At 43.1% G+C, this 121,896-nt stretch overlaps 2 protein-coding genes across 2 annotated transcripts; both read right to left on the bottom strand.

Moving 5' to 3' along the window:
• Positions 1–7,615: 7,615 nt before the first annotated feature.
• Positions 7,616–12,898, bottom strand: KCNJ11 (potassium inwardly rectifying channel subfamily J member 11). Its single transcript, XM_032948956.2, has 2 exons — positions 12,150–12,898; positions 7,616–9,394 (listed from the first exon to the last, which is right to left on the bottom strand). Exon 2 carries the CDS (start codon positions 9,353–9,355, stop codon positions 8,180–8,182), a length of 1,176 nt encoding a protein of 391 aa, XP_032804847.1. The 5' UTR covers positions 9,356–9,394; positions 12,150–12,898; the 3' UTR covers positions 7,616–8,179.
• Positions 12,899–29,189: 16,291 nt separating this feature from the next.
• LOC116940098 (ATP-binding cassette sub-family C member 8-like) lies at positions 29,190–120,000 on the bottom strand. The gene is made up of 39 exons (XM_076065329.1): positions 119,709–120,000; positions 118,323–118,552; positions 115,319–115,460; positions 113,200–113,321; positions 110,577–110,743; positions 105,334–105,576; positions 104,343–104,531; positions 100,910–101,074; positions 98,103–98,258; positions 96,718–96,852; positions 94,835–94,997; positions 92,706–92,746; positions 90,295–90,443; positions 88,274–88,379; positions 86,992–87,108; positions 86,550–86,625; positions 85,988–86,093; positions 85,156–85,254; positions 83,611–83,695; positions 82,614–82,694; positions 80,722–80,859; positions 76,995–77,120; positions 76,366–76,471; positions 74,052–74,302; positions 69,970–70,136; positions 69,456–69,525; positions 68,073–68,230; positions 67,257–67,349; positions 64,397–64,499; positions 59,672–59,785; positions 57,733–57,853; positions 50,631–50,761; positions 48,244–48,322; positions 44,151–44,259; positions 41,130–41,233; positions 38,726–38,859; positions 35,685–35,747; positions 34,258–34,441; positions 29,190–30,600 (listed from the first exon to the last, which is right to left on the bottom strand). Exons 2-38 carry the CDS (start codon positions 118,465–118,467, stop codon positions 34,304–34,306), a joined length of 4,692 nt encoding a protein of 1,563 aa, XP_075921444.1. The 5' UTR covers positions 118,468–118,552; positions 119,709–120,000; the 3' UTR covers positions 29,190–30,600; positions 34,258–34,303.
• Between the last annotated feature and the right edge of the window lie 1,896 nt (positions 120,001–121,896).

Consider the following 121,896-nt stretch of genomic DNA (forward strand, 5'->3'; position numbering starts at 1 on the left):
TACTCGTTTTTGCACTCACAGTTTATGAAACCCCCATATAGTTTTGCAGGCCAATTCACACCCCGATGCTGTCACATCGCTGTCTGGCTGCGCAAAGCTATAATAAATATTTCATGCAGGCAACATATTATATTGCTGCCGTTATTTACACCTGTCAAGTGAAACGGAAGAGCTCTGAAGACGAATTATTTTCGGACACCAGTATGGCACAAAAAGGTGTCCAATGTCGTGTGGGTGCCGTGTAAAGCGGCGTGCCATCGTCCTGGTTTACTGTGGTGCTCTGTGGTTGTGAGCCAGCCAATTGGATGGGTTTCGACTTTACACCAGTATGACAGCCATGGGAGTTATAGGTAGGATCACATGGCAAAATAGTGATCAATAAATGCAGCAATACAGCAATTTAGTAAGTTATAGTCAACTTTGTACATATACTGCGTACGATACTTGGTACAATGTTAGGTTATTCTCTCAGTTTCCTGGACCACAATGCTTATTGTCCACAAAAAAATGTAGTTTACAAATGTATCTTTCATATAAATATCCAGTTATTACATGCTGCACATGTCTGATGATTGATAAACACATCCCAAGTGGCATATAGACTGATTTAACTCAGCACCTTCTATGTCAGGTGGGACATGTTTATCAATCGTCACGCATGTGCAGTGTGTAATGAATACATTTGTGATTTGAACGGAGGTTATTTGGTAAACTCGGAATGACGTACCATGAAGTTTGGAAAACCCTGCAACTTGTAGACCGCTACGTCCTGGCCATGTCAGCCACGTGACCACTTCACCCGTTGGCCACTGTTTAAATTATATATTTTGTCGATTTTTTGTTTTAAACTCCCGGATGAAGAGTGGGTCAACTGTTAAGAGAAGAACACAAATGTTTAATCGCATCAGAGCGTTTCTGACAGTCTACCACTCGTCAAAATGTGTTGCCAGTGCAGCATTTTGAAAAATATATGATTCAGTGTTTTAAAGTCTGGTCTAATAAATGAGTACATTTACGAATTAAATAAAAAGTTCTGAGGCAGACAAATGAGATGTGAAGTTTACCTCTTTGGATGGATTACCTCATGTGCAATGAGTATCATGGATTCATCCTGATCATCCAAAACTACAGATATGCAAAAACTTAAGGTCAAAATAACTTTTGAATGGGATTGATTATGCTTACAGAATGATATAAATCAAACTAACAAAAACATGCAATCTAGTTGGCCGGGTGGCTCAGCTGATCAGAACAATGAGCCGACACCACTGAGAAACCTGGGTTCGAATCCAGGCAGCCACTCGTAATGAAACTGGGTCGTTGAGTGGAGAGAGTCGATGGTCTCACTCCACTCTAAGAAGTAAGACCCAAGTGACGAACAACTCTGTAACTGGGCACACGTGAGAGTGCAGCACACTATACCATAATAACAAACTATTTCGTGATAATGTATTGGCACTGGTGCACAAGCACAAATAACATAACACTCGACGCATTAATCATTAACACTGCCTTAAAAGGAAAGATAAAATATAACAAAATGCAATTTACATGCTATGAAGATGGATTATTGCTCGAAATGCCCCCTATTGTGATATCTCCTTCTGTAGTCCTATCTCAAAAGCATGTTGATGCATTTGCTCCGCAAGAGTTCCGCATCGACATTTCTTCATCTTGTGACATGATGTTGAGAACACAGCTGGAGACAATTTTCTCATAAAATATTTAAAAAGTAAAGAAAAAACTTACAGCTAACACGTTAAGACATTTTTTTTACCAATTACTGACATACATAAAAACTATAAAATGAATAATTTTAGTGGTTTAATTTTAAAGGTCACAAAATAAAGGACAGTCCTTAGGCATGTTTGTAAAAGCGAGTTCCAATATTCCTCACCAATTAGTAGGTGACTAACACCAGCATTCATCCCCAATCAGCAGGAAAACATTAAAGGCTCGTCGTTAATTAGTCTGCTTTGTCATATCCCAATTATCACCTATCCAGGATGTGTGATAATGAATAATTCTTACATAGCTCGCTAGTGCACCCGCACGGCTTGCCTCAGTATATCCGCAGTGATGATTGCAATTCTATGTGGGATTATGCTACATCAGACTGAAACATACAATTTTCAATCAGGTAAAACATCAAAGTCTGCTGCGAGAACACTGCAATTGTTTCCTGATTACTGCACCCAATGCACTGCCATCATTGTATGCGTCTCCGATTATGTCGAAAATAAATAATTGGAACGACAAACAAAAATGTAGTGATGAAGGCAAGGAAGTGTGAAAAGGCAGTCATAATGTTTTTGTTATTATAACACTTGTTTACCAAGGAAAGCCTCGCCGAGTCTCGTAACTCTTTTTCATAACTCATAACTCTTTATCAGGAGGGTCCTACCAGGGTTTTGAACAGTCGGCAGTGACGTTTGCTACGTGTATCCCAACTGAGTGATCTGCGGTGTAATTTAAAAAATATATATTTTGGACCGTGACGCCGGCAAAAACAATGGCCTCGTCTTGCGAACGACGTCACGGGATCTTTATTGTCCACTGTACAGCAGACGGCGAGTATTCTCACGGTTAACACACAAAACCACAGTAATAACCAGTGGCGGCCGCTGGAGTCGAACCGGGAACCTCTGTAAACAAGCAGCGAGTGCGCTGCCGCTAGGCCGTGTCAGAAAAAAAAACATCAATATGTCGTGGTGAGTACGGTAGAGTATAAAAAATATATTTTTTAAGCATTGCACATGCTAGCCTGATTATTAGTTGCTATTTTATAATTGATGCCAAATATATCATTTGCGTGAGAATGAACGCATGCAACAGAAGTCAATTGTATCTATATATGTGCAATTTTCACATTAATTTAAAAAAAAATACTTTCTGCGAACAAATACCAGTCACATGAGATGAACAGAGTGCATTTCCCGAGCTTTTATTCGCCTGTGTATAAACAGAGCAATGGACGTGTATAAAGCACACCAGGTGACGCACTCGCACAAAGCATGACTACGCTCCTCTATTAATAAGAGATGTCATTGAAATGTTTCAATACTAATGGGTTGTTCCACATCACCAAGAGTAAGTTTCATATGAAGCGCGCCTAGAAAGATAGCTACAAAAAGAAACAGATGCTCAACAATTCCGATAATTATAAAATCATCATTATCTTCCGTGATCAATCCACTGCTGGATAGAAGTCTCTCCAAGCCGTCACCATCTCTCACAATCCGTGATGTATTAATCCACCATAAGACCTGCGCACGAGTTAATTTCATCACTTTGTCTCCTTGCTGGACGTATTCAACTCCTTGGCTGCCACTCCATTATTAATCTTGATCGCTGGCCATCATGCTTTCGAGTTGACATGTCTCATGCAAGCACACTCAGTTTTATTAACAGTTTGAACTATGTCTTTAATCTGCTTATGTTCCATAATCCACGTCTTCCCCTTTCCAGCTCTCAATGTAAATTCCAAGCATCTCATCATGCCGTGCACACTTTTTTTTACCTTTGTTTCATTTACTTTGTTAATGTCCATTATTCATTCGCATGTCTCGGGGAGGTAGTTTGCACCGGTTAAAACTATCTTGTTTAGGGACATTGGTAAGTTACGTTTCATTATCAAGTTAATTTCTCCCAGTGACACTCGAATATATTTTCTGAAAATGTAATTAGCGAAATCAAGGCAGAAAGACAAACGGTGAAAGTATTAATTGTTGTATTTCAGATTAATTAACAACAGTCAATATAATGAGCAATGCTAATCAACTACAGGAAATTATAAAATATCTTTACAAAGGTGGCTACAAAGTTGGCCTGAAGATAAATAAGATAATATACATGTGGTATAATATACATGTGTTATAATCATATCCTTTCATGTATTAGAGTTTGGCTCCATGTGGAAGGAAACTGGAGTACCCAGAGAAAACCAACGCATTTGAGTGGATAACACTCACAGGTCCGCACAGATGGATTCAATCCACTTGCTGTACTGCCACCTGTTGGCCACTTTAAACGTTGAGCTAACGTTTTAGGCAATGGTCCTTCTCCAAGAAGAAATATGGAATCAATCTATACTTATTAATAAAAGTACATTTTAACTGATAGACCCTTGCAAATCAACTGCTGCGTCAATGCCATGTCGATCATGGGAGTCGTCTGACCATACTTCACCACGCTGGTCAGCAGGGGTCTGTGAAAGATGGGGTTCATCACGCAAGATATATCACTCGCCACTGAAGTTAGCCGTGGCCAGGAATCGAACTCCAGGGTTTAAAGCAGAGTGCACTATTCATTACGTTACAGCTCCACCCACACTTGTATCACCATCACTAACATCGGAAAATCATTCGTGCCGAATCAAACGAAAGCCTTAATAAGGGTGGTGTGTTGCTCACCAGTACTCTTTGCCGAGGCTGCTTTTGGGAGTGCAGCAGCTTCGCGTGCAATTCACTCCACAACCGTGTGCCTCCTCCGTAGGGTTGCAACCTCTATGGTACAAAACACATATCACGGGAAGAAAAATATCTCACAATACTAGGAGAGGGGAGAATGACGTGCAAATGCATTGTCTTGAGTGTGTATTATCACAGCAATTGACATTGGATGTCCCGTGAAGACTTACACAATTTGCATTGGCTATTGCAAAACGAGGATGATCCTGGTAAAACCAGGACAGGAGGCAACCCGACTTCTTCAGCTCTGCAAATAAACACATGGGGGTTGTCATTTCCGAACAGATTAGACCCAAAGCATCGGAGGCTGTCAGGATCAACAGAGGTTGTTTGAATTTTCTAATTCAAAGTCTGCAGTCGAACCTGATTATCAGCAGCTTCGGGTGCAGTGCCTGGGTTATCATGTCACCCCTCAACACTTACTCCTCACCATGGCAACCGAATTAATCCCTGAGTCATATTTTAAAAAAATAAGCCAATGCTGCTGTGCTCAGTCTTGCAGAAGCGTTCCTCACGTGACATAGGGATTATCTCAATAGAGCAATTCTCAAACTCCAACCCATGGAGTTCCCAAGTCAATCTGGAAAAAAACACCAAAATTCGGAATTGGAGGCACAGTGGCAAGATGTCAAATGAGACATCGACACCGCCAAGAGTAAATGCAACTAAATATATTTTTTAAAATTATTATTTAGTCACCATTTAATTGCCACCCTTAGTTACCACCTGCCATGAGGAATTTGACCAGCTCTGCGGTAGGACACCGGCTCATGGACTGGAGGGACCCAGAGGCAGAACCTGCGCTCACACCGTGGAGTTGCACGAACCACCGCCGCTCGACACGGGAGGAACCCCACGGTGTATTTAACTTGTCCACCGTAAAAGTATAACTGGTGGCTTGCGTGTACAGTGCAAGGCCATTAAGACGCTCCGTCATAAAGTGCCCTGTCGCCCGTGACAGGTGGCGCGCGTGCGTGCGCGCGTGCGTGCACACGTGGATGCGTGCGCGTGCACACGTGGATGCGTGTGCACGCTCCCCCCCCCAACCCCCACTGCGCTTTTCATGGCTGGCTGCGTGTCTGTGCTTCATTTCATGCGGCCAATGCCTGTCTTGCGTGAAGCCGCTGAAGCGGCTATAGCAACTGCCCCTTCCTTCCCTCCCGTAGCAAAGATTAGCGCGGTTGGCTACGTGCGGCGTGCGAAAGAAGTTCAGCATGTTCTTTGGTTCTTTCGGTAAAGTCACGTAGAATGAGAATAAAATAATAAGTTAATACAAAATAAAATTCTCACGACGTTTATTTATTTATTATTTTATTCTCATTCTACGTGGTGACTTTACCGAAAGAACCAAAGAAGATGAATCCTTGCAGTCACGAAAGCTTTAAATCTAAATTTAAGTTCATCATGCATTGCACACGTACGGCCTTTCGCCAGACTTGCCTTCGACAGAAGGTGAGCTAACGGACGGGGCAGAGGGCCCTGTCCGTAGGGTTTGCTACACAAAGCTCCCACCCACCAAGGTTGTGCAAGAGTCTAGTGACTGGATAGTGTATTTAGCAATCACTGATTTGGCCTTGCCCATTGCTGCATCGGTCATTTCGTTAATTCGAGGTTTGAAATAAAACCCCCCCAAAAAACACGTGCTTGCTAGCATGGCTGCAGTACTGTTGGACGAAGTTGTATTATGTACAAGTACAGCGTGTTTTGTCAGTCCACTGCAACATGAGGGTCTCCCCACATCGTGTGTCGTGTGCGTGATCAACATTGATGTGTTCCACTTTCACCAAACAGTATATATGCTGCTTGAAATATTAACTATACAGATGTAGCCTTTGAAATCGTTTCTCTGTATTGAGCTGTATCTTGTAATGATGTGTTGCCGGTATTGTTTGTGAATGTTCAGTAGACAGGTTTCCCTCGCTGTGTGCGGTTGCAGATAGATACGTTCCAAGAAAATGGTGCACAGAGCACGAGACAGCTGTCTGCCGAGTAGCGCACAAAGTCCACACTACACAACGTCGTCCCACGTCTGACCCCATGACCACCACATAGGAGTGAGGTCAAACCGTATATCGCGAATTTTGAGTAGGAATCGGTTAGCCATATATACGTGAAATCGCACAAACACTCTTTCAGGTTATGGCAAAGCTGTGTTCCTGGCAAGGACGCAAGAGAAAAGACAAAGCACATGATTTTTCCATGACATAGCAAATGCAGATTTTTTTCAAATTTGTCATGACCGAGTTTTAACTAAAGGACACTGAATTGAGTGAACAGTAGCACTCAATGAGATTATTGCATATGCCGTAAAAAAATTATTTAACAATATTCATCACCAATAATATTTAAAATGTGAGATGTGTCATCTCCTCAACCCAACTGCTGCTGAGACCATCATCCATGCCTAATTCACATCCCGACTGGAATATTGCAATTCTCTCCTTTATGACCTTCCAAAATATCTCATCTCCAATCTGTAGTTGATCCAAAATGCTGCTGTTACATTTGTCACCCACACCCGTAACCGTAAGTAAACGAGACCACTCAGTACTCCAATCCCTCCATTCGCTCCCAATCCAATCCACAATCAATTTCAAGATTGCACTCAAGATCCTCAGTGGGCTTGCCCCTATCTCTCTGCTCTCATCCCACTGCACTCCCCACTGTGCACTTTCTGTTCCAGAAACTAAGGAGTTATATCGATGCCCCCAGTCAACCTTCAATAAGTTATAGGCCTCTCATTTTGCCCCTGCAATCTGGAATTTCCTGCATCCAGCCGTACGTGCTGTGTATTCCCTGCCTCTGTTCAAGTCCAAGGTTCAGACCTTCCTTTTTCCCCTCTGCCTATGATCGACCGACTGCCTCTCTACAAAATAAATATTTCCACTGTTTTTGTTCAGCGCCTTGAGATATGGCTGCATTTAGACGCTATATAAATCCAAATTGCATTGTACGCCCTCAACCCTTGGAATCTACTGACTCCATGACAAGTGGAGTAAGGCTTAGAGCAATCCATTTAAGACTTTCCCTGCTCCATTAGGTGCGAGCCTACGTATTGTATTACACACTCAATCACTTGCCCAGGCATTAAAATACAACGGCTCTACGTTTGTTAAAGTTTTGGCTTTCAAAAAGAGAGCACAGTATTAATGATATATTACGCTTTTATTGAGACAATTGTAAAAATCCAAGTTCCATGCACAATATATATTGCTTTTTTGTGCTTAAAAGTGTACAGTTTATACAGCAATATACAGCTTCCAAAAACATTGTCGTCTTCCTCAAATTAGCCCTTACCTGGCCAGTACAATAATTTGCTCAAATTGGCTGTTGAGTGCTGATTTCCAAAAACATTTAAATCATCCACACAAAATGAGCAGAAACGAACCTCGCCGAGCTCTACTCAACACTGAAAGCAAGACGCGCAAACTCAGCAAACAAATCATAGCGCCGGTGTCATTTCAATTCAAGCAACACTCTTTGCAGTTTCCATCTTGGCCTTCGGATTGTTTTAGCAGCATTTCAAAGTGAACAAGCAAATGGCATTTTATGCCGAAGCCAACTGTCGGAAAAAAAGTTCAAGGCAACAAAAATATACCGATGTAAATGAGTTTTTTTTTCTTCCATATATATTAAAAATGCCATTTAACGATCATTTTCCTTTAGAAAACAACAGTGGCTTTTTAAATTGTGCTGAGGCATGGTTGGCATCATGAAAAGCGAGGTTGCTGCGTCTCCAAAATCCCCGACGCGCGCCGCTCCTCCGCGTGCCTCCTGCGTGTGGCATTCTGGGCCCTCTGTGAGCTCGACGCCGGCAGCGCTCCATGCTGCTCGTCCAAGTCCCGCGCGCTGCACCGCGGCGTGGCCACGCGCGTCGTGTTCCCGAACTTGGAGTAGTCCACTGAGAACTTGCCCTCCTCCTCCGTGACGATAGACACGAAGCGGTGACCCCACAGGATCTCGTCGGGCAGGTAGGACGTCCTGGCCTGCGTCGTGATGCCCGTGGTCTCCACAACGCCCTCCAGGATGATGACCACCTCGATGTTTTCGTGCTGGAGGGAGTTGGGTGTAAGCAGGTACAGGGGGCTCTTGCTGTCTATCGTGTGGCAGATGATGAGCGGGGACACGAGGAAGATGCCGTTGGTGCCGATGGGGTTCTCCATCTGAATGTCGACCTGGTCGATGGGTATCACCTCACCCTCGGGCGTGGTGGTCTTTTTCACCACCTGCATGTGGATGCTGGCGCCGATGATCATGCTCTTGCGCAGGTCGCCCACGCGGAACATGAAGCAGAGCCTGCCGTTGCGCGGGGCGATGACGGCGTGCTTGCTGAAGATGAGCGTCTCGGCGCGCCGGTGCGCCTGCGCCGTCTTCATGAAGATGCAGCCCAGCATGATGGCGTTGATGATGAGGCCCACGATGTTCTGCACGATGAGCATCGTGATGGCCAGCGGGCACTCCTCCGTGATCATGCGGCCCCCGAATCCGATGGTCACCTGCACCTCGATGGAGAAGAGGAAGGCCGAGGTGAAGGAGTGCACGGCCGTGACGCACGGGTTCGGCGCGTTCTCCACGCGGTCCAGGTCGCCGTGCGAGAAGGCGATGAGCCACCAGATTATGGCGAAGAGCAGCCAGCTGCACAGGAAGCTCATGGTGAAGATGACGAGCGTGTGCGGCCATTTGAGGTCCACGAGTGTGGTGAAGACGTCCTGGAGGAAGCGGCCCTGCTCGCGGATGTTCCTGTGGGCAACGTTGCAGGCGCCGTTCTTGCGGACGAAGCGCGCCTTGCGAGGACGCGGTCGCTGCTTGGGCTGGTGGCCCACCTCGTCCTCGGCTAGGCGGGTGAGCACGTACTCCTCGGCGAGGAGGCCCTTCCTAGCCAACATTGCTGCCGGCTCTCGCCCGCACCATCACGTCCGCTGGACCTGACGGCGACAGGCGGGAGGACAGCAGGCGCAAATCACTTTCACTGCTCGCCAGCTGAGACGCTATCTACACTATGAAATGTTACAATCAGATATCTACCCCCCCCCCCCCCCCCTCCATGCCACCGACTCGCTTTGGCTTTGAAGAAGGGCCCTTTCCCGAAACGTCGCCCGTGATGGTTTCTTAAAAAAAAAGCATAGGCTAATGTTATAGACATGGGTGCTGAGCTGTTGTTCTTATGCACAGCTGCCGACGACGTATCATAAACGTGTTCCTTCTTGTGTGGCGAGCGTATAGAGGGGGCACTGGGACCGCGTGAGAAAGTACGAGGGTTGAGTCCTGCAGCCGGGTAAACAAAAGGCTGACTGAGACGCTCCGCTATTCCACGTGCGATCTCAAGGCATCAGGTCCCGCGCCACGCGCAAGCAGAGACAGGCTTACTCGAGAAAAACACAATCAACTGATTCACACCCGAGGCAATTAGGCTTAATGATGTAATCCCATTGTTTGTCGACAACACGGATACACCCACACACACAGACCCACGCGAGGCGTGTATGCGTAAAACGTGACACGCACGTGGTCACGATTCGTAATTCGTCCGTGAGATGCCACTGTAACGGTGTCCGTGTGTGAATCCTCCCGATTATGCTATCGAGCAAATTACGACAATGCACGCGTGGAGACATTAAACCCGCGCACCAATTGCGAGATTCCGCGGATACACACACACACCCCATCTTAACACACAGGGACAGGTATGGGCTCATAAACACACCTCATCTTAACACACAGGGACAGGTATGGGCTCATACACACACACACCTATTAACACACAGGGACAGGTATGGGCTCATACACACACACCTCCTCTTAACACACAGGGATGGGTATGGGTTCACACACACACACCTTCTCTTAACACACAGTGACAGGTATGGGCTCATACACACACACCTCTTAACACACAGGGACAGGTATGGGCTCATACACACACACCTCCTCTTAACACACAGGGACGGGTATGGGCTCACACACACACCTCATCTTAACACACAGTGACAGGTATGGGCTCATACACACCTCATCTTAACACGCAGGGACAGGTATGGGCTCACAGACACACACCTCCTCTTAACACACAGGGACAGGTATGGGCTCATACATATACACACACACCTCTTAACACACAGTGACAGGTATGGGCTCACAGACACACACACACCTCCTCTTAACACACAGGGACAGGTATGGGCTCATACACACACACACCTCCTCTTAACACACAGGGACAGGTATGGGCTCACACACACACACACACCTCCTCTTAACACACAGGGACAGATATGGGCTAACAGACACACACCTCCTCTTAACACACAGGGACAGGTATGGGCTCACAGACACACACACACCTCCTCTTAACACACAGGGACAGGTATGGGCTCACATACATACACACACCTCTTAACGCACAGGGACAGGTATGGGCTCACACACACACACCTCCTCTTAACACACAGGGACAGGTATGGGCTCATACACACACACCTCATCTTAACACACAGGGACAGGTATGGGCTCACAGACACACACCTCCTCTTAACACACAGGGACAGGTATGGGCTCACACACACACACACCTCCTCTTAACACACAGGGACAGGTATGGGCTCATACACACACACACCTCCTCTTAACACACAGTGACAGGTATGGGCTCACACACACACCTCCTCTTAACACACAGGGACAGGTATGGGCTCACACACACACACACCTCCTCTTAACACACAGGGACAGGTATGGGCTCACAGACACACACACCTCTTAACACACAGGGACAGGTATGGGCTCACACACACACACCTCCTCTTAACACACAGTGACAGGTATGGGCTCGCAGACACACCTCCTCTTAACACACAGGGACAGGTATGGGCTCACAGACACACACCTCCTCTTAACACACAGTGACAGGTATGGGCTCACAGACACACACCTCATCTTAACACACAGTGACAGGTATGGGGTCACAGACACACACACACCTCTTAACACACAGGGACAGGTATGGGCTCACAGACACACCCCTCCTCTTAACACACAGGGACAGGTATGGGCTCACACACACACACGCCTCCTCTTAACACACAGGGTCAGGTATGGGCTCACACACACACAGACACCTTCTCTTAACACACAGGGACAGGTATGGGCTCACACACACACAGACACACACCTCCTTAAGATACTTTTGGGGCGAGTGTTGCTAACGAGGAGGTGTGTGTGTGTCTGTGACCCTACGGAGGTCGGCATGGTAGACGAGGGGGTCCGGTGCCCAGCACCACGACGGACCGCCTTTGTCTCCCCGATGTTTACACACCGCATCAGATACCAATTTAAGGCCGAGTCGACCCAGGGGAGTCCCAGGACCGGTGTGGATATCACTCGCCACTGAACGAGAGACAGTGTCCTGGAATCGAACGAAGGTCAAATGGATTCATAATGCAATTCGTCAAATCGCTATCACCACAGCTTTCTACAAGGTAGCCCCGTAAATAGCCTTAACGAGACTGTTGGGGCAAGTGCTGCTAGCGATCATCGGCACACACGAGGTGGGGTGGGTGGCCAGCACCACGCCCGGCCGCCTTTGTCTCTCCCCCAGTGTGCGACGTTTACCACACACCGCACCGGGTACTCAGTTGAGGCTGAGCCGACCTACAACGTCAACGCGCTCGCTCGCTCGCTCACCAATTCTGCCGGCGGCTGCAGCTGCCGGCGAGCAGCAGAGGGGATGGTGGTGGTGGAGGAGGAGGTGGAGGCGAGACGAGACGTCCACGTGCCTCCTTTGTCCTCGGTTGGGGAATCGTGAACGGGCACAGCAGCGGCGGCAGCCCTCTGCGAGGACGCGCGCCTCCTCCTCGCACGTCGGGGTGGTGGTGGTGGTGGCGGCGTCTCCCTGTCGGACCCTGCTATGCTCGGCACCCCCCCGAGGCTCAACGGCGAAGCGAAGTCGAGCGAGCGTCATGTGCCCGACAGCGGCGGAGTCGCGTTTCTCCAGGAATAGATCTCCTCCTCTTGACAAGTGACCGCCTGCGATGATGATGATGATGACGGTGGTGGTGGCGGCACGATTTCGTTCCCCGTCACCCCCACCCACCCACCCACCAGCGCCGACTTCAGTTGATGCGGGCGGCGTGAGAAGCCGCATGTGGAATGACCGCTTGTGGGATGATCGAAGCAATGAGGGAGCGAGAGAGAGAGAGAGGAGGCTCAGAGGAGGGGGAGGTCGGGGAGTGGAGCGAGATAGTGAGGGTAGAGGTGGGTGGTGGTGGTGGGGGGGGTGATGCATGTGCGCACGGATGCGCTTTGCGCAAGACGCGCTGGGGATGGGGGCACCAACAACACCAACACCACGCGGGTCCAGGCAGATGAACGCGTAGTGCTCAGCACACACTCTCAGAGATCCATCCGCCTGTTATTCCGTGAAGCTCTTCTTCACAGACTGTTGGAGCACGTGCTGTGAGCCATCGCTCACAGCACGTGCTCCCGCCACACGAGGTGGAGCTATAAACTCGGGCTGAACGATTTGGGGAAAACGTCTAATCGCGATGATTTTTCTGACAGATAATTGCGATTTGATTTGCGATTAAAATTTGTTTAAGTCAAGCTTCTTGTTCAATATTGACAGTGTAGTAGATTTAAAACACGTGATGGAGCATTGCCACGTGATACCAACAAAATATGAACTGCTCTCTATATATTCTAATGCAAGGATGAGAACTTAAAAGATATGATTTGCTTCCAACATGCATTTATTAAAATGTTTTAATTGAAATAGAACAATCAAACATAGAACAATTGTTAAGGTAAATAAAGAAAGTTATAATAACACGAAATAAAACAATTCCACTAAGAAAGTAATAGGACTTTTGAAATCACAAAAAATCGCAGCCTTTGCGATTTGCTAATCGCATTGTTTCAAATTGCGATTTCTATTCGAAATCGATTAATCGTTCAGCCCGAGTATAAACGTAGACCTCACGCGGTTGTGTTGCGCGTATCAGTGCCTAAGGTGTCCGGCGGCCAAACACGTGGGCATCGCCCTGTGCGGGCGATTAGATCAGCGCCCTTCTTTCACCACCACCACCACCACCTTCACCTACCCACCAACATTCACGTGGAATTATATCAATCACGGTTTACGAATTACAGGTTAGAAGCAAGCGTACACGGTACGTGATCCCACACCCTTGGGTGGTTAGTAAATTAACTGCTGCGCCACCATGTTGTATATGTTGGGTATGAACATTTAATGAAAATAATCAAAATTAAATGAAATTTGGAAAAATGCGTAATTACCCAAGATTATGGTAATTTGTGTAATTATATTAATGTATGCGATTATGCCAATGTAGGCTTAGCTTCGTTGCCCAGGGTGGTATCATCAATCGGGATAATCAATTAATTGTATGCAGTTATGCAGGTGTGATGTAAGTATGCCAGATTAAGCTCGGCTTCGTTGTCTAGGTTCGTATTATCGATCGGTATAATACAATTATTCTCGTTTTAACATTTACTGATTATGTATTAGTGTGTTATGTCAGGTCTCCAAATTCAAATCTCACCGCAGGATACAGTTCTTATAATTAAGATTATTATGCATGAACTTAGGAAAGAAACACTCAAACACTTCTGTGCTAAGCAATTTTAATTTCTAAACCTTAACACTCTAATATGCGAATTCTTATGCTGGAAATTGTCAACACAGTACTCCAGGAGATGTTCCCCTCATTGATCCATACATTTAACCCTCAATGATCACGTTTGTTAACTGGGTAACAATACAATTGATTACTTCCTCAGAGTACGCGAGCATACACGGCGAGAGGAAAAGTCCTTAAACATTCATGCAACGATATTCATACGAAAGGCAATAAAAGCAAATTATACCCCAAAGGCAAAAGTGTACGTCAATAGATTCATCGGCAAGATTTTATAATTAACTAAATGTCTTGGAATAAGGGTGTGCAACGGGGTGCATGCCCTTATACGGGAGATTCTTATCTTTGGCTAAGTTTTAATTAATTCGTGGACAAGATTATATGATAAAGAAACAGGTTTAACACGATATTCTCTCTGTGAGCGTGTAGATTCGTGACGAAGGTTTCAAAAGTTTAGTTTATAATGATGAATCTATTGGTAATTTATGCGATTGGAAGAAAAATCACATAAAACAAAATAAGAAAAAAAATAATGTACTTATAAACGACGTATTTTTATCACTCGATGAGCCGCGATGCCTTCACGACCAGCTGATGGTTCATGCACTTTTCTAATTAGTCTTCTTATTGTGTGGGTGCTTGGATTGTCTCTTTGGTAAATTCTTGTGTGAGCAGACACCGGGAGCGTCGTGGGTTTGTGAGTGTGGGGGAGGGTATACGAACGACGGCTGGTTCCTTCTCTCTTGTCTTGGTTCCCAGCTGGTGCTGGACGGTGTGCGTGTGGGTCGAACCCACGGCGCGCCCGCTGGCGCCGACACTCTTGCTCACGGGCGGCCGGTCAGGCTCTTTCCCCTGCTGGATGAGCCGAGTCGGCACAACGCTTGTCCGCTGGCAGCTGGCACCCTCGCTTGGTGGCGCTGCTGCGTGCTCTCTCTCTTGCTCCGTCTCTCTCTGGCGGTGCCGATTGCGCGTGCAGCTGGTTCTCTGCAATGCTGGCTTGGTCGATGCTTGGCCCTCTCCGCCCTTTCTCGAGGTTGACTGCTTGACGCTGAGAATAATTTTCAGCGATACTCTGTCGGTCCATGCCGAACTCAGCACAGAGCATCACCTCGCCCCTCTTCTCTGCGATGCACCACACGCATTGTTGATCTCGAGGCCATGTGCCCGGAGCTGGCTTGCTGTCCTCTACCGAGCTGCTGTGTGTCTTCTTGTCGAGCTGTCCCTTGCCGAGCTGATGGTCGCCGTCTTCTGCCGCTGGTAGCTGTGATGAAATGTATGGCCCGTGTCTCTCTTTATATATGCCAAAAAAACGTATTTCTCTGCTCGCCTTCTCACAAAGGACCGGAACTTCCTTTGATCTCGCTCTGTGTTGTGGGGGGGGGGGGGTGTACGTGTGTCCGTGTGTGTGTGTTCTGATTTATTAAGCCATCTGTGTCTCTCCCTGGCTTGATTACTGTCGCCCTCAAGCCATCTTTTCATCCGTGGAACACAGATGCCCCACCTGCAATAAAAGCTATCTGTGGGAGTCACTTCCCTCACTCTGGGCGTTACATTCTTTGCTATCCCGCGCTGCGGGAAGACAAAGACGGTTGGGAGGCTCTTTTCCTATGGGATACAGTTTATCTTGGTTGTGTAAGTTTGACCTATTTCGCCTAATCTCTTCTGGATAACCCTCGGTTTAATACTGCATAATTATTATTTATGTTTCCCAATATTTGTGATTAAACATTATCATCACCACGTATTTCTTAGGGTTTATTAATTTTTGCTCCCTGACTGCATCCGGGGATCCGTGCTGTTATACTAGAGTAATTTTTATTATCTAATTTCCCGAGGTAAGAGAATTTGTTTTTGGCTTAGGAATAACCCTGAGTGCCAGAATTCTTCTTGATGCTTCGGTCAGGTCGTGTAGAAAATTATTAAAGGTGAAAATAACATCAGTATTGAATTAATGAATGAGGAGTAATGATCCACTGATGTAGATTGTGGCCTGGTTTTTAATTGGAGTGAGTGTGAGGATCGATAATGTTAGCTTCATCTTTGGTCGCTAAGTTTTGGAATTTTTACCATTTGTTAGAAGAAGCATGAAAAAGTTAACCAAAACGAAACGCCTGTTTGTTATCCTTCGTCCGGGGGCGTGTGTGTGTGCTTTTTTAATTTGACTTTATGACTGACCCTTTCCGTTGGTGGGAGGAGAGGGTGTCATTATCTTTGCGAGAGTGACAAGACAGCTGCTCGAAAAGGGGGGGGGGGGGGGTTGTGCTCCCAGCGACCCCGCGAGTGATTATATATAAAAATGTATATTGGCAAAATTATTAATATCAACAACAAAAATGGAAAAAGGCCTATATATACAACAGCCACCACTGTTTCCGTAATTCGCGAAGCTGGCGCTGCTACTAATACACTACCAAGGCCGAATCTTACAAAGAATGTGGCTCATCCGCCCACTGTGTGTGCAGACTAGGAGGGCTTTAAGTGCCACGCGTGTTGTGCGATTGAAGTCGCCGATCTCGAACAACGGACCGCATGGTAATGCCACTCGCTGCGCGCCTCGATCACCGTAGGGAGAATTTTAGATATTCATCAGCTCTGCCTGAAGCCATCCACCGGCTCTCTCACCGACCTCGGCATGAACGTAGACTGGCAGGAGGCTGCCACGGTCGCTGAAATCGTGACAATTTCTCACGGCGCCGCATGAAGGAACACAGAATCAGAACGTTTATTTAGACCCGAAGAATCCGACGACCTATGAAGCTCTGTTTCACAGATGTCGAGTAGGGTACGGGTCAGAAATTACAATTCAAAAACGTATAGGAGTGCAACGTATATGCAAGCTAAACAAGCCACTAAATAAATAAAGCACAAATTGCATAAGTACGTGCGTTGCTGCCGATTATTAAAAAAAAACAAATTCAGTCTTGGGTAAGGCAGCAAAAAGAACAAAAAATTGTCCCAGACCACACCAAGACCACACGCAGTCCCTCAATAAAATCGCACATTCAAATTGAACTATGGAGGCAAGCAAGGAGCAACGTCAGATAGCAGTCTCGCCGCTTTCGAAGACGTATTGCTCTCTTCAAGGCTTCCCACGCACGCACGAGCGGGGAGTTTAACCCGAGAATGAATCGCATCGCCTTCCAGGGTTATAAACGAACGCGGTGGCTCTCGTGGCGACACGACGATGTCGTCGGGACGAAACGGAAAAGAGTGCGACCCCGCTAGGCTCAAGTTCAGCCGGGTGCCGTGCAATTACAAATCCGGGAGTGCAGCTTCGAGTTTTCATATCCTCCGCACGCAGCCCAAATATCGCTAGACTTCAAACTGAGATTGTAACGCCCGATAAAAAAATGTCTTAGCCAAGCCCGAGCTGGGATATAAATAGTGAAAACAAAAACAAATTGCGTTGTAAAATGCGCGGGGCATGCCACGTGCAGTTCACCACAGCAGTCCTTATTTGCAATCTCGCATGATCTGGGGTTGTTCCGGGTCATTTAAGTTAATTTGTAAGTGAAATCAATAAATAAATGTTACTTTCAATCCACCAACGGGATGACGGCCTCCGCACCCTCACGTCGGTCATTGAGTTATGTGACCATACTTCACCCCGCTGGTCCGTGCGCTTTGGTGAAGGGTGGGGTGCGTTGCGCGGGGCCAGGTCTTATATCACTCGCCACTGACGTTAACCGTGGCTAGACAGCTAGTAAAATCAAATCAGTTTTTGTCGGGTGGTTCTTATCGCAGAGCGCGCTAACCACTGCACCACCGCTCCACGCCGTTATTTATTTAGCTATCGTCTGGCCTGGCGTGGCATTTTCAATTAGATTCCTACAGGACACTTCCCCGTGTCTCTCGCGTCCACAGTGGCAAGCCAACGCTTCCATGCTAGCAAGGAATGGACCTTTTCCAAGACGACAACAACAGCGTTATGCAAGACAAAAAAAAACACTTTAACGGATGCGCGTTCAGCAAGCGCTTACGTTGACAACAAGCACGAGTTGGGACTGCGTCCCGCGCTCCACAATTGCAATGCAATAACCGCCGGCAACAGCAGCTGCAGAGATTAATTCAGCGGTGAACCCGTCGAGAATTGGAGCAATAGGCGGCGCAGAATGAGAAGCTGTTGCTATTCACTCTTGTTGTTTCACCAGGTAAGGGTCCGCTGAGCTACACAGATCTTCATTCGGAAAGTGACCTGCCTACAAATGATGGCTCAACAAAGTGGGCTTATCACGTGGGAATTCCGAGCAGCCACATACTCTAAACCAAGGGTCCCCAACTCCCGGCCCGTGGCCTGTTAGGAACCTGGCCGCACGTGGCCCGCCACATTATTTTATCATTCACCACTTCCGTCCGCGCCTCTTTCCCGCACTGCGCACTTGTCTCAGTCACAGTTTTGGTAAGCCCACAAGCTAACCCCTAGTAGCCAACATGAGTAAAATGCAATAACCGCCGGCAACAGCAGCTGCGGACATTAATTCAGCGGTGAACCCGTCGAGAATGTTATTGTGTTATTTTATTATTTTGTTCTCATTCTACGTGACTTTACCGAAAGAACCAAAGAAGATGAATCATTGCAGTCACGAAAGCTTTAAATCGAAATAAAACAAACGTCGTTGGAGAGCTTCTTTGAAAAGGGGAAAAGACCCAATGATGCCACCCCTCTCCCCTGGTCCGTGAAAAAAAAATTGTCTTCCACGAAACCGGTCCCTGGTGCCATAAAGGTTGGGGACCGCTGCTCTAAATGCATGTTTCTAAAATGTGGAGGGAAAAACCGAGAGGACCCCGAGAAAAAATCCGCACGACCATTGGGAGAAGTTGCAAACTCCGAATACAGAGGCGTCAAGGTCTGGATCGAACCCACTATCCCCTGTGTACCAGGCGAGGTAGTTAACGTATCGCCACCGTGGCGCCCCAGCGATTTAAGCCGCCCAGGATCCGAAGCCATCAACAATTCACGCTCAAGAGCGCTGCAAGCAGCAGCAGCAGCAGCGCCGTGTCTTCACAAAACGATTTAGACAGAGGCAATCTATAGCCACCGCTACGCCGAGACCATTGTTAATACAGGGGAGTTGGCCGATACACCTACACTTCTACCGAATTCTCTACGTTATAAGGTGCCAACAGATACCGTATCTACAAAACCTGGTCCGCACTGACTCAGAGACGCACCCCCCAACTTTTGGCTCTAAAATACCGCGCAAAATTTGCGCCTTGCAATCCGCATAACGCGATACAAGCCCGCGCGTGTGCTCTACTGTATATTCACGACGGCGTGAGATCACGAGTGGTGTGTCACCGTCCGAAGTGCATCGGATGAAAAATCACGCGGGCACTCTACGGGCACGGGTAAATGCTATTTTTAAACAGCGAGCACGATAGCTGATTAGGAGATGCTAAGTCCACCAAGTCCCCAAAAGGTTCCCAATCATGCCCAGGTTAGTGTAGGAATATATAAAATGCTCTATTTGCCAGAGGAACGCTACATTTATATACGCAATATTAACAATGGATAGAGCTCCTGCATAGCCATTTTTCGCTTTACTGTCGAAGGGCTTCCCAAATGCTGTGCCATTCATGGAGGTTGTTAAGTCCATGTTTCGCACCACAAATGTTACTGTGGGTTGGTGAAATGAGGCTCAGAATGTGTAGTACGTATGTTGTACTTCGTTCGCATTGCACGTAGCCAACCGTGCTATATCGGAGGTGCGTTCAGATATAACACACCGCGGATGTTAGCCGTCGCCGGGAATCAAACTCGGGTCGCTAGGGTTGTAGGGCAGTGCGCTAACCCCTGCGCGCGGGGTGGGGATACAGCTTTGTTTCAGCGAGAGTCGGCAACAGGAGTCGGCTGCTTAGGGTTAGATACCGCGCCGTTCACGTTGCCTTGGAGAGATTAGTGTGGACGGGAGGTCGTGGGATCACTGGGAAGGATGCTGGGAAGGAGGGGGCGACGGGAAGTGATCCTGGTGGATTTGCGCAAAATTCTCGGGATTCAGTGGAAGCGTCATGGAGAATCAAACTAAGGAACCGGCCTTACAAGACACACGGCATCATGACCCATACACGGGAAGAGGTGAAGCTGCAGGCCTGAAGTTGCTTGCTGAGGCCAGTGCCGACAGAAGAGTTCCCACCACGCGAGTTATCTCTAAAGGTAAAGGCGCGCTATGCCCTGAAGTTTTCTCGTTTACGCCACTGCTGGCACTAGAGGGAGCGATTAAGCTAAAGGCGCAGCCACGAATTGCCAATGCCACTGCTTTGATGGAAGGAGCTCACTCGAGGGAGCTCAAGAGTCCCCCTCGAGGAGTGTATTTTGGTCTACTCCTGCATGCTGGCCAGACTTCTTGGACAAGAATGCACTGTACACGACGCGACACACAGGGTGGACCGTTTATAGAAACCTCCACTAAAATAATTGGGAAAAATTATAGCGAAAGATAGCATCTTATCTGATAGCCTCTGCGTGTCTCCCACCAACATCATCTGCGTACTCTCTTGTGTTAAAATATTGAGCCATGACTTTTACACGAGATGGAGAATGCGAGAGACTGCAAGTCAATAAAAAAGTGCCCATGTGGCAGTACAGCAAGCAGGCTCGATGCACTTGCCGTTTTGCTTGTTATTCTCTAGTAAGTGTAGGCTTTGTCCAAGCACTAGAGGTGAGTTTCGGTTCAAAACATACATACGTTTTCAAAACTTTCAAGAGATATTTAGATTTTTTTCAGATTTCCGGATCATTTCCATTTGGTACTCATGCAATGCTGTCACATGAGTGACATCACGTCCGGTATTTGGATCAATCTTAAACCAATTTCTATTTTTGAAAATCCTCAGAAATATCACACCACGACCAAAATTTTGCACTTTTTGGATTGATCCAAAAGTCTGGAGCACATCCATCTACCAGACACTGTCGGACTTCTACGTATAAAATTAAAATACTAAACATCCCAAAGCAAGAACAGAATGTTAAAATTATAGAGTTATACCAAATAATGCTGGAATAATCTCTGGATATGTAATTGTTCATCAAAATCAATTACTATGCTTCTCAGTGCACGGATCAAATCATGCGAGGTTAGATTAAATAAATTTATGCCTCTGAAAATGTGAATTTTATGCTAATAGGCTAAATGAGAGAGAGAGAGAGAACAATTTGGATGTAAAGAGGCAGACAGTACACATGAGACAGGCCAGACGTAGCAAGTATAGAAGACAGTACCAGTAAGATGAGATGGTGCAGATTAGACAGACAGTACAAATGAGATTGTACGGATGAGAGCAAAACAAAACAATAGATTTTTGAATGAAATTGTCAATCGTAAAATGTCATCAAATTGTTGGGGGAGGGCAGGAGGTGGGGGGGGGGCATTGTTGCATGACTAATAACCACTCTCCCTGGATGCCTTGGTCTTATTTCTTTGCTTTTGAATTTCAATAACTCTTTCATTCAGATGTTGCATTTGTCTTAAAGATTGTTCGTGATTTTTCCAATTTGCAATTTCACATGGTCGTTGAAAAATGCATGCAAGATCTGTCTGGAGCTGCATAAATTACGTGAGCTTTGGTCTCATGAACACCAATGCATGTGGCGAATGTTTTCTCAATATGCCTGAAGGCATTTGCTGATGGGAAGGACACTTAGTAGAACTGCATTTTCAAAAGCTACAATTCACTCACACCACCAGAATACCGAAAAGCTGATCAGAGATATGATGATAGCTCCGTGGGGTGTAGCGGTTTTACAGTGTGTTGCAAACTGCACTGCCAACCCGGTATACGGAATTTGAATCCCAGCCATGGCTAATATCAGTGGTGAGTGATATCAGAAGTGGTCCCAGGCCCATCTACTCGTGCTCATCACCATGGTGACGTATAGTCAAACAATCTCTATGACTGACATGTGGGGAGATCTTCATCCAGTACTCGATTGACAAAGGACTGCATATTATTGTGATGAAATATTAATTAACATTCACCTTAAAATACCCGGCATTTATTCTGCTTCTTAGATTTTTGTATTCGGATATTCAGCAGGTCAACTCTGTTTCTCTGAGACTTGGCACACACCCTCTGAATTCTACTCATTATTATGCTCCTCTGGCATTGGTGATGGACTAGCTGTTATCTGTGAACCTGGCTTTTACATTTTACCCCATGAATTCCAAACATGTCACCTATTTTTTTTGCGTTCTCTGCCTTCACCTCCCATTTAGAGGCTCAATAAACCCATGTCAACAAGGTGAGACTACAAGTATCTTTAGCAAGGGAAAGCTGAGTGACAGGGTAAGAGTTAAGGCAAAGTAATTTTCTGCTTCAATGAGCACCGAGGCAGTGCTCATCTCCTGTTTACAGTGCTGAGCCATTGGTGGAAATTCCACATTCCTATGATGGGGGAAAGGCTTTCCATAGGTCAACAACTGTTGACTTTCTCACAAGGCGTTAAGGTTTATTTTATTGGTAGGGTGATGGGCTACAGGGTAATTCAAGAGTTAAAAGGCATTTTACCACATTTTTATTTACGTGTAAAGTGTCAAACAAAACCCGTAGGATGTGTGAACAAAACAAAACCTCGAACATAGGCTAACAGTTTAACACGAAGCAAACACAGTATACTGCCTGAGATTGAATCAAATATCAAAAGCATTGGCATTTACATTTCCCCAGCTATAAATCCAGCTTATCAAATAGAAGGCCAATTGAGAGGAAACACATGTTGATTATAGAAGAGATTGTTCCAGATCCATGAAGTGTCACGGAAAAAAATCATTGTGAATATTCCTAGCTCTATGCAAATACACATTTTAATTTGTGATGTCTACCGTGGCTGTAAAGGTTATGTAATGGGAGCAAGTGGTATTGACTGTAATCGAGATTCACTACGCGAGGAAGCCCTGTAATTTTCACAATGAATAGCAATACTACCGCCGCTACTCAAAATAGCCTCCACCGCAGAGTGATTGTGTCCGTGTTGCCAAGGAATGAGCTCTCAACCCCCCCCCCCCCCCCAATTAGGGGTCAACATCGGTTGCTGCTAATAGTTATACGCACTCAGAGTGAAGTTAAAAAAAGTGTGAATCAGTATGTTGCGCCGAGACAGCTGCATACACCGTAAGCTAAACACCGAGGAAAGTGGATGAGGGAAGGTACATAAAAAGTAATGTTCCATGCGAAATATGGGCACCAACAACTAAGTGACGGTGACATCACCACGGCGCTTGTGCCAGGCGATGTGCACGTTGAGGCCACGTCAAGTGTCGAACGCCCGCTGGCAGGAGGTCACGGAGCAGACCCAGCAGGTGCCACGGGTCGACTGACTGAGATGAGTGGCCGATGCACCACCTGTGCCCCCGATTGTGCCAATAGGGGAGGAAATATTGGCGCGCACGCGCACACACACAACAGTACCGGAGCATGTTTCGGACAGCATCATGTGCTGACAAGAACACCGACAGCACAATGGGTGCCTTTTATTTTAGGTTGTGGTCGCTTTCATCGGTGGACAGGGATAAAAACACGCATTCGAGGCACCGCTGGCTTCGTGTCCTTGGGCAGGACACATCGCTCTCTCGAGAGAATGTGTCCGCTAGGACGATCATCACACGACGGAGATCGCGTCGTATTCGCGATGGATCGTGGCATCGCAGAACAGTGACGGGTGGAGATGGCACAGGGAGGCCTTCATACAAAATTGTAGAGGCGATGGCTCATGATTGCGATGATTAATGTTGAACGTTACTTTGTTCGTCATTGGCTTTTGCACACTATTTTGCATTGGTTTTTATAATTTAATTTTGTTTTGTTAATTATAATTTAATAAAACGCTGATGGAGATATACAGTACGTTTATAAAACTGATGGATGCAACGGTCGCAATATTCCAGATGGGAAAAAGCATAATACATTACGTAATTATACAGAGATAAGACATCACCTGTATTTATTTGCGGGTAAGAACCCATTGAGACCTGGAGTTTTTTTTTGTTTTCCTCCACGGGAAACCTGAGTGAGAAAACAACTCATACAGCGATCCATTGCGTTAACATATTACGTAAAAGAAAAATCACCGTTATTGTTGGTTTACGTAAATGGACGTCAGATTGGTACACGCAGATAACGGCACCTTTTGCAGAGGGCACAGAGGCCATCTCTGCGCGCCCATCAATCAGCAAGTTGGGTGCAATGCTTGTCATCCGACTGGCAAGTGAATGGAGCTGATTGTGTGACGTGAGAAACGATGGACTGTGTCAAAGCCCTGCGAGGCACGACGTTTTTCCTGCCTCCGATCGAGGACAACCACACTCGAGCCACGGCGTAAATGCAGCACATTCAAACAAACAAGGACAGATCCTGCCCCGTCCTCGCTTGATTTCGCCCCATTTGAGTATAATCCCCTCGGATTGCGGTCTGCCCGCAACTGAGTCACTCGTGCCCTGACCTCTCTGCATGGACACATTATCGCTTCCCAGCTGAGCTGAGATTATCTGGAAAGAGTTGAGGCCTCCCATCGGTCGTGTGTGCCTGGAGACTACGATGATAACGGCTGTGTAATGAACCGCATGCAGACGTTAAGAGATTAAAAACACGCAAATTGGGGGTAGAATTCAGATATGATAATTGGACATCTTAGGCATGCCGTTCCAACAAATTACAATTTTATGATAAACGGCTGATAGTTTTTGGATATCTGTTGTATTGTCACACAATATAAGATAGTGAACGGATAACACATTTGAAGCTGGTGTGTCCTTTACGGCCAATGGCCATTTCACATCATATTGTGAGGGCATCCTATAATGAAAAGTACATCAAATTAATAGACGATATCACGACACGGAGTATGAAGCAATAAACGAACACGCGTTACTATTCTGCAATATTTGGAACAAATATAAGAGTACAACAGACTTTTGCCGTAGAAGTTCAGTAAAACTAGTAAAAAACTGCAGTCAAAATTTCACTGCAGTCAAATAAACAAGAGTACTTTATGAGAATAGGTTTTTCCCCTTTTGTCTGGCAACAAAACCAGAAAGAATAGGTGTTATGTTGTCAAAACACCAAACTGAAACCTTTTACAAGGAATCATGTCTGCATTAACCACAATACTTGTGGTCAGAATGCAAACAAAAAACATACTCTGATCATATAATGCATTGTCTTGGAAACTGATTGGTCCGCACCAGAGACAGCTTTCTTTTGAGCCTCGTCTCTAACGGTGTTAGACCAGAGGACGCCAAAAGGCGAACAGCACAAAGACAATGCCACTATCAGAGTAATGAGAGCTCGGGGTGAGCATCTACATCATGGGACCTCCTTTTGCCAGTACTTTACTCAAATTATATTAAGACCATGCAACTGCTAGCATCTGCGAGCCTACTGTTCTTACGGTGCGTTTAAAGATTGTCAACAGCATAATCACCACGTATGTCGCCTTGTTAGAGGGAGTAAACGTTTTTTGGTTTGGACATGTTTGTTTTGTTGTAGTACGGAGTTAGACTGATGACCTTAATCTAAGTTTTCTTGTGGTTGTTGTTGTTGTTTGACTTGCATCCCACTGGGATTTTTTTGCACACAGGGTTGGTGTACGGTGCTTTTTCAGGAATATTTTGCTGTTTTTTTCATGGATTTTCTGTTTGCACAGTCACACATAGTCACTTTAAGATGTTTTCTTGTTCGTGTTTTTGTTTGTTGTGGTTGCACCCGATTCAAGAGCCGAATGGCTCACAGGGCTATACCAAATAAATAAACTGAAAACTAAATAAACTGAAACTGAGTCAAATGCAGACTGAAATATACCATGATTTGTGTCCATTATTTTGCGGCCGTCTCTTAGCCATACGTAAACATGGCAGGGGTGTCTGGACACCGAACATCCACAGTGGCTATCTTCCGATATTATTAAGCCACTGGAGCTATGCACTTTTAAATCTAGATTGAAAACTAATTTATTTAGAACTACTTTTTTCTGTTTAGTTTGTTGTCGTTCCCCCGTACCTCCGATTCGCACAGTTGGCTACGTACGGTGCGGAAGTTCAACATACATACATGCATGCATGAGGACAGATGGCAAATCCTCAGTTCTTGAAGCATTTGCCTTCTTCAGCCTCGATCAATTCTACATGTTGTCACCAGGTTCAAATTGTCAAATTCGCCAGTAGCACTGTGGAGCAAGACCAATCTCAGAATCTTTATTTATGCTGGAGGAATCCGATGAGTTCGAAAGCTCTTTTTTCACAGATGCCCAGTAGACATCTCTCCAGGGGTTGACTGCAAGGCTGCAGCGGGCTCTGTCCCGTGATAGTGATGGGTCTGTGAGCACACGGCAGGTCGTGGTGAGCCCCGTCTACAGCACCTGCCGGTCACAAGAACAATGTTTCAGTCTTGCGCGTTAGGTGTGGAAAAAAAAGCAAATTACGCACGGACCACTGCCGTTGAATATTAACTAAAAGTGATATCACGTTACATGGGATGGAGGCTGCCTGCGATGTATCAAAGAGTTACATTTTTGCTGAATGCTTGAGCAGTGTGCATGAAGTATATTTAGAATGTGTTTCAGCTCGCCAATGCAATTCGCGAGGATAACGATGCGTTTATAGCGTGATCATTTCTGTTATTTGCTTATCGTGATTGAGACTGTAAAAAACCGTGCCTTGCACAAATAATGTACGGCAATTTTAGTACTAGTTATTTCAATTGGAAATATATCAGTACATTTTGAAACAAACTGGATGGTTTATTTAAAATGTACGATTATAGGCTTGCGAACAAAACAGGAAAGACTGTGGTGCGAACACAAATATATAACCGGTACTTACAACCAATTGACGAATGAGACTGCAATAAAAATATATCTATGCGACCCTCACATTATACCTACTTTTAAAACACAACCTTGAAGCAGTAACAATGCATAATAGGTGAACATTTATTAAAATACATATTTTTAAAATGTTGTTGTGAATTAAATTAAAATATCAACGATACAGAATGCACATTCTTTAATACTGTTATATTTTTTGTAGATAGTAACGTTCATCTTTCTGTCAATTCACTGCGGGATGAAGGCCTCCCCACACCGTGTGAGTAATGGGGATTGTTTTGACCATACTTCACCATGCTGACACAATGCGGGTTAGTGAAGAGAAAGGCCCAATATTGATTCACATACCACTCACCACTGATACTAGCCATGACTCGGAATCAAACTCATTTCTAAGTTCATAACACAGTGTGTTAAATGCTGTCGCACCGCTCACCTCCACTGCACATTTTAATTTCCCATATGTGTCAATAGCTCAAACTTTTATTTCAATGAATGTTTATAATGGATTACAAGTATTTTTTCACATTATTTTGTCCAACAGGCTTGTGTTGACTTCTCAACATAAGGCCAAGCTAAAGCGGTTGGTAAGTCACGTAATATAATTTTAAGCACCAATTCACTTTATCTCATCTATCTGCAGATGCTGGCTGTGAATATGTTCAAGTATGATTTGTACAGTCAGACCAGAGCTTTATAGCCAATAACTGTTAATGATATTCCTCTGGACATGCGTCCGCATGTTGTTCCTGTGATCGAATATCGTGAGGTGTTAACCGTTGTTTACACTGGATTACACTGTTGTGCTTATATTTTTTGTTTCATGAAATGTTTATCTGGCAATTCCCTATATCTTTACATTTGGAAGACTGAAGATAGTGCTTGCACACTGTGGTTTCATGTTTCCATTCCACTGTTGGTGTCAGGTAATAAACAGCTTGCTTGATAATGGCTATTTCCCGTAGAAGGGACCCAGCCAGTATTGTGTTACTGCAATCATGGGAAAAGCTGGGATTCTCAAGGCTGGGATACAGCGCATTATTGATTGATGTTGCTAAAACACCCTAACTTTGATAGCTCTTGGTGTGATACTAAAATGGTCTCATTTAATGTCCAATTTTGGAGCTATGTCAACTGATGGTTCATCGGCCCAATTTTTTACATACCACTTTATGATCCACAATGCATTATTGGTTTAAAAAAAGAAGACCAAATTACTCCAGATGTCCCCATGCCCGACCTCATCAAATCTCGGAAGCTTTGCCGGTTTGAATTGGCATAGTACTTGGATGGGCAGCAGCAGCTATGTTGTGGGCAGCAGGCAGCAGTGTGATTAGCGAGGTTGGCTACGTAAGGTGCGAAAGAAGTTCAACATACAGACATACAAAAGCTGTTGTTGTACCGTATGTCAACACTCCCACATCTATATCCCCCACTGTCACTAACTGGCATTGAACACAACCAGTACAACATGGGGAGGTCCTCACCCAGCAGTGCATTTACAAAGGGTTTTAAACACCCCCAGCTTCCCGCCTTCATTCGTGCATGTGAAATAATATTTTTTATACACTCCACAGCAATTAAACTAAAAAACGTAATGTAGATTGTGTCGTGCTTTGGCAAATATATTCAGCATAATTATTTCAACGTCAAATATTTGCGGTATAAACTTAATTAAGGCTTCATATTCTTGGTTCTTTCGGTAAAGTCACGAAGGGAAACAATAAAATAATAAAAATATAAAACAATATATATTTTTATTATTTTATGGTTTCCCTTCTACGTGACTTTACCGAAAGAACCAAGAATATGAATCCCTGCAGTCACGAAAGCTTTAAATCAAAATTTAATTAAGGCTGTTGCTGTGAAATGATGATAAAAAAACACATTTCATATCTCGTTTGAGACATGAATGTGACTACCCTCAAACGAAGCATTACACAGCTGAGTCAATAAGAAGGCGTTTAAATTTGGAGTTGAAAGTTGTACCATTCTCTTTCATGTAAAGTATTTGCTTTTGTCGTTCAAAAGGTGGCCAACTGCGACATTGCTGGAGCATTTTTCGACGAAAGCTGCGGCAGTAAAAACTATTGAACTTGTCAAAAAAATGTGTATGAAGTGCACACAAACATACACTATTTACGAAGTGTTATTAGATTTGAAGCTATAAATAGAGTGAAAAAGATTACGTATTTCTGCCGAAATTTAAGATGCACGACAACAACAAAAACAACACACAGAAGCCTATTTGGTAAAACCATTTATTTTGTCTTAATTCTTTACAAAACCAAAAGGACAATTAAATTTTGGCTTATGCATATTCAGCAATGATATGCGTGGTGTATGAAAGCTAACACGTTCGACATTTTGAATTATTGTGACATGGTAAAAACTGCATTGTCCTTTAATAATTTTAAATATCGGTATGCCCCATTCCATAAATAAAATTACAAAATTGGAGGATAGATATTACTGTAAATAATTGAAAAGTAAAGATACACGTTCATGAATCATAAACAAATGTAAGAATAATTTACAAAAGAACTCTGCAAAATAAAGCTAACACAATGAGAACCAGACAGAAACCCACTACATGCACACATAATATATCCCTTTCAAGGCAATGTTTTGTAAATATGCAACAAAATTATAGAAAACGTATACTTTCATATTAAAAAAAGACTACACATTGATGTTTTCCAGGCAGTAAGTGCTTTCTCGTAACAACATGCATGATCTTTCATGAAAATATTTACGTACATTTTGTGCACATCTAACATTTACACTTTCGGATGTCACGGAAACAGAATTCGATTAAACTCAGACATGGGAAATGAATGCACCCACGCATTAATTAAAGCTGCATTGATGGCAGCATTCATTTGGGAAAGTGCATTGATGATTATCATACAATCATGGGGGTTGCAGTGAACGTAGCAGCAAAGACAGGGAAGGTGTCAAATTTGTGCATGCAGTCAACTCGTGTTGCACGTGGCTTAAGGACAATTCTGCTCATTATCATCCTACAAATACGGCATTTGCACAATTGCATTCGCACTGCCAGACTAAAAATAAGCATGAATGCACAGCTGCGTGGCTCTCAAATGGGACTGTTCCATGTGGCGTCGAATTAACACCAAGGCCTCAAAAAGGAATCCGTGTACTTGATATTTTTTTTCAAATTATCCTAACTAGACTAACAAACAACACAGGGCTGTCTCAATGGACTTTACAATCCATAAATTTAAACCCAAACAATGAGCAATGCAAGGCCTACTTGTGTCCATAAAGTTGTTTTGTGCTAGATCGCGTATATAAATGTGTTGTTAAACCCGCCACCACAAAGGCATTTAGTAAGATTTGTTATATAAACAAAACGCGCCAATTAATTACTACTTGAGCACACCATGACAAGTTTAACTAATTAGCACGTTTTGTTTACGTGACAAACCTTACTAATTGGCTGTGTCGGGTGGCGGTGGGTTAAACGACACATTTATATTTACGTGATCGAACCCAAAACATATTTTTTATGGATAATATTGGTCATGAAAGCCTTTGTTTTAAACGGTCAACTTGCGTGTTTTTTTCTGAGAATCGTGCCTGAAATCGAGTTGAAAACCGGAGATGATGACTGCATCCTGGCTGGGTGAGGATTCTGGGAAAACAAAAGAAATACATTTAAATGTGTGTGTTTTTTCTACGCATATAATTTCTTACTACACTGAGCAAAACCAGGTATGGACTTCTAGAAAGATAAATTGCAAAAAAATCTCTAAGCTAAGATTTATTGTAAACATAGCCATAAAATACAGATTGTTTTGTTTTCATCACATTATAAAGCTAACATAACAGATTGACAATGGGCTCTGCTTATAACTGCCATATTCTCCGGATTATAAGATGCTCTGGAAATGAGGATGCATTCCAAAATGTGTGCTTGGTGTAAATAAAGTTACACAATTCTGGTTAGACACATTATAAGAAGCACCTCCTACTTATGCTTTAGAATAAGATAACATTTGCGTCTTAAAATCTGGAGAAAACTCTAGTTAGTGGTTATACAGACACGTGTTACCTTATAAATGTATTTAAAATGCAGCAATAACATATACAGTACGGACAAATGACTTGCCATAGAAATATAATCCCTTCAAGGTTATTTTGACTATTCCATTACACATTGGAATTGTTTCAACACGGATTCAAATTACCGTTCACGATGTTCTGTGAAAAATAATAAAGGGCCATTGTTGTGAAGCACAGACCACATTTTTTGTTGCTGTTTTTTTGACGTTCCACAGATATTCTGAAACGTGGAGATCTCTATCTGGCAGATTTACGAGCTCAATGGCTGTTGTGTTTGTTCATAATGTGTATTGTAAGAGATTGCTTTAATAAAATACAACAAACCATGACAAGTTCCTTTTGTTATACAAATTACAAAACAGGAAAACAAGAATTATTTCAGATTCTGAAGTGTCACTTTGCATATGAAGAATTTTAATGAGAAAAAGGGGTTAAAACAACATCAATTCATTACAAAATAAATCATGCTGGTTATAGTATCAATCAGGGTATTCTTGCGTTAAGCGGCGAGGGTTTCACATGGGTATAACCCCATGATGGTATCAATTGTCATGAAGACATGGAATGCTTTTAAAGACGAAAAAGGCTTCCTCCCGCATATAATGTTGGGGACTGGAGCCCATGACTGCATAATTTGGCTCATCTTTTGAGCCCACGCAAACACGTGCACATTGCAATTTTCTGTTATAATATATCCAGAATTATATTCATGCAGCTGGGTTGTGTAGCGGTAATGTGCAAGGCTCACAATCGGAACGACGCGAGTTCAAATGCAGGCCAGAGGTCGTCGATGCAGCCCTTCATACAACCAGAGTTGTGGGGAGGTCTATGGGAACTGTCTTTTGGCAAACATCGTCCCTCCCTGCCATAAGAATGAGGATTTTCCACCACTGTCTCTGGACCACTTGTTTTGCCATACCTTCAACTTGCTGATTAGTGTGGGTTGGTGAAGGGGGGGGGGGGTGGCAGTGACCCAGGACTAGTTCAGATTTGGTGCTGATGTTAGCCATAGCTACGATGGTACTCAGGTTGTCGGGTTTCCTCGTGCTGAGCACTAACCACTGCACCATAACTCCATTTTGGAAAATGGCCATACATAGCAAAATTGTACACAATTGTTCATAACGACAATAAAAAAAAGAACGTATGTCAGTTGACAAGTTATTTATGTGATCAATTACTCTACCGATCATCGGTTGGATTACTCAACTCGTCGGATAGCACGAAAATAGTTGGGAAAAAAAATCTCGGCTACTTTCTCACATGTGACACTCGACGGGAGGTAATGGACAGGACATCAAGGTCCTTGCACTGTGATATGAACCCAGCCATCTGAGTTCGATTTCTCGCCATGGCTAACATCAGTGATGAGTGATATCTGCATCAGTCTTAGGTACCTCCTTCACCAACCTGCACTGACCAGCAAGGTGAAGTATGGTCAAACAACTCTCGTTACCAACATACCATTGAGAGGAGGGCTTCATCCAGCAGTGGATTGATGGAGGGCTGCACTACGTGCAAACGAATAGTGAGCATCTAAAAATAAATTATCTTCACGTTACGAGATAAGATCTCATTAAGAAAATGTGTGCCTTTTAGAGGGGAGGCCCACAGCTTTCCGAAAGGAAATTAACCCTGGGTTCAACTAAGGATATGCACTCCTTGTCAGAAATAGCCTATCCATCTGTCAACGCTTCAACACAGAGGTCATTTTACAGAATAATAAAGCCTATCCAAGTGGTCACATATTTGTATATTTTTCCAATTCGGGAAATCGGTTTACAGAAAATGCTATTCAATCTTCCTACCCAGAAGTACATACTCTTAGTCCTTGGAATTTTAAGCATTTTAACAACCCATATGTCACCGACACTTTAAATATTAGTTAGAAATGGGCATTTCCATGATACAAAACAGAGCTGTTTTATTTACCCAAGCAATATCCATCGATGTGTGTGACAATGGAAAGAACAACACTAGAGGTATATAAGCTCTTGCTGCATGGAATGTAGATGTATGCAATTAAGTAATTGTCCTTTGAGAAGGATTGCTGAAATGGAGTCAGGCTTAGAGTCACAACAGAAGCTTATGGTTTAAGACTACTGTCAGGGCTTGCATGCGTGATAAATTCAGGATTGATGCTCGGGTCACGGTCAGGGCAAAGGAAACATTTAAGGATAGGTTTATGGGTAACTAAATAATTCACTGCACACTATGGAGTAGTTAGGATTACAGGAGGGCATAGGGTTACGTTTATTGCTAAGATTACGATCCTGGTTCGGATTACAGTGGTTCTCATATGGCTCTACGAACCCGGCCATCGCCGAGTTAGAATCCTGGCCATGGCTGACGTCAGCGGCGAGTGACATCTGGACCAGTCCTGGGCACCCATTCTACCAACTCACAATGATCAGCATTGCGAAGATAGGTTTGTGGTGAGGATAGGTTTAAGGTGACGATACATTGATGGTGAAGACAGGTTAAGGGTTAAGTTCAGCAGTGTATTGTATTGGGATTGATGTTTTGGTTTTAACGTCAGTCAGATATGGATTTTACAGAATGGTTAGAATGCTGTTCAGAATTAGAGTGAAAATTATGGCTGTGATAGATTGAGGGCTACGGTTACAGTCAAGGTCAAGGATAACTTTAGGACAACTGCTATCATTACCCTTGACTTGACACATAGCTTAGGGTATCGATAGTCAAGGGACAAAGTGAGACCAAGTGGTGGCTGACAGCATCCAGATGGCCGACCGTGCCAGTTCGAGGTGGACATGGGCCTCTCTGCTCCAGTGTCATGGATTCAAACGAATGACTGGCTGGGGTGGAGGATGCCACGACTGTTTGCCGGTAAAGTGCAATAGTAGTCGCAGTGGTAGTAGCTACCATTGTTATCAGAAGTATAATTAAAAACAAGTGATTTGAAAAAGTCACTCCAGACACTCATGAACCCTACGTGTGTTTTATATGTGACAATCGGACACCTGGGGGGAGCAGTGGTGTCGTGGTTGCTGCGCTGCGCTATGAACCCGGCGACCTGAGTTTTATTCCCGGCCACGGTTGACATCAGTGGTGATATCTGAACTGCTCCTGGGTGGCCCACTTCACCAAACGTGTCGGCCAGTGCGGTAAAGTATTGTCAAAATAACCCCCCACGGATGACATAGCACGAGGAGGTCTTCATCCAGCAGTGGATTAAGGGTTGTCAAAATGCACAGTTACCCACCAATTTCATTTTGTCCACGGCTCCCCACGACCTCTCGTCTGCCGTGTCACTTATTGGACTTGACGAGGGATGAGAAGATGGTGTCGGGGTTGGCGAGCAGATTGGCAGGCGAGTCGTTCTCCTCCAGCAGGCCCTGATTCAGCACCAGCACCACGTCTGCATCGAGGATGTTGGCCACCCGGTGCTGGCCATTGTGAAGAGAGCAAGAGGAACAGTGAAATTGAGAGGTATAGAAGATTTAGGGGGTGGGAGATCAGCCAGAATAACTGCTTCAGATTTGATGTAATAAAACTGGGACAGTGCAGGAGGAAGAGGAGAAGGATGATTATAGTACCACTGCTTAGATTTAGAGTAACGGACAGTCCGGCTGGACAATATTTGTGATTTGACAAATGACAAAGGCTTATACAATGTCATAGAGCTAACAGGAGGCTAATAATGTTCTGCCCCCAGACCATGTAGAGACATAGTGCAACACTTGCTTCAACTCCTTGTATTCAGATATTCTGTAGCTTGCACTGCATCATATGAAAATGTTGCATTGGGTAAGAATGCTTCACCTATGGCCCAATCACCCAGAAAGCACCATCAGACCTCCGAAACTAACCAGGTTTGAGCCCGGATAGTGTCTGGGCGGGTGACCACCACGTGTAAAAAACAGGTGTTGTAGGTGTTGTCGGCAGTAGAGGGCAGGGCACAATAAACCCATTGTGTTTATATATTTCACCTACCTTCACTAACCCACACTGACCCACGTGGTGAAGTATGGTCAAACAACCCTCATGACCCGCACGGTATGGGGAGGCCCACATCCACAGCAGTGGTTTGACAAATGGGCTGTACATGCACAAAATCACTTCACTTCCTTTTGTAAACTTGACTAAAAATAAATGTATGCAGTGACTTTGTCAATGTTTTTGATCAGACCGTGTTCGTTTTTAGATTGTGTGGCTGCCATGAGCCAATTTGTTTTCGTTTGACCATATTTAGTTTTTTCACCATTGCTTATATTTTCCTAATCTAGTCACTGTCATTCCAGAAGATGTGTTACATATTTTATAAATTTAGAATTTTAACGCGCAATTCACCTTTATTTAGCCGTATTCAATGAAAAAAATATATTATTAAATTTGGTCCGGATTTGTTACGTGTATTTTTTCTTAAACCAGGCAGTGTTGTTTTATGTGTCTCAACGGGTTTATTTTATTTCCCAATTAAATAACGGTTTGCAAGCGGCACCACCAGCTCGCCTGATATGTTTCACACGTTCAATAGCAGTCAAATAAATGCATGCTTGACAGGATGAAAACACATTTTGACAGCCAGCACATAACCACAATGTTCATAATAAAAATTGCATGGTGTTTTTTAACCGTTAAGTTTGTGGCAAGCATGCATGTGGAGGCATTTTTTTAAAGTGTACTTACCGCTATCATCACCACTGTTCTGTCAGCAAAAGCCGTCATAACAACTTTTTGCAAGATTTTCTCCTGAATGTAAAAAAGAGAGAGAATTCCTTATTATAATATACGCAATGCTTTAATGAGTACACATTCTCTTTGGTATACTCCAAAGCATTCCACGAATAACATGCCAGAGTGTCCCAATGCTCAATCGAGCAATCACATGGTGCTCATCGCCAAGGGCGGCCCTGCTTGAGCAAAATAAACTCCTTTGGTAGCACCCAGTCTATACACGGGACAAAGATTGTTCACTTCCTACGAGTTCGTTTCTCAGTCCGCTTGTCCTGGTGAGGGACACAGCGGCAGCGTGTTGAGTAGGGCGGCCCAGACCTTCCTTTTCTACAAAGTGTTACTTATTTTATTGACACCGGAGGGATGATGGGCTGAGTGGAGTCCCTTATTGCTAGGTCACCCAGTCAGTTTAACATGAGCCGAGAAAAATAAACCTGAAAAGTTACTGAATTCGCTGACAGTGCCTAACTGTCATGCCCTCACAGGCATATGAGTGTTTGTTTACCAAATTACAACCAATAAATCGAGCTTTACCACTCCATGTACTCGGAGTAAAATAAACAAAACGTGATGCTGTCATTTAATGAATAAAAAAACAGATGCGCCCAGTAAATATTCACTCATATATTCAAAATCACCTAGGAATCTTCTTATGCGACACCTCTGATATTGAAGCCTCATATCACATCAGCTTATGACATTCCCCGGGCATTGCACTCTAAATAAATTGGTATACAGGCGTCAGACCTTCACCTCTTCTTGTTTTGTCAGGACCAATGAAGGCTGCGCGTTTTAAGATTTTGATGGTGTAGCATTATGCTGGTCCAACTGAACAATACCTATTGACCCTGACAAGCGCCTTTGTTTTTAGATAACGATTACAAATGCATGATTCTGTCAGCTCTGCTAATCTATACGGAAGCCCTATAGCATCTGGTAATTTAACAGCATTTAATTAACAAGCCTGACCCTGCTGATGTGGCCATGAAGGTCAAAACAAGCCCAGAGTTTTGTTGCTTAAATAAATGCCACGAGATAATATTGGTTGAAGAATGCCAATATGCAAACGGATTAAAACAGTTTTATTTATATGTGCAAACACAGAACAGTAGTATGAGCCCATATGGTGTTTGCGCCATTCTTATTGCACAAAGGCTGTCACGAAGGCACTATGTTTATGCCTTGTAAGCTTTACAGAACATTACTGTTCGCAATGTGTGAGAGTCTAATTATAGCATACAGCTGCTGCTGTAAGCAGTCATCACTGTTCCTGTTAACTGTCTGATCTCCAATCCATGCTGAATACAAAGCTGTGTAATTTCGGTCAGTGAGGCCATATACTCCCCTTAAGGGACAGAGACCTTTCACCCAACGACCCCCATATCTGAGACTGTTAACCTGATTAGCTTATCGTGCAATCCCAATGCAATGGAGTGACATGCTTTTTTCCACTTTTGACAGCAAAGTCACCGATCACAATATAGCTTTATGATATATTGACAACAAAAATCAGAAGACCAACATATATATAATGGGCAGTTTAAACAAGTGGACATATGGATATTAGAAATATGGAGACCCACACATATTCCTTTCGTTTAATATGTAATAAGTACTCCCGTACAATGTGTGCACTTATTTATCACAGAGTGTGATGAGTACTCAGAGACGGGGCTGTTAATGTTGGCGTCACTCACTGTGGTGTACCATTCTCAAAACGGATTTGGCGGGGCTGTAATGCATCATGAAGTCTCCTTCTAAAGTGCAAATGAGGTACACATCCATCAAATTTGAATGTTTCACTTGAAGTATAAAGTGACTAAAAGAGGTGGTTGAAATCATTCACCTCTTTATCTCTCTCCACCCACTTCACCGCAACCCACGGCAATTCAATGAATTGTCACGATTTAGGGCCACAATTTAAAGTATACAAACCTGTTTTTTTATATTCCCGTGGATGGTAGTGCCTCTGTTGGGTGCTGGAGTGATGTGAATGCATTGCTTACATAATATAAAATGGAAAATCATCAATGCTTACAGTTTTCGCGACCAATATCCATAATATAGGCTTTTAAAAAAAAAATTATGGCGTAAATATGTCATTAAACCCGCCACCACCCGCACACAGTCAATTAGTAAGGGTTGTCACGTAAACAGAACATGCCAATTCGTTACTAGTACAGCACACCGGTGTGTTGGAGAGCAAATCCACAACATTCACAATCTGAGTACGACGTTTTGCCAGTAATTACAACTAGCTTCATCAGGCGGACAGCCAGATTTGTTCAATGCTTACCAATGCTTAAAAATGCAATTCAGTGCTTTGTTTCATAAGCTCATTAATGGATATTATTCCTTATTAGTCAACGCATCGATTCAGTGTTCCATCTGTACTCGTGATCCTGCTTATCTAATGCTCCAGCACGCACTTATTCAAGCATGATGGCACAGCTCATTATACGCTTGCTGAATGCTGTGGTTAATTCTTCACCCTTTGATTTGCCTCTCCTGCTTGTGTTTTTGGAAGGAGTGGTTTTTTTTTACTATACTTGTCTCTTTGAGTTTTTGGGCAATTCTAGAAGGATGGCTCTTTTCTTTTTTGTCAATAGGAGCAGCAGTATGTAATAGTTATGAGATTATGATTAAGCTCTGTGTCTGTGATATTGTTATTCAGCTGGATTTCGAATGCGTGCTACTCTGGTAAGACGACTGCATGTATATGACATATTCTGTCATGACACACGCCTTTAGTAATTTTATGGCAGCTTCAAATTCATCTGTAGTTTTTAACTGTATGTGTTTTTTTTAGCTGTACTATTTTCTTGCTGTTGATTCAAGCAAATATCCAGAGAACCCTAAAGTAAAAAAAAAAGCATTAAAAAGTCCCCTGGTAGCAAGATTAATTCTTGTCTGTAACTGTATGAGGCACAGCAGCAGCGCACGATGCAGAAAGAAAGGCCCGGTTGGATCGATGACAAATCAGCGTTGCTCACCGTGGCCATGTCGAGCGCTGCTGTGGCCTCGTCCATGATGAGGATGGCAGTCTGCCTGACGAAGGCCCGGGCCAGGCAGAAAAGCTGCCGCTGCCCCAGGCTGAAGTTCTCTCCGCCTTCCCTCACCGTGGCGTCTGAGCAGACGGAAGCCTCATTAGGTGCCGCGTTACTGCCTCGTCACCATCCCCGTTTCTCACCTCTGCCACTGCTGCTGCCGCCACTACTCGCACGATACGCGTACAAGTGATAATTTAGTTTTTATCCCAAATGTCTTATGTGTCAAGCGGGGGAAGTTTAACGAGCGAGCTACTTGTTCGAATGTGACAAGGCTGGCCCAGGTGATTTATGATGGGTAAATGGAGTCCAGATAATGGTGTGTCTGGGTAATTGGCCTTTGAGAGTAAGGTTTCATATCATTACAATTCCGATAACTTTGCTTCAACAAAGAGGGCTTTTAATAATGAGCCTTACGTTACAAAGTGTCATATGATTAGATTTTATTTAATTCTATCTATAAAGGCATGTGATCTCACACAATGCAGTGCATGGAAGACTATCATGGATTAAAAAAAAACACAAGAGGATTCACTGGCAGGGGCAGAGCCAGGATTTTGACTTTGTGGAGGCTGACTTCAATATTCTGAGATATCCAGTGTATGTTTTCCAATGGGCGCCACAAATATATAAAACAAATTTTATTGGATTTGAACGTGGAGTTTATTAATAGGTCGGAGCCGCTGATGTGGCTAATAAGTTCGATAAGTTCGAACTTATTAGCCACAAGCAGCCTGCAGGGCAGCACGAGGTGGCAGCCAGCATTTTGCAGCAGCCGGATATCCGGTTATCCCGATTACCGACTTTCCCAAAATTTCAGGGGGGGCTTAGCCCCCCCCCCAGCCCCCCCTGTAGCTCCGCCCCTGTTCACTGGGGAATACACAAAGTCCTTATTATTAAAATATTTTTATCTATTCATTTATACACGAACAATAAGATTATTTTTTTCTCAATTTCCAATTCTATTTCATGCATCCTGTTGCCAGGATTATAGAAACATGGGCTGAGATTACTCTACTCAAACAATCTTCACATCCAGTGGTGGTTAAGCGAAAATAATGGTAAAGTATATATAAATATATTAATTCCCATTTGCTACTCTTTCTCATTCACAAAATGAAAGGTGTTTCTTTTACTGATAACACAACCTACACACATACAAGCAGTACCAGCACCACATTTGTCAACCTTCTGTCGAGTGCCCCTCTCTATGGCCCCATGGGGCTGTAGGCAGTTGCTTGCTCTGCCTGTTGGAAACCAGGCCTGGGATGGGAAGGACTCGCGACTAATATGGGCAGGGTCCACTCGGAGGCCCATGATGTGAATGGGTCGTGATTTCACCCAAGCTTCAAATTTGTCTCTTCACTTCAGGATCTCATCTGGTTCGTATTATTTGGACAGTCTAGTTTGCTTCCTTTATCTAAATTTCATTGCAATGTATATTCTATGTATATTATTTTACTTTAATATGCTGAAACTGACGAATGTGTTTTTATAAAATGTTAATTGTATACATTCTCTGATGAGTTTTCTGGTTGTACCACGTGTTATTCGACAGCTTACTACGTTTCGCATCACGTGCTGGGAGCACAGGGAGCTGTACTGTACACAACTAAAAGCTATGCAGTGGTAGTAATTGCATAGAACTTTTGTATCATTGGAATAAATTGTAAATAAATCGAACATACACATTTCCATGCATTGAGTTTAACTGATAATCCATGAATTGTCGCAATCCTCTTCGGGGCAAACTTGGTACTGACCTGGCCTCCATCATTACTCTGAACAGCAGAGAACACTGCTCTATGCTGCCGTGGGCCATTGGAGGTATGGCCCCTATGTCATGGAAAACCTCGTGTCATGGATACTTCCAAGGGGCTAGTAAGGATGTCAATGAGAATGCATGAGCTTCTCCTGGCCTTTAGATGGCTCTCTAGGTCTGGGAAGTGATGACAACTGGAGCTGGAACAATTAGTCAATTTAATCATTTAATTCACTGAAAGTTTCATTGGCAATTTTTTGGTGGTGAATGTATTTGGGCCCTTGAAAAATGGCGACTGTCCCCACAACCTGCCACCTGAAGGTGGGAAACCTCCTACAAGCCACGCTCGATGTGATGAGGCTGATGATGCCGATGATATCAGCAATCCCTGTCCATCACCTCCCCTTTAGATTAGCGGCACACGTGGAAACAAGATTGAGGGTTATTTTTTCTCCCAATTATGTACGTATGTTCGTGATATCCGATTATTTGAGTAACTGGGCCGAGTAATAGCTTACTTAAACGATTGGGTAGCTCAGCTCTAATGTGAACCCTGGCCAGAGGTTCCGTGCGGTTGTGAAGCCTTACCCAGCCCTCCCGGCAGTGCCTTCACCACACACTTGAGCTGAGCAATCTCAAGAGCATCCCAAAGCATGGAGTCCGTGCTGCGAGCCTCGGGGTCCAGATTAAACCTGGGGTGCCAAGAGATTCATCATCCTGCAATTAGGAAGGGATTTTAGGAAAACGACCTAAAGAATTACACTGTGACACGGCCATTCGCAGGAAGCCAGTCATCTTGCGGGGCGTGAAGGTGCTGCCGGCAAAAAAAACAGCAGCCCGATTTCGTTTAAAAGAGGGCATACATCACACAAAGTGGGAACATGGAATGTTAAACAAATGTGAAACTAATATTAAAACACTGAACAGACTGAGGAACAATACGATCTGTTTTCTTGTCTTTTGTACATTCTGGTATAACTCTCACCTCCTGTGTTACGAGTAAAGGCTGCGGATGCCCATTGCTAAGCTGGACATTTTGGTAGAATATTGAATTTTGAAGGACGCCTGAGCCTTTAGTGGAGGGGTACTCAGCCTCCTCCCCCCATCCAGCACATCCTGCGCCGTGGTGGACGTAAATGTGTGGTGCTATGTTGTTTCATTTTACAATGCCTTCATTGAAGGGAGAAACCATGGGATGGATTTTCAGCAATCGCAAAGAACAAACAAATGGACACATGTCCAGTTCTAGCAACATCACAATTTCAATTTGGACTTAGTTAATTACCAACCAAACCAACAAAGGAAACCGTCAATTACGGGGATTCGTGTCACCTCTGTGGAGCTTTTGAAAATGAATAATTGATTAACTTGTTCCTATGGTAAATATCGGCAGCCAGGGTTACAAGGGCAATACACTGCATCTTAGCATTGGCATGTTCCTCCAGCCTGCCCAGCCCAGAAAATATCCTCATTAATGCATGCGATTACCAGTTAACACCAACATATTCATGTTTACAAACACACCCATAGATACACATACACACACACACAAAAGATAAAGATCCCCTGCGTAGTCTACTTAGGCTGTTTGGACAAGCGCTGTAATTGAGCGCCATTATAATAGATTGGCACGACACACAAGGGGTGGTGTGGCTAACATGGACCATGACTGACCACTTATGTTTCTCTAGTGCTGATGACCATGTACTCATTTAAGGCCAAGTCGACCTAGTGGGGGCCCAAGACTGGTTCAGATATTTTTCACACGTTGGCTATGAGCGGAATTCGAACTCAGGTTTCTGGGTTTGTTGGCAGTGCACAAACCGCAACACAACTCCTCCCCACACCTACACACAAAGACACAAACTTGCACACAGCAATACACACAAACCAATGACGGAAGAGGAATATAAGTGATGCATGCATGTGCATTTAATGAGAATATCTATACCAAGATTGTACATTCTGAAATATGTTTCATTAATATTGCCTGCTCTGCCACTGCTCCATTAGGTGAGGCATGTGCATTTAATCAATGGCAATGCTGCAAATTGCAATATAGCAATTTAAAGGTGATTCCTGTGTTGAGATGTGGCTAGGCTGACGAATGTGATGCACACGCGAACACGCGAGAGTGTACATGCACACAATGTATGTACGTGTGTTAAACTTCTTTCAAGCCATACGTAGCCAACCGTGCTAATCGGGGGAAGGACAACACAAATGCAGCACGCACAAACACAAAAAGATTACTTACGAAGAAAAAAACCATAATATCATTTCAAAAACCAAAAATTAATCTCTCCAACGATATTCAGGACATTGGCACACCCAGCCAAATGTTTCGGAGGGGGCAAATCACTTTGGGAAACAAAATTGATCGCATATGATATACAATAGCTGTCTAAAGATTTCAGGTGAGGGGTGGGGGAAGAAGGCATGGGGAGCTACGCCCCCTCCTCCTGAAACACCAATGCATAAAGTAGTAGTCATAATAATAATAATGATTATTTACAGCCCCTTGTCAATCCACAATCAACTGCTGGATTAAGGCCTCCCCATGGCGTGTTCAGTCATTGCATAAACATACCTCACCGTGATGGTCAATGTGGGTTGGTGAATTGGAAGGGCTCGGGACTGGTTCAGATATCACTCGCCACTGACGTTAGCCATGGCCAGGAACTGAGCATAGTTCCTCTGGATCAATGGCACATTGTTCGAGCCGCTCCTTCAGCTCTGATCGCGTGGTTAATAATCTCCCACATGAAGATTAATAAAGATTGGGCCTCACTTTTCAAGCAGCACCCCTCCATGTTATCATTATATACGGATTATATAGTCTACATCTAATTATTTACAAATTAAAACCGGACATATACTGCATAATATTCAGCATTCTTAATGTATATTATTCATTTCCCTTCAATTTTATTTTTGTGGTGTTAAGCAAAGGGCTACTATAATTACTACGGCATATATCTACGAAAAAAAACACATCCTGTGGTTTACGTACAGAATGAGAATCAGAAAACATGGGCACTGAAAATGAAAACCAAACTCAAGTGGAAAAGTGCGTTAGAAAGCAGTTCGTGGTGCATGCTTGCAATTGCACTGAAACAGAAGCGGAACAACATGGATTATATAGCAGACGCAAGTAAAAATAATCCTATTTACATGAAGGACCTGTGCAGGACATGGCACGAGATAGGACGGTGGCCAGTGGTCCTCGACTCAGGATGGAGTGATAGCCATAGGAAGGAACACAGCCATCATGTGCATGCGTTAGATTGATTGTTACATCACAGGACCTTGAGAGATGACAACAACTTGGAGAAGCTTTCATGGAGCTTGTGGAAATGCCATCGCTGATGTTTGCGATAACGATGAAAACAAAAATACGAGACAAACGTTGCGTAACATCATGCGCTGCGAAGGAAACGCGTTCGGGTGCCTGGTATTTTATTTTCGTGAGGTTACACGAAGGGCTGTACGAATTGGATCGCTGGTGATATAATGAGAATTCCGCCACGCTCAGGAAGCTGTCCCCCAGGGAGGGAGTGGGAGAGGGGGGGGGGTTGGGGGCGAGCGTGCGCACGCACGCACACGCACCGTATCGAGCCGCTGAACAGCACGGGGTCCTGCAGGATGATGGACAGCCTCGAGCGCAGCAGGGAAAGCGGAATCTTGGAAATGTCTACGTCGTCGATAGTGATGCTTCCTGCGGAAGAGGCGGAAGAATTTGTTCACGTGAAGGTGCAGCCCTGCCATGTCTTACTTTTGCCCCGGAGAGCGTTCATTGGGCTTTGCCTGATAGGATGGGGGTGGTTTCGTTTTATTTCCATGTGTTTGGGTGATTTGTTTACGTTTCTTGTACTTTGCATTCCTATCGTGTTTTTGTACCGTGTGTTGTTGTAACCTTCTTACCTGCCCCTACCGGACAACTGTGAAAAAAAGCTTCAAAGCTCATCAGATTCTTCCAGTATAAATATATACTCCGATTCCGATTGTATTATTACGTAGTTCAGCAGCTATTGCTTGCCATTGTCTTGTTCACGCCATTACTCACAGAAGGACCTCCGCTAGAGGAAGCCCGAGAAGTCCCATCTAAAGGATATTTTTCTCCTACTCTTCCACTCTATCGAGACATCTTGGAAGAGGTTGTATTACCTACAATTTATGCCACCACACGTGCACTGCCGATCATGTTTCTACTACCGTGTCGGGAGATCGAAATGAACCGGCGACCTCTGATGAGCAAGTCTAGCGTGGTGCCAAGAGTTACACAACGCCTTTGTTTATGTAATTACAGCAATTAACGTCTGCGAAATGCATTGCGTGCCTGCTGCTTGCGTGTCGAGTTGACGCTGAATTGTTACCGCAGTCAAATAGAATAGCCTACCGTGATTAATGCAGGTGAATGGATTCCCTGTGGCCTGATCCTAATCCAACAAGGAAAATGCGCCCGACGCACTTCTTACTCATGCAAAGAAGATGCATTAAAAACACCCGTAACCAACGGTCTGTTGCGAATAATCGTAACGTCGATCCACTCAAATCCTCTGCGGGTTAAAATGCAAATACTGTGTCCCATAAACTTAGCCCAAACAGTTGTGGCAGTGGTGCTTGCATTTAGAGCGATAAGACAGCAGATTCGATGACCTTCTGCGAGATGTAATGAGCTGTAGGTTATTCATTTATTTTAAGAGCAGCAAGCACATCGATAACATGTTATTGTTATGCAAGGGAGAGTCAATGTCACTTGATGTATTAGTTACAGTGTTACACAACTGAAGGGGGAAAAAAGGTTGAGTTTTTTTTACCAGATTTTGGAATCTTGCCTGTGTGAAAAAGATGTAAACGTATACTTTTAATAAATCAGGTCTATTTTAAAAGAGTATTTGGGAAGGTAGAAAATGCTAATTATGACCCACTTGAAACATTTCAGGAGTCATGTTTCGTTTCTATATTATTCTTGATATGTCTGAACACAATAAAATAAACAATGGAAATGTTCAGTAATGTTATATTCGCCTCCACCCATGTTGAGAACCCCTGCCTGTTAGACCGACTGATTGTTCAGCCACTGTGTAGACCACAATGCTTCTCTGTCTCTCTCTGCTATCCTCCCTCGCATTGCTGCTCCACTTGGGAAGTGCCTTCTCCCACCATCTCGTTTCCTAAATTGTCATGACCTTGCTTAATTCTAGAAAAGTATTCAACTCGTATCTATTACAACATTAAGAGTGCTGTTTGTTGCTGGAAGCCTGGCATTTTGGTCTGTGGGCCCTGTTGCCCAGTAACTATGATAATCTTTTTTGATTTAAAGCTTTCGTGACTGCAGTAATTCATATTCTTAATTTTTTCGGTAAAGTCACGTTATTTTGTTGTTTCTCTTCAACGTGACTTTACCGAAAAAACAAAGAATATGATAATCTTATAGAAAATATTTTTTTAAAAACCTTAATCTGTATGTCTCTAAAACCTTCAGGGTACTTCCCGATCAGGTAGAAAGATGAAGTGTGGTACACAAGTAGCTTTTAGGACACAAACAACAGGAAAAATATGAAAATCCGAGATTTGTATTTGAAGGCCCACAAATTTCGATTTTAAATGTCCCATAAACATGTTTGTGCGTGCCATTCAGAAAGCGTTCAAAATATACGATTGCGTTATTTTAGTTTGAAAGAACGTTAAACAGCAATACAATTTAAGCGAGAATCATTGTTCTATATTTTATTGTTTTTGAGATATTTCGGATTAAAGTGGGTTTAAATGAAGAAATACACATTTTATGATGTTCAAATGAGAATAATTCGAAAACGGTAAAAGATATGATTTTCCCCTCATAGAGTATTACGTTCAAACATTTTGTTCTTTCTCATAACAAAAGAATGGAATCTTTAAATTGAGTGGTTTCTGACGGGTACGTCTTTCAATATAAGAAGTTGCATCAAGTCGTCAACAATTTGTGTTTTTGCGGAAAAATACACATTTTTGTAGTAGTTGTTAGTGCCTGATCATATCAGCTTAATTATTATATTTATTGAAAACTTTTGCCTGACGAAGACAGGCTTTATGAACGAGTAATAAAATATACCATTATGTAATTTCTGGTCTAAAGGTACATCTCGTTTTTAAAACGTAAACCAAAGCCGGTCACAGTGGAGAGAGCAGTAAGAAGTAATTTCCAAGAGTAAATAAAATCAATCGAAATCCCGTTTTGCCCACTCAACAGAACAGATATAGGAAATAACAAACTGACGTTTAAGAGGCAAAGAGGTAAAATACATCTTGACGATTTCCTTTTAATACAAACTGTTGCCTTTAGTTTTAACTTTTTCTTACGTGTGACACACTGACCACTCATTAATCAACCGCCTTCAAAAGCTGAGCTCACCAATTTGTGACTCAGAGCCCTGATAAAATCAATGTACATAAGGCATGTAACACAAGCTGCAGTGTACGACTGATATATCATTACATCATAGAGTGTACATGTGCATAAATATGAACCTTAAAAGAAAATTGTAACATAGTTGTACCACTTAAATACCATGTTATCCAGATTTTAAGATAAGCTGGAATAGTAAGATACACCTCAAATTTGTGCCCAGTCTCAATAAACGTATGTAAATATAATTTCCTGCACGCACACTGGATAATAAGATGCACCCACAACTCTTGATGTTTAATACAGAAGGGAAAATTTGCCTTATAAACCGGAGAATACGGTAACTCAAATTCTGAACAACTGGTGATGACAAAATCGAAGCATTTGACAAAAGGAGAGTTTGTTTATGATGGTGTAATAATGCATCAATACTAACAATGATACTTAAGCTCACAATACATGCTATTAATCATGCATGTAAAAATCAATGTGTGTCGATTTATACATGTTGTATGTAATGGGGTCGAGTGACCCCTGAATATGCCATAGGCAGCATAATGTTAAACAAATACTTAATTCGTGAATTAAATCACAACCCTGATCCACAACAATCCATGAAGCCACTGGGGAAGGGTGAATTTTTACACCACTATTATTTTTTTAGACCTTTAATCGAGTTTATAATTTATAATTATATATATTTTAAAAGGGTTCCAATTTCCAAGTTCAAACTGTGCATAATCGAAGCGAGAATACGTGGCAAGCTGAGGATTTAATTGGATTTGCGATTGCCACATGACAGACTGTTATTGTTATGCTTCGTGACATGTTCTATCGTGTTCACATTACCTACGGTACACGACGTCGCACTGCACGGGTAACATTTACACTGGCTCAGTGCTCTAAATTGGTCACCTATTGTTTATTAAATTAATCTCTCCTTTGAGATCAATTTAATAATGGAACAAAACAAATGTTGTATGTTTTAAAGCCCACTATGTAGCTATGCAGGCAGTGGCAGGTTATGTTCTTTTATGCCCACTGGGCAAGGCATTTTCAGTTGCTTTTAAGGTTTGCTCAAGACTCTGTGAGCAGTCACACATCTATCTGGATATGCGACTCAGCAAGAGCTGCTGCATATGGATGGAGTAGAGTCCAAAGTAATTTCAAGTCGGCTTCCCTCTGAACACACATTAGCTGTGCTATTATTCACGAAGGCTAAATACAGAGGTGAACACGTGGAACAGGGAGACATTTGCACAAGTCGTCAGAGAGAGGCTGATAATAACGGTGATAAGGGTCACCTCTCACCGTCAAAGATATCCAGCATTCGGAAGAGAGCCAGCGACAGAGAGGACTTTCCGCTGCCGGTCCGCCCACAAATCCCAACCTGGATTACAAAAAAAAAACACATTTTCATCACAGACGGATTATTCACTGTACAATAGATAACTCAGTTCAAATTTGTGAATGCCCAGTGATCCCAATAACACTTTTCACATTCACGATAATCCATCATATTTCACAAAGGTTCTGCATAATACCACATACAATATGCAGTGGCAATATTTTATGTACAGAGTTACAAATAAAATATCCAATGTGGTTGAACCTGATCACCCGACGTCCATTTCCCAGCCACGTCTAACGTGAAAGACGAGTGACATCTATACCATTCTTGGCCACGACCTTCACCAACCCGCACTGACCAACGTGAGGAAATATGTTCAAGCAAATCCAATGACCCACACGGCGTGTGGAGGAAGCCTTCTTCCAGCAGTGGAAGGGCTGTCAATTATTTTTGTACATTTTCCTTACCGTCGATTACCTAATAACTAAATTAATGGAAATAATAATTCATCAGCTGGTTTAAATATGAGCTGTTTAATATTATGCACAGCACCGTCCTCATTCTGCATTCTGGTTACCAAAAAAAAAGAGTTTAAAATAGTGCGAGATACTGTCAGTGCTTTTTCTATATCAGCAAGGTAAGCAACATATGAGAGCCCACAGAGATCGAATTGAAAACAAGCGCCAATATTCAATAATGCCAAGGGTAAGTCGATGCAGTATTCCACCAGAGAGCTGCACTTTGCAATAAAATACCAGAGGCTATATGGTACGAACGCTAGAAGGTTGTGCTGCGTTTATTATTTCACCCAGTCAAGTATACGGGATGTCCTCTAGGTATGAAGAGCAGCACGCGTGCATGTGTTTGTGTGTATGTGCGTACATGGGGAGCGGTAGTGCAGTGGTTATTGTGCTGCGCTATGAACCCAGTGAGTTGAGATCGATTCCTGCTCATGCGCAAAAACCAGTGACGATGATCTAAATTGGTTCTGGGCCTCTCCTAGGTTGACTAAGCCGCAAATGAGTACTTGGTGCGGTGTGTAAACATCGCTACTGGGGATACAACGGCGACCAGGCGTGGCGCTGGTCATCCATCCTATCGTGTGCCGCTCCGGCCTTGATAGGTGCTCACTAAGAGCCCTTACCCAAAAAGTCTGTTAAAGGCTATATGGGGAATTTTTGTGTACGTATGTGTGCACTGAAGAGACAACGATTTATGGGCATAGTTCCAGCCACACCATACCCTCATGCTCCGTGCATATCTTAACAGGTGCTCGCTACACAGCGCACGCCACAACAGTATTATAACGGATATGTGTGGGATCTTTTGTGCGTGTATGTTTTAAGAGGTGTGTCTCCATCTTGCCATCGTTCTGCTGCTGTGGGTTCACATTCGTTTTAAAGGGCCACTGTTGCAGTTCTCAAATGAAATATATTGTCAATGTTGGCTGTGACTAAAATGTCCATCTGGAGGGCGCAAGACCCTTTTCTGAGGACGCGGAGCGGGGTAGGAGGCAGCTTGCCCCGCACGCCTCGCTGTTGGAGGTGGCGCGCATCCGTGCCTTGGGAGTCCACACTCCCCACATGACCTCGGTATGTTACATGTGCTGGGGGAAAAAAAAAAAAAACCTCTGTGTACTTGTCACTGCTGTAAGAGGCACCGGTGCTGCACCCTGATCTTGTCATTATTATTATTATTCGTTGTATTTAAGATGTTTCGGTGGAAATCCGTGTAACGCTAATATAAATCATGTGCCGTAAAACTTAATTACATCATTGTAATAGGATAGACTGCAGAGACGCTCCTGCCAGAGAGTTAATAACTGAATTCTCAATTGCAGATGAGTTCACGTAAACATTTTTTTTTATGAAAATGTTCCCATTTACATTGCCCTTTAGTGGATTTTGTTTTACCTTTCAATGTCAGTATTAAAATAGAATATTACCGGCGACGAAACGTGTTAAGTTTCGCACCGGTAATGATAACTCACTGGTGCGTACTGTGCACGTTACTGCGATAACGCCAGTGTCGAAGCCCCAGCGCAGGTTTCAAAACAGTGGCAGATTCTCTTAAACGGTCGCCACATCACCTCAACGAACACCCATGACTATATTCAACCTTTCCTCATATACAGAGCGGGGGAGGTGGTAGCTTGAGGAGTACACCCTATCATTGTTTATTCCGTTGAGCATTCAACATTCATTGGACGTTTGTTTAACATTGACGGCGTCACGCCACCCCCTCCGTTTTAGACGAGGTCAGCTACAGGGTGTCTGTGAGAGTATTTAAATATTTAAATATAATCGGTGGTGAGTGTGAATTCACACATGGTGTGACGCCCGCTCACCTTCTGCCCTGGCTGGATGACTGAGCTGAGGTTCTTGAGGGCAGGCTTGAGGGAGGCGTCATAGCGAGCGGACAGCCGATTGATCTTGATCTCCCCACGGTGTGGCCAGTCCTCTGGCACCGCGTGCAATTCTGCAACAAGAGAGGGCTTGAACTCAGCTGCCAGGTTTCACACATCAATGAAAAACTAAACTTTTTTTTGACCAGATAAGGCCCACTGAGCTATATAGCTATTTTACAGAAGAGACGTGGCCACAAATTATAGCTCAATGAGGTGGCTTATCGCGTGTAAATGTATCGCAGCCAAATAATCCAATCGCATGTTGATTCTAAAAGTGGCGGTTAACGTTAAAAATAACCGCCACTTTTTTCAAATTTTCTTGTTGTGGTTTTTACACCTGATGATGAGTGCTTGTGTTGCAGTCGAAACGTCGTGAGAATTTTATTGTTTTATATTTTTATTATTTTATTGTTTCCCTTTTACGTGACTTTACCAAAAGAACCAAGAATATGAATCCCTGCAGTCGCGAAAGCTTTAAATCATAATCCCTGCTTACGTTCCTGTATTTTATGCGATCGGGTGAACTCTGGGTGATTTGGCCATACATAACGTACACAGCAGCAGTAGAATACAGCATAGAGCAGAATTACACTCGAAGGCCATGGGCACTCCCAGTGATGAGAACGTGAAGGCAGCGCCTGTGCTTTACTGAGCCACAGTGCTGCTGGGTCCATGGCAGCTGAATCTGCACTGCTGAACTCACATTGCTAAGGAAAAAAGAACAAGTTATTTTGGAACGAGTAAAACGTTTTTTTTTCTTGAAACAACGGTTGATATTTCGGCAGTGTTACTATTGTACACCTTTGACCAAATCGCCCTCAATGTCTCTGATCGCGTCAAATCTCGGAAGCTCGGTAGGGTTGAGCTTGGATATGGCTTAGATGGGTGACCACCACGCACAGCAGGTTAGTAAAGGCTGCTGAGGATGAGGGCGGAAAGTGGTGGGCCAGCAGAGGACAGTGCAGCAGCAACATTCATTGTTCTACTGTACTTCTATGCTCCTGCATCCATGAACCCCACCTTTATCGAATCGCACTGACCGGTGTGGGGGAGGTATGGTCATGTATCCCCAATGGTACGCATGGCATACGAAGGCACTATTCCAGCAGTTAATAAAGAGGCTGTAGATGTACACGTGCACACTTAAATTAGCAGTGAGAGTGACAACGGGGATAATGTATTCCATCATTATTTACCGCTTCCACGTTCCTGTTCAGGACTGTAAACTCGGTTTCTATAACACTGCCAAATGCATGCCCTCTAAGATAAATGAGGGTATCTTTATATAGTGTCACATGCCACTACAGTAGGACCCACAAACAGTTGTCATGCTCAGTAGCATGGCCAAAATATAATCCTTAAATCACACTAAATGTAGTCACGTGACCCGTAAAAGGTAAAAGTGCAGCCCTGAAATTACTTGCTCATACCATTGCTGGCGGAAAGACCTCCACGATAGGGATCTCTAAGGGAGCTTTAAATTGTTGAAAATAGATTTTTTTTATTGCATCTCAACGCGAGCCTGGCACAAAACGCCGATCACAGCTTGGAGGGGGAGTGGGAACAGAAACTCCGCGAACAGCAGCAGCCCGATCTCGGTGCGACTGGTGCCCAACAAAAGGGGAAAAGTTTGGGCTCACTTCCCCACTCAGGTGGGGTCATTTGCGGGGGGACATGAAGGTATGTAATAGGAACGAAATCTCTGAGAGCTCTTCAAAGAGGGCATTTGAATGTATTGGCGGTACACCGGTGCAGCATAATACACCGGTTTTCATAGAACAGTCTAAAAATCTAAATTTGAATCACCAAATATGTTTTATCAGTCTTTAATTGACCCCGTTGCCAAGTTTGACACGATTCGAAGGTTTATTCAGACTTTCTAAAAAAATGTCAAAAATCACCGTTGATTTGGGTCCGTTGAATCGAGGAACCATCCGACCAAGGCGAGGGCACGGGAAAAATATGCCTTTGGAACACGGAGCTAATTGTCATCAGGTTGGGTACTATACAGCAACAGACTGTGAATCTTCGTGTTCAGCTGCTCGTAACATTCTTCTGTCGACTACTTCGACATCACGAGAACTGATTTTGATGCACCATGCAAGATTGTATGACTGTGGTTGCGAATCACGGTAAAATAATGAATTATTGCCAACATTTTGCATTCATTTGGCCTATTTTCCACAGCGGCCAGATGTCTTGGAAGAGATGGGCATACCCACACTTTACCCTTCCACGTGCCAGCTGTCATTTGACTAACCAGTGAACCTATTAATACTGCTGGATGGACAGAGGCGGTGGGCGATTTCATTTTCCCACAACTTCAACTGCCACCCCCGGAAGATGGAATGTTATGACCTCTGGACTGAAAGTCTGGTGTGCTCACCATGACAGCACGGCGGCATCCCAATGTGATGTGCGTGTGCCCTGTATTACGAATTAAATCCTGTGCAAGGACATTGGCTTGTTGAGTGGGGGTGGCGGGCGGAAGTCTAATTTAGGCTCAAAACTCGCTGGGTTTCAAGTGGCAAACTCTCTGCTCTGCCAAGTAAGATCGAGCACAGAGTGCTGGGTAAAAGCTGGCACACAATCTCCCGCTGACTTTGGACGCAAAAAGACAAGCACCGTTGCTCGAGGTCTTTCTTAAATAATGAAACAGGGATGTTGTATTTAATTTCCAAACGCAACAACGACATAATTTAAACCCGTTCAATATTCCATTTGAACGTTCGAGTGTTGTTATTCTCCCGCTGCATTGGAATGTGTTACATGTTTTTATTAATGTAATTTTACAATTCAAGAAAAGGTCAGGAACGCATTCAGAAATGTAGATTTGCATCCCATTTTCCAGCAAATGAATAGCACATGCACCAATGCCTTTTGTAAAAGTCCATGTCAGAGGTCTAAACTCAAGCACAAATCGAGTTTAAAAAAGTACACGACCATTACCAAGTCATATATCTATACAACAAACGGGACAAGTGAACTGCATTTAATATTATGTAGGTAGACTACTTTATTAAAAGGACCTATCAAATTTACATCGCCAAGGTCATAACGCTATGGGAAATATGTTACACTTCATTCTTGGCTGTGCACTTGATCATATATTTAAAATGTCCAATAAATAATATCAACAAAAGTACAGTATCATTACCCTAACATTGTCCTTCGTGGAGTTTCTGGCCAAAATAAACACAGTTGACATTAAGAGGCGTTATACAATTATGCTCGCATGTTTGGGGACTGTGTTGTCTGCTCGAAGCCAGAGTTTGATCTTTAATACAAATAGAACTACTGGTCATGAAAACACCAGGTGATTCGAGACACGTAACCCTCTGATCCATGGGAGTGCACTCCAAAAATGAAAAAAATATTTTTAAAATGTCACACAAATTGTGCTCAGGGCTGCTTATGACTGAGGAACATACACTTTTTGGAAAAAGTTTCAATCCTCACTGGCGCCTGGGCTGAGAGCATGAACTCTCCGCATGTAAGCACTCTTCCAATGTCACAAATCAATGTTCATTTTTCACGGGTGCACCTCTGCTGCTTGAACCCAGGCACACGAAGGTGGTCAATAACCACGATGCGTGTAGTGATCAGCCACATCCAGTAAAACTACCGTTTATATCAGAGCACTTCAGGGCAATTTGTGATGTGCAAATCTCAGCGTGAGATAATGATGATACAGGTTATGAGCCAGTTAAGGAGCGGTAAGCAATATATTGGCCTCAGGCATTAAAAAAATTGCCAATTTAAAAATAAATTTATTTTTCTTTTTTGCACACTGCAAGGTGTAGTGACATCGACTTGTCCCTAACTTTTCTCATTTTAAATGTTGTGCATGCTTGTCATCGCTCGAGAGTGAAGTTAAGTGGGAACCAATGTCACCTCTCATTTGCCCTGTGTGATGAAGTGGGCATTTATTTTAGTGGACTGTCACAGTAAAATACATTTCTTTGCTGATTGGAGGAGGCCTTTATTGATTGGAGCTTTTAGTGTATCATAAATCTCTGGAATAGTCTAATTGATTCATTGATCATGTTAGGTATTGGCCGTGATGTTGTTCGCACTGATTAGTCGGTGCTCTTGTTCCTCATTTAACATGACAAAGTTGTGAATGTATCGGCATTGGTGTGATATCAACAGCCAAATTGGCTGTTGTATAAGACCCCACATGCAATTTCCTATTTCTGCCCATAATTCATTCTCCAAACCGATACCCTGTGTGGCAATAGGTTCCATTAGCTTGTATTGAATATTTGCTTCAATATTTGAGGCAGCATACAGTAAAAATGTGGGTGCCAGACACGTCACTCCCTACTAAGGTGTCCCCTTCTTCTTTAGCTCTCCGATGTGTTCTCGGCTCATACCCTGTGCTGCTCGGCACAATGTTCTGACATTTCGCCCCACGCGCTGAGAGCTCCTTCGGGATGTGAGCAATCTAGTTCCCAAAGGAGGCTTTCGTATAGAGTATATAACGCGTGCATAGGGGTTGTGTAGCGGTGTTATATAAGAACATGTGAACGTTTATTTCCCCCCCGGATACCGAACAATTCAGTGCAAGTCCAGGACATAGCGGCGTGACACGGCACACCCACCAACGCCGACACAGTGGTGTCTTCTTGTTGCCTTGTATTTTTTTAGTCAAGCCTCGGAGCCTCGACGACTCTTACTTTCCATACGGATGCCACCTGTGAAGGTATGCCGTTGACATTTGTGTGCTCTTTAAATTCTAGATTTAAAGCTTTCGTGACTGCAAGGATCCATACTCTTTGGTTCTATTCGGTAAAGTCACGTAGGTAAAAAAATAAAACAACAAAAATCACGACGTTTCGGCCACAACACAAGTGGCCTTCATCAGGTGAAGGCCGCCTAGAACCAAAGAGTATGCTCTTTTTTCTTCTTTGGTTCTTTCGGTAAAGTCACGTAGAATGAGAATAAAATAATAAATTGATAAAATAAAATAACACAATTTTATGCTAATTCCTTCGTCAAGGCTCTTTGTTCCTCTCACACAGCTTAAAAGCCGTGATCTGAACGTGGCTCTCTCACTCCAGCGCTGTCCTACCAGACAGTCTCGCTCCCTTCACCTGATGAAGGCCGCTTGTGTTGTGGCCGAAACGTAAAAAAAAGTGAGAATATTATTGTGTTATTTTATTTTATCAATTTATTATTTTATTCTCATTCTACGTGACTTTACCGAAAGAACCAAAGAAGATGAATCATTGCAGTCACGAAAGCTTTAAATCGAGTATGCTCTTTATATGTTCAACTCATTTGAGCTCTGATTCTCTTTACCCTTACGGGTTTAGCTTTGAGTTTCCCTGGAGGCAAGGTGATAATACGCTTTTGGGGCACACCTGTTTTGGTGTTATATCGGAAATTGTAATCAAACTATTTTCCCCTTAAATGAGAAAGAGCAAGAGTCAGCAAATGTTATTTCTCGCTGTGACGAATTGCTTTACCGGATGTTCAGTGTGTGTCGAAAGTGTCTATGCAAAGGGCACAAAATCTTGGATATTAAATAATATATACTCATTTTATTTATCGGGCGTATTATTCCTGGAATGCACTATTTATGCATTGACATTTATAGTTTATTAGAGGGCCATGGAGCAGTGAAAAGAACGAGTGAATGTAACAACATACACAAAAAAATTGAAATGCACAACGTTTTGTTACAAAATAAACCCCGAACACGAAACTTAAATAGATATGACAAATGTACATTAAACTAATGAAAAGCCAGACAAACGAATCAAATGTCAAACTGCAATTATCCGTTTCGCTTGTGCAAACGGTGAATAACTCTTTCTTGAAACGATAGCAGTGTGATTGTTACTTGCGGACATCTAATTTGGTAAAAGATCATTCAATTTCAATGTTGAGTTCCTTGTCAATCCACCGTTGGATGAAGGCCTCCCCATGATGTGTCAGTCCCCGGTGTTGCTTAACCATACTTCACCACACTAGTTATACTTCACCACACTAGTCATACTTCACCACACTAGTTATACTTCACCACACTAGTCAGTGCGAGATGTTGGAGTTGGCCAGAAATGGAACCGAGGTCACTGGGTTCAGCGACATGAATACAAGTTAATGAATGACTGATTAGCTTATCGCACACAGGGGCCCTCCATAAATGACGTCACGCACCTAGGGGGGGGGTTAGATTTTTGTGACGATGTGTGATGAGGGGGGGGGGGTTTGAGAAATGTGACGTCACATCAAAATGCGCAACTTTAAAACACATTCCTGCAGAAGGAGCTGGTAGGGACGTTGGGTTGCTCGGTCAATAGCCAGAGTCAACGGCGGCACCACGTGGTGTATTCCGCAAATATGCCCGACTATGAGGGCGGGCACAAGCCGGCGTGAGTAGGTTAAACGTTGAATTTTATAAGGGCACCACGGGGTGACCAGCCCCTCCCCACCCAGCCCCACCCCTCCCACCCCCCACCCAGCCCCACCCTCCCTCCCCACCCAGCCCCTCCCCTACCTCCCCACTCAGCCCCCGCCCCTCACCACCCAGCCCCTCCCCACCCTCCCCTCTCCACCCAGCCCCACCCCTCCCATTTTTGGATGCACGACGGACGGACACAATAATCCCCTGTGGGCTGGTGTAACCAGAGGTTCCTACCAGTATAAATATATAATTGTTATAAGAACACTCCTACAACATCGGAGTGCAGCGCCACATTAATTACGCACTACAATGACAATAGTTTAAAGCGATTTGAAGCATGTTTTATTTTCAAAATGGAAATATGGTTTGGGGGGGGGGGCAGAGCTTTGTGACGTCATATTTGAGGGAGGGTCTGACTTTTTGTGACGCCGTGTGACGAGGGGGGGGTCAAAAATCGTCCAAAATCGCGTGACGTCATTTATGGACGGCCCCACACTTCACCTCAATAAAAAAATGTTTCAAAAGCCCTATATGTAAAACAACATGTACCTGAATTCCCGGCGCCTAAAACGTATATAAAATACAAGCCATATAGGTTAAACAAAATTAAAACTGAAACTTGCGAGTTACCTGGGCTTCGCTCATCGTCCTCGATCTCCACTTTCATTAGGTTGTTGACTCTCTTTATGGCTTGCAGCTGCACCTCGATGTCAGCCAGGTTCCTTACCACCCAGTTCAGGTAGATGGACACCTGGTTAAAAGAAAGGGTCAGTATTATCCTTGGACATATCAGCAGTGTGGATGAAAGTAGGCCAGTAATTTCAAAATTGTTCCAAAGATGCATGTTTTCAAATGTATCCGGCCGCGAATGTAAAATTCTGCAAGTACCAGAAAGTACAGATTTAATTAATAAGTGAGTGATACATTCCTGTTACAACATAATGCTATGAGCCATATAGTAATGTGATGTGCGATGTGATTATGAAATAACAGGGGGCCTGACAATTTTAAAAGGTGACATTGTCAGGAATTTAAGGAAGGTAACATCGCAAATCATATTGTTCTTGAGGACCAAAACCACAGACCACGCTTCATAACACACAATGAGCCTTTTGCCCAACTGGGGCTAAAACAAACCCTTTGTGAATACAAAACATTGAATATTAAATCTAAGAAAGTGCAATATTTCCAAATCCATGGGATTACTCGTCAGATGGTTTGGGAAGAGTTTGAGAAAGAAATGTGTAGGGTACCGACATGGGTGCAGTTTGCAGGGGGGGGCAACGCCATGCCCAAACTGATTTTCAGTAGTTTACAATTAAGATTTTTTTTTAATTAATTGCACTCGCGATTCCTAATGTAGGGGACAGAGCGAACCCCCCCCCCCAAATATAGTAGTCAAACTCCATCTATGGTAACAGGTAACTTCTCATAGTAAATACGTTTAACAGTTATGCTGGCATCTCCACAAACATTCACTTACCTTTCATATTTGAAAATGATGAAGGTGAAATGACAAATCTTGTGTGCCAGGTGGAAGTGAGCGTGTGATTGTACGCGTGTGGGCGAGTGATTTGTCCACCGAGCTTTTAGAAACCCCTTGCGGATTCATTATTTTGGTGTTCACAGATGGGAGTCCAGTTTATCCATTGCAAATTCATGCTCTAGGCACGAAGAAAACAGCCACACTCTAAGGATTTAATTGCAACTCACGAAATGCGTACTCTCCTTTGCCAACGCATTCAATAGCAATCTCCCATGAATGTGAATGAGGGTGGCCTTTTTAATGCCATTTATCAATGTACCTGCATCAACTATGGTAATACAACCACGTAACGTTTTCTGACATTATTCCTGTATCGATGGACACACGGGATGGAATCCCATTAGCATAATCTGGCACAATGTCCCAGTGGGTTCCACAATGTCAAAATGTCATACACATAAAATAACAGTCCAACCTAATTACTCTGCTTGGAAATTGAATCAAACACAGTGTGTGATCGTAATTAAGAAATAGCAGGAGGCCCCAGGCCCATGGTTATATTCAACACTTCATTACCGCATAATGTTGGTCTCCAATAGACCAAAATGACAAGTCACGGAGAAAAATAGGTTGTTGTAGATTATGGGCAGTGCATCACAACATGAATCACGTTGCATTGAGAATGCATCTTTTGATAAGTGACAAATATTGACGTTTAAATATTGTTATTCAATATCACATTGCCAGTGAATATTAATAAACACCAAACAAATGATCACTGTTGGATAAATCATCTCGAGAGTCTGTCCACTCTTGTTAATCCCACTCTTTTGCTATCTCGGTTCAAACAAAACAAAAGTCCCATAACATGAAACCGACTTGAATAAAATGGAACGTGTCCAAGAGGATGTCCTCTGAGATGGAGCGATAAAATCGGCTCATGTGTAGGCGTTAGGTGGATTATATCATATTGCAGGATTGCGTAAGATGTCGAGGGCTTGGGGAGACCTTCATCTAGCAGGGGGATAGACCGCGATTCATCATGGTGGACAATATAAACGTCCACAGGAGGTCGTTTCTGACCAGCAGGGCGTAGGTGAGCCCCAGGCCCACCAGGCCGGAGTCGAGCCCTGAGTAAAAGGACCTCGTTATGGACGCCATGGCCGTGGCGAGCACGATGGATGCCCCGATGTAGTCCTGTGAAAGACAGCATGGCACAAACGTACGGGGTCACCCTGCCTCACGGCTCATCGTGGGCAACATACTCTCAGAGGTGCAGCAGCAAGCGCCTGATAATCGGCGAGCACCGCAAAGCATCAGAATTGCTCCTCGTGCGGCAGATCGCTGCAATTTGTTGTTGTTATAACCCCTTAACCAGGTCGTCGGTACACATTGCTGAACCAGGAGGGATGTGTAAAACGAAAATAAAACGAGGGGTTCATTATTTACATATTTTGCACCGGAGGTGTGCGAGCTCAGGGGAGCACAAGGCCCATCGAGTTGGTGCCAAGTGATGTGGCACGCGGGTGGCGTTGGCTCTTGCCCTGGATTATACTGCAACGGAAAACTTTAATGAAGCACAATTTGAGGAAGCAACAGCTGGGCAGCCTACCATCCCACCGTGAGTCTGATTACGTCATGCTTTTGAACTTTAAATGTCGAGAGAACGTGTGGAGATGGCGACCTTCTTAAAATGCATGGGGAAGCTGCACTGAACATAGAAAAAAAGTGCCATTTTTTTGGGAAAAACTACTTAAATTGTATTTATAATGCAGACATGTTAATGCTCTGCACAGGGTCAATAGGCATTTAGGGAAAGGTTACTTGGGTTTAGTCATAAATGATATGCAGCATAACTATCGAATAATAGGACGTATTTTAATGCCGCATTGAAATGTATGAAAGTCAAACTGTGCTTGCTAAAATGTATGAAAATGCAACATTAGTTATTTTTAAAAATGAATCTTAAAAGGTTTTAGGGTTATCTTTTTCCCATAAAAATCCACAACATCCATTTGAAATCGTTATATAAAGTTGCAAATTAAATCCCACGGATACAGTTACTTTTCAAAATACAGGAGTAACCCCTGAATTAGTTCCGTCTGAATATCCTTGATAAATATGTGGCTTCATGAATAAACCTGGGACCATACCTCAGAAATTTCTCCTTCTCAAAGGACGTCCAAAATGTCGCATGCTTTTTCCACAGGCTACAATTTTAGAAGCACACTTCAAAAACATTGTTCATGCAACAGCAGCCACTCCAGAAAGGCTATGGAGCAATGGCACACACTCGAACAAATGCTCATTGACGATACTGCACCGTGGATACATCACATTTAATTAAAGTCAAAGTTCAGCTTTAAGTACGGCGTGCCTGCCTGCTGCCTCCTTCATTAAAAATCAATGCCATGGTCCTCGCGTATCTGTTTATTCATGGATTGGTGAAATCATCGCATTGCCCCTGCACAAACCTATTAACCCTGCTATAAATGTTATTTTTTTAGGGCAGTCGACAAATTAACTCACAGACGTCGTATACTTTATGGGCAGCGATTGCCACACCAAGCAAGTGAAATTTAGGGTTGTCATGCCAACCAGTAAATCTCACACATGGGCAAGCCCCAATCTCATTAAAGCAGTGTATAATAATTATACGGCAACATAAGCCACACGGTTGAAATGTTGCCTATTTTTTTAAACCAAAAATCTCGAGTGATCTTCAACAGCTGGCGAGAGGAGCGTTCGTAGAGATGCTGGTGAACGTCTGAGACTCTCTCTCGATGTGATGTGTGTGGCCAATGCTATGGCTGACACAGGGTGAGACTTGCCATTTTAGGAGATGACGGTATGGTAGGGTAGGGTATGGTATGATTGCGATGGTAAGGTGGTTACTGGTAAGCACAGCATTCACTGTAATTGCGTGTACAGGCAGATGCTGAAAGGTATGGGCAAAGCCCATCAAATACTGAACTCAGTTGTTGATGTGCCTTCCTAATTATACTTAAACGACAAATATGATTAAGAAATTTGTTGATTGTCTAATTGGCTATTTATGAATGTATAATCACCCTGCAGTGCATTACTGCTTATTCCGGAGCACCACTTGAAGAAAACCTTATCTTGGCTCCATCCAATTAAGCATTACAATAATTGCACTCAATCTTTGTTTTTTTTGGTAAAGTCATGTAGAAATAAGAAAAAATAAAATTACATAATATACGACGTTTCGATTGCAACACAAGCAATCATCATCAGGTAGAGGAAACACATAACGGCAGATATATATACAGACCTTAAGTAGAGGGAATTAACACAGAAAAAAACAAAGATTAATTCCTGCAGTCACGAAAGCACCAAAATCGAGTTTGAACCACCTCTTCAGGGAGGTATGAAATCTGTGTCTTTGTGTTCTCTGCTGGTGTGCCTGCCTTTGTGTCTGGAATTGGGTTTATGTCGCTGTGCTGTCTCTGCCTATAGTTGTGTGCCTGGGTGTCTCTAAGTGTGTGCTGCGGCGCCCTCTCTGTGTGCCTGACAACTTATATCATGCTAATTTGTGTCCCATTGTCTCTGAAACCCAGTCCCTCCATCTCTGGCTATTTAAGGCCTCGGTACAGAGCTGCTTTACCTCTTAACTGTGTGCGTGTCTCCCCCCATAGGTCTCTCTACGGTATGTATTCTATCACTATCTTAAATTTCACACTCAACTTACAATTTAACAATCTTTGAAATAGCGTATTCAACCAGACCATGCGTTAATTGTATTTTAACCGACCGTCTGTGTTGCTTTACATAGTTTGCAAATTTTGCTAAACCCTGTTTGATTTAGTGTGATGCTCCGTCTCTCTGTGTCCCCTGGTATATCTGTGTTAATTCCCTCTACTTAAGGTCTGTATATATATCTGCGGTTATGTGTTTCCTCTACCTGATGATGATTGCTTGTGTTGCAATCGAAACGTCGTATATTATGTATTTTTAATTTTTCTTATTTCTACGTGACTTTACCGAAAAAAACAAAGATTAATTCCTGCAGTCACGAAAGCACCAAAATCGATAATTGCACTCGTCAAAGCGAATCGTATGCCAAACACCAAGCTAGGAGCGTTGGGCAAAATGTCAACATGTTCTAAAAGTGCTTTTTGATTAAATGTGTATAGCGCCAAAGTGACTTTGAACAACATCAAAGGCCACTTTTAGCCAGAGCGGTGCTCATACACTGCCAAGCAGGATAGTCCATTGCTTTACTATAAACGTGTAAACCTGTTACTCATACTATATTGTGTACAATTCATTGTCATGGAATGATAAATATGGTACAAAATAGTTCAGTGCAGTGAGAAAGCCTAACAAGAACTGTCGACAGCTGTCAATGTTGTTCAAATCGCTGTTACTTACTCGTCATGTGCGAAATATAAAACAATCTAAAGGCATGACCATTAATGTGAGTATTTTTTTTACATTGTTTTATCAACTTTTCTTAACCTCTAAATAAAAATGATAAAGATGACGAGTTATTACATTGACTTGCCGTTGTGGATTGAATACTAATTTAAATTTTGCCTTTGTCAGCAGTTAAACAAGTCTGAGCATGTTACTGAGTTACAATTTTACTTTTTTTAAATCTGCATTCATGCTATTTATTCAAATAAGGATGAAAACATAAATTATACGACCATCATATATTACCAAGTAAATATATTTAGGTTACAGTGAGTTAATTTTAATTTAATTATATTTTGGAATACTTTAAGTTACTCAATAAAAAATTCATAATAAAGGTTTTTGGGTTAGATCGCATTTATTTATAAATGTGTCGTAACCCTCCACCACCCGACACGGCCAATCAGCAAAAAAAGTGTCACGTTGACAAAAGACAAATAATTCACTACTTTAGCCCACCGGTGTGTTGAAGAGTGAATCCACATTTACAGTTTGAGTACGACGTTTCGCTGGTAAATACATCCAGCATCATCGGGCAATTCGCCAGAATTCTGGCTAAAGTAGTGAATTATTTGTCAACGTGACACTTTTTTTTGCTGATTGGCCGTGTCGGGTGGTGGAGGGTTACGACACATTTATAAATAAACGCGATCTAACCCAAAAACCTTTATTATGAATAATATTGGTCACGAAAGCCTACATGTTAAACTCAATAAAAAAATGTTTACAATTTTATCGATAGAGAGCAGACAGCTGGGCTGGATCTCATGAGATTCTGAGTTTGAATTCAGCTACTGCCTGCGATTAAGCTGGAATTCAAATTCAGTGAGTTGATGGTCTTAGCCAATCACCAATGACGGCATAAAAAAGCATTTAATCTAATGGTTTTGCACTTAATTTGGTAAAATTCCAACTTTGAGAGTTAGAATATTGGTTTTACTGTCATGTAACGAACAAACATTTTAGCAGAGGCCACTTGAAACACTTTCAGATGTATCTCTTGAGTGTCTGCCTCTGTGGGCCAAGATGATACCAACCGACAATTGGGATGAAGTTGGAGAAAATATGAAAATGTTAAACAAAACAAGAAATTGATACAATTTGCTAAACTAGACCTGATGGATTCCATCCACTAAGTTATTTTCAGAACCATACTGTAAAATAACTATGCATTTGTAGTCACAGTACCCTTTGCCAGCAGAAGCAATTAAAGAGAAACAATTAAGGTATGGAAAATGGTCAGTTGCTCAACTTGTTGGAAAAAAAGAGGGCAACTTTGATTTGAGTAAATTGAGTTAATTCTGCTACTTCTTAATGGAACCCATTGTGAGTGCGAGTTTATAAAACAAGCGAACGCGGAAGGCATACCATGCGCACTTCAAGCCACCGGTTAGCAGCTGAGAGGAACAGGAATGGGACGTTGTTGGCATCGATGAGTTCGAAGATCCTCTGCCGGAACTGGCTTTCGTGCCTGACAAGAACAGTCTCAGAAGGGACTTATTATGCAACAGCAGCTCAGATAAATGAAGAATATCATAAAAAAGAATAATCACTGTTAATGTAAAATCAATGACAATTATTATTACTGTCATCATCATATGTTGGATGTAACTACCCAGTATAAACAATAATTGGACATTTTTCATGGGACATTTAGTTCTAGATATCGGTCACCAAAGGACAATCTGCCCATTTTATAGTTATACTAATGAGTCCGTGATGCCAACCCACAGTGGCCAAATGTTATGCCAATGACAAACTCTGTTGTGCAATAATAACACCGTAGTAGCAGCTGGTGTTCCAATCTGATTACATTTGCATAAGCTCCACAGAGTTTGTGATCAATTTATGCACGAAGATAAGTATACAATGAGATGAGACTAATATTACAGCATTTAATTTCCACGAAAACAAGTGTCTGGAAAGGATTTGAAACAAATGTACTCACAAATAGATTATTCATTTGAATTGTAAACACTACATCAGAGGACAGACACTGTGATAATTACACAGGAAACGATCAGCATCATAATGAGTTTGTGAAAAGGGTGTTTTGTATTAGATATTGAATATTATGATTATAGTACATAATTATCTCTTGATCAATGATAATATTTAGTTTTACATTTGATCATTGCTCCTTATTTTCTTTTCTGACATGAAAATTATCATTTTACATCGATATTATATCCTCTCAAGTATTCACTGCAAAGGAGATCATCACCCGAATTGACTCAGCCCTACAGATTGATGGGTTGATTGGAATTGAGGGCATGCTGCTCAAATTGATAGCTTTGATCAAATTCATAAATAGCTCTACAAGGGACCTCTGAAAAATGTTGTTCGTGAGAAGTGCCCGTTTATATTGATATTACGTTTGCTTACCCTGGAAAGCCTGAGCCTCAGGTCTCTTTTTGAGGAGGGTCCTGCTAAGTTTTTTGGCATTTGGGGGACAATGTGGTCATGTGTAATCCATAATGAGTCATTTGCAGGTAAATTTTATGAGGTATATTTTATGAGGTATATTTTATGAGGTATATTTTATGAGGTATGTTTTATGAGGTAAATTTTATGAGGTATATTTTATGAGGTATATTTTATGAGGTATATTTTATGAGGTATATTTTATGAGGTATGTTTTATGAGGTAAATTTTATGAGGTATATTTTATGAGGTATATTTTATGAGGTATATTTTATGAGGTATGTTTTATGAGGTATATTTTATGAGGTAAATTTTATGAGGTATGTTTTATGAGGTAAATTTTATGAGGTATATTTTATGAGGTATGTTTTATGAGGTATATTTTATGAGGTATATTTTATGAGGTATGTTTTATGAGGTATATTTTATGAGGTATGTTTTATAAGGTATGTTTTATGAGGTATGTTTTATGAGGTATGTTTTATGAGGTATATTTTATGAGGTAAATTTTATGAGGTATGTTTTATGAGGTAAATTTTATGAGGTATATTTTATGAGGTATGTTTTATGAGGTATATTTTATGAGGTAAATTTTATGAGGTATGTTTTATGAGGTAAATTTTATGAGGTATATTTTATGAGGTATGTTTTATGAGGTATGTTTTATGAGGTATATTTTATGAGGTATGTTTTATGAGGTATATTTTATGAGGTATATTTTATGAGGTATATTTTACGAGGTATATTTTATGAGGTATATTTTATGAGGTATATTTTATGAGGTATGTTTTATGAGGTATGTTTTATGAGGTATATTTTATGAGGTATATTTTATGAGGTATGTTTTATGAGGTATATTTTATGAGGTATGTTTTATGAGGTATATTTTATGAGGTATGTTTTATGAGGTATATTTTATGAGGTATGTTTTATGAGGTATATTTTATGAGGTATATTTTATGAGGTATGTTTTATGAGGTATATTTTATGAGGTATATTTTATGAGGTATGTTTTATGAGGTATATTTTATGAGGTATGTTTTATGAGGTATATTTTATGAGGTATGTTTTATGAGGTATATTTTATGAGGTATGTTTTATGAGGTATATTTTATGAGGTATATTTTATGAGGTATGTTTTATGAGGTATATTTTATGAGGTATATTTTATGAGGTATATTTTATGAGGTATGTTTTATGAGGTATGTTTTATGAGGTATATTTTATGAGGTATGTTTTATGAGGTATATTTTATGAGGTATGTTTTATGAGGTATATTTTATGAGGTATATTTTATGAGGTATATTTTACGAGGTATATTTTATGAGGTATATTTGATGAAGTATATTTGATCAGGTATATTTGATCAGGTATATTTTAGCACTGGAATGTTTGGCCGATATCATTTACAATGTAATTTTCTATTTTAGCATTGTTTTTTTTCCACGGCGCATTGCTTTGATCCGGTGGAGAAGACTGAGTTCCTCGCAGACCTGAGCATATTAGCCAATGACCTTAAAAACAAACATAAACGAGCTATTAAATACATTAAAATTTGTATAATAACACAAACAAATTGGTTTAACCCATTCTCTCTCATCACTTTATCTGATTACTTTATTTCTCTTTCTCTCTCTCGATGAAGTCATGTAGAGTTCCAGATGCGATTAGCAGATATCCAAAATCGCGGAGAGCAAGTTCCTGAATAACGACGGAATACTGTATTCAGCGAGAGGTGAGACAACATTAGGATGAGAAGCCCCTGAATGTGCACCAGCCAGCCCAGCTTGCGAGCAGAACTCACCGGAAGGCTCGAATGGTTGCAATGCCATCCACCGTCTCCATGATGTGCAGGAGGAGAGGCAGTTTGGTGTTTTCATCCAGTTCTTGCAGGTCTCTGTTCACAGCCACAGGATCATACATTATCGTCCACCCATCGCACGCCACATGCACTCGTGTCAAGCTTCAAGATGGTCTTACATTGCTTTTGGCCATCTCATACACCAGTGGACAATCAAGAATGGCCCAAAATGCAAATGTGGTCATCAATTTCAAAAAGTGGAACACATAGGTGGTACACCACTGCTCGAGTCGACCATTCGCTGGCAGCATTTCAGATATTTACCCGGTTACTCCTTAAGCCTTCCATTGGGCTCACTACCTTGACTTCCAACCATACCAGATAACTTTACTATACCGTTGGAACAAGCAGTGCCGCCAGCATTTGACAATTGTCTACTTGACTATGTTGTGGAAATATACACAGCAAGAAAAGTGCCTAATTCGATCAATCACAATGCATGAACCACATTGGCAAATGTGTTCATCATGAACATTTCACTGGCAATTAGGTGCGTGCGGAATTGTCTTGAAGTCGATGCAGAATTACATGTCTGTTCAACTCTGATCAACGGACACTCTGTGGGGCAAGACGAACGTTTGGCCACGACCAGTTACACTCTACGTTGTATCTGCATCTTCTGTAACTTTCTTCCACGGGGCACTGCCCTTGACGTTGGCGGAGGAGGTAGAGTCACCTGCAGACGTGAGCAGCTCGACGGGGGATAGGGACAGCCGTATGCGCCAGCTATTTGGCATCGCAACCGCTGGTGAGGCTCACTTGGACGCGATGCGGAAGTGCTTCTGTATGAAGTAGTGGACGAGCGCCAGAGGCACAAGCGCCACCAGGAAAATGGGTGTCACGTAGGCGATGACGCTCACGGCCGACAGAGAGAAGAGAGATGAGCGCACGAGGCTCTCGGTGCTGGACGGGATGAGCTGTGAAGGTTACAGAGACAAGTGGAGAAGAGAGATGAGCGCACGAGGCTCTCGGTGCTGGACAGGATGAGCTGTGAAGGTTACAGAGACAAGTGATCTACAACACCACTGATTTTTTTAAAACTGGGAAAAGTGCTGTTTGTGTGGTGGAGGGGGGGGGGGGGTGTGGTAGTGCAGTGGTTAGTACATTTGCACTCTAAATCTGACTTCCTGAGCTTGATTTCTGGCCATGGCAAAGATCAGTGGCACCTGGCACTCACGAGTGTGGCCAAGTATGGTCAAGCAAGCCCCTTTGACTTGACTTGCACAGCGTGGGAAGACTTTCGTCCAGCAGTGAATTGCAAAATTTTTTTTTTTATTTTATTTGTAATACACCTCGACATTAGCATTTATCTCCCGGACATGTTGCTACCATGCGCAAGAATAGAAAAACAGCTGCAGACAGGTGACAAGTATGGCCATGTGCTCATTTGAGCACAAAACCAATGTGACTGTGCATTTAGCAACAACAACAGCAGCCGCTGTTCGCCAAGATATAATAGTAACTTAGTAATGACACCGAGGACTGTATACTGGGAGCCTCTGAATTATCGACACAGCGACAACACGAGGCCCGGGCTTCATTTTTGGTCTCAAAGCTCGTCCCTTCCCTCGAGCGTCGCCTCTCCTCGTGCTCTCCCCTTTAATCCTTCTCGAGCCCCCTTCCTCGGACTCTCCCCGTCACTGTTTTTACCGCAGCCAATCCCCGTCCTTCTCCTCTAACGGTTCCCAACCGTCGCCTCCGATTTCCGCTCTGTTTTCCCGCTCTTTCCCCATTTCAATCTTTCCTCCAACCTTTTCAAACCCCTGCCTCCCGACCAATAATCGCGGAGGCCTCTTTCCGCCAATAGGAGGCTTTGGCCTACTTTTGAAATGCAGTTTGGCTGCACGTTGGCTTGGGGTGAGTGCTTCGTAATTTTGGTCATTACAATTTTATGCAGTTTTAAATCTCAATTGAAAACTCAGTTAAAAAAGAACTGCTTGTTGTTGTGTTCAGTTTCTTGTCCTTCCCCTGGCACATCCGATTAGCATGATTGGCTATGTATGGCGCGAAATAAATTTTACATGCACACATACAGGTGGTGATGGCATTATCACGGCTCTTGTGTCGGGCTCGGTAAACTTTGAGGAATATGCATATATACACACACATTCCATTTCACTAATTCTCACACTTCTCACTTACCTGATCAATCATGTGTAAGTCAGCAGAGAATCTATTTAGAATGCTTCCCAGGGGTGTAGTGTCAAAGAACCTGCAATGCATATACACGCGTTATCACAAGGCATATCAATCAACGTCAGTTAAAATTACCACTGTGTGCATTGGTAAATCAATCTGCCAATACAACAATAATCTTCATGATCAACAACACTGGCACTTTTTGTCTGACGTAGTACAAGTAACAATCATGATGGTAACACCAATGATGAAGACAACGCTGCTGATAATGATGATCAGGACAAAATATAAGACAATGCAGCATCTGCTGATGACAATGACCAAAAAGTGAAGATGAAGTTGCTGCTGTTGGAAATAATGAACACAAAGCTGCTGCTGATGAAAATAGTAATGAAGATGCTCCTACTAGTGATGACGATAATAAGGAAGATGCTGCTGATGATGAAAATGTCAATTATGAAGGCAATGCTGCTGATGACGGTAATGACGATGACGTGTAAGAGAAAGGTGCCTGCACCTCAAAGGAGCACGCACGATGCGCCCCAGCAGCCGCTTGTGCAGGCCCCGTGCCGCTTTGAGTCCCACCCACTCGACGGCGAGGGACGAGATGAGACACATGACCACGGCCAGGCAGCAGAGTACGGCGAAGATGGATGCATACCAGCGGTGCTCGAAGACACAGGACTATGGGCAACACACAGAGACACACACCAATCAGGGGTGCTCAAAGACACAGGCCCATACGCAACACACAGAGACAAACACCAATCAATGATGTTCAAAGACACAGGCCCATACGCAACACACAGAGACAAACACCAATCAATGATGTTCAAAGACACAGGACTATGGGCAACACACAGAGACAAACACCAATCAGGGGTGCTCAAAGACACAGGCCCATACGCAACAAACAGAGACAAACACCAATCAATGATGTTCAAAGACACAGGCCCATACGCAACAAACAGAGACAAACACCAATCAATGATGTTCAAAGACACAGGACTATGGGCAACAGAGACAAACACCAATCAATGATGTTCAAAGACACAGGACTATGGGCAATACACAGAGACAAACACCAATCAATGATGTTCAAAGACAGGCCCATACGCAACACACAGAGACAAACACCAATCAATGATGTTCAAAGACACAGGCCCATACGCAACACACAGAGACAAACACAAATCAATGATGTTCAAAGACACAGGACTATGGGCAACAGAGACAAACACCAATCAATGATGTTCAAAGACACAGGACTATGGGCAATACACAGAGACAAACACCAATCAATGATGTTCAAAGACAGGCCCATACGCAACACACAGAGACAAACACCAATCAATGATGTTCAAAGACACAGGCCCATACGCAACACACAGAGACAAACACCAATCAGGGGTGCTCAAAGACACAGGACTATGGGCAACACACAGAGACAAACACCAATCAATGATGTTCAAAGACACAGGACTATGGGCGACACACAAACACCATCAAGGGTGCTCGAAGCCACAGAGCAGCGGGAGACTCACAAAGAGACAAACGCTTACCAACAGTGATTGAAGGCACAGGCATACAGGCGACACACAGAGACAATGACAAACACCAATCAGTGCTGCTCACACACACAGGGATATGGGCAACACAGAGACAAGGACAAACAGACATGAATCATTTGCACAAGCGGAGTGTCAGTCTTCAGGATATTAAGTAACATGATCTATTCATAAATACCATGCTGAATTCTAATTATCCTCTTACTTTTTTTCCCAGAAAGTGATTAAATATTGTGACAGCGATGGCTCGATCTCTTACAAAAAAAACAGTGTTAAATATTAAATAATTAAATTTTGATTTAAAGCTTTAGTGACTGCAGTGACTCATATTCTTGGTTCTTTCGGTAAAGTCACGTTTCACTTCAACGTGACGTTACCGAAAGAACCAAGAATATTTAATAATTGTATTGAGATTTCGATTTAAAGCTTTCGTGACTGCAGGGATTCATATTCTTGGTTCTTTCGGTAAAGTCACGTAAAGTCACGTAGAAGAACAGAGCTGTCTTTCCGACAGCTCTGTTCTTCAACTGAGGACGGCTGCTTGTGTTGTGGCCGAAACGTCGTGAGAATTGTATTTTATTATGTTTTATTTTTATTATTTAATATTTCCCTTCTACGTGACTTTACCGAAAGAACCAAGAATATGTATTGAGATTGATGTGAGACATTAAGAGGCTTTGATATCAAATGTTGTTTTCCCATCTATCCCCTCATAATTTTAGTGGGGTTTGTATAAATTGATCGCCCTGTATATTAAGGCCAATAAGGCACGTAAGAATATGATGGGGTTTACTTTTGTCTCACCACAAATGTTTCTTGGGCATGAACCACTTATTAATTGATACGGTCAGTTCAATTTCAGCAATATTAAAAGCTACATTTACTTCAGCTTTGTCAAATACAGTGATGGGATACAGCAGTCGTTTCACCATACTTCACCACGCTGTTGTTTCCCTGTTTGAAAGTCAGTTTGTCGTGGTTTGAGGGGTGGGGGGGTGTCACACCGATTACCGATGGGGAAGGCTATGATTTTGTCACGGTCATTTTTTTGTAAAATTCATGGCCGAGGTGCAGGGAAAAAATCTATAATTTCACAGCAAGGTCATGGGATATGGTGGCACAGTGTCCCACTTATACCTCTGTTTGAACTTTTTTTTTCTCCATAAACATAGTAATAATTGCCTTTTTAAAAAAAAACCTGTCAAAAAAGTTTAAGTAAACCAAGTGGATCATTTAAGTAATTTTCTTATTTTTCTTGGAATAATGAATATATTGAGAGATGGAGTCAATGACAAAGCAATTTAAATACGGAACACCCAGTTTGCATAGACAGCTCTATGACCATCCTTCTCCCTCCCTTCCCCCCCATTTATCTAATCACCGATAGGAATCACTTTCTTGAAGGAATCGCCGCTTGAGGAATCATGAGATTCAGCATATGATTCCTGCAGGAATTTCTACCCATGACCTCAGCTCTACCCATGACCTCAGCTCGGCATGAGACCTCTAACTCTACAAGAGACCTCTAACTCTACATGAGACCTCTAACTCTACAGGAGACCTCTAACTCTACAAGAGACCTCTAACTCTACATGAGACCTCTAACTCTACATGAGACCTCTAACTCTACATGAGACCTCTAACTCTACAAGAGACCTCTAACTCTACAAGAGACCTCTAACTCTACAAGAGACATATAACTCTACATGAGACCTCTAACTCTACATCAGACCTCTAACTCTACATCAGACCTCTAACTCTACATGAGACCTCTAACTCTACAAGAGACCTCTAACTCTACATGAGACCTCTAACTCTACAAGAGACCTCTAACTCTACATGAGACCTCTAACTCTACATGAGACCTCTAACTCTACATGAGACCTCTAACTCTACATGAGACCTCTAACTCTACATGAGACCTCTAACTCTACATGAGACCTCTAACTCTACAAGAGACCTCTAACTCTACAAGAGACATCTAACTCTACATGAGACCTCTAACTCTACATCAGACCTCTAACTCTACATGAGACCTCTAACTCTACATGAGACCTCTAACTCTACAAGAGAGCTCTAACTCTACAAGAGACATCTAACTCTACATGAGACCTCTAACTCTACATGAGACCTCTAACTCTACATGAGACCTCTAACTCTACATGAGACCTCTAACTCTACATGAGACCTCTAACTCTACATGAGACCTCTAACTCTACATGAGACTTCTAACACTACAAGAGACCTCTAACTCTACATGAGACCTCTAACTCTACATGAGACCTCTAACTCTACATGAGACCTTTAACTCTACAAGAGACCTCTAACTCTACATTAGACCTCTAACTCTACGAGACCTCTGACTCTACAAGAGACCTCTAACTCTACATGAGACCTCTAACTCTACATGAGACCTCTAACTCTACAAGAGACCTCTAACTCTACAAGAGACCTCTAACTCTACATGAGACCTCTAACTCTACATGAGACCTCTAACTCTACATGAGACCTCTAACTCTACATGAGACCTCTAACTCTACAAGAGACCTCTAACTCTACATGAGACCTCTAACTTTACAAGAGACCTCTAACTCTACAAGAGACCTCTAACTCTACATGAGACCTCTAACTCTACATGAGACCTCTAACTCTACATGAGAACTCTAACTCTACATGAGACCTCTAACTCTACATGAGACCTCTAACTCTACATGAGACCTCTAACTCTACAAGAGACCTCTAACTCTACATGAGACGTCTAACTCTACATGAGACCTCTAACTCTACATGAGACCTCTAACTCTACATGAGACCTCTAACTCTACATGAGACCTCTAACTCTACATGAGACCTCTAACTCTACATGAGACCTCTAACTCTACATGAGACCTCTAACTCTACATGGGACCTCTAACTCTACATGAGACCTCTAACTCTACATGAGACCTCTAACTCTACATGAGACCTCTAACTCTACATGGGACCTCTAACTCTACATGGGACCTCGGCTCTACAGTCGCTGCGTCGGCACCTCGGGTAGCAGGTCACTGGTGCAGTTGTGGTTCTGAGCTGTGACATTGAGGGCGCGGCTGGTCCACATGGCGAGCCAGAAGTCTGGTGCGGCCATGGAGACGTGCTTGCAAAGCTGAGACAGGACGATGAGCAGCAGCAGGGGCCACCCGCTGGCCGCCAGGTATGACCGCCACTCGCCCAGAGGCAGTCCCGGCAGCTGGCGATTAGCGGCCGTCTCCCGGGCCTGCGTGTGTACCTCCAGCTCCTCCTCTGTGTGTGCATTACATGGCATGGCAAGCGTCTTACAAAACCTACAACACCAGCAACGCAGCAGCAGCAGCAGCATCGTTACCACCACTGTTATTAACATGATCGCAATCGTTACCATCATCATGAATTTCAGTTGAATGAAAAGGTAAATTGCTTGCTCGTGCCACTTCTCAAAGATGGGCTTCTATTAGAGGGATCTCTAGAGAGCCTTTCTCAAGAGGGTATTTGGCCTATTCTTCCAAGCTGGCCCAACGTCTTGCATGAGGTGGGAGTACCAGCCACACATAACCTGAATTTTTGACTGAGTGCGGTGTACTCATGTATACTGGTGGGTCGACAGAGGTGGGATTTAATAACCTTGGTCATTTTGTAAATGGGACATCGAATCGAACTGGTGACCTCTGGATTGCAAGTCGTGTGTGCTAACCATTACACTGTCTCAGTATCTTCTTGTCTCAGTATCCTTCACTATCTGTGCATGTATGATTCTTGACAGCTTACATGCTCTGAGTTAATTCTCTTTATTTATACAGAAAATCCTCAGGGTAGTCTCAAGATTGTGTTTCTGCAGAGTGTTGCTTTGGGATGTTTGGCCAATTCTAGTAATTAGTGTTTGGCACATGGGAGGAAACTGAATTATCCACATAAATCCTAGCATACTAGGAAGTAAGACTCAAACCTTTGCACCGATGGATTCAAGAGTCCAACTCACTGCCATTTCCCAGTGATTGTGAAGCCCAGTGACTTTGGGATAAAACTGCAGGATCTACCAAACCTTGCTTCCAAAATGCTGAATGACTGTTGTGTCTGAAAACGGTTCATTACATTATTAAATATACATGAACCGTTGCGCTATATTGTACTTAAAATATAAATACAATAACAAAACATCACTTTTCATATTTTTGCTGTGTGAAAGTCATTTGGCTTTCATCTTTTGTGCATGAAATGTTACGATTATTTGGTTAAGTCGGTTAGGGTTTTTAAATAGAATGCAAGTTTGAGTCTGCAGAAAAATATCATAAAATGTTAAATTGAAGCCAAGCTATCAACACTGAACTAGAATCGCTATTATCTAATATGGAAGGCAATAATGCATCGTGATGTGTGGAATTCGCCTAAACATATTCTAGACCTTCTGTGTCAACAATGTGACCTATTGCTTAAGTGACCGTTGTCATCATAGCTTATGAGAATAAAACTGTAGTGATGGAATTAAGGTTGGGCAGAAGCAATAGTGATCATCCCTGCAGAATGAAGCAGAGTGCATGTGCACTCCTTTGCAGTAAATGACCTCGGTTACACGCACGGCAGAACATGTTAAGTCATTGTTAAGCCAAACACTCGCTTGTTATGAGTGGTTCAAAAACAATTTGTAGGTGGTTTTGTTAACTCTGCCTTTGAACAAAAATCATGATCTGATGTGGCAGCCAGATCAACAAACACACACACACACTCTGCCCCCCCCCATTTACCATCTGTGCCGAGCACAGTGTCACAATATTAGAGATATAAAAGCCGTTATAACGCTTTCCTCTCGCGAAATTGGGAAACTTTTTCCCACACTGCAGTTGGCTGCATCTAGTTAAAGGGTGACAACTCTGCCTTTATGAAGATTTATGCTCCAAATGACTTGTGTTTAATGCCCTTAAAACGTTCAAAAGACTCTCTGCGGCATTTGCGCGTCTGGTTGCCCTTTTTAAATGCAGTCAAGTAGGAGAATCTCGTGTCAGATGACAAATCACACGCACACTTCTTAGGGCAAACCCACACGGATACTTGCCCTTGCGAAATATCACGCGAATGGCCATCACATCTGAGCAAGCGGGATTGGTGCACAAGACAGCGCGATTTGTGTTACCATCACACACCAACTACTGCAGGTTTTAACGAAACACACATTTGCATTTTCTTGAATGTGCAGCACTTCACGTGGAGCCAAGTTCAGGTCAAAACAGAAGCCACAATTAATGGAGCTGGCCTTTTACCCTCGAATATGAAAATGATACACTTTATAGTTTGGCCTTGTGCCGGACTCATGACAAGGTAGCAGGCAATATTACCGTTTTCTTCATCCTCAAACGACGTTTTTACGAGCACTTCTTTGGAGTACATCGCACGCCGAAGGTTCTTTCTCTCCAAAGCTGTTCTGCTCTCAATAATAGTCTCCTGGGAAAGATATCAAAAGGCACTATCAATATGGGCCATCATTGGGAAAAAATCATCTCAGTTCGGTGTGCAAAATTGCAATGCACTTCAGAGCCGAGCGCTTTGAATCGCTCACATTTACTCTGCTGCGTTCACAGTGCCCTTGGCAGGCCTTTATTGCACAAGCAGAGTAAGTGTGATTTTTTTTTTTGCAAGAGTGGACTGTCTGGCTCGTCTTGGCCTGGGGTATGTGATGATGGGTCGACATTGCCAATATCCAGGCTGTTTGAGCAAGAGCAAATTCTTTAAGTGAGCAGCTGCTCAGGCCAACACGGCAAACGCGTGGCAGGCGCTACGGCTGGAAATCTTTTTTCCGCCCAATGCGATATTTACAGATTGCACTCGGAACTCACGTAAGGCTAAGTAGACATTTGGTCTGGGAATGTGGTCCAGCACCTATTAAGATATATTCACCACCGACAGGGAAATTGAACTGGGATGGTCCGTTTTGAGTGCAGTGAAGTGAGCAGATACGTCCACACACCTTCTGTAGCTCCTCATCCTGCTTATTCATGAGCTCCTTCCACATCTCATAGAGCTCAGGGTCTGACGTCTGGATGTCCTTTAGGGTGCCTTCCCTCTGCACCGTCCCGTCCTTCATCGCAATGATCTGGAATGACAGAATCAAATACATACGCAAGCAACACCCCTGTGTTGTTCCTTGTTCGTTATTGACACTGCCCTAAAAGGAAAACAATACATATATATGCTTTATCTATATAATAGGAAAAGTGTTTGGGTAATTACCCTTCTTCGTAGCAGAGAGATATATTTAGTAACAGACAAACTCTTCCAAAATCAAATATGCATGCATTAAGTTATTGGACAATCGTATCAATAGATCCCATTATTAGTCTCCCTCATCGTTTTTCCATTGTACTTGAGTATGAATTTCTTGAGCAGATGCCACAACTAACAATTCTGTTTATGTACAACTAACGGAATTGGAATCTTAACCTCACCCGGAGCACCCATTAAGTCAATACAGCCTAAATTGTGCATCTGGCATTGGGCTGCCAACATTCCAACTGGGGAGATCAAGGTGCTGGGCACACTGCTAGGTACAAACACTAAGCATTCAATAATTCCTTACAAATCAATACTTTTGTGAACATTAAGAAAAATAGAGAATTTGAATTTTGATTTAAAGCTTTCGTGACTGCAGTAATTCATATTCTTAGTTTTTTCGGTAAAGTCACGTTGAAGAGAAACAACAAATAGAGAATTTGGTTCGCATTTCTTCCAAGCACACGGCGAGTTTACGTATAATAATGAAAAAAACCATAACTGTTTGGGCGAGTTACATTTAGAATTTTACCCTTTGTGCTCTGCTTCCACAAACTTATCTGGATCAAACTGCTGCAGGGAAATATAACACTTACACACATTGCGAATCCATGTAACTCACTCTTAACAGAAATACCAATTCAGATTCATTTTATGTATGTAATTGCTGCATTATAATTTTCATTCATTGTCTTTTCCCCACATTTATTCCGATTGTGCTTTCAGTGCCGTGTAATGGCCTCTTTCGCCTGTTTCCTGCCCATCTGCTTACACGACAACTTGAACTGTAGCTGTGGTGCAAGATAGACGGTGAGGCACATTGTTGAAGACACTATTGTCTGCTAACCAAGCTTATTGGCAGTCTGAGGACACCGCATTATGCAAATGATAAATTTGCTGCCTGGCCCGGCACAAATGCACACGTGACAAAAAAAACAAGTGGCATATGATGACAAGAATACTCATTCAGAACTATTGCCTAGATGTGGATCATAATGTGTGCAAAAAATATCCCGTGAAAGGTAATATCAATATTACTTCTGCGATATGTTTAAGTGACCTTGATTACACTAGGGGTATTGCACTTTCCCAAGAACCCTGCGAAATTAATGTTTGTTACATAGCAGTTAAGCAAAAACATATATGTTAGAGTCTCACATTGTTGAAATTGCTGAATTTCATGAAAGCCAAACTTAATATACGGGATGTTTGTGCAGTTATTGGTGACAGGCTGAGACCATCAACGTAGGCTTGGACGTGGGCGATGACACAGCCACCTGCTTCACGAGTGGGAGATCAGGGATGTTACCCCAAATGCGACTGTAGCCATGAGTCCCAGACCACGGAGCATATCGGATCAACCTGCCCACTGAGATTTGTTGCTGCAGGCACTTAGATTTCTCCACATAACATCCACACCTCCGATTCGCACGGTTGGCTACGTACATACATCTCAGAAAGCCATTGAGTGGATCGCCAAACTAGATGTCCCATTGTAAGCTTTTCCCAATATACGAAAGAAGAAGACTTGAAAACCCAGATTGTAAGACAGAATGTCAGTCGTGCTGGCCCAGTGCTCTGACCACTAAGCCATCTGGCCACCATGCATTATACATTTCTGAAAGTAAAACAACAACACATACAAATTTTCAGCTTTGTCAATTCACACCAGGAAGAAGGGTTTTCCATCATGGGGGTTATCTGAGCATACTTCAACTAACCTATCAGCAAAGTTTGGTGGATTAGTTGGATTGGTTGCCATACCATTCACTACTGATAGTTATGGCTGGGTATTAAGGCAGGTTGCTGGGTTTAGATAGCAGTGTGAAAACCAGTTACAAAAATAAAAGAAATGCATGATAAGCTTGTCCATGGTTTGCCTGATCGAATCTCATTAGCACTAATAAACGAGTAATGCAGCTTTCATGTGAATATTGTCTTGAGCTGTAATTAGTATATGAGCTTACCTTAATACAGGGTTTGAGATGACTGTCTGTAATATTAGGGGGATAAATCCTTGCATCTCCTGCACTGAATATACCCACACGGCCCTATTGCTTGACACCTAAGCCTAATTAAATATATCAGAAACAAATTGGAGACAAATTACGCACACTCGATAATAGAGGATATGAAAATGTCAAACTGATGTTCACTTCCTATTGAATCAATGAATAATGTACGATCTTTTACGACTTCTTCGTAAAAATAACATGTACACAAGAATCACTTTTGTTCATTCATTGTACATTACTGTGATGCAACGTACTGATGTTTGTTGGGCAACTACCACTCAGTTCAATTCCATTTGAAGTCCACAATTAATCTCCACGAATAATACAAGATACATTGAAACCACTTCATTATAACAGGTTAATTTTATATTTTATGGCATTAACATTGTAGGCATATTATCTGGCAAGCCAAGCAGTGGACCGAACTTAGGAGCCAGCCAGTGAAGCAGGCAACTGAATCTCACATTTACACATCGGCTTTCACGACCAATATTATCCCCAAAAACCTCTATTTTGAATCACACATTTTAGTCAAGCTATGAGCCAGTGGTTGAGCCACAGGACACATAATGTTCTGTGCTTTTTATAATGGATCTTTTTGTCCTTCTTCCTATGACCTTGTTAACATAAAGGCATTGGTTGTTTGCAAAAGCAGCGAAGTCACTCAAGACACTCTTATTTAATTTCTTGCAAAGAAAATGATTATTGTATCTGTATATTTGCGTCCATTGCTAATTTTGTTTTACTTACTAAACAAATGATTAACGATCAATATACTTTGTTCCTGTTCAGAGACTGCTGGATAATTTATTGACTTGCTATACTGACTGTTTGATGATGGATGACTGAATCACTGATTGCAGGATCTCTGCCTTCTTCACTGTTTGATTTATTGAACTGAGTGAATGAGTGAGCAAGTGAGAAATCGGATTGCCACCTTGGAAAAAAACTCGAAAATATCATAGACAGATGAATATTTCACAATTCTGGAAGGGGGGATGACAGTGTATTCAGAGGTTTATTCAGCCAGAACAATGAGAACGCTGTTCTAGGAATTATTTTGCTACATGACATCCATCTTGTATTTTATTGTCCTCCTGATACTGATAACATGTGTGTCGGCTTATAGGAACACAGCGAAGAGTAATATAGGATTCAATGGATGGGTGTACCTTGAATGATAGTGGTCGCGCCTTACGCCAACAATCCCTACTCTAAGCCAGCCGAGAAGAGTCACAGAATTAGGAATTAGGTCCTGTGTGTATGACTATACAACGGACAAAACATTGGACGAGAATATTCCGAGAAGACTCTACGTGTTAGCCTGGATGGCTTGGCTCCAAAAAACGAGGACATCCTGGGAAAACCAGAACAGGTGGCAGCCCTGGCGTGAAAGCTGGGGGCACTCACCCAGTCTGCGTGAGTGAGGTACTGCAGCTTGTGCGTCACCAGCACGACCGTGCGCGTGTCGTTGTGCAGTAGGCCCAGGATGCCGCTGTGCATCAGATGGTCACTGAGGTGGATGTCCAGGGCTGTGAACGGGTCATCCTGCCATCATCAGCAAAAATAATAATAAGAAGAATGACAAACCTACACATGCGGTAACACGGTGGACAGGACCAACATTATGGGGTGGGCGATTGTGTTGAGGACAAAGGACACGAAGCTGTGGTTGGGCTAGAAATTCCACATTTCTATGGCAGGACTTAGTCACATATAATTAAACCAGAGCAGACTTTACGCAAAACGGTGCCAATATGATTGCTTCCATAGAAATAAAGGGATGTGCCAACCCTTGACTCGGAATTCAACTTTGCAATGTTGCGTTGCCACTGTGCCACCAAGCTTGGTAATTACTTTGTATAAACGTGCATAATGCAGAATGGTATGAACAAACACTGATGTGTGAGAAGACATGTTGCATCATAGCAGAATGAATCAATCACATTGGCAATAATATAAGCTACGTGTAACGGCATAATCTTTATTTACTCACACTTGCTGTAAAAGGTATGTGAGCAGTGGTATGAGTGATCTCTATATTCTGGGACACGTGGACTTAACAGATTTGGATCAATCTCAGTGTTGAAACAAGCCGCTAATATTGATGTGTTGCTCCTAACGCCTTCTTAAGGTTCATATCTCTGAGTGCAAATGGGACCTTTATGAATAACTATCAAGTTGTCAGTATGAATGTTTACAATCGTTACCAATGTTGATAAATATCAACATTTGAATAAAAAAATATACTCTTTACAAAAATAAGTACACAGGTAAAACACGTAGAATGGATTGGATTGCCAGAATTATTGCAGACATAGAAAAACATGCATCTAATTTTCTCCTTGCAGGGTATGTAATAATTGTAGGATGCAAGCAGTAGTTAGAGGATAATTTTACCTCTCATTCAATATTCAGTTGAGCCATTATATCTGGCTCAATGCATCTCTTTGAATGCATCGTACCATTATTAATGCTTTTACTTCTGTTAATGCAGCTGTTCCTATTGTTGTTAAATAAGGCCTCTGTCCGTACTCCTTTAACATTGCCATTCATTTTATTCGCATTGCTCTCTCTAAAACCAATAACAACACATTTTTGCCCCAATTTGTCAGACAAATTTTGGCTCATTAAAACTAACATGCGAATATTCTCTCAGAAATATATGTACGTTATAGGAACGCATGGCTGCTGTTGCTTGATATCCAATTATTTACAACCACAGCTGCGGGTTGCTGAATATTCCACACTCTTCCATCTGATTAGAGGTGGGTTTATTTCCGTATAATTTTTAATATTTTTGAAAATTAGCAATTTGCATCAGTCTACGGTTGCACAAATGCTGCACGTTTGCATCATCAATACACGCCACAATAGTTTGTTTAAATCCGCTATTTAGTGTGTGCCACGCATTAAATACATAAAGCTTTCTATAATGTATTTTGGCCTATTCTTCCACGCTGGTAAGATGCCTTGGAAGAGGTGGCAATTACCTAAATTTTAACCAATCACAAGTGACCTGCTGATTGACTAACTGCAGTGCACCCCTTTGATACTGCCGGGTGGACAGAGGAATTAAAGAAACTTCCAAATTTTTCGAGTGCCGCGATGGAAAATTTAACCAGCAACCTCTGGAATACAAAGTCCAGTGCAATATCCATTGTACCACGGGAACATATCCCCATCTATTCATTCGGTCAATACCACATGTTTAATCCAACCCTTTAAGTGGACACCGTGTGTCCTCGTTGCAGAGTCATGACCCATCCTGGCACGTCTGTCCTCGGAATGTGTTTTCTCACCAGGAACACGACGTTCGTGTGTTGGTACAAAGCCCGAGCCACGCTGATCCGTTGCCTTTGCCCGGCACTCAGGTTGATCCCCTGCAGGCACAACATGAACTGAGTGACCCAGCACTATGCCCCCAACAAGCAGCACAACCGAGGAGTATTATCCCTTCATTTGCATGGGTTTTCTCCAGGTATGCTCGTTTCCACTCACATGCAAATATAATAATTCCAATAATGACCTTTGGTTATCCAGGAAAGCCCTACTGAGTCTCAATATATATTTTTAGAAGCGTCCTGCATTGGAATGAAGTCTTGATGTATGGGAGGAAATTTAAATACCCAGAGAGAGAAAAAAAGAAATACCAAAGGGAATAACACTCCAAGTTGCAGCACAGGTGGATTTAATCAATTTGCAGGTCTGTCATTTCCTGCCCACCTTTGCAGCCCAGCGAGTTTTGGAGCTTCAAAAATCTGCGCGATCCACGAACCCTCGCCTCCAAAGTGCTGGGTTACTGACGTGCACTATCATAACCCGGTTGGAAACACATTACGATCAGGACCCTACTGAGCAAGAGCTTTCAAACTAAGCGAGGTTTTCCTAAATAACCAGGAAAAAAATATAACCTATCCAATCAACAGAGGTTGTAATATGTAATTGCCTAATTTGCGCACGTTTAATTGAATGGTATATAAACTCAATTAGCACTATCCACCAGCAGCATCACCATCAACAGCAGCACCAAGAGCACAACCACTATTCCTGGCGTCAGCAACATCACCAGCACATACAATCCACTCAACTTTGAACATCGACCAACCATGTATTTATCAGTATAATTCAGAGGTATCCGCTACGGTCTATATAATCACGGAAATTGTAACTTTCAACAAAGAGTGAGATGCGATATCGAACAGGCGCTTGGGACAGTCCTGTTTTTGTTGTTGTTAAATGTCTCATGATCTCGGGTTGTTACATTGAATCTGTTTTGTCAATCAATTTTCAACTGACCTTCTCTCCAATCTGGGTCCGGTCCCCTTGGGGCAGGATGTCAATGTCAGGCTGAAGCGAGCACGTGTTGATCACTGCTTTGTACCTGCGCGGCATTGGAAATGGTTAAGACCTCTCGGGAATCCGTCACTCATTTATAAACCCCACATTGGCAGCTGCATTGATCACCGTATCCACGATTCTAAATTAAGAGGCTTCCGGTTCCCTTGGTGATAGCGCAAATGATTGCCCATGCCGGAATATGGAGTGGCGGTCTATAATTTGTTGGTAATACATATCAGATGACGCCCATAATCCAAATGTTTAATCGAAGGAAATTACTAATCCGTTGAATTTGTCACAGCCTGGTCATGATGTTCCGTTGGAAATGGTTCCAGCGATTTCCCATTCGCAATAAAATTCTAAACAGCTTCTACTGTGTGTCCAATTAGCGTGGTTGGCTACGTACGGTAAGAATAAAATTAAACATACATACTTCGGTGACCTACCTCATGCCTTTACTAAAGGAGGTTATATAGTGGGTATTTGTTTCAAACATTGCAATGCATTAGTAATCATAATGTATTATAATATATTTCCCAGCTGTGACACTACCACTGCTGGTCACTGGAAATGTACTTCTGGAATTGTATAAACAGTATGAGGGATAGAATGAAACATCGATTTCTCAATGTTAATTACTAAAAGAATTATGCATGTATCGAATAATATGTGAAAGAATCAATGTTTTTAGATTTGTACTGTTAATATTGTATGGAATGGGTGCACGTAAGCCCTGTAGCCAATAGAGGCACGACCATTCACAATGTAACAAAATAATAATCGATTTTTGAATTGCATTGACACCTAAAATCTCAATAATTCATCACATTGCTGGGGTGGGGTGAAGCATTTCACCCAGGGATTAATTTCAGATAGAGTTGACCAGGGCTGAGCTCTGGAATATATTTTCCTGCCCTCCACTGCCCTTGGCTATGAGGCAAGCCAGGACCCTGGGGAGAAAGGGGGGGTTAGAGGGCCCTAGAAAATATTCCATGATAAATTATTCCTTGGTTCCACCACTACCACATTGCTCAGAATGTGAAGGGATAAGATGTTTATGGCCGTCCATGTATTGCTTATCAGTTTTTTCTTTGTAATGGTGCAAAGACCCTCCACTGGATTGACACGGCATGCATCCAGAGCACATCTAAAGTAGTTTCCATTACAGTGTTCACTTCAGCATAGACTACATCTCACAAAAATCAACGCTTCACCACAATTTCAGATAAATAGACAAAATAGCCATATAGGTATCAGCCACGTACTGATGAGAAGTGCAATTTTTCTGTTATTTCATAGTCTCAGCTCCACTACCGCTTGTAAAAGAGAACCTAGCAGTGTAATGCGATAAGCAGTGAGATCATCATTAGCCATGGTCAGTCCACTGTTGGATGATGGCCTCCCAAAGTTGCTGGCATATCTCACGATCCTTGTGACAAAATAATCCACGAAGCAATGAGAGTGCAGCTCGATGGAGACGTAATTAAGTGAACAGAGCTGAACCTTTCTTCATTGAAGGGGCTCCCGAAGGTGATGTTCTCCTGCACGTTGGAGTTTAGGATCCAGGGTTTTTGAGCTGCGTACGCCACGGAACCTCGTCGCCTGCCAAATGCAAGGTGCAACACCAAGCAGGGACAATCGCCGTCAATCAGGAGGCATGTCACGTGATTAGAACGGTGTGTGTTGGCTATCGGGATGAACGGTGGAAGAGAAATAATTAAAAAAAACAATGCTTACGTTTCAGAGTTTTAGAACATTTTACAAAATGTTGAGGCTCTCCGCTCTTGACGATTATTTTTTGTGTTTACACTTTGCCAACAATGTTTATTATAGCAAGCATGATAAATAGGAAATACAATAATCAAATTAAATAATGTAAACATTGATTAATAAAATAATGGCATGTCGATGAACTGTGAAAAAATGTACTGAATATTAAGTGAAAAAAAGCAATGCCTTTATATATATGCAATGTAATTATATGTAAAGCACTTCATCAATCCACTACCGGATGAAGGCCTCTCCATGCCGTGCCGGTCATGGCGGTTGTTTCACCATCTATCACCACACCGGCTAGTGCGGCTTGTAAAGGGTGATGCCGAGGGCTGGTTTCAGATATCACTCGCCACCGATGTTAGCCACGGCCGGGTGACAGGATTCATAATGCATCGCGCAAACCTGTTGCGCCAGCGCTGATCTCCAATGCCTCTATATTTTTTCGTACTTTTAAATAGGCTGCAAGAGACAGCATGTTGCATGCAGCTAAGCTCGTACAATGGCAATGCTAAACAGAATTACAATCAACCCACGGGAGAGCTGCTCGGCACAGCCTGACCTGTTCCAGTAGACTGAGCCGCTGACGAGATGCATCTCTCCCAGCGTCGCACTCAGCAGGGACGACTTCCCACATCCAATCTGACCCACGACCATTGTGAGCTGCCCTGTGCAGACCAGGATAGGCAGAAACATTCATGGATGTCTTTGTCGTCCCGTTGCTTACCTTACCGCATGACAACGGGGTGCACGCACAAAGTCAACCTATGCCAAACCCCAGCCAAGTTGAGATATTTCGTGTGGTTGACTTGTACAGAATGGGAAAACAAGACATGAATGTGGTTTCAGAAAAGAATGATGGAAAAAAGAAGCCATTCTAATATCATGAAACTTTCGAACAAAATACTGTATCTAGTAAAAGTGTTCAATAATCGTCAGCCTGCTGCTTACACTGGTAGGATTGGCAAGCTTGGGATTATACATACACACACAATGTGATTGTAGGACAGCATCACCATAATAGCCGCTACTAGGAGTCAACGGCGTGACCACATTAGCGATAAACTGCAAGCTTACATTCAGATGATAAAATAATGATTATCAAAGGGTTACTCGTAACCGACCGTGTGGAATACAAATGTTGATGTCGGTGAGGAGGGATGGTTCACTGGAAGCCCACGTAAACACCCCACCGGTCACCTGCAGCAGCACCGACAGCAAGTTAGGGTTCACCACGTGCTCCACGCAAATCAACACATGGCACGGCTCAAGAATACACTTCGGAAAATCTGTCGGATATTGGTCGTTTAATTTTTTTCTTATTTTATTTCAGCTTTGTCTTAATGTCAACTGTGTTGTTTTTTTTTGCCTTTCCCCATACAATTTTAAAAAATAATCATGATTGTGCCATCGGTATCATGTCATGACACCGACTATTCGGATCTCCCACAGAAGAGCGCAACCCTTCGCGTTCGAGACTGTCCCACGGAGCCACCCAACCACCTCGTTCAATATTTCATTCACCCCACAAACTGTGAATTTCTGCTTCCAGGGCCTCTTGGTCACCTTAATGGCAAAGTCCTCTGATCCATCGGTGAATTCAAACTGCCTCCAGTCCTGGGGGGGCTCGAAATCATCCCACACAGGCTTCTGTGGTTGCTTTCGATTCACCGCCATCATTTGCTGTGAGCAAACACACAAGGGAGCCCTAGTTGTGCAGCATCACTGACGACGCTGCCGCTGCACCCGGGCACAGATCCATTCCCAGACGTGTTGTAGTTGACCGTCGAGGAAATTAAACTTGCATGAAACACTGAAAACGCTGGTTTAGCAAAAGCAATGTGTCCGAGCCCTTAACGCCGCATTCCTTCGTGGCAAAGAGCAAAAGGGTTGCAGTCAAATTGTGTCCCTCGGAAAACATGCTTTTCGTGTAGAATGTCTCAACAGACTAGACATAAATGCATATATATGAATACACGTATATTTATGCATTCATAAATGCATTCATAAATATGCAATACATGTATGCACTCATCCAACATACCATTACGGTATATTGGGATATAAAAGGCTCGCATTGTACGTTTATATTTGACATCACATATATATTGTTTACATAAACTACGCACATTTATCGACACAGCTGTAATGTTTTACTCATGTAATTTCGAAGATTGTAGCACAATTACCCTTTTCAGATGTAATATATGCAGTATATTTAAGATGACTCTTTGGTTCTTTAAAGTCACGTAGAAAATAAAATAAAATAATAATAGAATATGACGTTTTGGTTGCAACACAAGCAACCATCATCAGGTAAGAATGAATGATAAAACACAGACACGGGGAACAGCATAGGCAGACACATGCAGAGAGATACACAAAAACACACCGAGCGAGACACACCATTTAAGATTATCAAACATGTCAAAGTGAATTAATTAGCATAATCCAATCAAAGCAAAAAGGTCAGAATAGCACAGTCTATATCTGAGCAGATGACTTGGAAAATCCATTCAGGGTATGCGAATGAAAATTGTTACGCAATATTCCAATTACCACAAACATAGCTTACTAAGTTGGTAATAGTTATTGATTTAAATGTATAATGTTTAAACACAGACGTTGTTTAACCTTCTAAGATGTAGATGGCGTTTCCATTTTAACTAATCAAAAGAAATTGTAAAAATAATAATGAAGGAACAGCTGTGCAATTACAAGTTCACACCACTGCTGGTGGGAGTGTAATGATCGCATTTGCACGAAGAACGAGCGGACAGACCACGACGGGCATGAGGAATGGGCGTGTGAGAAAGCTCTCAATACGTGCTATGTAGACGGATCTCACCACCACATCGGCGTTGCTACTTTTTTTTGGCCGAGGCTCCACGTCCAGCGTGTTGGGTTCGTCACCAATTTCGCTGGTGGCGAGGAACTCGGTCAGCTTTTGCATGCTGCATTGTGCACACAAAGACAACGATCCCCCAGGTTAGCCTTAGCAGACTGTTGGGGCTAGTGCTGTTAGCGAGCACCTCTCACACACACAAACAAACAAAGATCCCCCGTGTAGCCTTAACAGACTGTTGGGGCAAGTGCTGTTAGCGAGCACCTCTCACACACACAAACAAACAAAGATCCCCCGTGTAGCCTTAACAGACTGTTGGGGCAAGTGCTGTTAGCGAGCACCTATGAAGGCCGGAACGGTACACGAGGGGGTGGGTGGCCAGCACCACGCCCGACCGCCTTTGTCTCCCCAGTGGCGATGTTTACACACCGCACCAGGTACTCATTTGAGGCTGAGTCGACCTAGGGGAGGCCCAGGACCGGTTCAGATCATCGTCACTGGTGTTGGCCGTGAGCGGGTATCGAACCCGGATGACTGGGTTCATAGCACAGCGCGCTAACCGCTACACTACCGCTCCCCACACACACACACACACGGCGACACATACACCTCCGATAAGCAAGGTTGGCTACATACGGAGCGAAAGAAGTTCAACATACATATATAGAGACACAAGGCGAATGTGCTTTATATTAATGAACAACTGCAAACCGAATTTGAGCATGCGCAGGAGCCCTGTACAACAAGGGTTAAATTGGAATCCAAAGCATATAGCACAAATGTGTGTGTACATTTACAGCCCTTCTGTGAATACACTGATGGATGAGGACCTCCCCACGAGCTGTGCGGGTCACAGGGGTTATTTGGGCCACACTTCACCACGCTGGTTCGTATGTATGCATGAATGTTGAACTCATTTCGCACCGTACGTACGTAGGCAACCGTGCTAATAAGAGGTGCGGGTCAGACAGGGAGCACGGACGTGGGAGCATGGGCGTACAGAACGACTGCTATGCTCCGCGCTGCCCACAACAGAACAGGGCCCCGCAGCTGCCTACAACACCTGTTTACAGCTTGGTGGTCACCCCATCTAAGTACGATACCCGGCTCCCGCCTGCTCAACTCTCTGGCTGATACGATCATAGGCATGAGGACAGTAAAAACAAAATGGTAAAGTCTTCTTGGTTCCTTCGGTAAAGTCACGTAGAAGGGAAATTATAAAATAATAAAATTAAAACATAATGTTATGGTCAGAAATTAACATCCTGCTAATCTATCACATTAACACAGCTACTTCAATGTTTAATTCTTCTGTTGATATGTAAACTCCTTTGTCAAGGCGCTCTGCTCTTCCCACCCAGCTTAAAAACGCTGCCAAGCTTAGCAGTGTTCATTGGAGCGCTGTCTTTCCAACAGTTCTGTTTCTTCACCTGAGGAAGGCTACTTGTGTTGTGGCCGAAACGTCGTGAGAATTTTATTTTATTACGTTTGATTTTTTATTATTTTATAATTTCCCTTCTACGTGACTTTACCGGAAGAACCAAGAAGATGAATCCCTGCAGTCACGAAAGCTTTAAATCGAAATTTAAAATGTTAAAGGTGAAGCCCTCCAATTTCTTGCTCACACCCCGCCTGGAGGAAGGAAGGGGGCCTCCTCTGGAGGGAGCTCTAGAGTGCCCCTCTTGAGGATATTTGTGCCTACTCTTCCACAATGATATTTGTGCCTACTCTTCCACAATGATATTTGTGCCTACTCTTCCACAATGATATTTATGCCTACTCTTCCACAATGGCCAAGCATTTTCGAATAGGTGGGAGTTGCCCCACTTTATTCAACCGCACAAGACCTGCCGATCAACTAACTGTAGTGTACCGCTGGTTGGACAGATGCAAGGGCTGTTTCAAACACTTTCCAATCGTTTCAATTTCCACGCCCGGGACATTAAACCTTGGTTTGTAGGTCCAGTGTGGTAACCATGACCACAGTAGCACCTGGTGTGTAGGATGCTAGTGTGGAAAGCCACCTGATGAGAGCTTTGACGGCAAAGCGTACGACGGTCGAGAGGAGGAAGAGGGGAGTGACCAGGATGTGGAAGAGAGCCAGCGACGCAAAGGCCACCGCCGGTGACAAGGTGATGTCAGGTGAGCTCAAGTGCACGTAGGTCACGAATGTCTAGACAGTGAACAGCGACACAAACGCACGACGTAAAAAAATGTTACATTAACGTTTGGCCGGGATCTGTAAAACAAAACATCAATTCTTTAGTATCTCTGGCAAATAATAATAAGGATATTTTTTTTAAAAAACGCCTTTCATATGGAAATATTTCAAAGCTCCGGACAATAATTACATTAATATACAGTAATACCCCGATTTACGTTGGGGATGCGTTCCTGAAAGGAATATCCAACGACGAATATCCAAACGACGTAGCTCAAAGTGATTTACAGGGTAAGTGGAGGCGAATGGTGAGGCAACAGACAAGATAAAGGACGGACGATGCTGTCAGCAACGTACGTGTGGGTTGAGGCGACGCAAATCAGCCAGTGGTATTAACAGTGACGACATATTTGCAAAACGACGTAAAAGGGGGAAGACGTAAATCGGGGTATTACTGTAGTTGAAAATAACACTCACAAGTATTGCTGAAAACTAATAGAAATTATAACAATGACTAGATCCGCAATATGTATGGAATGAAAACAAATAACAGAATATAAATAATAATTACACTCCAATCAAATTACAGGAAAAGCCAATTAATTAAAATAGGATGGCAGGTCTTTGGCTCAAGCGCCCTTCATCTTGAACATTCTTCTTCATTTCACTCTATGGATCCTTTTCCTTCACGTCATCAAGCGGCATTTGTAGTCATCAAGCAACTCCATAGTGCTCCCATGGGGAGACATTCTCATTAATAAACTGACTGCCCAGTGCCGCAACTGCTAGATATGCACAAAAGAATTACACTAATTTAATTAATTACATTTGTTGCTGCATGGGCAATCTTCTCCAAAGCATAACAAGTTAAGACATAAAAATAGAAGTATTGTGTTAATTTTGTCTGCATCCTTGGCATTTTTGCCGAATGGTCTCAATTTAGCTAGATTAATTAAATGTGCATCCATTTTCCCACGGAACATATTTAATTGTATCTGTCAACTTTAGTGAGTTAAACGACTTTTTAGAAATGATCAGAATAAGAAAATTTCACATTTTATAAAACTTCTTTGAAATTATAAATGTGAATACAATAATGCAGATTAAAAAAAAAAAACTGCAGCATGTGTGAAAGTGGCCAACATGCCTTGCTACTATCTGTAATTTATTAAATTTGGGTGACATTCACAAGTTGAGCCTGCAACTTTCTGCAACATTATCTCTTTTGCTACATTGCTCAGCAGGGCATCCATTTATTATAGCACAGCCTTTCTTTATTGGCAGTAAATGTTCATCGAATTTTCCATACGTCCGGATGTGAATAAATCTAATCACTGCAATGATGGAGCAGGCTATCCCACGAGGGTAATAAGTGGGTAGATGGCTCCGAAGTTCTCTCCTGGGGACACATTCTAATAAATAAACTGACTGCTTAGTGCTGCAACTGATGGGACAGCAGGCTCACAATGCACGGGGAACCACACACGGAATGTAGACGGCTCACCAATTTAACCAAACGCCTTTGGGTCATGACAACTACTGCCCAGCCTGTTATGTGGAAGATGGCCAATTCAAGATGCTGCGACCTCAATTTATAGCAAGGCGATTCAATGCCGACCTGATAGGTGTTAGATGTGCACCCACTGAGCAATGCCTGCTTGGGTAATCTAAACAAAAAAAACTAAACATTTCACCTTTGGTTTACAAACAAACAAGTCAACTATGAGGCGCAGGCTGCGTGGAATGAGGTTCAAATAAAACTCAATATAAGAGTCCTAAGTCCGACTGAGACTCCACCGCCGCAGTCGACTGCTCCGCGCATTCAGTGGTTCTCTTTGTAGACTCATCAATCAAATGTCTATGTTGCGCATCAAAGATAGCCTTAACAGACTGTAGGGGCAAGTGCTGTTAGCGAGCACCTATGAAGGCCGGAACGGTACACGAGGGGGTGGGTGGCCAGCACCACGCCCGACCGCCTTCGTCTCCCCAGTGGCAATGTTTACACACCGCACCAGGTACTCATTTGAGGCTGAGTCGACCTAGGGGAGGCCCGGGACCGGTTCAGATAATCGTCACTGGTGTTGGCCGTGAGCGGGAATCGAACCCGGGTCGCCAGGTTCATAGCGCAGCGCGCTAACCGCTACACTATCGCTCCCCACATGTTATGCATACATAAACAACATACACACTCTACTTTATGAATGACGGCTGTTGAAATCCATCATGAACAATTAGTTTTGATTTTGCTCAAGCATGAAACAGGAATGGACTCACCGCCATGACAGCCGTAATCGGTATGGCCGCGTTCATGAAGGCTGCATTCAATAAAACACAAAAATCATTTAAGGAACTTCCTATATCAATAAAAGTAAGCATTGCATGTTCAAAAATTGAACCCTTAAAACAATACAAATATAACTAACAATTAAACTTTGTTTCAATATCACATAAAACTGGTGGAATAAAAGCATCATTGATCCTGCCATGCTTGTAGTGATTAGCAGACTGGACTTGCAATCCAGAGGTCACCAGTTCGATTAGGTCTCCCAGGGCAGCAGTTAAAACAATTGGAAAATTTCTTAAATCCCTCCGCCATTGTCCACTCAGCCGTATATATGGGTACACCACAGTTAGCCAATCAGAAAGCGGTGTATGCTGGGGTAAAGTGGTGGGTAACTCCCACCACTTCCAAGACATGTGACCAGTGTGAAAGAGTAGGCCAAAATACCCTCCTTGAAGTGGAAGCCTTTCTGCCAACATGGGTGTAAGAACACAATCACAGGGCTGCAATTATACCTTTACCACCACCATCATCATCATCACTATAATGTGTAGACCATGACTTTGGCAGTTGTGCTTAGATATCTATGGCAAGCATGGACAAATAAAATTAATAAAATACCACACATGGATGAGTATCTGGTGCATGCTCCGGTGATCTGAATCAACTGTGACAACTCCTTATTGTGAATTGATTTGAAAACCATCAATCATGCATTTGTCATCTACCAAATTTGAAAAGGAGGGATGATTGTAAAACCTTATGCTTGGATAATGTTCTGTATCTACTCTTGAAAAGTGAACTGAAAGATTGAAATAAATCATAATACAGTAATGAAATGATTGTTTTTGTTTTATGTTACTGTGCAGTAAATTGATTGAAGCCGTTCTGTATCTCTTAAGCACAAATTGCCATCTGGCTTGTCTCAAACGAGCATCAGGTAAGGAATATTGTAGTCGCAGCTTTCTTGAATCTTAGCCTTGTTATTACATTTGCATTTCGAGTTTCCCAGAAGTGACACGTTCAGTGAATTAACCATCTGTGGGTCGAACAACAGAAGATTGATTCCAAGACCTTCATTGGCGATTCCAAAGCCATATTTATTTACGTGCTGTCAACACAGCCTTGAAACAAACATTCATTGCCACTGGGGGTGGGAACAAACGACCAAGAGTCCAACCCATTCATCAGCATTGGCCGCTCGATTGTCGGTACAGTGATTTGTCCAAAAAAAGTATGAATGATTAATTTATTCATCTTGTTCAGGCACTTCATGTGTAATCAGGCAAAAGCCCATTGAGACGATGAATCCCTATTGCAGGGTAGACATGCGGTATGAATTCAACGGCATTCCTTTTTGTAAGGCACAAGAGTTGTTAGGTGGCGGCAGGGTTGGGGGAAATGGAGAGCGCAGTCCTAGCAACAACAAAAAAACATAAAACGTGAGATCGTTTCTGCGAGTGAGCAAAATTGGAATAATTAAACTACACTTGAATCACACATTACGTTCATGAGAACCAGAGGACGCCAAAACCATTCGAGACTAGGGCGTCCTCTGGTCTAACACCGTTTGAGACGAGGCTCGAAAGAAAGCTGTCTCTGGTGTGGACCAATCAGTTTAAAAGACAATGCCACATGTTTTATCAGTGTGTATTTTTGTTTGCATTCTGACCACAAGTATTGTGGTTAATACAGACATGATTCCTTATAAAAGGTTTCAATTTGGTGTTTTAACATCTTAACACCTGTTTTGTTGCCAGAAAAAAGGGGAAAACCTATTCTCATACGTTGATCTTCTTTCGCAACGTACGTAGCCAACCGCGCTAATCGGAGGTGCGGGGGAAGGACAACAAACTAAACACAAAAAGCAGTTCTAAAGAAATGAAGTTTTCAATCTAGCTCTGAAAGCGCATAGCTCCAGTGGCTTTCTAATATCGGAAGGAAGAGCGTTCCCGATGGTTGCATAAGTGCAACTGAAAGTGCGCGATGCAGTGACCCCCTTTGTTCAACAGCTATCCAAAAACCACCTCGAAGATGATTCGGAGTTCGCGTGATGGTTGATGCTCATTGACCTGCGCCCCAGAGCCATGCCCTGCCTTGTGGCCCCCTGTGCTCGTCTCACTGGACAGGGCGGTGTAGATGGCGAAGGTGGAGAGGCTGCGCAGCTCCTTGGAGCGCGTCTCCTCCACGGTTCTGCAGAACACCTGCTCCCAGGCGTACAGCTTCAGCAGCTTGATGCCATGCACCAGCTCGCTCGTCTGCTTTATCCGCGAGCTGCTGTGCTCCTGCAATGCATCGCGCACGCCCACAAAAGACAACGGTCCCCGATGCAGCCTTCAAAAGACTGTTGGGACAATCTCTGTCAGCGAGCAGGTGTAAAGGCCGGCACGGTGCGAACAGGGGCGTACCACCTTACCACTTGGCTACCTTCATCTCCACAGCGCTGATGTTCCGACACTGCACCAGGTACTCATTTAAGGCTGAGTAGATCTAGGCGTGGCCCAGGACCAGTACAGTTTGCACTTGCCGCTGATGTTAGCCGTGGCCGAGAATTGAGCCTAGGTGGGTGGCAGTTCATACAGCAGTGCGCTAACCACTGCGTTAACATTCCACCCATCACACACAAAGACATGCATGTAGATATAACTAAAAGAACAAAGATTCCCTGCATAGCAAGTGGTGCTATCGATCACCTATGAAGGCAGGAATGGCCAGCACCACTCCCAGCCACCGTTGTTCCCCAAGTCCTGATGTTTACACACTGCACCAGGTAGCCATTTGAGGCTGTGTCGACCTAGTAGAAGCCCATGAACAGTTCTAATACCACTTGCAGCTGATGTTGGCCGTGATTGAGTATCGGTTACAGATTTCATTGCACTTTGCCCTAACCATTGTGCCACCCTTCATCACAAAAACACAACCAAATGCACACACATGCACCCACGCACACGTGCAGTAATACAAATATTAATAGGCCCCATTGTGAGCACCTGATCCCACTCAGAAATGTACAGACCCTGTCTCAAAGCGACCATAACAATTTACTTTTCTTAGTGAATTGTGCGACTATTTTTCACGATAACAAAAATTACGTTGTTCAATTAAGCTTGCCAAAACAATCCAAAATGTGCCTATTGGATCAATACAACATAGCGGAAGCGCATTGGTAACCAGTCAATCATCTCCCAATTTTATTCTTCAGAATAATGATTAGAGCTGCATATATGTAACACATTCAGTATACGAGATAACACAATCAGTAACATGTGTATATACGAAATACATGTGCAGCGTTATACGTAGATGTAGAGACGAAAAGGTGTACCAGATATAAAACATTACATATGCACATAATATATTTTTGCAATCAAATACATGGACACCACGACAAACATACATTTAACCTGTGCCCATGTGCTTTGTACATCACGATCATCTTAAAGCAGCATTTAATTAAAGCATACATTAAATAACAAATACGCTGAGTCACTTCATCAGTTGCCAACAATTAGTGCAATATATTCCAACACGGAGAAATAATTTACGCAACAGAGCTTCCATCTGGGTAACAGAAGGGGAAGAAAGAAAAGAGGGGATGGAGGTGGGGGGCTGAAGGGGGGGGGAGGAGGGATGGAGGGGTACGAGTCGATCACTGAACACGACGAAGTCTCGGGGAGTGCATCGTCTTTGTGCTGTTCGCCTTTTGGCGTCCTCTGTTCTAACACCGTTAGAGACGAGGCTCCTAAGAAAGCTGTCTCTGGTGTGGACCAATCAGTTTCAAAGGCAATGCCACATATATTTTATCGGAGTACGTTTTTTGTTTGCATTCTGACCACAAGCATTGTGGTTAATGCAGACACGATTCCTTGTAAAAGGTTTCAGTTCGGTGTTTGAACATCTTAACACAGCCGTTTTGTTGCCAGAAAAAAAAAAAAGGGAAAACCTATTCTCGTATATTTTGGTAGTGGCCAAGGAGGTCCCATGTTGTCGGGCGGTTGTGCTCACCAGCGTGAGCTTCTGTGCGCGGGCGAGCTTCGTGGCGATGCAGTACTGCAGCGGAGCGAGCAGGGCGATGACGGCGGCGCCGATGAGGGCACTCACCCCGAGCAGGGAGTAGAGCAGCGACACCCCCACAATGATCTGCCGGGCAAGCGCCGGAGAGGACGCGGGAGTGAAAGGTCACTCCTAGCGCTGGGACATCGCGTTGTTTCGGCAATCGATTTCCCTCTGCCCATTTATTGGTTCAATCGCTACAATACATCGGATAACACGGACATAGCTGCGAGAGAAAGAAGTGCTCGTCTCCGTTTCCCACACGTGCCACAGGGGGTGACGGACGAGACTTCATGATATAGTCGGCATCACGGGTCGTGTCAAGTCGGCGTCGGCTGGTGGGGAGTTTCCCACCTTTGGGAGGCAGGATGTCAGAGCGGCAACCATTTTTTGGCTGAGTAATCCACCACAAACAAAATGGTCAATTACAACATTTATTCGATCGATTACATACCTGTCAACCCCTTATCAGTGCCCTACCTTATTACAGACCAAATCAGACCTTACTGGTCACCCCGTGCCCTTATAAATCTCAACGTTCGTCCTACAAAGTCCCATCACAAGGGAGAAACTCAAACAATTAGACACAAAAATGTGTTTGCCCGTATTGAAACGGCTTTATGCCGTCTGGACCTGAAAGCTCAATTTCCTTGTGCAAGAATACGGGAAACCGTATGGGTTCACAGGTGTGGAATTGACTTCATCACACTACTCGTCCCAGCTCTCTACTCCCTGCTGAGACGAGCTTGGAGTAGTTGCTGTTCTTCGGTTGCGGTCCATAAGCCGGTGGTGGATATTCCACATTCATATCGTTGAAGTCAACAACACCATATTAATCATTGCTGACTTTTCATCAGGGAAAGCACCTGCTACTATCTTGAATCTAAAGGCAGTTAAAAAGATAATGACATTTAAAAGAAAGTGAATACATCTGAGATAAATACATTAAAAGCTTAGATTATTGTACAGGAAATGCATGGTCTGTCGACTCTGCAAATTTTACTAACTTTACCGTACTTTGACAATCCACTGCTCTCGAGTTTGTAACAATGATACGTAATCCAGTAACGATGTGTACGAGGGCAGTGGTTCTCATTGTGGGGTCAAAATGACCCAGTCACACTCCCAACTGTCCATGTCTTCAAATGTCCACACTTTAAGAATGCTCGCATCATAATTACGAACGAACTGATACCAGGCGTCTGACTTGTAAAAGGCCGGATCACAAGTCTCGTCACGGCAGCTGGAGATGAGGATATCTTTGTGAAAGGGCTTTTGTTGTGGGAACACAATGTGATTGTGAGTCGCGTCTCTCAGACTGACATCTCTTGGCAAACCTGCACAGGCAGAGCCCAGAGGTTGGGGCACAGGAAGAGGAACCACATGAGCTGATTGGAGTCAACAGTCACGACGTTGGAGATGTATCTTGAGGTCATCTTCCCACGAGACACGCTGGACGTGGAGAGGTGAAGAATCTTGTCATAAATCATCGTCTGGAAAACATTTAAGAGTTTACATATAATATAGACTTAGTATTTGTAATATTTATTCAACATGGCAATGTGTGATAGACGTTACCTGCGAAAGAACACAATGTACAATACATTTTAATGGATACCCATATATATAAAAAAAAATTGTAAATAGTGTAGTCTTAGACTTGACAGTGATTTGTACTTATCATATTTAATGCTTTTCAAATTGGGATATTGAAATGTCGAGTAATACTGTACGTATGTTAAACTTCTTTCACATCGTATGTAGCCAATCGTTCCATATTGGAGTTTCTCTATCAGGGGAGTGGTAATGCAATGTGTTACGGACCCTTGAACCTGAGTTAAATCCTCGGCCAGTGCCAATGTCAGAAGCAAGCTGGAATCTGAGCTGGTACTGGACGCCCTTTTCAATAAATTGCACTAAGCAGGCTGGAATACGGTCAAACAATCTCCATGGCCAACATGGATTGGCAAAGGTCTCTAAATTCACATTCAACATGTAGTAGACTTTCGTGGCCAATATTATCCACAAGAGGGTTTTTTTTGGTGAGATTGTGTAAATATAATTCTGTCGTTAAACCTGCCACCACAACATTTACAAAAATTGTAAAAAAAATGTAAATGTTGTGGGTTTATTCTCCAACTAGTAACGAATTGGTATTTTCTGTTTACATGACAAACCTTACTAATTGACTGTGGCGGGTGTAACGACACATTTATATTTACACGATCTAACCCACAAAAACCTCTATTATGGTCTCTAAATTATTATTTATTCTTACAATACATAAATTGGCACAAATCTAAAATAAAATAAATGGTGGTGTAATATCAACTCAAGTGAGATGATACGAACGAAGCAGGTCCACTTTTTCTCCATCATCTTCTTTTACTTGTGAATTCCTAATAAAATGCCCGTCATAAGATTCTGTTGACCGTTTTTTTGTTTGTGGCCAAATGTCCTTAAACGACTGAGCTGTGATCATCCCAGCCAGCCTGTACCATGACCACTTTGGCAGCCAGTGATGTGAGAAGAGTTATTATTCACCCGAGCCAGGGTTAGATTTTTATTCAGGAATCCAGAGGTGTTGGAAACTGCGATCGGATATTGGAATTTGGCCACCTGCGCCAACCAGGGATTACAAATTAGGTCAAATATTGAGACCTGAACCGAGCAATTTCATGAAATAAGATTCCACGTGTGTGCTATGTGCTGACATAGCAGAAAAAGCTATGATTGTGCCAATATGTAGCACTGGCGAATATCAACATTCAATATATTGCACAATGCAACAAATTTTTGTTTATTTCATTGTATTAACATACAACAGTAAAGGAAAATAATTCAAAATAATTACATTGTTCATTATAATTATTGAAAGCAGACTGGGATCAATATATACAATAGACAGGCCAGAGCAGGTTGGAATGCTAATGGTGAATTTGATAATGGAAAGTAACACATCAACGTTCCTGTAGAGGAATGTTTTTGGTGTATATTGCCTGCTTCGACATGGATTGGAAACCTGGACACTGGCAAAGAAAATGTAACAAAAATTGAGAATGCATGCTGGGAATTACACTGAGAAAGAGAGGAACATCTGGATCCGACAACAAATGCCAATTACAGACATCACATAGACTGTACACGAATGTGAGTGGAATAAGGAAGGATACATTCTTCGAAGGTGTCATAACGAAATGACAAGCATGGTGATGAAGTGCTAGCAGGATGACCACCACAGAGATGGAGCTAGCTTATGTGCAGGAATTAGATAGATTATATAACTGCAATACCATGAGGGATGACGTGGGCAGGTATTCATCTAGCAGTGGATAAATTATATTTAATTTAATACTTACAAACATTAGTGGCAGTATTTATTTTAGCCTCACTCAATGCATTCCAAATATTTTCTTTTTGATTTTCAAAGGTGAAGATTTTCATTTCATTGTGCAATTAGGGTATAAATGAAAAGCACTTTTCGAGCCAATGTCTTCATAATCATAAGGCCCTTCCTTATAATAATGTTTGGTTACAAATTGGACAACTGAGAATGACTTTCTGAATAAAATTGAACGAGTTGAGCACAACATATTCTGTTCTGTGGCAATTATAATCTAAAGCACTCATTCACTCAAAGTCTGTGATTAATTGAGATTGGGTGTTATATATTGTGATCAGCTCTTAAAGAGAAGCTGGATTATGCACATGGAGAACCTGGACTTTCTAAAACTCTGGGTTGAGAGAAATATGAAGCGTTGTTCTACAATATGAAAACGTGTAATGACCATAGCAGGCGAGCAATAGATCTGTACTGCCAGAGGTGGATGGCTTGTTCAGAGGGTAAGTAAAATGTCAGGGCACTTAGCTGGTGCCCCTGAGATTCTTGGTATGACTCTAGGCAGCCACACATAATTAAACTGCATTCAGAAGTAGAGAAAGTTTACAGTTTCAGCCAATTTCTGCACAAAATAATTATCGTTCCATTTAGCATTAAACTTAAATCAACCTCTGAGATTTGATTTTTTTTTACATGGAATGAACACTTTGTTCAGGGCATTTCCAAGCTGTGCCCACCTCGTGTAGGCAATAAAGGAATGTATATTACTTTGGGAGGGGGGGGGGAACCCCACAAAAACCGAACCTGCACCGCCGCACGGAACTTGATGCCCGTCTCGATGGCCTTGTAGTAGGAGGCCTGCAGCAGGGTGCGCTGCAGCACCAGCGAGAAGAAGAGCAGCACGGACAGCACGTACGCATTGGCCAGGAACTCGCGCGATGAGATGAAGTACACGCCAAGCTGGTGCACCTGGCCAGGCAAAAGCGGGTGGCCCTGTTCGTCAGGGCCCTCTGGCAATGGCAGGTGGCCACACCTGTGTACTCTGCCACGAGCAACATTTGGAAGTATTCATAATCACGATTAATGATTAAATTTTTTTAAAAAAATTAATTGTTATTTAGATTTGTTTCAGTTGCCACGCTATAATAACGTCAGCTGTGGAATGTATCAGGGTTGTCAAAGGGAGGGGTCTGTCTTGACTGGTGTCCTGAGGCCTAAAACATATTGAGGAGTCAAACAGGTTATGCATTAAATGTTGATTTAAAGCTTTCATGACTGCAGGGATTCATATTCTTGGTTCTTTCGGTAAAGTCACGTAGAAGGGAAACAATAAAATAATAAAGTTCCTGTACCTGACACCATCGCAATCATTGAAGACTTGGTTCATCAAGGACTAAATACTGAGGTACCCCCCCTGGTGAGACACTGCTTAACCAATACATACTTCACTTGGAATGGAACTTTCTACAAACAAACTGAGGGCACCCCAATGGGCTCCCCCCTATCTCCGGTTGTAGCCAACATTTTCATGGAGAAATTTGAGACTGACGCCATCCAGACTGCCACTCTACGCCCAACCTTATGGAAGAGGTACGTGGATGACACTTTTGTCATCTGGCCACATGGCTGGCCTGCTCTAGACCAATTCCTCGACCACATCAATTCCATACACCCAGCCATCAGATTTACCATGGAAGTCGAAAAAGATGGCAAGCTACCTTTTTTGGATGTCCTAATAAAAAAGAGACCTGATGGTTCAATGAGCCACTCTGTCTACAGGAAAGCTACCCATGTGGATGCTTATCTGAAACGGGATTCCCACCACCATCCATCCCAGAAGAATTCCCTCATCAAGACTCTGCACCATAGAGCCCAATGCATATCCGACCAGGAACACATAGCCAGTGAACTTAAGCACGTACACCAAGCTCTTAAGGCTAATGGTTACTCCGACTACACAATCCGCAAAGCTATCACTCCAACCATGAAGAAGGACCCTCTTGAGGAGCCTTTCAAAACCATCACTTTACCCTAAATTGCGGGGATCACCAAAAAGATCTCCAAAATCTTGAATAAACACAAGATCCAGGTCCGATTCAACACATTACATAAAATCCGTGATCTGGTTCCGATTGTAAAATATTTGATTGCGGACATACAGTACCCTGGCGTCTACAAACTAAGTTGCCTCTGTGCTATTAGTTACATTGGAGAAACCAAACGACATGTCTCGGACCGCATTCGTGAACACAAAGCAGACCTAAAACACGGTAGGACCAACACCTCGGCCGTGGCAGATCACTGTTATAATTCAGTAGGCTCACATGACATTGATTTCTCCAAGACAGAGGTTCTTTGCAAGCCATCTGGCTACCATGAGAGATTCGTTCATGAGGCTATCCACATATACAAACACAGAGACAATTTCAACCGAGAAGATGGATTCTGGCTTAGCAATCATTGGAAGGATTTGATAAACCATTTCGGGCCTTAATTGATTGTTCACGCTTACGGTGGCTTTCAGACCGCATCCATTATTTTCGTCTCCCCCCTCCTCTTTTCCGAACATAGATGGACTCGTCCATCTGAACATACTGTCAAATCGCTCTCCGTGGTGCTAACGTTAAAAATAACCGCCACTTTTTAAAATTTTCTTGCTGTGGTTTTCACACCTGATGATGATTGCTTATGTTGCAGTCGAAACGTTGTGATAATTTTATTGTTTTATATTTGTATTATTTTATTGCTTCCCTTCTACCTGACTTTACCGAAAGAACCAAGAATATAGGTTATGCATTATTAGGGCTCTCAAAAATAACGATCATGGAAAATATTAGCGAAGCTGCAATGAGTCTCAAAACTCTATTTTTAGGAGGGTCTGTCATTGCGATGTTTGGCCAATTCCGTTTGCGAATAAGTTGAAATATCCAGAGAAATATTTCGCATAACAAAGGGTAACACTGAACACTGCAGTCAGTTGACCACTTTGTAGCCCCAATTTTACAACACTTGGCAAACCCTAGTGACCCATCCAAATACCGACGAGGGTCAGCTCCACTTAGCTTCCGAGATCTGATAAGATCGGACGTATTCAGGGTCAATTGGTTATGAAATTGTTTTTCAGGATAATGAAGCCATGAATAAACACGTTACATATATTTTTACACACCAGTTTTTGCTTTGTAACAGTCTGGGATTAGTCATTTAAGCTCTTCGTCAATCCGCTGTGGGATGAAGACCTCCCCATGCCATATCTTTTATGAGGAATGTTTGATCATACCAATCCTTGCTGGTCAGTGTTGATTGGTGAAGGAGATGAGGACCAGTTCAGACATTACTCACCACTGATCTTAGCCTTGGCCAGGAATCAAACTCATGTCGCCAGGTTCATTGCCCAGTGACCTATTCACTCCAATAACACTCTACCCCTGTTTGATATGAAGTCACTTAAAGATAAACACTAGATTATTAGGAGAGAGTGGTCGCTTAATAGTGGGCTAACTACTGCCCCACCACTCTACCTATGTCTGGTATTGGGCCACTTAAGAGATAAACACGCCATAAGTGGTGGTTTAATAGCTAGCTGCATGGTGATGAAAAGGACATCTATAGAAAACATGGGTTGGCTCTCTTTGCCAAATGAAAGCATGCTTGCATTAGGGCCTCCATCGGTCCTGATTATCCCAGCATCATCCCTTTTTGAGGTGGACTTCGATGAAAATTTGTAAATCTACCTGAGACAATAAAAGTCTTGGTTTTTTGTCAATTGCATAATATTATACCACTCAATGCATGCATACACGTGCAATTCCCTCCTCTTCTGGTATCGTGAGATATTCCCATAATGTCTTGTTTTTTTTACCTCAGAAGTAGCAACCATTGCATAAATGTGCGAGTGAATGCTCACATGAAATCAAAATCATTTGGCACATTTGGTGTTCGTTGCATTAATATACCGCAGGGCTTCAGACAGATATAGTCTTCCAGCAGAGACCGATATTGCACCTCCGATTAGCGTGGGTGGCTACATACGGTGCGAAAAAAGTTCAACATATATACATATGTAATCCCATTTGAGAATTTGTGAGCAATTTTGCAAATTAACAAATTTGGACCATGGATGGAAGAGATCCCCCTGAATGACGTCAGGGGATCTCCATCGGTCCCACTGTGAAGCAGACGGCCTCGCATCTGCATGGTTACTACACCCGCAATAATAACCAGTAAAGGCACGTACCTGTGGCTTCAGCTGCTGCTCGTCGTTGTTGAGGTGGTGCACGATGCCGTATATGCAGAGGGGCCCAGTGAAGGCCAGCAGGTCGGCCATGTAGCGCAGCACGCTGCTCACGATGATGGGCCGGCCAAACGTGCGGAACACCGAGCGCCAGAGCGAAGGCACAACCTCCTGTCGCGCCTCACACTCGCGCTATCGGCACACGGAGTGTTGTTGCAACATTTCTTTTGTCAGATTTAGGGAACGGATTAATGTAAAAAAGTTTACCAAATTGCAATACATTTTCGAACAATGCTAGTCGTTATTTCTGTTGCGTATCGTGTGGTTTTGCATTGAACGAGGAACAATATCTAACAGAAGGGGGTCTTTGCCATATAAACATTCATCAATTCACCAGCACTGTATTTTTTGCCTAACTCTGCTTATTGTCAAAACGGGTCCAGAGTTTGCTTTATTGAACGAATGAGTGCTCCAAGAATGCTGAGTGGCTGATGGGATATGTAAAAAATAGTATTAATTATTTACATTGTCTCAGTATACATTTTTTGTTTTAAATTTTTAGTTTTACTCTTAAATTGCTGAACCAAAAAGCAGTCCAGTCAGTAGCAAACAAGTTGTAAAAGAGGTAAATACCTTTTCTTTTGTCAATTAAATTTTTTATAGTTTGGTAAATGAACTAAGAAAATTATAAGGTCATATAATTGTCATACCACCAATTATATATTTTTAATAAGCCTATTCTAGAATTATTAAGTTAGTAAATAATAACCTTCTATTTATAACTTTTATTATTGTGTTTGATACTTCATACATATTTTTTCAGGAAACAAAACACTTAAGAAACGTAAAATTGGCAAGAACAATCGCGACATAACGACATTCTCCAAAAAGGGGCGAAACATTTACCATACATCTTAGACTGTAAACGATATCGTAGCATCGCCACATCGCGACAACCCCTCGTGTGAACATCCACAGTTGCATACGACGCCACCTTGTGTTCCTGGAAGGATTTTTGCAGAAGGATGTAGTTGCTGAGAGCTCGCATGCCGATGGGCAGTTTGCCGATGTCTTCGAGGTCTATGAGCCGCGTCTGGGCCAGGCTGATGAGGTTGCTGAGCCACCAGTAAGTGGCCTGAGAGAGCAGGTTCACGAAGGGGTGCATGAATCGCACACCCAGGTCCAGGAGGTCGTCCGGAGGGTTCACCTTCAGCGGCTTCCGAAAGAATATGTACCTCTGTGAAAAACGTACGTCAAGGAGGAGGTGTTGTTGTCGCTGTTGGCTCAGTGCTGGACATTAGCGTGCCGTGCCCGCTGTCTTTGAGGATGAAATGAGGCGTGTCACTTTATGTCATAGGTGCATCTATGTGCATCTCCTCACACGAGATTCAGCATGTAACGGAAAAAAAACAATAACTGCAAGCATTCAAGAAGCTCTACATACATCTGCTGATTTTATTTCTGGTCTTCGTGTAAATGAGGGACAATTCCTCACTAGTTTTTTTATTTCCTGCAGTATGATGCTTGTAATTTAGCGCATAAAACTGAATGCCAGCTGAGTCTATGGCAAAAACAATGTATCTCTCCAGCTCTCCCACATATCTACCTCTGCTCTGCATTTCACATGCGGTGATTCTGGAGAGGTAGTGTGTGGCTGTTCAGGAATTAAATGCCAATATGTGGGAGTGTTTGGAGCCCCTAGTGCAGAGTGCACAAGAATTTGTCAGCTGAAATTGTGGGCTATGTTGATGCAGGCGGCTGAGGAGGTGTTTTTTTTAATGCGTGGCTTAAAATAACCTCGTGAACGATCACTTGATAGCCATGTTGGAGCATCGTTTGCCACTTTTTGGCTTCACTCAGCAGACATGAGATGCAGCAAAGGCTCTCTATGCATGTCAAGAGATCCATGGGGATGAATAGATATAGCAAAGCATGAGTGACTGGGCGTCTGTGCACGTCTGTAGTGTCTACAGTACAATACTAGAGAGTTAGCAAACAGACAGTCACCTTGGGACAGTGTACCTTTCAGCACTGTGTGTTCATGGGCCACATTACTTCAGGCCTACCCAATAATGTTTGTTTAACAGGATATCCTCTGCTGATGAGGTTAAGATAATCTAAACCGGTCCACAATTTGCCTCCTGGGCCAACGCTGGCCTAGAAAGCATTGGTCCAGAAGGCCCATTAGGTTGATGGACAAATGTAATGATGATTTATTTTTTTAGTTGGAAGGAGAGACCTTTGTACTTTTACTTTTTGAGATGTGTTTTATCTTTATAGAACATTACATTTGGTGAAAGCAGCATACGTGAAACCAATTTTATGATTAACACTATACTCCAAACTACAGTGCCTATACAGTAGCCGTTCAGTATTTATTATCTAAATAAAGATACAGCAATGATGTTCTTCTATGTTCATGAATCCCAAGTTCTCACTCTCGTGCCACATATCCCAGCTCTGCAGGACTTCATACTTCCACTTATGCAACATATCTTGCATCTGTCATTCCTTACTCCAGCTGCCAGTGACACCCCCAATCCATGCCTTCAAGCACATCTCAACTCGACTACAGCGATTCCACTTCCAGACCTTCCACCGACACCCGTAAATGTGACCACACCACCTCAATATGCCAATCCTTTCCACTGGCGCCCAATCCAGTCACTGAGCAATTTCAAAGAGGGCACTTACCTTGATTTAACATCGTCCATGGACTCGCCAATGTCTAACACTCCCATCATATCTCACTCCACTCCCGTCTACACACTCTCTGCGACAGTGAGCAATGCTGTTGAAGCCCCCAGTCAGCCTTCGCTGAGTGGGAGGTAGCTTGTTCTCTTATGCTGCACCCCATAGTCTAGAACTCCCCCTCCCCAGCTCTCTATGCTGCAGACTCCCTGTTCAAGCCTCGGCCCAAGCCCAGGCTCAAGACCATCTTATTCTCTCCTACCCACGTCTATCACTGTATTTCTCCGCTTGCTCTTAATGTGCATCCTGCTATTTGTATATCATTGTGAGACGCTTTGAATTTAGATTCTAGATAATTTGTATTGCATGCTGTTATCATCCATTTCATTGGCGTCCTATGAGTGACTGTCTCTTTCTCGCTACACAATTAATATGCTCACCGTTTTTCTACAACACCTCGAGATGCCGTTGCATTAGGATGCAAAATAAATTCTGCATTCTATTGAAAATGTTGCCAGATTCAGCATTTTATTTATCCTGGAAGGATCCCCATAGACTGTCATAGCCACTTGGTTTCCAATAAGCAGAAGGAGAAATCACTTGACGTGTGTGAATATGTATCCTCATTAAGTGCACACTCGCTAAATGTATTCAATAAAAAGAGGTGTAAGTATGCAAAATCACTTTCTGCTCTTTATTGCGATGATTATTTTGTTTTATCCCTCGTTAATTTTCGTAGCCATTTTCACTCGAATAAATGTCACTTATTTGAACAAACAAGTAAATTGAAAACCAATGTAGAGAGATGATTGCAGAGTCGTGCACAGTGCAACACTCTTTGCCATGAAATGGGAGGCAAGGAAAACTCACACGTTTGTGTGTGCGGCAAAGTGGGTGACGCAGATGGTGCAGTAATCTCGGGCAGTTAACCCATAGGACCTGTGTCTGCCGTGTCACCTCTTGTCAGCGAGCATTCCACACTTCACGTAGCCTCGAAGTGCACCCAGCCTGGCACAAGTGCTCTGGTGACGTCACCGCCAACTTAGTGGCGAAAACGACGGCTGTTGATATATTTGTGTGTAGACAGAGCAGAGGGACACCGATGCGTGAGACATTCGCATCCGATGAGGTGGGGAAGGATGTATGTATGTATGTGAGGAACCAGTAAAGTATTTATAGTTTCTGACTAAGCACTTATTCACATTCTCTAAAATCTGACACCGAGGATCTCCATCCCATTGGGTCACGTGAGAAGATAGAACATTGTCGGCCCTTATTGCTGAGGGTTCTCATGTGCTATTGGACAGGTGGTTACTATGAATGTGCCAAGTCAGTGACAATCGAGTGTTAACAATAACTTAGAATCCATTTCTGGGTGAAGGCCTATCCATGCCACGTTAGTTATGAAGTTTGTTTGACCATAATTCACCCATGCTGGTCAGTGCAGGTTAGATAAGGGGACAGAGGAATGGACCGTTTCAAATATCACTCGCCACCAATGTTAGCTGTGACTAGGAATGGAAGTCAGGTCGCTGGTTTCAAAGTGCAGTTCGCTAACCAATGCGTCATCCAAATTAAGTGTTACGTGAAATTGTAAAAAAAAGGCCGATATTATAATGTTACATTTGGTTTCACAGACTCTGATCGTCACCTTTCAAGTATTAGGCCCACATGAGTCAAGAATCCTCTTGGATGAATCAACGTGTAAACTGTAAAGGTGCCGCCCATGCAACTGCTTGTTTATGCCACCACAGATGGAAGAGCCTCTGCTAAAGAGAGGTCTAGAGAGCTGCTCCAAAGGGGATTTAGTCTACTTTTCCACATTGACCAGACATCCCAGAAGAGGTGGGAGTATCCAAACTTTATCCCAACCACACATGGCCTGCCGATCGATCCACTGACTGTGGTGTATCCATTTATCCTTCTTGGTGGACAAGGGTGGAGGGATTTAAGACACTTTCCCATTGTTGCAACTTCCATGCCTGGAGATTAGGCTGGCAGCCTAAAACTATAAACGATTTTTTTTATATTACCAAGAAAGGCCCACTGAGCTGTGTAGCGCTGTTTTGCAGAAGCGAGCTGGCCACAAATGATAGCTCAACGAAGTGGCTTATCATGTGGAAATTTATCACAGCCAAATACTCAAAATGCATGTTTCTAAATGTGAAGGGAAAAACCGGAGGACCTGGAGAAGAATGCACACGACCACAGGGAGAACATTCAAACTCCAACTATATAAAACCCACGACCTCCAATATAACAGGCAAGTTAGTTTGCCACCTCTGTGTGTTAACCATTATACCATGGCAGCATGCAATCTTTCAGTACTGCAATGAAAACGCAACAAAAGAACTAAACACGTGAATGAATGTGAACGTACATTTTTTTTCCTACCCAGTATAGATAGTAAATAAATATAGGAAATAAACAGCCAAACACGTGACACTGGAATTTGTGACAGGAGAATATATGAGCATGCAGCTGTGAAATAAGAATTGTGGGCATTCTTGTCATGGCGCCATTGGATCCACCAATGGTGGCTGACACGTGGTTGCCCCCCAATTACAGTTAACAGCACTGGTGCCAGCCCCAATAATAGGCTCGGAAGAATTACATAATAAAATTGACAAAGGGTGTAAGGCTAACCCTTGTGTAAAATTAGCCACGGTTGTAAATGCACCTCTCAGATGTAACAGCAAGGCGTACAAGGACTGGAAAATGGCAGTGTCAGTGTTTGAAATGAGGCTTGAAATCAGCAAACGGGAAAGGTGGTGTAGCTTGTGTGTAATTATGTCTGGGTCAGGTGATATGCTGCAATGGTTAGTTTAACAGATGCACAGATCCCAGTGGGGGAGCAATGGGAAGATGCACCCAAGGATACAATAAACACCCCACCATCTGTAGAGACGATAATTGCCCTTGGGGCGAGTAGCAGTTAAAATAATGAAATACCCAATATTGAGTGTTGTAGCATGGTTGGCCTGGACCCTGGTGCAAGAAATGACTTAGGGCCCTTGTGCAATTTCCTCCTACCTCTTTGTAACCTAGCACCTGGGCCCTTTTGCCCGTGGGCCTTGGTGAATTTGCCCGGCTTGCACACTCGATTTCTGCCAATATGAGGTATTATTGACTCTATGGCACATGCCAAAGCATAGCACTGTGCTGTTGTGGCATGCACAGATGCAACGATAATGTTATCATTGGCAGCTCTGCAATTAACAAGCATCTTCCTAATGGCATCACACCGATCGGTTTGATATTGTCAGTATAAAAGGCTGTTCAATAAAATGCTGTTACAAAACAAACATGGTGGCATATCGAGGTTGTTTCTATGGTGATTTTTTTTTGTTTTTCATCGATTCAGTTGGATAGACATTTGGAGGTTTGCAATTTTCACGAGGCCTCACGCTAAAATACTCTCTGACCTCAGTAGCATTGTGCAAATCGGGATATAGAATTAAGATTGACAATTTGCAGACAGGCAGAAAGACATGTGGACACACGGGAAGAAAAATCACCGTCTGACAGACAAAGAGGCTGACTCACCCGGAGTCGGATGATGTTAACCTCCAAGCAGAGGAAGAGTGCATAGATTAAGACGAGCAACGCGGTGATGCAGAAGCGCAGCTCGCTGGGCCCCACGCCATGCTGGCAGAACTGAACCAGCTTCAGCAGCTTCATGGTGAAGGCCAACAGCCAGTATCCCAGCAGGGCTGCCGAAGACACAGACCCAGCAGAATTACTTTCTGAGATGGCACTCTCTCTTCCCTGTGTCCTTCGCTTTCTCTGTACTCCTTCCCTTCCCTACTACAGACTGTATCATACCTCTCTCTGTCCTCTTGTCTTTAATCAACTCCTCCTTTTGTTCTCTTTTCAAGCCTGCTTACCGCCCATCTCCCCATGGCCTACTTCTGCTTCCAGCATTTGTTTTCATTATCATGAGCCACGTATGTCATTGGTAAAAATACAACTTTTTATCATCTTCAATGAATCATCTGTATTTAATTACTAGAGATGGAAATATATGTTTTGAAAATGTTGTATACCGCCGAATACAAATTTGAAATGTATTCCTCTGTTAATGTCAAAATACTCCTGCAAATGAAATACTAAAGTTCGGTTAATAATTTAACCCATGGGCATGTTATGTTTGCTTAACAGACCACCATGTGATTTTTAACAAGATGTATTAAGTTAATATGAGACAATTAATTATTAAAATCAAAATTACAACTGATATAATTATAACTGTTCTGTTTTTCTTTGATCTCGAAGCGTGTCTTAAAAGTAATGTACAGTGAGGGAAAAAAAGTATTTGATTCCCTGCTGATTTTGTACGTTTGCCCACTGACAAAGAAATGATCAGTTTATAATGTTAATGATAGGTTTATTTGAACAGTGAGAGACAGAATAATAACAAAAAAATCCAGAAAAACGCATGTCAAAAATTTTATAAATTGATTTGCATTTTAATGAGGGAAATAAGTATTTGACCCCCTCTCAATCAGAAAGATTTCTGGCTCCCAGGTGTCTTTTATACAGGTAACGAGCTGAGATTAAGAGCACACTCTTAAAGGGAGTGCTCCTAATCTCAGCTTGTTACCTGTATACAAGACACCTGTCCACAGAAGCAATCAATCAATCAGATTCCAAACTCTCCACCATAGCCAAGACCAAAGAGCTCTCCAAGAATGTCAGGGACAAGATTGTAGACCTACACAAGGCTGGAATGGGCTACAAGACCATTGCCAAGCAGCTTGGTGAGAAGGTGACAACAGTTGGTGCGATTATTCGCAAATGGAAGAAACACAAAAGAACTGTCTGTCTCCCTCGGCCTGGGGCTCCATGCAAAATCTCACCTCGTGGAGTTGCAATGATCAAGAGAACGGTGGTAAATCAGCCCAGAACTACACGGGAGGATCTTGTCAATGATCTCAAGGCAGCTGGGACCATAGTCACCAAGAAAACAATTGGTAACACACTACGCCGTGAAGGACTGAAATCCTGCAGCGCCCGCAAGGTTCCCCTGCTCAAGAAAGCACATATACATGCCCGCCTGAAGTTTGCCAATGAACATCTGAATGATTCAGAGGACAACTGGGTGAAAGTATTGTGGTCAGATGAGACCAAAATGGAGCTCTTTGGCATCAACTCAACTCGCCGTGTTTGGAGGAGGAGGAATGCTGCCTATGACCCCAAGAACACCATCCCCACCGTCAAACATGGAGGTGGAAACATTATGCTTTGGGGGTGTTTTTCTGCTAAGGGGACAAGACAACTTCACCGCATCAAAGGGACGATGGACAGGGCCATGTACCGTCAAATCTTGGGTTAGAACCTCCTTCCCTCAGCCAGGGCATTGAAAATGGGTCGTGGATTGGTATTCCAGCATGCCAATGACCCAAAACACACGGCCAAGGCAACAAAGGAGCGGCTCAAGAAGAAGCACATTAAGGTCCTGGAGTGGCCTAACCAGTCTCCAGACCTTAATCCCATAGAAATTATGTGGAGGGAGCTGAAGGTTCGAGTTGCCAAACGTCAGCCTCGAAACCTTAATGACTTGGAGAAGATCTGCAAAGAGGAGTGGGACAAAATTCCTCCTGAGATGTGTGCAAAACTGGTGGCCAACTAAAAGAAACGTCTGACCTCTGTGATTGCCAACAAGGGTTTTGCCACCAAGTACTAAGTCATGTTTTGCAGAGGGGTCAAATACTTATTTCCCTCATTAAAATGCAAATCAATTTATAACATTTTTGACATGCGTTTTTCTGGATTTTGTTCAAATAAACCTACCATTAAAATTATAGACTGATCATTTCTTTGTCAGTGGGCAAACGTACAAAATCAGCAGGGGATCAAATACTTTTTTCCCTCACTGTATTCCCTGACACACCACAGCATGCACATGTAGAGCCCATTGTGAATCCGCTGCTGGATAAGGGCCTCCCCACGCTGTGCAGATCATTGAAATTATATGAGCAGACTTCACCACGCTGGTCAGTAGGGGTTGGCGAAGGTGGGGAGCATGGATGTTAGGAACATAGAAGTACAATACAATTGATTGTGCTGCCCTGCGATCTGCTTGCCAATAACGCAGCCCTGCTCTAAGTGTACAATTAACAGCTAAATAAAATACTGCACAGACAGGAATGTAAGATATGTGGCTTACCCAGCAAGAGCTTCGGGAAGTTGGACGTCTCGATGTTGTGGTAATAGACGATGGAGGCCAAGCCAGCGATGAACCCCATCATGGGTGGCATGTAGAGGTGGAGGTGGCTCGTTGGCAGGAAGCTGCAATCAAATCCAGAAGAGTGCGATATCGGGTTTGTACCTGTGGTGGTGGTGTGTGTGTTTCGGTAACGAGGCTTACTCATGTGAGGCATTAATTTGGCTTTAATTTGGTGATCAAGGTAAATGTCCCAAGTTCAATATGTTTTCACTCAACGGGCACGAATGAACATGCAACGTCTGACTTGTGCGCCGACAAAAACTCCTGAAGAAAATGTGGCAATCTGTGCAGCGTGAGTGTTTCTGAATAGCTTGTAAAAAGCTAATTAAATCCCAATGACAATGAGAAAGAAGACAGCGCACCAGTGATGCTTTTATAACCAAAATATTGCACAGACTGCCGGCATCATTTTTTTAAAAGAAATCAGTTTTGAAAACTGTGAACGCAAATTAAAAAATAATTCAATTAATTTGAAGTATCATTTCCAAAAATAATACTGTAACGTAATCCATCCACTCATTAGAGCCTTGCCATATAACAGGTGCTTGCTGGCACCAATTCCAACAGGCATCTAGGCTAAAAATTACATCTTTATGCGCATGGTGGTGTGTACGTGTGTGTGTGGATGGAGCATTGCGTAAACACCAGCAGTGAGGAGACAAAGGTGACCTCACCACCGAGTGTGGTGCTGGCGTGCACTGTGCTGGCCTTAACTGGTGCTTGCTAATAAGGCATGGCTCAATACCCTATGTTGGCTAAGCTGAAGATCTCTTCACGTGGATATAGTAGTTCAGTGGTTATCCCTTTTAATTGCGCACGTGAGTTTCATACCCGGTTATGGATAACATAAGTGGTCAATAGTATACTTTCAGAACCTGTCTGTTCTTGGGCATCCATCCTGTGGATTTATTCAGCCTTAAATGCCAAGTGTGACCATCAGCACAGGGGGAGACAAAGGTGGCTGTGCGTGGTGTTGGCCACACTCTTGTGTGCGTCAGACCAGCTTATATGGGTGTCTCGCGAACAGCTCTTACAGTCTATTTGGCTGTCGGTGGTGTGTGCGTCTTTGTTTTGTCTGAATTGGTGGCAGACTTTTGTTAAGAACAGGCAGGAGGTGGAGCAATGATGGAAGAGGTCGTCGGGTGGTTCAAAGAGAAATCTGGCAGGAGGCGGCACGTATTGTATAATCGGCATAATTACAATCCATACGGCGTTCTGTATGTATGCTGAACTTCTTTCACGTCGTACATAGCCAGCCGTGCTAATCCGAGGTGTCTGCTCGTGTTCTATTAGTGAGCATTCAATCCACTGCTGGATGAATGCCTCTCAATGGCTTTACTTCGCAACGGGGGTTATTTGACCATACTTCACCATGCTGGTCAGCGCGGGTTGGTGCAGGCAGGAAGCAAAGTGTAGACGGAGCAAAGGGCAGTACCATGGATTCTGCCGCACTGCCCTCTGTTGACAGCACAACCCCGGCAACAGCCTACAACTGTCCGAGCGAATCGCGTGGGGGATGTGATTGATCGCGTCCCGTCTCGGAAGCCAACCAAGTAGGTTTGGACAGTGTTTGGATGGGTGACCACCAGGAAAAAGGACATCGCTCCTCTTATGTATGTTGAACTTCTTTTGTAACGTACGTAGACAACCGTGCTAATTGGAGGTGCGGGGTAGGACAACAAATTAAACACAAATAGTTCTTAAGAAATTAGTTTGCAATCTAGACTTAAAAGTGCATAGCTCCAGTGGCTTGCTAACATCGAAAGGAAGAGCGTTCCAGACGGCCGCAGAAGCGCATCTGAAAGCGCGCGATGCGGTGATCGTCTTAGTTCGATGGCGAAGCCAAAAGCCGCTGCGAGGATGACCGAAGTTCGCGTGATGGTGTATGCACCTTGACAAGATCAGCGAATGTATGGTCGTTCATGTGTGGCAAAGCACTTTGTGTGCAACGAGTGCGACCTTGTAAACGTATTCGTTCGGCAAACCGCAAGCCAATGCAGCTCGGCGAGCACTGGACAAACGCGGTCGGATCTTGCAGTACCGGTCGAGGGCTGCTCACCTGTCCGAGACCATGCCCTCGGCGATCTCGCAGAAGCCCACGAAGAAGAGGGTGAATGTGAGGACCCATCGCAGGCTATGCCCCGGGAAGTGTAGCCACGTGCTGTGGTGGATCTGCACCTTGGAGCTCTGGCTGCCCCAGCCTGCACCGCAGTCAATGGGCAACAACAAAGAGCGTAGTCCATCACTGTCACATGAGGCAGTGTCGCAATGGTAAATATAACTTAAACCCAAAACCTTTGCATATATAGACACTCATCTGCGGCAGTATTACCTGCGACTCCCACTATCTGTGGACCCAATCGGACCCCAAAGAATATATGTGCAGATTCATTCTTGCCATTACATTATCCTCGTTTTATACACATTGACACAGACTCGCACTGAGGTCATGAACCGGGCATGATCATGGCACACACAAGAAATCTTGAGCTTAGGAGAGAAGGGTTGGTGAATCACGCAGATGTTTGTCTCTCCCACACGCTGCTGTAAGGTGGCTAGGAAATGGCAGCACGGAAATTGTGATCATGAACCCGTCTGTGTGAACCTTTGAGCGTTATCCTCTCGCGTGCGTTGGATTTCTCTGGGTCCATAGGTTTCTTCTCACATACAAAATAGTCTTGAGACCTCGATAAATAAATGGCATTGGTTTCTTTTTTAATGAATGCGCATTCAGTCCTTGGGTCACATCAGTAGTCAATGTTACCTCAAGTGGCAAAACTAGTGGTACTGATGTCTTTATGTGACCAATTAAAGTGAGTTACTAGAATGCGATTGCTAATTAACAATTTTTATTGGTCCATATCAATAAATTACATTTATAATGATGAAACATTTCCACCTCAAGCGGTAGTGATAAACAAAACCTGCACAGTTGGGCCCCTAAACTAACAGTAGGCATGTGGTATTATAGAAATTAATATATTACAAAGGATGCTCACACTCGCAATACAGGAATCGAATTGTGTACATGAGAATCGTTTACATATCGACTATATATTATGTGTTTATTTGACATCTACAGCCACTAGCGGTGTTGTATTCGCCTAAGTATTTTAACATCACCCTAAATCATGACAAATGAATCATTTAGCGGGACCCTGGGGTCCCGCAAAAATCAGGTGAATAATTATTATTTTTCAGTCCGCCCACTCGTGATCCCGACAGCAACGCGCCGCCCGCCCAGACTCGCGCCAACAAGCGCCAGCAGCAGGCGGCGATCACCACGATGGGCGCCACCCCACCGGCCAAACGCAAGCCCCGGGGGGCGTCCGCCGCAGTGGCGCGCGGCGACGACGCCCTCCGGTCAGCCGTCGATCCTCAACTTCTTTGCCAAGGCGAGCCCGCCCCCCAGGCAGTGAATTTAACGTTTATGTAATTTATCAACTTTTTACGAAACTTAGTGCCCCAAGTAGTTCTCGACGAGGCCAATCGATTGAGACTAGTTTTGTTGTCGGTAAGGCAGCAAGACTCGTGTCACTACGCGGTTTTTCCCACCCCGGGGCAGTGATGGGACCCCGGGATCTCGCCAATTGCTTCAATTCATAATTACCCAACAGGTCACTTTGTAATAAAAGCATGACTCCTTTTGCTTGTTGGCTGCTCATCAAATTCTGTCATGTTAGATTTGACAACATTTTTTGGAGCAGAAATGTATGCATGCGATACTGTATTAACTTAAATGCGCACATCCCAAAAAAAAACTTTTTTACTTAATTGTACATTTATAATAATAGTTTACTCAATAAAGTTAAATACGGCAGTAGCATGACAGTTACTCAGTGTCCTCTGGCCGCTGCTCTGAGTGCACTGAAACTGACACGCACAAATTCACAAAGGCATTCGAGCACTGTTGATATTTTCCTGAGCAAATCTTTCATCGGCCAATGTGCCTTCGGTCTGACGGGTTTTGCCACAGATGCCGGTGAGATTCCCGCAAGATTAGTCTTCGCTGTCACAACAGTCACGCACCGGGACATTGCCAATGAAAACTCCCCGAATGTTTGTGATTGTGCCCAATTGGGATGTGCAACATACTGATATATGCAGAGTCGTTTAACGTTGCCAAAACAATGTCCTCTTACCGATTCTACAGTGTATCTTAGAAATAACATCGGCAGACATACTATATCTCCCATATAATTGTAGGCACATTGGGAGACCCTGAGATTGTCTTTATTGGGGAAAATATGACACAGTGCAAAAGCTGAATAAGAATTGCTGACTTGCATTTAGCTGTGTATACAAACTGCACATTAACGTCACGGGCCAGGCATTGTAATTTATTTGCATACATTAACCCCCCCTCTGGCCTTCGTTCCTGAGTGACATCACATTTATCCCTCTATTTAAGAACGAAACAGGAGGATTTCTCCACAGACCTGGGCTGTCACCTGATGATGTTAGTGTAATTACTGGCGAAACGTCGTACTCAGATTGTAAATGTTGTGGGTTACCCTCAAACACACCGGTGTGCTGTACTAGCAACGAATTGCCATGTTTTGTTTACGTGACAAACCTTACTAATTGGCTGTGTCGGGTGGTGGCAGGTTTAACAACACATTTATATTAACGCGATTTAACCCCAAAAAACCCTCTATTATGGTTAATATCGCTCGCGAAAGCCTACGTGTTAAACAGGGAGTCCCAGTTGAATACTATCCTGTAACGACAGCGTATGATTGTTCATTCAAGAATAGGCTGTGGTGTTCAGTGGTGTCTGAAATGTTTTTCTTTACATTTTAAATCGTTTGTAAAAATGTATTTTATATAGATAGTCAATATCTATATAACATGACATTCTATAAATGAACTAAATAAGTCTTCCTGGAAGTAACAAGGGTTTTTTTTTCAAGGAAACGTATACACTAAGGGCACTCAACCCCTGAATTAGCCCGTCAATTCTAAGACCCACTGTAACACCTCCAAGCGATTCAAGGTGAAGCGGAGTGGCAGATCGCAGTGCCTGGCGTGGTATGAACACCATCGGTGGTCTCATCTCTTGCCTATGAAGAGGATGGGGCACGTGATGAAGAGCAGGAAGACGTGAGGCACCAGGTTGAGAGCATCCACAAAGCAGGCATTTTTGAGGACGCCCTTGTCCACACTGTAAGCGGAGCTGTTGTCACTTCCGCAGAAGGAGAGAGGCATCCTTCACACAGGCAGCTTCAAATGGCAGGTACTGCCAATTCCTCCTGAAGTTCACCTGTTTATTGATGCAAAATAGTTGCTGTACCTGTATCGGTAATAAAAACACACACACAGCGGGAATTTTAAGAATTTCAAGCTTGCAGATAAAAAGTACATATGCAGTACCAATGACGTGTATTATTGTAGTTTTTTATTCAATTAACTTCAGACATGCCTTTGGGTTTTAGCACCACCTTGCTACCATGGCTACGAGATATTTACCGTATTTTCCCACATATAACCCGCAGACGCATATACCCCGCAAAAATAGCATTTTGTGTAAAACAAATTTCAGATAGCCCGCACCTCCATATACCCCGCAGGGTCTTGTTTGTAAAAAGTGGTATAACCCGCGGGTTATGTGTGGGGAAAATACGGTAGTTCAATGGATGGATGATAAATGGCACACAATGCCCACTCTCCAGCATTGCCTTTTCCAAACATGCAGTGGCGTAGTCTCTGGTGATTCCTCAATATCCATTGCTTCGTGATTCGCAGATTGCAGTCCGGTGGTCTTTTGCAAAATGTGATCTCAAAAAAAATGTGCATTTTGGAAAGAGGGATTTTTTTTAATGCAGATGTTTGTGTATTCATTATTATCCACGTACTACTCTTGGTTTTCTCAATATCAGTAGGGTTATGGTTTAAATTGCATTGTATTGATTTGTGGGCCTTATATAAGCCCTATTCCATACCAGTTGACGAGGTAATATATCCCTTGCCCTAATTACGTTATCGGGGACATTGAGAGATTACTGCACTTGAAAAATAAGCTGCTTCACCGCAGCTGTACAGACTTTTTATTAACGCTTTGAAATTTGGCAATGGAGGGAAGGTGGCAGTGACAGGAGTTTGAACAAACAACGTTAAGACAAGCACCATTCACGACGACGAGCTGGAGTATTATGCAATCGCTGATGTAATTTCTCACACGAAAAAGACTCCCGTTTGGCACCAGTACACATTTAACGTTACAGTACTACATTTGCTCAGTGCCAACCCTTAAGCACTCGCGTCGTTAACGTCTCTGGGACTCGCAATGAACGAAAGCACGTGCCGCTTAAATACACGCGCTTCGATCCAGCCTCTGTATCTCGACACATGCACTGTATCGCACTCTCGCCACCCTTCCAATGGCACTCACAGAGGCTGACCGACAAAGTTCACTCAACTCTCAGTGGACACTCGCGACAACAGTTTACCTTCGAAGTCACAACGGGCGACGGGGAAAATAAGAGCGGCTGACGTTCAATCGCCCAATCGGTTTTGCCGACTGCGGGACCCCGCATGAACGAGGGAAGCCGAGGGGTGAGCCAGTCCGCCACTGCTCGGGTTATTTTTAGGAAAAGAGAGTGGAGTGGTGGTGGGGTGCTGATGGCACTGGGAACTGAGAAGGGATGGGCGAGTTGGGGCTCGGGTGATTATTTGGGCTTGCTGTGAGTAATGGGACGAGTAAGAATGTTCAAGTCAGGGAGGTACACCCCAGCCCCCCCCCCCCCCTGTTCAGCTGCTTGGAGTTTTAATATTAATTGCCCCGCAGCTGCTTCAGAGGATCATGGCGAATCGCAGAGAATGGAGGGCATTGCACAGGATACAAGTCATCCCCGCAAGGAAACGCAACTGATTAAATAAGCGTTATCCTCCAATCTACCCACCACACTTCCCGCACTTTAACGGTGCACGCTGTGTTCACCGGCAATCTGCTCGGATTACATTCGGGGGAACTTGCACTGCAGTTGACACGATGCGCCACACTCATTGCACGTCGGGATGTTTAATCATAGCGAACGTGGCAGCAGAATATGCGATGAGGAGTGACATTCGTGTGTTTCGTTAATCGCTGACCATACACACCCAGCGCAGTTGTGCTCCCTAAGGTCACTGAGATGCAGAAGTCAAGGAGACCTCATTAATAGTCTTACACCTACACCGCTCGACTCACTGTGAATTAAATACTATATACGCTTAATTAAGCCATTTGCTTTGGCGAGCTTTCAAAAAAACGAACCTTTTTGTAAAATATTTTTACAAATTGTTTACGTTTTTTGACGTTTCCCAGGAGCAGCAGTAAAGGTTCCAGTTAATTTTCTCATGAAAATGTGCGACACGCATTTACCAAGATCGGGCACAGTAAATCACCACAATGAGATCATGCATGATACAAACTTGTGACTTCCACATTTTATTTGGTTTTGTTATTTACACTAAACCGATATGCGTTAGCTTCCATGAAAACATAATCACACACTTTCTTCTGCCAACTCTAAATTTTATGTTGAGCATCACTTGCCATCATATATGTAAAAATATGTATCGTATGATGCCAATGGCATACACTGTACCAAATACATGAATCCACCACTAACAATATTAATCTTCTCACCTTAAATCAATGATTCTTAATCTTTACTCCAGCTTTGCGCTCCTTTGCTTCTCAATAATTAAACAACGTATAATGTTATATTCTTTAGGCCTTTCGGTAAAGATAGTTTCAAAGAAAAAAAACTACTACGACGTTTCAATCGCAACACAAGCAGTCGTCATCAGGAAAAGGGGGTTAGCTTCTAAAGGTAAACTGTTTGTAAAGGTTTGAAATGGGCGTAGCCCAAATGTCAGCAGCATGGGCGGGGCAGCTTATGTTAATGTGAGTGGTGGGCAGCAACCGAGGTGGTGGTGGGTTTTCCACCAATGAAAGGGCTGCCAGATACAAATTTGCATATTAATGTAAGCTCGGCGAGCGGTTTCCACGGCGAGCGCGCTGAGGTGGCTATGTTGAAACAACGTAGTTGTACTTACGTGCCAGTGCTTAATTTGTATTTCAATGATTTACCTTGTAAAAAAAAATACCTGGTATGTCTCCCACCCCCAGAAAGGGCATCTTGCACTCCAGGTTAAGAACCGCTGCTTGAAATTATTACCAGTACTGTAACCAGTATTACCTCTGTGCTCAAGAGACAATTGATCTCATTAGGTTCTCAATTGATGAATGGATTGTTTGGCTGGTTCCAGCAGTGCGTATCTCGAGACAGTATCACATGTTGTATTCCTAAACCACGATTGTCCTTGGCTGATAAAGCAAAAGGGTAAATATTTGCAGGGTGCAGATGCCGATGATGAAAATATATTGCACATACCAGAAATGCTAATTCCTTTTTCAGAAATTATTTATTGCTGTTGTGGATGCATTGAATATTTCAAATGCATTAAACACACAATTATCAATAATATTTGGTAAACTAAAACTTCAGCAAGGCTTGGGGCATTTTACCAACTCTTATGATTTGTTAATGATTTGGATAGTTGTTCTGCCTCACGGCAGGTGTGGGGGTGTGTGTACACAGGCATTTCCTGTTTGGATGTTGAGTTTGGTCACGTGACCAGGAAGTTACG

Source organism: Petromyzon marinus, chromosome 7 (assembly GCF_048934315.1).
Source record: "Petromyzon marinus isolate PM22_M1 ecotype Great Lakes invasive population chromosome 7, UKy_Petmar_22M1.pri1.0, whole genome shotgun sequence".
Classification (NCBI taxonomy): Eukaryota; Metazoa; Chordata; class Hyperoartia; order Petromyzontiformes; family Petromyzontidae; genus Petromyzon; species Petromyzon marinus.

Bases quoted from the DNA above. Each gene is read 5' to 3' on its own strand.
- KCNJ11 (XM_032948956.2), bottom strand. From the start codon at position 9,355: ATGTTGGCTAGGAAGGGCCTCCTCGCCGAGGAGTACGTGCTCACCCGC.
- LOC116940098 (XM_076065329.1), bottom strand. From the start codon at position 118,467: ATGCCTCTCTCCTTCTGCGGAAGTGACAACAGCTCCGCTTACAGTGTG. The intron at 96,853-98,102 runs GTTTGCCAAGAG...CTTGCCCGGCAG, and splicing joins TCTGGGCTCTGCCTGTGCAG to ATCATTGTGGGGGTGTCGCT. The intron at 85,255-85,987 runs GTCAGGCTGTGC...TGCATTTGGCAG, and splicing joins GGCTCAGTCTACTGGAACAG to GCGACGAGGTTCCGTGGCGT.